Source organism: Chiloscyllium plagiosum, unplaced genomic scaffold, assembly GCF_037043375.1.
Source record: "Chiloscyllium plagiosum isolate Xiang-an unplaced genomic scaffold, Cpla_swu_hap1 HiC_scaffold_53Y, whole genome shotgun sequence".
In the NCBI taxonomy this organism is placed as follows: Eukaryota; Metazoa; Chordata; class Chondrichthyes; order Orectolobiformes; family Hemiscylliidae; genus Chiloscyllium; species Chiloscyllium plagiosum.
Genome location: NW_028270192.1, coordinates 6,450,754 through 6,594,932, shown reverse-complemented (window position 1 = coordinate 6,594,932; position 144,179 = coordinate 6,450,754).

Genomic DNA, 144,179 nt, shown 5'->3' with positions numbered 1-144,179 from the left:
GGTATTCCCTATCTCTCACACACACTCTGGGATTCCCTTTCTCTCACACACATTCTGGAATTCCCTAACTCAGACACACTCAGGGATTCCCTATCTCTCACACACTCTGGGATTCCCTACCTCTCACACACACTCTTGGATACCCTCACTCTCACACACACTCTGGGATTCCGCATCTCTCACACGCACTCTGGGATTCCCTATCTCTCACACACACTCTGGAATTCCCTCTCACAAACACACTCTGGGAATCCCTCCCTCTCACACACACTCTGGGATTCCGCATCTCTCACACACACTCTGGGATTCCCTATCTTGCTCACACAATCTGGGATTCCTCATCTCTCACACACACTTTGGGATTCCCTGTCTCTCTCTCTCTCACTCTGGGATTCCCTTTCTCTCACACATACTCTGGGATTCCATATCTCACACACACTATGGAATTCCACATCTCTCACACACACTCTGGGATTCCCTATCTCTCTCACACACACTCTGGGATTCCCTATCTCACACACACTGGGATACCCTATCTCTCACACACACTCTGGCATTTCCTATCTCTCACACACTCTGGTATTCCCTACCACTCACACATACTCTGGGATTCCATATCTCTCTGACACACACTCTGGGATTCCCTATCTCACACACACTCTGGGATTCCCTATCTCACACACACACTGGGATTCGCTATCTCTCACACACACACTGGGATTTCCTATCTCTCACACACTCTGGTATTCCCTTTCACTCACACACACTCTGGAATTCCCTATCTCTCACACACACTCTGGGATTCCCTATCTCTCACACACACTCTGGGATTCTCTATCTCTCATACACTCTGGTATTCCCTATCTCTCACACACACTCTGGGACTCTCTGGGATTCCATCACACACACTCTGGGATTCCCTCTCTCACACAAACTCTGGTATTCCCTATCTCTCGCACACACACTGGTATTCCTTATCACTCACACACACTCTGGGATTCCCTATCTCTCACACACACTATGGGATTCCGTATCTCTCGCACACTCTGGGATTCCCTATCTCTCACACACACTCTGGGATTCCCTATCTCTCACACAGACTCTGGAATTCACTATCGCTGACACACACACTGGGCATCCCACTCTCACACACACTCTGGGATTCCCTATCTCACAAACACTCTGGGAATCCCAATCTCTCACACACACTCTGGAATTCCCGATCTCACACACACTCTGGGATTCCATATCTCTCACACACACTCTGGGATTCCCTATCTCTCACTTACACTCTGGGACTCTCTGGAGTCTATCACAAACACTCTGGGATTCTCTCTCTCACACACACTCTGGGATTCCCTATCTCTCACAAACACTCTGGGAGTCTCTGGGATTCTATCACACACATTCTGGGAATCCCTCTCTCTCACACACTCTGGGATTCTCTATCTCTCACACACACCCTGGGATTCCCTATCTCTCACACACACTCTGGGATTCCCTCTCTCACACACACTCTGGTATTCCCTATCTCTCACTTACACTCTGGGCCTCTCTGGGATTCTATCACAAACACTCTGTGATTCCCTCTCTCACACACACTCTGGGATTCCCTATCTCTCACACACACTCTGGTATTCCCTATCTCTCACACACACTCTGGGATTCCCTATCTCTCTCACGCACTCTGGTATTCCCTATCTCTCACACACACTCTGGGATTCCCTATCTCTCACACACACCCTGGGATTCCGTATCTCTCACACACACTCTGGGATTCCGTCTCTCTCACACACACTCTGGGATTCGCTATCTCTCTCACTCGTGCTGGGATTCCCTATCACTCTCACACACTCTGGGATTGTCTAGGATTCCATCACACACACTCTGGGATTCCCTATCTCTCTCACACACACTCTGGGAATCCCTATCTCTCACACACACTCTGGGATTCCCACCCTCACACACACTCTGGGATTCCCTATCTCTCACACACACTCTGGAATTCCCTAACTCAGACACACTCAGGAATTCCCTATCTCTCACACACTCTGGGATTCCCTACCTCTCACACACACTCTTGGATACCCTCACTCTCACACACACTCTGGGATTCCGCATCTCTCACACGCACTCTAGAATTCCCTCTCACACACTCACTCTGGGATTCCCTATCTCTCACACACACTCTGGAATTCCCTCTCACAAATACACTCTGGGAATCCTCTCTCTCACACACACTCTGGGATTCCGCATCTCTCACACACACTCTGGGATTCCCTATCTTGCTCACACAATCTGGGATTCCTCATCTCTCACACACACTTTGGGATTCCCTGTCTCTCTCTCTCACTCTGGGATTCCCTATCTCTCACACACACTCTGGGATTCCATATCTCACACACACTATGGAATTCCACGTATCTCTCACACACTCTGGTATTCCCTATCTCTCTCACACACACTCTGGGATTCCCTATCTCACACACACTCTGGGATTCCCTATCTCACACACACTGGGATACCCTATCTCGCACACACACTCTGGAATTTCCTATCTCTCACACACTCTGGTATTCCCTATCACTCACACACACTCTGGGATTCCATATCTCTCTGACACACACTCTGGGATTCCCTATCTCACACACACACTGGGATTCGCTATCTCTCACACACACACTGGGATTTCCTATCTCTCACACACTCTGGTATTCCCTATCACTCACACACACTCTGGGATTCCCTATCTCTCACACACACTCTGGAATTCCCTATCTCTCACACACACTCTGGGATTCCTTATCTCTCACACATACTCTGGGATTCTCTATCTCTCATACACTCTGGTATTCCCTACCTCTCACACACACTCTGGGACTCTCTGGGATTCTATCACACACACTCTGGGATTCCCTCTCTCACACACACTCTGGTATTCCCTATCTCTCGCACACACTCTGGTATTCCCTATCTCTCGCACACACTCTGGGATTCCCTATCTCTCTCATACACTCTGGGATTCCCTATCTCTCTCACACACTCTGGGCTTCCTCATCTCTCACACACACTCTGGGATTCCCTATCTCTCACACACACTCTGGGAATCCATCTCTCACACACACAATGGAATTCCACATCTCTCGCACACACTCTGGGATTCCCGATCTCTCTCACACATACTTTGGTATTCCCTCTCTCACACACACTCTGGGATTCCCTATCTCACACACACACTGGGATTCCCTATCTCTCACACACACTCTGGGATTCCCTATCTCTCACACACACTCTGGGATTCCCTATCTCTCTCACGCACTCTGGTATTCCCTATCTCTCACACACACTCTGGGATTCCCTTTCTCTCACACACATTCTGGAATTCCCTAACTCAGACACACTCAGGGATTCCCTATCTCTCACACACTCTGGGATTCCCTACCTCTCACACACACTCTTGGATACCCTCACTCTCACACACACTCTGGGATTCAGCATCTCTCACACGCACTCTAGAATTCCCTCTCACACACACACTCTGGGATTCCCTATCTCTCACACTCACTCTGGGATTCCCTATCTCTCACACACACTCTGGAATTCCCTCTCACAAACACACTCTGGGAATCCCTCCCTCTCACACACACTCTGGGATTCCGCATCTCTCACACACACTCTGGGATTCCCTATCTTGCTCACACAATCTGGGATTCCTCATCTCTCACACACACTTTCGGATTCCCTGTCTCTCTCTCTCACTCTGGGATTCCCTATCTCTCACACACACTCTGGGATTCCATATCTCACACACACTATGGAATTCCACATCTCTCACACACACTTTGGGATTCCCTATCTCTCTCACACACACTCTGGGATTCCCTATCTCACACACACTGGGATACCCTATCTCTCACACACACTCTGGCATTTCCTATCTCTCACACACTCTGGTATTCCCTACCACTCACACATACTCTGGGATTCCATATCTCTCTGACACACACTCTGGGATTCCCTATCTCACACACACTCTGGGATTCCCTATCTCACACACACACTGGGATTCGCTATCTCTCACACACACACTGGGATTTCCTATCTCTCACACACTCTGGTATTCCCTTTCACTCACACACACTCTGGAATTCCCTATCTCTCACACACACTCTGGGATTCCCTATCTCTCACACACACTCTGGGATTCTCTATCTCTCATACACTCTGGTATTCCCTATCTCTCACACACACTCTGGGACTCTCTGGGATTCCATCACACACACTCTGGGATTCCCTCTCTCACACAAACTCTGGTATTCCCTATCTCTCGCACACACTCTGGTATTCCTTATCTCTCACACACACTCTGGGATTCCCTATCTCTCACACACACTATGGGATTCCGTATCTCTCGCACACTCTGGGATTCCCTATCTCTCACACACACTCTGGGATTCCCTATCTCTCACACACACTCTGGGATTCCCACTCTCACACACACTCTGGGATTCCCTCTCTCACACACACTCTGGGATACCCAATCTCTCACACACACTCTGGGATTCCCTCTTTCTCACACACTCTGGGATTCCCTATCTCTCACACACACTCTGGGATTCCCTAACTCTCACACACATTCTGGGATTCACTATCGCTGACACACACTCTGGGAGTCCCTATCTCTCACACAGACTCTGGAATTCACTATCGCTGACACACACACTGGGCATCCCACTCTCACACACACTCTGGGATTCCCTATCTCACAAACACTCTGGGATTCCCAATCTCTCACACACACTCTGGAATTCCCGATCTCACACACACTCTGGGATTCCCTATCTCTCACACACACTCTGGGATTCCCTATCTCTCACTTACACTCTGGGACTCTCTGGAGTCTATCACAAACACTCTGGGATTCTCTCTCTCACACACACTCTGGGATTCCCTATCTCTCACAAACATTCTGGGAGTCTCTGGGATTCTATCACACACATTCTGGGAATCCCTCTCTCTCACACACTCTGGGATTCTCTATCTCTCACACACACCCTGGGATTCCCTATCTCTCACACACACTCTGGGTTTCCCTCTCTCACACACACTCTGGTATTCCCTATCTCTCACTTACACTCTGGAACTCTCTGGGATTCTATCACAAACACTCTGTGATTCCCTCTCTCACACACACTCTGGGATTCCCTATCTCTCACACACACTCTGGTATTCCCTATCTCTCACACACACTCTGGGATTCCCTATCTCTCTCACGCACTCTGGTATTCCCTATCTCTCACACACACTCTGGGATTCCCTATCTCTCACACACACCCTGGGATTCCGTATCTCTCACACACACTCTGGGATTCCGTCTCTCTCACACACACTGTGGGATTCCATATCTCTCTCTCTTACTCTGGGATTCCTTATCTCTCACACACACTCTGGGATTCCCTATCTCTCACACACACTATGGGATTCCGTATCTCTCGCACACTCTGGGATTCCCTATCTCTCACACACACTCTGGGATTCCCTATCTCTCACACACACTCTGGGATTCCCACTCTCACACACACTCTGGGATTCCCTCTCTCACACACACTCTGGGATACCCAATCTCACACACACTCTGGGATTCCCTCTTTCTCACACACTCTGGGATTCCCTATCTCTCACACACACTCTGGGATTCCCTAACTCTCACACACATTCTGGGATTCACTATCGCTGACACACACTCTGGGAGTCCCTATCTCTCACACAGACTCTGGAATTCACTATCGCTGACACACACACTGGGCATCCCACTCTCACACACACTCTGGGATTCCCTATCTCACAAACACTCTGGGAAACCCAATCTCTCACACACACTCTGGAATTCCCGATCTCACACACACTCTGGGATTCCATATCTCTCACACACACTCTGGGATTCCCTATCTCTCACTTACACTCTGGGACTCTCTGGAGTCTATCACAAACACTCTGGGATTCTCTCTTTCACACACACTCTGGGATTCCCTATCTCTCACAAACACTCTGGGAGTCTCTGGGATTCTATCACACACATTCTGGGAATCCCTCTCTCTCACACACTCTGGGATTCTCTATCTCTCACACACACCCTGGGATTCCCTATCTCTCACACACACTCTGGGATTCCCTCTCTCACACACACTCTGGGATTCCCTATCTAACACTTACACTCTGGGCCTCTCTGGGATTCTATCACAAACACTCTGTGATTCCCTCTCTCACACACACTCTGGGATTCCCTATCTCTCACACACACCCTGGTATTCCCTATCTCTCACACACACTCTGGGATTCCCTATCTCTCTCACGCACTCTGGTATTCCCTATCTCTCACACACACTCTGGGATTCCCTATCTCTCACACACACCCTGGGATTCCGTATCTCTCACACACACTCTGGGATTCCGTCTCTCTCACACACACTCTGGGATTCGCTATCTCTCTCACTCGTGCTGGGATTCCCTATCACTCTCACACACTCTGGGATTGTCTAGGATTCCATCACACACACTCTGGAATTCCCTATCTCTCTCACACACACTCTGGGAATCCCTATCTCTCACACACACTCTGGGATTCCCACCCTCACACACACTCTGGGATTCCCTATCTCTCACACACACTCTGGAATTCCATAACTCAGACACACTCAGGAATTCCCTATCTCTCACACACTCTGGGATTCCCTACCTCTCACACACACTCTTGGATACCCTCACTCTCACACACACTCTGGGATTCCGCATCTCTCACACGCACTCTAGAATTCCCTCTCACACACACACTCTGGGATTCCCTATCTCTCACACTCACTCTGGGATTCCCTATCTCTCACACACACTCTGGAATTCCCTGTCACAAATACACTCTGGGAATCCTCTCTCTCACACACACTCTGGGATTCCGCATCTCTCACACACACTCTGGGATTCCCTATCTTGCTCACACAATCTGGGATTCCTCATCTCTCACACACACTTTGGGATTCCCTGTCTCTCTCTCTCACTCTGGGATTCCCTATCTCTCACACACACTCTGGGATTCCATATCTCACACACACTATGGAATTCCACGTATCTCTCACACACTCTGGTATTCCCTATCTCTCTCACACACACTCTGGGATTCCCTATCACACACACACTCTGGGATTCCCTATCTCACACACACTGGGATACCCTATCTCGCACACACACTCTGGAATTTCCTATCTCACACACACTCTGGTATTCCCTATCACTCACACACACTCTGGGATTCCATATCTCTCTGACACACACTCTGGGATTCCCTATCTCACACACACACTGGGATTCGCTATCTCTCACACACACACTGGGATTTCCTATCTCTCACACACTCTGGTATTCCCTATCACTCACACACACTCTGGGATTCCCTATCTCTCACACACACTCTGGAATTCCCTATCTCTCACACACACTCTGGGATTCCTTATCTCTCACACATACTCTGGGATTCTCTATCTCTCATACACTCTGGTATTCCCTACCTCTCACACACACTCTGGGACTCTCTGGGATTCTATCACACACACTCTGGGATTCCCTCTCTCACACACACTCTGGTATTCCCTATCTCTCGCACACACTCTGGTATTCCCTATCTCTCGCACACACTCTGGGATTCCCTATCTCTCTCATACACTCTGGGATTCCCTATCTCTCTCACACACTCTGGGCTTCCTCATCTCTCACACACACTCTGGGATTCCCTATCTCTCACACACACTCTGGGAATCCATCTCTCACACACACAATGGAATTCCACATCTCTCGCACACACTCTGGGATTCCCGATCTCTCTCACACATACTTTGGTATTCCCTCTCTCACACACACTCTGGGATTCCCTATCTCACACACACACTGGGATTCCCTATCTCTCACACACACTCTGGGATTCCCTAACTCTCACACACACTCTGGGATTCACTATCGCTGACACACACTCTGGGAGTCCCTACCTCTCACACAAACTCTGGAATTCACTATCGCTGACACACACACTGGGCATCCCACTCTCACACACACTCTGGGATTCCCTATCTCACAAACACTCTGGGATTCCCAATCTCTCACACACACTCTGGATTTCCCGATCTCACAAACACTCTGGGATTCCCTCTCTCACACACACTCTGGTATTCCCTATCTCTCGCACACACTCTGGTATTCCCTATCTCTCGCACACACTCTGGGATTCCCTATCTCTCTCATACACTCTGGAATTCCCTATCTCTCTCACACACTCTGGGCTTCCTCATCTCTCACACACACTCTGGGATTCCCTATCTCTCACACACACTCTGGGAATCCATCTCTCACACACACAATGGAATTCCACATCTCTCGCACACACTCTGGGATTCCCGATCTCTCTCACACATACTTTGGTATTCCCTCTCTCACACACACTCTGGGATTCCCTATCTCACACACACACTGGGATTCCCTATCTCTCACACACACTCTGGGATTCCCTAACTCTCACACACACTCTGGGATTCACTATCGCTGACACACACTCTGGGAGTCCCTACCTCTCACACAAACTCTGGAATTCACTATCGCTGACACACACACTGGGCATCCCACTCTCACACACACTCTGGGATTCCCTATCTCACAAACACTCTGGGATTCACAATCTCTCACACACACTCTGGATTTCCCGATCTCACACACACTCTGGGATTCCCTATCTCTCACTTACACTCTGGGACTCTCTGGAGTCTATCACAAACACTCTGGGATTCCCTCTCTCACACACACTCTGGGATTCCCTATCTCTCACAAACACTCTGGGAGTCTCTGGGATTCTATCACACACATTCCGGGAATCCCTCTCTCTCACACACTCTGGGATTCTCTATCTCTCACACACACACCCTGGGATTCCCTATCTCTCACACACACTCTGGGATTCCCTCTCTCACACACACTCTGGTATTCCCTATCTCTCACTTACACTCTGGGACTCTCTGGGATTCTATCACAAACATTCTGTGATTCCCTCTCTCACACACACTCTGGGATTCCCTATCTCTCACACACACTCTGGTATTCCCTATCTCTCACACACACTCTGGGATTCCCTATCTCTCACACACACCCTGGGATTCCGTATCTCTCACACACACTCTGGGATTCCGTCTCTCTCACACACACTCTGGGATTCGCTATCTCTCTCACTCGTGCTGGGATTCCCTATCACTCTCACACACTCTGGGATTGTCTAGGATTCCATCACACACACTCTGGGATTCCCTATCTCTCTCTCACACACTCTGGGATTCCCACCCTCACACACACTCTGGGATTCCCTTTCTCTCACAGACATTCTGGAATTCCCTAACTCAGACACACTCAGGGATTCCCTATCTCTCACACACTCTGGGATTCCCTACCTCTCACACACACTCTTGGATACCCTCACTCTCACACACACTCTGGGATTCCGCATCTCTCACACGCACTCTAGAATTCCCTCTCACACACACACTCTGGGATTCCCTATCTCTCACACTCACTCTGGGATTCCCTATCTCTCACACACACACTGGAATTCCCACTCACAAACACACTCTGGGAATCCCTATCTCTCACACACACTCTGGGATTCCGCATCTCTCACACACACTCTGGGATTCCCTATCTTGCTCACACAATCTGGGATTCCTCAACTCTCACACACACTTTCGGATTCCCTGTCTCTCTCTCTCACTCTGGGATTCCCTATCTCTCACACACACTCTGGGATTCCATATCTCACACACACTACGGAATTCCACGTCTCTCACACACACTCTGGGATTCCCTATCTCTCTCACACACACTCTGGGATTCCCTATCTCACACACACTGGGATACCCTATCTCTCAAACACACTCTGGCATTTCCTATCTCTCACACACTCTGGTATTCCCTACCACTCACACACACTCTGGGATTCCATATCTCTCTGACACACACTCTGGGATTCCCTATCTCACACACACTCTGGGATTCCCTATCTCACACACACACTGGGATTCGCTATCTCTCACACACACACTGGGATTTCCTATCTCTCACATACTCTGGTATTCCCTATCACTCACACATACTCTGCAATTCCCTATCTCTCACACACACTCTGGGATTCCCTATCTCTCACACACACTCTGGGATTCTCTATCTCTCATACACTCTGGTATTCCCTATCTCTCACACACACTCTGGGACTCTCTGGGATTCCATCACACACACTCTGGGATTCCCTCTCTCACACAAACTCTGGTATTCCCTATCTCTCGCACACACTCTGGTATTCCCTATCTCTCACACACACTCTGGGATTCCCTATCATTCTCACACACACTATGGGATTCCGTATCTCTCGCACACTCTGGGATTCCCTATCTCTCACACACACTCTGGGATTCCCTATCTCTCACACACACTCTGGGATTCCCTATCTCTCACACACACTATGGGATTCCGTATCTCTCGCACACTCTGGGATTCCCTATCTCTCACACACACTCTGGGATTCCCTATCTCTCACACACACTCTGGGATTCCCACTCTCACACACACTCTGGGATTCCCTCTCTCACACACACTCTGGGATACCCAATCTCTCACACACACTCTGGGATTCCCTCTTTCTCACACACTCTGGGATTCCCTATCTCTCACACACACTCTGGGATTCCCTAACTCTCACACACATTCTGGGATTCACTATCGCTGACACACACTCTGGGAGTCCCTATCTCTCACACAGACTCTGGAATTCACTATCGCTGACACACACACTGGGCATCCCACTCTCACATACACTCTGGGATTCCCTATCTCACAAACACTCTGGGAATCCCAATCTCTCACACACACTCTGGAATTCCCGATCTCACACACACTCTGGGATTCCATATCTCTCACACACACTCTGGGATTCCCTATCTCTCACTTACACTCTGGGACTCTCTGGAGTCTATCACAAACACTCTGGGATTCTCTCTCTCACACACACTCTGGGATTCCCTATCTCTCACAAACACTCTGGGAGTCTCTGGGATTCTATCACACACATTCTGGGAATCCCTCTCTCTCACACACTTTGGGATTCTCTATCTCTCACACACACCCTGGGATTCCCTATCTCTCACACACACTCTGGGATTCCCTCTCTCACACACACTCTGGTATTCCCTATCTCTCACTTACACTCTGGGCCTCTCTGGGATTCTATCACAAACACTCTGTGATTCCCTCTCTCACACACACTCTGGGATTCCCTATCTCTCACACACACTCTGGTATTCCCTATCTCTCACACACACTCTGGGATTCCCTATCTCTCTCACGCACTCTGGTATTCCCTATCTCTCACACACACTCTGGGATTCCCTATCTCTCACACTCACCCTGGGATTCCGTATCTCTCACACACACTCTGGGATTCCGTCTCTCTCACACACACTCTGGGATTCCCTATCTCTCTCACTCGTGCTGGGATTCCCTATCACTCTCACACACTCTGGGATTGTCTAGGATTCCATCACACACACTCTGGGATTCCCTATCTCTCTCACACACACTCTGGGAATCCCTATCTCTCACACACACTCTGGGATTCCCACCCTCACACACACTCTGGGATTCCCTATCTCTCACACTCTCTGGAATTCCCTAACTCAGACACACTCAGGAATTCCCTATCTCTCACACACTCTGGGATTCCCTACCTCTCACACACACTCTTGGATACCCTCACTCTCACACACACTCTGGGATTCCGCATCTCTCACACGCACTCTAGAATTCCCTCTCACACACACACTCTGGGATTCCCTATCTCTCACACTCACTCTGTGATTCCCTATCTCTCACACACACTCTGGAATTCCCTCTCACAAATACACTCTGGGAATCCTCTCTCTCACACACACTCTGGGATTCCGCATCTCTCACACACACTCTGGGATTCCCTATCTTGCTCACACAATCTGGGATTCCTCATCTATCACACACACTTTGGGATTCCCTGTCTCTCTCTCTCACTCTGGGATTCCCTATCTCTCACACACACTCTGGGATTCCCTATCTCTCACACACACTCTGGTATTCCCTATCTCTCACACACACTCTGGGATTCCCTATCTCTCTCACGCACTCTGGTATTCCCTATCTCTCACACACACTCTGGGATTCCCTATCTCTCACACACACCCTGGGATTCCGTATCTCTCACACACACTCTGGGATTCCGTCTCTCTCACACACACTCTGGGATTCGCTATCTCTCTCACTCGTGCTGGGATTCCCTATCACTCTCACACACTCTGGGATTGTCTAGGATTCCATCACACACACTCTGGGATTCCCTATCTCTCTCACACACACTCTGGGAATCCCTATCTCTCACACACACTCTGGGATTCCCACCCTCACACACACTCTGGGATTCCCTATCTCTCACACACACTCTGGAATTCCCTAACTCAGACACACTCAGGAATTCCCTATCTCTCACACACTCTGGGATTCCCTACCTCTCACACACACTCTTGGATACCCTCACTCTCACACACACTCTGGGATTCCGCATCTCTCACACGCACTCTAGAATTCCCTCTCACACACACACTCTGGGATTCCCTATCTCTCACACTCACTCTGGGATTCCCTATCTCTCACACACACTCTGGAATTCCCTGTCACAAATACACTCTGGGAATCCTCTCTCTCACACACACTCTGGGATTCCGCATCTCTCACACACACTCTGGGATTCCCTATCTTGCTCACACAATCTGGGATTCCTCATCTCTCACACACACTTTGGGATTCCCTGTCTCTCTCTCTCACTCTGGGATTCCCTATCTCTCACACACACTCTGGGATTCCATATCTCACACACACTATGGAATTCCACGTATCTCTCACACACTCTGGTATTCCCTATCTCTCTCACACACACTCTGGGATTCCCTATCACACACACACTCTGGGATTCCCTATCTCACACACACTGGGATACCCTATCTCGCACACACACTCTGGAATTTCCTATCTCACACACACTCTGGTATTCCCTATCACTCACACACACTCTGGGATTCCATATCTCTCTGACACACACTCTGGGATTCCCTATCTCACACACACACTGGGATTCGCTATCTCTCACACACACACTGGGATTTCCTATCTCTCACACACTCTGGTATTCCCTATCACTCACACACACTCTGGGATTCCCTATCTCTCACACACACTCTGGAATTCCCTATCTCTCACACCCACTCTGGGATTCCTTATCTCTCACACATACTCTGGGATTCTCTATCTCTCATACACTCTGGTATTCCCTACCTCTCACACACACTCTGGGACTCTCTGGGATTCTATCACACACACTCTGGGATTCCCTCTCTCACACACACTCTGGTATTCCCTATCTCTCGCACACACTCTGGTATTCCCTATCTCTCGCACACACTCTGGGATTCCCTATCTCTCTCATACACTCTGGGATTCCCTATCTCTCTCACACACTCTGGGCTTCCTCATCTCTCACACACACTCTGGGATTCCCTATCTCTCACACACACTCTGGGAATCCATCTCTCACACACACAATGGAATTCCACATCTCTCGCACACACTCTGGGATTCCCGATCTCTCTCACACATACTTTGGTATTCCCTCTCTCACACACACTCTGGGATTCCCTATCTCACACACACACTGGGATTCCCTATCTCTCACACACACTCTGGGATTCCCTAACTCTCACACACACTCTGGGATTCACTATCGCTGACACACACTCTGGGAGTCCCTACCTCTCACACAAACTCTGGAATTCACTATCGCTGACACACACACTGGGCATCCCACTCTCACACACACTCTGGGATTCCCTATCTCACAAACACTCTGGGATTCCCAATCTCTCACACACACTCTGGATTTCCCGATCTCACAAACACTCTGGGATTCCCTCTCTCACACACACTCTGGTATTCCCTATCTCTCGCACACACTCTGGTATTCCCTATCTCTCGCACACACTCTGGGATTCCCTATCTCTCTCATACACTCTGGAATTCCCTATCTCTCTCACACACTCTGGGCTTCCTCATCTCTCACACACACTCTGGGATTCCCTATCTCTCACACACACTCTGGGAATCCATCTCTCACACACACAATGGAATTCCACATCTCTCGCACACACTCTGGGATTCCCGATCTCTCTCACACATACTTTGGTATTCCCTCTCTCACACACACTCTGGGATTCCCTATCTCACACACACACTGGGATTCCCTATCTCTCACACACACTCTGGGATTCCCTAACTCTCACACACACTCTGGGATTCACTATCGCTGACACACACTCTGGGAGTCCCTACCTCTCACACAAACTCTGGAATTCACTATCGCTGACACACACACTGGGCATCCCACTCTCACACACACTCTGGGATTCCCTATCTCACAAACACTCTGGGATTCACAATCTCTCACACACACTCTGGATTTCCCGATCTCACACACACTCTGGGATTCCCTATCTCTCACTTACACTCTGGGACTCTCTGGAGTCTATCACAAACACTCTGGGATTCCCTCTCTCACACACACTCTGGGATTCCCTATCTCTCACAAACACTCTGGGAGTCTCTGGGATTCTATCACACACATTCCGGGAATCCCTCTCTCTCACACACTCTGGGATTCTCTATCTCTCACACACACCCTGGGATTCCCTATCTCTCACACACACTCTGGGATTCCCTCTCTCACACACACTCTGGTATTCCCTATCTCTCACTTACACTCTGGGACTCTCTGGGATTCTATCACAAACATTCTGTGATTCCCTCTCTCACACACACTCTGGGATTCCCTATCTCTCACACACACTCTGGTATTCCCTATCTCTCACACACACTCTGGGATTCCCTATCTCTCACACACACCCTGGGATTCCGTATCTCTCACACACACTCTGGGATTCCGTCTCTCTCACACACACTCTGGGATTCGCTATCTCTCTCACTCGTGCTGGGATTCCCTATCACTCTCACACACTCTGGGATTGTCTAGGATTCCATCACACACACTCTGGGATTCCCTATCTCTCTCTCACACACTCTGGGATTCCCACCCTCACACACACTCTGGGATTCCCTTTCTCTCACAGACATTCTGGAATTCCCTAACTCAGACACACTCAGGGATTCCCTATCTCTCACACACTCTGGGATTCCCTACCTCTCACACACACTCTTGGATACCCTCACTCTCACACACACTCTGGGATTCCGCATCTCTCACACGCACTCTAGAATTCCCTCTCACACACACACTCTGGGATTCCCTATCTCTCACACTCACTCTGGGATTCCCTATCTCTCACACACACACTGGAATTCCCACTCACAAACACACTCTGGGAATCCCTATCTCTCACACACACTCTGGGATTCCGCATCTCTCACACACACTCTGGGATTCCCTATCTTGCTCACACAATCTGGGATTCCTCATCTCTCACACACACTTTCGGATTCCCTGTCTCTCTCTCTCACTCTGGGATTCCCTATCTCTCACACACACTCTGGGATTCCATATCTCACACACACTACGGAATTCCACGTCTCTCACACACACTCTGGGATTCCCTATCTCTCTCACACACACTCTGGGATTCCCTATCTCACACACACTGGGATACCCTATCTCTCAAACACACTCTGGCATTTCCTATCTCTCACACACTCTGGTATTCCCTACCACTCACACACACTCTGGGATTCCATATCTCTCTGACACACACTCTGGGATTCCCTATCTCACACACACTCTGGGATTCCCTATCTCACACACACACTGGGATTCGCTATCTCTCACACACACACTGGGATTTCCTATCTCTCACATACTCTGGTATTCCCTATCACTCACACACACTCTGCAATTCCCTATCTCTCACACACACTCTGGGATTCCCTATCTCTCACACACACTCTGGGATTCTCTATCTCTCATACACTCTGGTATTCCCTATCTCTCACACACACTCTGGGACTCTCTGGGATTCCATCACACACACTCTGGGATTCCCTCTCTCACACAAACTCTGGTATTCCCTATCTCTCGCACACACTCTGGTATTCCCTATCTCTCACACACACTCTGGGATTCCCTATCATTCTCACACACACTATGGGATTCCGTATCTCTCGCACACTCTGGGATTCCCTATCTCTCACACACACTCTGGGATTCCCTATCTCTCACACACACTCTGGGATTCCCTATCTCTCACACACACTATGGGATTCCGTATCTCTCGCACACTCTGGGATTCCCTATCTCTCACACACACTCTGGGATTCCCTATCTCTCACACACACTCTGGGATTCCCACTCTCACACACACTCTGGGATTCCCTCTCTCACACACACTCTGGGATACCCAATCTCTCACACACACTCTGGGATTCCCTCTTTCTCACACACTCTGGGATTCCCTATCTCTCACACACACTCTGGGATTCCCTAACTCTCACACACATTCTGGGATTCACTATCGCTGACACACACTCTGGGAGTCCCTATCTCTCACACAGACTCTGGAATTCACTATCGCTGACACACACACTGGGCATCCCACTCTCACACACACTCTGGGATTCCCTATCTCACAAACACTCTGGGAATCCCAATCTCTCACACACACTCTGGAATTCCCGATCTCACACACACTCTGGGATTCCATATCTCTCACACACACTCTGGGATTCCCTATCTCTCACTTACACTCTGGGACTCTCTGGAGTCTATCACAAACACTCTGGGATTCTCTCTCTCACACACACTCTGGGATTCCCTATCTCTCACAAACACTCTGGGAGTCTCTGGGATTCTATCACACACATTCTGGGAATCCCTCTCTCTCACACACTTTGGGATTCTCTATCTCTCACACACACCCTGGGATTCCCTATCTCTCACACACACTCTGGGATTCCCTCTCTCACACACACTCTGGTATTCCCTATCTCTCACTTACACTCTGGGCCTCTCTGGGATTCTATCACAAACACTCTGTGATTCCCTCTCTCACACACACTCTGGGATTCCCTATCTCTCACACACACTCTGGTATTCCCTATCTCTCACACACACTCTGGGATTCCCTATCTCTCTCACGCACTCTGGTATTCCCTATCTCTCACACACACTCTGGGATTCCCTATCTCTCACACTCACCCTGGGATTCCGTATCTCTCACACACACTCTGGGATTCCGTCTCTCTCACACACACTCTGGGATTCCCTATCTCTCTCACTCGTGCTGGGATTCCCTATCACTCTCACACACTCTGGGATTGTCTAGGATTCCATCACACACACTCTGGGATTCCCTATCTCTCTCACACACACTCTGGGAATCCCTATCTCTCACACACACTCTGGGATTCCCACCCTCACACACACTCTGGGATTCCCTATCTCTCACACACTCTCTGGAATTCCCTAACTCAGACACACTCAGGAATTCCCTATCTCTCACACACTCTGGGATTCCCTACCTCTCACACACACTCTTGGATACCCTCACTCTCACACACACTCTGGGATTCCGCATCTCTCACACGCACTCTAGAATTCCCTCTCACACACACACTCTGGGATTCCCTATCTCTCACACTCACTCTGTGATTCCCTATCTCTCACACACACTCTGGAATTCCCTCTCACAAATACACTCTGGGAATCCTCTCTCTCACACACACTCTGGGATTCCGCATCTCTCACACACACTCTGGGATTCCCTATCTTGCTCACACAATCTGGGATTCCTCATCTATCACACACACTTTGGGATTCCCTGTCTCTCTCTCTCACTCTGGGATTCCCTATCTCTCACACACACTCTGGGATTCCATATCTCACACACACTATGGAATTCCACGTATCTCTCACACACTCTGGTATTCCCTATCTCTCTCACACACACTCTGAGATTCCCTATCTCACACACACTCTGGGATTCCCTATCTCACACACACTGGGATACCCTATCTCTCACACACACTCTGGAATTTCCTATCTCTCACACACTCTGGTATTCCGTATCACTCACACACACTCTGGGATTCCATATCTCTCTGACACACACTCTGGGATTCCCTATCTCACACACACACTGGGATTCGCTATCTCTCACACACACACTGGGATTTCCTATCTCTCACACACTCTGGTATTCCCTATCACTCACACACACTCTGGGATTCCCTATCTCTCACACACACTCTGGAATTCCCTATCTCTCACACACACTCTGGGATTCCTTATCTCTCACACATACTCTGGGATTCTCTATCTCTCATACACTCTGGTATTCCCTACCTCTCACACACACTCTGGGACTCTCTGGGATTCTATCACACACACTCTGGGATTCCCTCTCTCACACACACTCTGGTATTCCCTATCTCTCGCACACACTCTGGTATTCCCTATCTCTCGCACACACTCTGGGATTCCCTATCTCTCTCACACACTCTGGGATTCCCTATCTCTCTCACACACTCTGGCATTCCTCATCTCTCACACACACTCTGGGATTCCCTATCTCTCACACACACTCTGGGAATCCATCTCTCACACACACAATGGAATTCCACATCTCTCGCACACACTCTGGGATTCCCGATCTCTCTCACACATACTTTGGGATTCCCTCTCTCACACACACTCTGGGAATCCCTATCTCACACACACACTGGGATTCCCTATCTCTCACACACACTCTGGGATTCCCTAACTCTCACACACACTCTGGGATTCACTATTGCTGACACACACTCTGGGAGTCCCTACCTCTCACACAAACTCTGGAATTCACTATCGCTGACACACACACTGGGCATCCCACTCTCACACACACTCTGGGATTCCCTATCTCACAAACACTCTGGGATTCCCAATCTCTCACACACACTCTGGAATTCCCGATCTCACACACACTCTGGATTTCCCTATCTCTCACACACACTCTGGGATTCCCTATCTCTCACTTACACTCTGGGACTCTCTGGAGTCTATCACAAACACTCTGGGATTCCCTCTCTCACACACACTCTGGGATTCCCTATCTCTCACAAACACTCTGGGAGTCTCTGGGATTCTATCACACACACTCTGGGAATCCCTCTCTCTCACACACTCTGGGATTCTCTATCTCTCGCACACACCCTGGGATTCACTATATCTCACACACACTCTGGGATTCCCTCTCTCACACACACTCTGGTATTCCCTATCTCTCACTTACACTCTGGGACTCTCTGGGATTCTATCACACACACTCTGGGAATCCCTCTCTCTCACACACTCTGGGATTCCCTATCTCTCACTTACACTCTGGGACTCTCTGGAGTCTATCACAAACACTCTGGGATTCCCTCTCTCACACACACTCTGGGATTCCCTATCTCTCACAAACACTCTGGGAGTCTCTGGGATTCTATCACACACACTCTGGGAATCCCTCTCTCTCACACACTCTGGGATTCTCTATCTCTCGCACACACCCTGGGATTCCCTATATCTCACACACACTCTGGGATTCCCTCTCTCACACACACTCTGGTATTCCCTATCTCTCACTTACACTCTGGGACTCTCTGGGATTCTATCACAAACACTCTGTGATTCCCTCTCTCACACACACTCTGGGATTCCCTATCTCTCACACACACTCTGGTATTCCCTATCTCTCACACACACTCTGGGATTCCCTTTCTCTCACACACACCCTGGGATTCCGTATCTCTCACACACACTCTGGGATTCCGTCTCTCTCACACACACTCTGGGATTCGCTATCTATCTCACTCGTGCTGGAAATCCCTATCACTCTCACACACTCTGGTATTGTCTAGGATTCCATCACACACTCTCTGGGATTCCCTATCTCTCTCACACACACTCTGGGATTCCCTATCTCACACACACTCTGGGATTCCCTTTCTCTCACACACACTCTGGAATTCCCTAACTCAGACACACTCAGGAATTCCCTATCTCTCACACACTCTGGGATTCCCTACCTCTCACACACACTCTTGGATACCCTCACTCTCACACACACTCTGGGATTCTGCATCTCTCACACGCACTCTAGAATTCCCTCTCACACACACACTCTGGGATTCCCTATCTCTCACACTCACTCTGGGATTCCCTATCTCTCACACACACTCTGGAATTCCCTCTCACAAACACACTCTGGGAATCCCTATCTCTCACACACACTCTGGGATTCCGCATCTCTCACACACACTCTGGGATTCCCTATCTTGCTCACACAATCTGGGATTCCTCATCTCTCACACACACTTTCGGATTCCCTGTCTCTCTCTCTCACTCTGGGATTCCCTATCTCTCACACACACTCTGGGATTCCATATCTCACACACACTATGGAATTCCACGTCTCTCACACACACTCTGGGATTCCCTATCTCTCTCACACACACTCTGGGATTCCCTATCTCACACACACTGGGATACCCTATCTCTCACACACACTCTGGCATTTCCTATCTCTCACACACTCTGGTATTCCCTACCACTCACACACACTCTGGGATTCCATATCTCTCTGACACACACTCTGGGATTCCCTATCTCACACACACTCTGGGATTCCCTATCTCACACACACACTGGGATTCGCTATCTCTCACACACACACTGGGATTTCCTATCTCTCACATACTCTGGTATTCCCTATCACTCACACACACTCTGGAATTCCCTATCTCTCACACACACTCTGGGATTCCCTATCTCTCACACACACTCTGGGATTCTCTATCTCTCATACACTCTGGTATTCCCTATCTCTCACACACACTCTGGGACTGTCTGGGATTCCATCACACACACTCTGGGATTCCCTCTCTCACACAAACTCTGGTATTCCCTATCTCTCGCACACACTCTGGTATTCCTTATCTCTCACACACACTCTGGGATTCCCTATCTCTCACACACACTATGGGATTCCGTATCTCTCGCACACTCTGGGATTCCCTATCTCTCACACACACTCTGGGATTCCCTATCTCTCACACACACTCTGGGATTCCCACTCTCACACACACTCTGGGATTCCCTCTCTCACACACACTCTGGGATACCCAATCTCTCACACACACTCTGGGATTCCCTCTTTCTCACACACTCTGGGATTCCCTATCTCTCACACACACCCTGGGATTCCGTATCTCTCACACACACTCTGGGATTCCGTCTCTCTCACACACACTCTGGGATTCGCTATCTCTCTCACTCGTGCTGGGATTCCCTATCACTCTCACACACTCTGGGATTGTCTAGGATTCCATCACACACACTCTGGGATTCCCTATCTCTCTCACACACACTCTGGGATTCCCACCCTCACACACACTCTGGGATTCCCTTTCTCTCACACACATTCTGGAATTCCCTAACTCAGACACACTCAGGGATTCCCTATCTCTCACACACTCTGGGATTCCCTACCTCTCACACACACTCTTGGATACCCTCACTCTCACACACACTCTGGGATTCAGCATCTCTCACACGCACTCTAGAATTCCCTCTCACACACACACTCTGGGATTCCCTATCTCTCACACTCACTCTGGGATTCCCTATCTCTCACACACACTCTGGAATTCCCTCTCACAAACACACTCTGGGAATCCCTCCCTCTCACACACACTCTGGGATTCCGCATCTCTCACACACACTCTGGGATTCCCTATCTTGCTCACACAATCTGGGATTCCTCATCTCTCACACACACTTTGGGATTCCCTGTCTCTCTCTCTCACTCTGGGATTCCCTATCTCTCACACACACTCTGGGATTCCATATCTCACACACACTATGGAATTCCACATCTCTCACACACACTCTGGGATTCCCTATCTCTCTCACACACACTCTGGGATTCCCTATCTCACACACACTGGGATACCCTATCTCTCACACACACTCTGGCATTTCCTATCTCTCACACACTCTGGTATTCCCTACCACTCACACATACTCTGGGATTCCATATCTCTCTGACACACACTCTGGGATTCCCTATCTCACACACACTCTGGGATTCCCTATCTCACACACACACTGGGATTCGCTATCTCTCACACACACTCTGGGATTTCCTATCTCTCACACACTCTGGTATTCCCTTTCACTCACACACACTCTGGAATTCCCTATCTCTCACACACACTCTGGGATTCCCTATCTCTCACACACACTCTGGGATTCTCTATCTCTCATACACTCTGGTATTCCCTATCTCTCACACACACTCTGGGACTCTCTGGGATTCCATCACACACACTCTGGGATTCCCTCTCTCACACAAACTCTGGTATTCCCTATCTCTCGCACACACTCTGGTATTCCTTATCTCTCACACACACTCTGGGATTCCCTATCTCTCACACACACTATGGGATTCCGTATCTCTCGCACACTCTGGGATTCCCTATCTCTCACACACACTCTGGGATTCCCTATCTCTCACACACACTCTGGGATTCCCACTCTCACACACACTCTGGGATTCCCTCTCTCACACACACTCTGGGATACCCAATCTCTCACACACACTCTGGGATTCCCTCTTTCTCACACACTCTGGGATTCCCTATCTCTCACACACACTCTGGGATTCCCTAACTCTCACACACATTCTGGGATTCACTATTGCTGACACACACTCTGGGAGTCCCTATCTCTCACACACACTATGGGATTCCGTATCTCTCGCACACTCTGGGATTCCCTATCTCTCACACACACTCTGGGATTCCCTATCTCTCACACACACTCTGGGATTCCCACTCTCACACACACTCTGGGATTCCCTCTCTCACACAGACTCTGGAATTCACTATCGCTGACACACACACTGGGCATCCCACTCTCACACACACTCTGGGATTCCCTATCTCACAAACACTCTGGGATTCCCAATCTCTCACACACACTCTGGAATTCCCGATCTCACACACACTCTGGGATTCCCTATCTCTCACACACACTCTGGGATTCCCTATCTCTCACTTACACTCTGGGACTCTCTGGAGTCTATCACAAACACTCTGGGATTCTCTCTCTCACACACACTCTGGGATTCCCTATCTCTCACAAACACTCTGGGAGTCTCTGGGATTCTATCACACACATTCTGGGAATCCCTCTCTCTCACACACTCTGGGATTCTCTATCTCTCACACACACCCTGGGATTCCCTATCTCTCACACACACTCTGGGATTCCCTCTCTCACACACACTCTGGTATTCCCTATCTCTCACTTACACTCTGGGACTCTCTGGGATTCTATCACAAACACTCTGTGATTCCCTCTCTCACACACACTCTGGGATTCCCTATCTCTCACACACACTCTGGTATTTCCTATCTCTCACACACACTCTGGGATTCCCTATCTCTCTCACGCACTCTGGTATTCCCTATCTCTCACACACACTCTGGGATTCCCTATCTCTCACACACACCCTGGAATTCCGTATCTCTCACACACACTCTGGGATTCCGTCTCTCTCACACACACTCTGGGATTCGCTATCTCTCTCACTCGTGCTGGAATTCCCTATCACTCTCACACACTCGGGGATTGTCTAGGATTCCATCACACACACTCTGGGATTCCCTATCTCTCTCACACACACTCTGGGAATCCCCATCTCTCACACACACTCTGGGATTCCCACCCTCACACACACTCTGGGATTCCCTATCTCTCACACACACTCTGGAATTCCCTAACTCAGACACACTCAGGAATTCCCTATCTCTCACACACTCTCGGATTCCCTACCTCTCACACACACTCTTGGATACCCTCACTCTCACACACACTCTGGGATTCCGCATCTCTCACACGCACTCTAGAATTCCCTCTCACACACACACTCTGGGATTCCCTATCTCTCACACTCACTCTGGGATTCCCTATCTCTCACACACACTCTGGAGTTCCCTCTCACAAACACACTCTGGGAATCCTCTCTCTCACACACACTCTGGGATTCCGCATCTCTCACACACACTCTGGGATTCCCTATCTTGCTCACACAATCTGGGATTCCTCATCTCTCACACACACTTTGGGATTCCCTGTCTCTCTCTCTCACTCTGGGATTCCCTATCTCTCACACACACTCTGGGATTCCATATCTCACACACACTATGGAATTCCACGTATCTCTCACACACTCTGGTATTCCCTATCTCTCTCACACACACTCTGGGATTCCCTATCTCACACACACTCTGGGATTTCCTATCTCACACACACTGGGATACCCTATCTCTCACACACACTTTGGAATTTCTTATCTCTCACACACTCTGGTATTCCCTATCACTCACACACACTCTGGGATTCCATATCTCTCTGACACACACTCTGGGATTCCCTATCTCACACACACACTGGGATTCGCTATCTCTCACACACACACTGGGATTTCCTATCTCTCACACACTCTGGTATTCCCTATCACTCACACACACTCTGGGATTCCCTATCTCTCACACACACTCTGGAATTCCCTATCTCTCACACACACTCTGGGATTCCTTATCTCTCACACATACTCTGGGATTCTCTATCCCTCATACACTCTGGTATTCCCTACCTCTCACACACACTCTGGGACTCTCTGGGATTCTATCACACACACTCTGGGATTCCCTCTCTCACACACACTCTGGTATTCCCTATCTCTCGCACACACTCTGGTATTCCCTATCTCTCGCACACACTCTGGGATTCCCTATCTCTCTCACACACTCTGGGATTCCCTATCTCTCTCACACACTCTGGGATTCCACATCTCTCACACACACTCTGGGATTCCCTATCTCTCACACACACTCTGGGAATCCATCTCTCACACACACAATGGAATTCCACATCTCTCGCACACACTCTGGGATTCCCGATCTCTCTCACACACACATTTTGGTTTCCCTCTCTCACACACACTCTGGGAATCCCTATCTCACACACACACTGGGATTCCCTATCTCTCACACACACTCTGGGATTCCCTAACTCTCACACACACTCTGGGATTCACTATCGCTGACACACACTCTGGGAGTCCCTACCTCTCACACAAACTCTGGAATTCACTATCGCTGACACACACACTGGGCATCCCACTCTCACACATACTCTGGGATTCCCTTTCTCACAAACACTCTGGGATTCCCAATCTCTCACACACACTCTGGAATTCCCGATCTCACACACACTCTGGGATTCCCTATCTCTCACACACACTCTGGGATTCCCTATCTCTCACTTACACTCTGGGACTCTCTGGAGTCTATCACAAACACTCTGGGATTCCCTCTCTCACACAAACTCTGGGATTCCCTATCTCTCACAAACACTCTGGGAGTCTCTGGGATTCTATCACACACATTCTGGGAATCCCTCTCTCTCACACACTCTGGGATTCTCTATCTCTCACACACACCCTGGGATTCCCTATCTCTCACACACACTCTGGGATTCCCTCTCTCACACACACTCTGGTATTCCCAATCTCTCACTTACACTCTGGGACTCTCTGGGATTCTATCACAAACACTCTGTGATTCCCTCTCTCACACACACTCTGGGATTCCCTATCTCTCACACACACTCTGATATTCCCTATCTCTCACACACACTCTGGGCTTCCCTATCTCTCACACACACCCTGGGATTCCGTATCTCTCACACACACTCTGGGATTCCGTCTCTCTCACACACACTCCGGGATTCGCTTTCTCTCTCACTCGTGCTGGGATTCCCTATCACTCTCACACACTCTGGGATTGTCTAGGATTCCATCACACACACTCTGGGATTCCCTATCTCTCTCACACACACTCTGGGATTCCCACCCTCACACACACTCTGGGATTCCCTTTCTCTCACACACATTCTGGAATTCCCTAACTCAGACACACTCAGGGATTCCCTATCTCTCACACACTCTGGGATTCCCTACCTCTCACACACACTCTTGGATACCCTCACTCTCACACACACTCTGGGATTCCGCATCTCTCACACGCACTCTAGAATTCCCTCGCACACACACACTCTGGGATTCCCTATCTCTCACACTCACTCTGGGATTCCCTATCTCTCACACACACTCTGGAATTCCCTCTCACAAACACACTCTGGGAATCCCTCTCTCTCACACACACTCTGGGATTCCGCATCTCTCACACACACTCTGGGATTCCCACCCTCACACACACTCTGGGATTCCCTTTCTCTCACACACATTCTGGAATTCCCTAACTCAGACACACTCAGGGATTCCCTATCTCTCACACACTCTGGGATTCCCTACCTCTCACACACACTCTTGGATACCCTCTCACACACACACTCTGGGATTCCCTATCTCTCACACTCACTCTGGGATTCCCTATCTCTCACACACACTCTGGAATTCCCTCTCACAAACACACTCTGGGAATCCCTATCTCTCACACACACTCTGGGATTCCGCATCTCTCACACACACTCTGGGATTCCCTATCTTGCTCACACAATCTGGGATTCCTCATCTCTCACACACACTTTCGGATTCCCTGTCTCTCTCTCTCACTCTGGGATTCCCTATCTCTCACACACACTCTGGGATTCCATATCTCACACACACTATGGAATTCCACGTCTCTCACACACACTCTGGGATTCCCTATCTCTCTCACACACACTCTGGGATTCCCTATCTCACACACACAGGGATACCCTATCTCTCACACACACTCTGGCATTTCCTATCTCTCACACACTCTGGTATTCCCTACCACTCACACACACTCTGGGATTCCATATCTCTCTGACACACACTCTATGATTCCCTATCTCACACACACTCTGGGATTCCCTATCTCACACACACACTGGGATTCGCTATTTCTCACACACACACTGGGATTTCCTATCTCTCACATACTCTGGTATTCCCTATCACTCACACACACTCTGGAATTCCCTATCTCTCACACACACTCTGGGATTCCTTATCTCTCACACACACTCTGGGATTCTCTATCTCTCATACACTCTGGTATTCCCTATCTCTCACACACACTCTGGGACTCTCTGGGATTCCATCACACACACTCTGGGATTCCCTCTCTCACACAAACTCTGGTATTCCCTATCTCTCGCACACACTCTGGTATTCCTTATCTCTCACACACACTCTGGGACTCCCTATCTCTCACACACACTATGGGATTCCGTATCTCTCGCACACTCTGGGATTCCCTATCTCTCACACACACTCTGGGATTCCCTATCTCTCACACACACTGTGGGATTCCCACTCTCACACACACTCTGGGATTCCCTCTCTCACACACACTCTGGGATACCCAATCTCTCACACACACTCTGGGATTCCCTCTTTCTCACACACTCTGGGATTCCCTATCTCTCACACACACCCTGGGATTCCGTATCTCTCACACACACTCTGGGATTCCGTCTCTCTCACACACACTCTGGGATTCGCTATCTCTCTCACTCGTGCTGGGATTCCCTACCACTCACACACACTCTTGGATACCCTCACTCTCACACACACTCTGGGATTCCACATCTCTCATACGCACTCTAGAATTCCCTCTCACACACACACTCTGGGATTCCCTATCTCTCACACTCACTCTGGGATTCCCTATCTCTCACACACACTCTGGAATTCCCTCTCACAAACACACTCTGGGAATCCCTCTCTCTCACACACACTCTGGGATTCCGCATCTCTCACACACACACTCTGGGATTCCCTATCTTGCTCACACAATCTGGGATTCCTCATCTCTTACACACACTTTGGGATTCCCTGTCTCTCTCTCTCACTCTGGGATTCCCTATCTCTCACACACACTCTGGGATTCCATATCTCACACACACTATGGAATTCCACGTCTCTCTCACACACTCTGGGATTCCCTATCTCACACAAACTCTGGGATTCCCTATCTCACACACACACTGGGATTCGCTATCTCTCACACACACACTGGGATTTCATATCTCTCACACACTCTGGTATTCCCTATCACTCACACACACTCTGGAATTCCTTATCTCTCACACACACTCTGGGATTCCCTATCTCTCACACACACTCTGGGATTCTCTATCTCTCATACACTCTGGTATTCCCTATCTCTCACACACACTCTGGGACTCTCTGGGATTCCATCACACACACTCTGGGATTCCCTCTCTCACACAAACTCTGGTATTCCCTATCTCTCGCACACACTCTGGTATTCCTTATCTCTCACACACACTCTGGGATTCCCTATCTCTCACACACACTATGGGATTCCGTATCTCTCGCACACTCTGGGATTCCCTATCTCTCACACACACTCTGGGATTCCCTATCTCTCACACACACTCTGGGATTCCCACTCTCACACACACTCTGGGATTCCCTCTCTCACACACACTCTGGGATACCCAATCTCTCACACACACTCTGGGATTCCCTCTTTCTCACACACTCTGGGATTCCCTATCTCTCACACACACTCTGGGATTCCCTAACTCTCACACACATTCTGGGATTCACTATCGCTGACACACACTCTGGGAGTCCCTATCTCTCACACAGACTCTGGAATTCACTATCGCTGACACACACACTGGGCATCCCACTCTCACACACACTCTGGGATTCCCTACCTCACAAACACTCTGGGATTCCCAATCTCTCACACACACTCTGGAATTCCCGATCTCACACACACTCTGGGATTCCATATCTCTCGCACACACTCTGGGATTCCCTATCTCTCACTTACACTCTGGGACTCTCTGGAGTCTATCACAAACACTCTGGGATTCTCTCTCTCACACACACTCTGGGATTCCCTATCTCTCACAAACACTCTGGGAGTCTCTGGGATTCTATCACACACATTCTGGGAATCCCTCTCTCTCACACACTCTGGGATTCTCTATCTCTCACACACACCCTGGGATTCCCTATCTCTCACACACACTCTGGGATTCCCTCTCTCACACACACTCTGGTATTCCCTATCTCTCACTTACACTCTGGGACTCTCTGGGATTCTATCAGAAACACTCTGTGATTCCCTCTCTCACACACACTCTGGGATTCCCTATCTCTCACACACACTCTGGTATTCCCTATCTCTCACACACACTCTGGGATTCCCTATCTCTCTCACGCACTCTGGTATTCCCTATCTCTCACACACACTCTGGGATTCCCTATCTCTCACACACACCCTGGGATTCCGTATCTCTCACACACACTCTGGGATTCCGTCTCTCTCACTCACACTCTGGGATTCGCTATCTCTCTCACTCGTGCTGGGATTCCCTATCACTCTCACACACTCTGGGATTGTCTAGGATTCCATCACACACACTCTGGGATTCCCTATCTCTCTCACACACACTCTGGGAGTCCCTATCTCTCACACAGACTCTGGAATTCACTATCGCTGACACACACACTGGGCATCCCACTCTCACACACACTCTGGGATTCCCTATCTCACAAACACTCTGGGATTCCCAATCTCTCACACACACTCTGGAATTCCGGATCTCACACACACTCTGGGATTCCATATCTCTCGCACACACTCTGGGATTCCCTATCTCTCACTTACACTCTGGGACTCTCTGGAGTCTATCACAAACACTCTGGGATTCTCTCTCTCACACACACTTTGGGATTCCCTCTCTCAATCACACTCTGGGAATCCCTATCTCTCACTTACACTCTGGGATTCCCTCTCTCACACACACTCTGGGATTCCCTGTGTCTCACACACACTCTGGGATTTCCTATCTCTCACACACTCTGGTATTCCCTATCACTCACACACACTCTGGGATTCCCTATCTCTCAGACACACTCTGGGATTCCCGATCTCTCACACATTCTGGTATTCCCTATCTCTCACACACACTCTGTGACACTCTGGGATTCTATCACACACACTCTGGGATTCCCACTCTCACACACACTCTGGTATTCCCTATCTCTCGCACACACTCTGGTATTCCCTATCTCTCACACACACTCTGGGATTCCCTATCTCTCACACACACTCTGGGATTCCCACTCTCACACACACTCTGCGATTCCCTCTCTCACACACACTCTGGGATTCCCAATCTCTCACACTCACTCTGGGATTCCCTCTCTCTCACATACTCTGGGATTCCCTATCTCTCACACACACTCTGGGATTCCCTATCTCTCACACACAATCTGGGATTCACTATCGCTGACACACATTCTGGGATTCCCTACCTCACACACACTCTGCGATTCCCTCTCTAACACACACTCTGGGATTCCCTATCTCTCACACACACACAGCGATTCCCTATCACTCACACACTCTGCAATTCCGTATCTCTCACACACTCTGGGATTCCCTATCTCTAACACACACTTTGGGATTCCCTATCTCTCACACACACTCTGGGATTCCTCTCACTCACGCACACTCTGGGATTCCCTATCTCTCACACACACTCTGGGATTCCCTATCTCTCACACACACTCTGGGATTTACTAATCTCTCACACACACTCTGGGATTCCCTATCTCCCACACACATTCTGGGATTAACTATCACTCACACACACTCTGGGATTCTCTATCTCTCACACACACTCTGGGATTCCCAATCTCTCACACACACTCTGGGATTCCCTCTCTCACACACACTCTGTGATTGTCTGCGATTCCCTCACACACACTCTGGGATTCCCTCTCTCACACACACTCTGGGATTCCCTATCTCTCTCTCACACACTCTGGGATTCCCCATCTCTCTCACACACTCTGGGATTCCCACTCTCACACACACTCTGGGATTCACTATCTCTCACACACACTCTGGGACTATCTGGGATTGAGGAGAAAGTCAGGTCTGCAGATGCTGGAGATCAAAGTTGAAACTTTATTGCTGGAACAGCACAGCAGGTCAGGCAGCATCCAGGGTACAGGAGATTCGACGTTTCCTGAAGAAGGGCCTGTGCCCGAAACATCTCCTGTACCCTGGATGCTGCCTGACCTGCTGTGCTGTTCCAGCAATAAAGTTTCAACGACTATCTGGGATTCCCTATCTCTCTCACACACTCTGGGATTCCCTATCTCTCTCACACACTCTGGAATTCTCTGGGATTCTCTCACACACACTCTGGGATTCCCAATCTCTCACACACACTCTGGAATTTCCTATCTCTCACACACTCTGGTATTCCCTATCACTCACACACACTCTGGTATTCCCTATCTCTCACACACACTCTGGGATTCCCTATCTCTCACACACACTCTGGGATTCCCTATCTCTCACACACACTCTGGGATTCTCTATCTCTCATACACTCTGTTATTCCCTATCTCTCACACACACTCTGGGACTCTCTGGGATTCAATCACACACACTCTGGGATTCCCTCTCTCACACACACTCTGGTTTTCCCTATCTCTCGCGCACACTCTGGTATTCCCTATCTCTCGCACACATTCTGGGATTCCCTATCTCTCTCACACACACTGTGGGATTCCATATCTCTCTCTCTTACTCTGGGATTCCTTATCTCTCACACACACTCTGGGATTCCCTCTCTCTCACACACACTATTGGATTCCCTATCCCTCGCACACTCTGGGATTCCCTATCTCTCACACACACTCTGGGATTCCCTATCTCTCACACACACTCTGGGATTCCCTATCTCTCACACACACTCTGGGATTCTCTATCTCTCATACACTCTGTTATTCTCTATCTCTCACACACACTCTGGGACTCTCTGGGATTCTATCACACACACTCTGGGATTCCCTCTCTCACACACACTCTGGTTTTCCCTATCTCTCGCACACACTCTGGTATTCCCTATCTCTCGCACACACTCTGGGATCCCATATCTCTCTCCCTTACTCTGGGATTCCTTATCTCTCACACACACTCTGGGATTCCCTCTCTCTCACACACACTATTGGATTCCCTATCTCTCGCACACTCTGAGATTACCTATCTCTCACACACTCTGGGATTCCCACTCTCACACACACTCAGGGATTCCCTCTCTCACACACACTCTGGGATACCCAATCTCTCACACACTCTCTAGGATTCCCTCTTTCTCACACACTCTGGGATTCCCTATCTCTCACACACTCTGGGATTGTCTGCGATTCCCTCAAACACACTCTGGGATTCCCTCTCTCACACAAACTCTGGGATTCCCTATCTCTCTCACACACTCTGGGATTCCCTATCTCTCGCACACACTCTGGGATTCCCTATCTCTCGCATACACTCTGGGAATCCCTATCTCTCTCACACACACTCTGAGATTCCCTCTCTCTCACACACACTATGGGATTCCCTATCTCTCGCACACACTGGGATTCCCTATCTCTCACGCACACTCTGGGATTCCCTATCTCTCACACACACTCAGGGAATCCCACTCTCACACACACTCTGGGATTCCCTCTCTCACACAAACTCTGGGATACTCAATCTCTCACACACACTCTGGGATTCCCTATCTCTCACACACACTCTGGGATTCCCTATCTCTCACACACACTCTGGGATTCCCTCTTTCTCACACACTCTGGGATTCCCTATCTCTCACACACACTCTGGGATTCCCTAACTCTCACACACATTCTGGGATTCACTATCGCTGACACACACTCTGGGAGTCCCTATCTCTCACACAGACTCTGGAATTCACTATCGCTGACACACACACTGGGCATCCCACTCTCACACACACTCTGGGATTCCCTACCTCACAAACACTCTGGGATTCCCAATCTCTCACACACACTCTGGAATTCCCGATCTCACACACACTCTGGGATTCCATATCTCTCGCACACACTCTGGGATTCCCTATCTCTCACTTACACTCTGGGACTCTCTGGAGTCTATCACAAACACTCTGGGATTCTCTCTCTCACACACACTCTGGGATTCCCTATCTCTCACAAACACTCTGGGAGTCTCTGGGATTCTATCACACACATTCTGGGAATCCCTCTCTCTCACACACTCTGGGATTCTCTATCTCTCACACACACCCTGGGATTCCCTATCTCTCACACACACTCTGGGATTCCCTCTCTCACACACACTCTGGGATTCCCTATCTCTCACTTACACTCTGGGACTCTCTGGGATTCTATCAGAAACACTCTGTGATTCCCTCTCTCACACACACTCTGGGATTCCCTATCTCTCACACACACTCTGGTATTCCCTATCTCTCACACACACTCTGGGATTCCCTATCTCTCTCACGCACTCTGGTATTCCCTATCTCTCACACACACTCTGGGATTCCCTATCTCTCACACACACCCTGGGATTCCGTATCTCTCACACACACTCTGGGATTCCGTCTCTCTCACTCACACTCTGGGATTCGCTATCTCTCTCACTCGTGCTGGGATTCCCTATCACTCTCACACACTCTGGGATTGTCTAGGATTCCATCACACACACTCTGGGATTCCCTATCTCTCTCACACACACTCTGGGAGTCCCTATCTCTCACACAGACTCTGGAATTCACTATCGCTGACACACACACTGGGCATCCCACTCTCACACACACTCTGGGATTCCCTATCTCACAAACACTCTGGGATTCCCAATCTCTCACACACACTCTGGAATTCCGGATCTCACACACACTCTGGGATTCCATATCTCTCGCACACACTCTGGGATTCCCTATCTCTCACTTACACTCTGGGACTCTCTGGAGTCTATCACAAACACTCTGGGATTCTCTCTCTCACACACACTTTGGGATTCCCTCTCTCAATCACACTCTGGGAATCCCTATCTCTCACTTACACTCTGGGATTCCCTCTCTCACACACACTCTGGGATTCCCTGTGTCTCACACACACTCTGGGATTTCCTATCTCTCACACACTCTGGTATTCCCTATCACTCACACACACTCTGGGATTCCCTATCTCTCAGACACACTCTGGGATTCCCGATCTCTCACACATTCTGGTATTCCCTATCTCTCACACACACTCTGTGACACTCTGGGATTCTATCACACACACTCTGGGATTCCCACTCTCACACACACTCTGGTATTCCCTATCTCTCACACACACTCTGGGATTCCCTGTGTCTCACACACACTCTGGGATTCCCTATCTCTCACACACACTCTGGGATTCCCACTCTCACACACACTCTGCGATTCCCTCTCTCACACACACTCTGGGATTCCCAATCTCTCACACTCACTCTGGGATTCCCTCTCTCTCACATACTCTGGGATTCCCTATCTCTCACACACACTCTGGGATTCCCTATCTCTCACACACAATCTGGGATTCACTATCGCTGACACACATTCTGGGATTCCCTACCTCACACACACTCTGCGATTCCCTCTCTAACACACACTCTGGGATTCCCTATCTCTCACACAAACTCTGGGATTCCCTCTCTCTCACATACTCTGGTAATCCCTATCTCTCACACACACTCTGGGATTCCCTATCACTCACACACTCTGCAATTCCGTATCTCTCACACACTCTGGGATTCCCTATCTCTAACACACACTTTGGGATTCCCTATCTCTCACACACACTCTGGGATTCCTCTCACTCACGCACACTCTGGGATTCCCTATCTCTCACACACACACAGCGATTCCCTATCACTCACACACTCTGGGATTCCGTATCTCTCACACACTCTGGGATTCCCTATCTCTAACACACACTTTGGGATTCCCTCTCTCACACACACTCTGGGATTCCCTATCTCTCACACACACTCTGGGATTTACTAATCTCTCACACACACTCTGGGATTCCCTATCTCCCACACACATTCTGGGATTAACTATCACTCACACACACTCTGGGATTCTCTATCTCTCACACACACTCTGGGATTCCCAATCTCTCACACACACTCTGGGATTCCCTCTCTCACACACACTCTGTGATTGTCTGCGATTCCCTCACACACACTCTGGGATTCCCTCTCTCACACACACTCTGGGATTCCCTATCTCTCTCTCACACACTCTGGGATTCCCCATCTCTCTCACACACTCTGGGATTCCCACTCTCACACACACTCTGGGATTCACTATCTCTCACACACACTCTGGGACTATCTGGGATTGAGGAGAAAGTCAGGTCTGCAGATGCTGGAGATCAAAGTTGAAACTTTATTGCTGGAACAGCACAGCAGGTCAGGCAGCATCCAGGGTACAGGAGATTCGACGTTTCCTGAAGAAGGGCCTGTGCCCGAAACATCTCCTGTACCCTGGATGCTGCCTGACCTGCTGTGCTGTTCCAGCAATAAAGTTTCAACGACTATCTGGGATTCCCTATCTCTCACACACACTCTGGGATTCCCTATCTCTCTCACACACTCTGGAATTCTCTGGGATTCTCTCACACACACTCTGGGATTCCCAATCTCTCACACACACTCTGGAATTTCCTATCTCTCACACACTCTGGTATTCCCTATCACTCACACACACTCTGGGATTCCCTATCTCTCACACACACTCTGGGATTCCCTATCTCTCACACACACTCTGGGATTCTCTATCTCTCATACACTCTGTTATTCCCTATCTCTCACACACACTCTGGGACTCTCTGGGATTCTATCACACACACTCTGGGATTCCCTCTCTCACACACACTCTGGTTTTCCCTATCTCTCGCGCACACTCTGGTATTCCCTATCTCTCGCACACATTCTGGGATTCCCTATCTCTCTCACACACACTGTGGGATTCCATATCTCTCTCTCTTACTCTGGGATTCCTTATCTCTCACACACACTCTGGGATTCCCTCTCTCTCACACACACTATTGGATTCCCTATCCCTCGCACACTCTGGGATTCCCTATCTCTCACACACACTCTGGGATTCCCTATCTCTCACACACACTCTGGGATTCCCAATCTCTCACACACACTCTGGGATTCTCTATCTCTCATACACTCTGTTATTCTCTATCTCTCACACACACTCTGGGACTCTCTGGGATTCTATCACACACACTCTGGGATTCCCTCTCTCACACACACTCTGGTTTTCCCTATCTCTCGCACACACTCTGGTATTCCCTATCTCTCGCACACACTCTGGGATCCCATATCTCTCTCCCTTACTCTGGGATTCCTTATCTCTCACACACACTCTGGGATTCCCTCTCTCTCACACACACTATTGGATTCCCTATCTCTCGCACACTCTGAGATTACCTATCTCTCACACACTCTGGGATTCCCACTCTCACACACACTCAGGGATTCCCTCTCTCACACACACTCTGGGATACCCAATCTCTCACACACTCTCTGGGATTCCCTCTTTCTCACACACTCTGGGTTTCCCTATCTCTCACACACTCTGGGATTGTCTGCGATTCCCTCAAACACACTCTGGGATTCCCTCTCTCACACAAACTCTGGGATTCCCTATCTCTCTCACACACTCTGGGATTCCCTATCTCTCGCACACACTCTGGGATTCCCTATCTCTCGCACACACTCTGGGAATCCCTATCTCTCTCACACACACTCTGAGATTCCCTCTCTCTCACACACACTATGGGATTCCCTATCTCTCGCACACACTGGGATTCCCTATCTCCCACGCACACTCTGGGATTCCCTATCTCTCACACACACTCAGGGAATCCCACTCTCACACACACTCTGGGATTCCCTCTCTCACACAAACTCTGGGATACTCAATCTCTCACACACACTCTGGGATTCCCTATCTCTCACACACAATCTGGGATTCCCTATCTCTCACACACACTCTGGGATTCCCTATCTCACAAACACTCTGGGATCTCCAATCTCTCACACACACTCTGGGATTCCCTCTCTCTCACACACACACTGGAATTCCCGATCTCACACACACTCTGGGATTCCCTATCTCTCACACACACTCTGGGATTCCCTATCTCTCACTTACACCCTGGGACTCTCTGGATTCTATCACAAACACTCTGGGATTCCCTCTCTCACACACACTCTGGGATTCCCTATATCTCACAAACACTCAGGGACTCTCTGGGATTCTATCACACACATTCTGGGAATCCCTCTCTCTCACACACTCTGGGATTCCGTATCTCTCACACACACTCTGGGATTCCCTCTATCACACACACTCTGGGATTCCCTATCTCTCACTTACACTCTGGGACTCTCTGGGATTCTATCACAAACACTGTGGGATTCCCTCTCTCACACACACTCTGGGATTCCCTATCTTTCACACACACTCTGGGATTCCCTATCTCTCTCACACACTCTGGTATTCCCTATCTCTCACACATACTCTGGGATTCCCTATCTCTCGCACACACTGGGATTCCCTATCTCTCACACACACTCTGGGATTCCCACTCTCACACACACTGTGGGATTCCCTCTCTCACACACACTCTGGGAAACCCAATCTCTCACACAAACTCTGGGATTCCCTCTTTCTCACACACTCTGGGATTCCCTATCTCTCACACACACTCTGGGATTCCGCATCTCTCACACGCACTCTAGAATTGTCTCTCACACACACACTCTGGGATTCCCTACCTCTCACACACACTCTGGCATTTCCTATCTCTCACACACTCTGGTATTCCTTATCACTCACACACACTCTGGGATTCCATATCTCACACACACTATGGAATTCCACATCTCACACACACACTCTGGGAATCCCTATCTCTCTCACACACACTCTGGGATTCCCTACCTCTCACACACACTCTGGAATTCACTATCGCTGACACACACACTGGGCATCCCACTCTCACACACACTCTGGGATTCCCTATCTCACAAACACTCTGGGATTCCCAATCTCTCACACACACTCTGGGATTCCCTCTCTCTAACACACACTCTGGAATTCCCGATCTCACACAAACTCTGGGATTCCCTATCTCTCACACACACTCTGGGATTCCCTATCTCTCACTTACACTCTGGGACTCTCTGGATTCTATCACAAACACTCTGGGATTCCCTCTCTCACACACACTCTGGGATTCCCTATCTCTCACAAACACTCTGGGACTCTCTGGGATTCTATCACACACATTCTGGGAATCCCTCTCTCTCACACACTCTGGGATTCTCTATCTCTCACACACACCTTGGGATTCCGTATCTCTCACACACACTCTGGTATTCCCTATCTCTCACTTACACTCTGGGACTCTCTGGGATTCTATCACAAACACTCTGGGATTCCCTCTCTCACACACACTCTGGGATTCCCTATCTCTCACACACACTCTGGTATTCCCTATCTCTCACACACACTCTGGGATTCCCTATCTCTCTCACACACTCTGGTATTCCCTATCTCTCACACACACTCTGGAATTCCCTATTTCTCACACACACCCTGGGATTCCGTTTCTCTCACACACACTCTGGGATTCCGTCTCTCTCACACACACTCTGGGATTCGCTATCTCTCTCACTCGTGCTGGGATTACCTATCACTCTCACACACTCTGTGATTTTCTAGGATTCTATCACACACACTCTGGGATTCCCTATCTCTCTCAAACACTCTGGGAATCCCTATCTCTCTCACACACTCTGGGATTCCCACCCTCACACACACTCTGGGATTCCCTATCTCTCACACACACTCTGGAAATCCCTAACTCAGACACACTCAGGGATTCCCTATCTCTCACACACACGCTGGGATTCCGTATCTCTCTCACACACTCTGGGATTCCCTATCTCTCACACACACTCTGGGTTTCCCTATCTCTCACACACACTCTGGGATACCCTCACTCTCACACACACTCTGGGATTCCGCATCTCTCACACGCACTCTAGAATTGTCTCTCACACACACACTCTGGGATTCCCTACCTCTCACACACACTCTGGCATTTCCTATCTCTCACACACTCTGGTATTCCCTATCACTCACACACACTCTGGGATTCCATATCTCACACACACTATGGAATTCCACATCTCACACACACACTCTGGGATTCCCTATCTCTCTCACACACACTCTGGGATTCCCTATCTCACACACACTCTGGGATTCCCTATCTCACACACACACTGGGATTCCCTATCTCTCACACAACCTCTGGGATTCCCACTCTCACACACACTCTGCGATTCCCTCTCTCACACACACTCTGGGATTCCCAATCTCTCACACACACTCTGGGATTCACTATCGCTGACACATTCTGGGAGTCCCTATCTCACACACACTCTGCGATTCCCTCTCTAACACACACTCTGGGATTCCCTATCTCTCACACACACTCTGGGATTCACTCTCTCTCACACACACACTGGGATTCCCTATCTCTCACACACACTCTGGGATTCCCTATCTCTCACACACACACTGGGATTCCCTATCTCTCACACACACTTTGGGATTCCCTATCTCTCAGACACACTCTGGGATTCCTCTCACTCACGCACACTCTGGGATTCCCTATCTCTCACACACACTCTGGGATTCCCTATCTCTCACACACACTCTGGGATTTACTAATCTCTCACACACACTCTGGGATTCCCTATCTCCCACACACACTCTGCGATTCCCTATCTCTCACACACACACTCTGGGATTCCCTATCTCTCACACACCCTCTGGGATTCCCACTCTCACACACACTCTGGGATTCGCTCTTTCACACACACGCTGGGATTCCCTATCTCTCTCACACACTCTGGGATTCCCTATCTCTCACAAACACTCTTGGATTCCCTATCTCTCACACACACTCTGGGATTCCCTCTCTCACACACACTCTGGGATTCCCAATCTCTCACACTCACTCTGGGATTCCCTCTCTCTCACATACTCTGGGATTCCCACTCTCACACACACTCTGCGATTCCCTCTCTCACACACACTCTGGGATTCCCAATCTCTCACACTCACTCTGGGATTCCCTCTCTCTCACATACTCTGGGATTCCCTATCTCTCACACACACTCTGGGATTCCCTATCTCTCACACACAATCTGGGATTCACTATCGCTGACACACATTCTGGGATTCCCTACCTCACACACACTCTGCGATTCCCTCTCTAACACACACTCTGGGATTCCCTATCTCTCACACAAACTCTGGGATTCCCTCTCTCTCACATACTCTGGTAATCCCTATCTCTCACACACACTCTGGGATTCCCTCTCTCTCACACACACACAGCGATTCCCTATCACTCACACACTCTGCAATTCCGTATCTCTCACACACTCTGGGATTCCCTATCTCTAACACACACTCTGGGATTCCCTATCTCTCACACACACACAGCGATTCCCTATCACTCACACACTCTGCAATTCCGTATCTCTCACACACTCTGGGATTCCCTATCTCTAACACACACTTTGGGATTCCCTATCTCTCACACACACTCTGGGATTCCTCTCACTCACGCACACTCTGGGATTCCCTCTCTCACACACACTCTGGGATTCCCTATCTCTCACACACACTCTGGGATTTACTAATCTCTCACACACACTCTGGGATTCCCTATCTCCCACACACATTCTGGGATTAACTATCACTCACACACACTCTGGGATTCTCTATCTCTCACACACACTCTGGGATTCCCAATCTCTCACACACACTCTGGGATTCCCTCTCTCACACACACTCTGTGATTGTCTGCGATTCCCTCACACACACTCTGGGATTCCCTCTCTCACACACACTCTGGGATTCCCTATCTCTCTCTCACACACTCTGGGATTCCCCATCTCTCTCACACACTCTGGGATTCCCACTCTCACACACACTCTGGGATTCACTATCTCTCACACACACTCTGGGACTATCTGGGATTGAGGAGAAAGTCAGGTCTGCAGATGCTGGAGATCAAAGTTGAAACTTTATTGCTGGAACAGCACAGCAGGTCAGGCAGCATCCAGGGTACAGGAGATTCGACGTTTCCTGAAGAAGGGCCTGTGCCCGAAACATCTCCTGTACCCTGGATGCTGCCTGACCTGCTGTGCTGTTCCAGCAATAAAGTTTCAACGACTATCTGGGATTCCCTATCTCTCACACACACTCTGGGATTCCCTATCTCTCTCACACACTCTGGAATTCTCTGGGATTCTCTCACACACACTCTGGGATTCCCAATCTCTCACACACACTCTGGAATTTCCTATCTCTCACACACTCTGGTATTCCCTATCACTCACACACACTCTGGGATTCCCTATCTCTCACACACACTCTGGGATTCCCTATCTCTCACACACACTCTGGGATTCTCTATCTCTCATACACTCTGTTATTCCCTATCTCTCACACACACTCTGGGACTCTCTGGGATTCTATCACACACACTCTGGGATTCCCTCTCTCACACACACTCTGGTTTTCCCTATCTCTCGCGCACACTCTGGTATTCCCTATCTCTCGCACACATTCTGGGATTCCCTATCTCTCTCACACACACTGTGGGATTCCATATCTCTCTCTCTTACTCTGGGATTCCTTATCTCTCACACACACTCTGGGATTCCCTCTCTCTCACACACACTATTGGATTCCCTATCCCTCGCACACTCTGGGATTCCCTATCTCTCACACACACTCTGGGATTCCCTATCTCTCACACACACTCTGGGATTCCCTATCTCTCACACACACTCTGGGATTCTCTATCTCTCATACACTCTGTTATTCTCTATCTCTCACACACACTCTGGGACTCTCTGGGATTCTATCACACACACTCTGGGATTCCCTCTCTCACACACACTCTGGTTTTCCCTATCTCTCGCACACACTCTGGTATTCCCTATCTCTCGCACACACTCTGGGATCCCATATCTCTCTCCCTTACTCTGGGATTCCTTATCTCTCACACACACTCTGGGATTCCCTCTCTCTCACACACACTATTGGATTCCCTATCTCTCGCACACTCTGAGATTACCTATCTCTCACACACTCTGGGATTCCCACTCTCACACACACTCAGGGATTCCCTCTCTCACACACACTCTGGGATACCCAATCTCTCACACACTCTCTGGGATTCCCTCTTTCTCACACACTCTGGGTTTCCCTATCTCTCACACACTCTGGGATTGTCTGCGATTCCCTCAAACACACTCTGGGATTCCCTCTCTCACACAAACTCTGGGATTCCCTATCTCTCTCACACACTCTGGGATTCCCTATCTCTCGCACACACTCTGGGATTCCCTATCTCTCGCACACACTCTGGGAATCCCTATCTCTCTCACACACACTCTGAGATTCCCTCTCTCTCACACACACTATGGGATTCCCTATCTCTCGCACACACTGGGATTCCCTATCTCCCACGCACACTCTGGGATTCCCTATCTCTCACACACACTCAGGGAATCCCACTCTCACACACACTCTGGGATTCCCTCTCTCACACAAACTCTGGGATACTCAATCTCTCACACACACTCTGGGATTCCCTATCTCTCACACACAATCTGGGATTCCCTATCTCTCACACACACTCTGGGATTCCCTATCTCACAAACACTCTGGGATCTCCAATCTCTCACACACACTCTGGGATTCCCTCTCTCTCACACACACACTGGAATTCCCGATCTCACACACACTCTGGGATTCCCTATCTCTCACACACACTCTGGGATTCCCTATCTCTCACTTACACCCTGGGACTCTCTGGATTCTATCACAAACACTCTGGGATTCCCTCTCTCACACACACTCTGGGATTCCCTATATCTCACAAACACTCAGGGACTCTCTGGGATTCTATCACACACATTCTGGGAATCCCTCTCTCTCACACACTCTGGGATTCCGTATCTCTCACACACACTCTGGGATTCCCTCTATCACACACACTCTGGGATTCCCTATCTCTCACTTACACTCTGGGACTCTCTGGGATTCTATCACAAACACTGTGGGATTCCCTCTCTCACACACACTCTGGGATTCCCTATCTTTCACACACACTCTGGGATTCCCTATCTCTCTCACACACTCTGGTATTCCCTATCTCTCACACATACTCTGGGATTCCCTATCTCTCGCACACACTGGGATTCCCTATCTCTCACACACACTCTGGGATTCCCACTCTCACACACACTGTGGGATTCCCTCTCTCACACACACTCTGGGAAACCCAATCTCTCACACAAACTCTGGGATTCCCTCTTTCTCACACACTCTGGGATTCCCTATCTCTCACACACACTCTGGGATTCCGCATCTCTCACACGCACTCTAGAATTGTCTCTCACACACACACTCTGGGATTCCCTACCTCTCACACACACTCTGGCATTTCCTATCTCTCACACACTCTGGTATTCCTTATCACTCACACACACTCTGGGATTCCATATCTCACACACACTATGGAATTCCACATCTCACACACACACTCTGGGAATCCCTATCTCTCTCACACACACTCTGGGATTCCCTACCTCTCACACACACTCTGGAATTCACTATCGCTGACACACACACTGGGCATCCCACTCTCACACACACTCTGGGATTCCCTATCTCACAAACACTCTGGGATTCCCAATCTCTCACACACACTCTGGGATTCCCTCTCTCTAACACACACTCTGGAATTCCCGATCTCACACAAACTCTGGGATTCCCTATCTCTCACACACACTCTGGGATTCCCTATCTCTCACTTACACTCTGGGACTCTCTGGATTCTATCACAAACACTCTGGGATTCCCTCTCTCACACACACTCTGGGATTCCCTATCTCTCACAAACACTCTGGGACTCTCTGGGATTCTATCACACACATTCTGGGAATCCCTCTCTCTCACACACTCTGGGATTCTCTATCTCTCACACACACCTTGGGATTCCGTATCTCTCACACACACTCTGGTATTCCCTATCTCTCACTTACACTCTGGGACTCTCTGGGATTCTATCACAAACACTCTGGGATTCCCTCTCTCACACACACTCTGGGATTCCCTATCTCTCACACACACTCTGGTATTCCCTATCTCTCACACACACTCTGGGATTCCCTATCTCTCTCACACACTCTGGTATTCCCTATCTCTCACACACACTCTGGAATTCCCTATTTCTCACACACACCCTGGGATTCCGTTTCTCTCACACACACTCTGGGATTCCGTCTCTCTCACACACACTCTGGGATTCGCTATCTCTCTCACTCGTGCTGGGATTACCTATCACTCTCACACACTCTGTGATTTTCTAGGATTCTATCACACACACTCTGGGATTCCCTATCTCTCTCAAACACTCTGGGAATCCCTATCTCTCTCACACACTCTGGGATTCCCACCCTCACACACACTCTGGGATTCCCTATCTCTCACACACACTCTGGAAATCCCTAACTCAGACACACTCAGGGATTCCCTATCTCTCACACACACGCTGGGATTCCGTATCTCTCTCACACACTCTGGGATTCCCTATCTCTCACACACACTCTGGGTTTCCCTATCTCTCACACACACTCTGGGATACCCTCACTCTCACACACACTCTGGGATTCCGCATCTCTCACACGCACTCTAGAATTGTCTCTCACACACACACTCTGGGATTCCCTACCTCTCACACACACTCTGGCATTTCCTATCTCTCACACACTCTGGTATTCCCTATCACTCACACACACTCTGGGATTCCATATCTCACACACACTATGGAATTCCACATCTCACACACACACTCTGGGATTCCCTATCTCTCTCACACACACTCTGGGATTCCCTATCTCACACACACTCTGGGATTCCCTATCTCACACACACACTGGGATTCCCTATCTCTCACACAACCTCTGGGATTCCCACTCTCACACACACTCTGCGATTCCCTCTCTCACACACACTCTGGGATTCCCAATCTCTCACACACACTCTGGGATTCACTATCGCTGACACATTCTGGGAGTCCCTATCTCACACACACTCTGCGATTCCCTCTCTAACACACACTCTGGGATTCCCTATCTCTCACACACACTCTGGGATTCACTCTCTCTCACACACACACTGGGATTCCCTATCTCTCACACACACTCTGGGATTCCCTATCTCTCACACACACACTGGGATTCCCTATCTCTCACACACACTTTGGGATTCCCTATCTCTCAGACACACTCTGGGATTCCTCTCACTCACGCACACTCTGGGATTCCCTATCTCTCACACACACTCTGGGATTCCCTATCTCTCACACACACTCTGGGATTTACTAATCTCTCACACACACTCTGGGATTCCCTATCTCCCACACACACTCTGCGATTCCCTATCTCTCACACACACACTCTGGGATTCCCTATCTCTCACACACCCTCTGGGATTCCCACTCTCACACACACTCTGGGATTCCCTCTTTCACACACACGCTGGGATTCCCTATCTCTCTCACACACTCTGGGATTCCCTATCTCTCACAAACACTCTTGGATTCCCTATCTCTCACACACACTCTGGGATTCCCTCTCTCACACACACTCTGGGATTCCCTATCTCTCACACACACTCTGGGATACCCTCACTCTCACACACACTCTGGGATTCCGCATCTCTCACACGCACTCTGGGATTCCCTATCTCTCACACACACTCTAGAATTCCCTCTCACACACACACTCTGGGATTCCCTAGCTCTCACACTCACTCTGGGATTCCCTATCTCTCACACACAACTGGAATTCCCTCTCACAAACACACTCTGGGAATCCCTCTCTCTCACACACACTCTGGGATTCCGCATCTCTCACACACACTCTGGTATTCCCTATCTCTCACACACACTCTGGGATTCCCTATCGCTGACACACACTGGTATTCCCTATCTCTCACACACACTCTGGTATTCTGTATCTCTCACACACATTCTGGGATTCCGTCTCTCTCACACACACTCTGGGATTCCCTATCTCTCTCACTCGTGCTGGGATTCCCTATCACTCTCACACACTCTGGGATTGTCTAGGATTCCCTATCTCTCTCACACACTCTGGAATTCCCTATCTCTCTCACACACTCTGGGATTCCCTATCTCTCACACACACTATGGGATTCCCACCCTCACGCACACTCTGGGATTCCCTAACTGTCACTCACACTCTGGAATTCCCTATCTCTCACACACACTCTGGGATTCCCTATCTCTCACACACACTCTGGGATTCCGTATCTCTCTCACACACTCTGGGATTCCCAATCTCTCACACAGACTCTGGGTTTCCCTATCACTCACACACACCCTGGGATACCCTCTCTCTCACACACACTCTGGGATTCAGCATCTCTCACACACACTCTGGGATTCCCTATCTCTCACACACACTCTAGAATTTCCTCTCACACACACACTCTGGGATTCCCTATCTCTCACACTCACTCTGTGATTCCCTATCTCTCACACACACTCTGGAATTCCCTCTCGCAAACACACTCTGGGATTCCCTCTCTCTCATACACACTCTGGGATTCCCTCTCTCTCATACACACTCTGGGATTCCCTATCTCTCTCACACACTCTGGGATTCCCTATCTCTCACACACACTCTGGAATTCCATGTCTCACACACACTATGGAATTCCACATCTCTCGCACACATTCTGGGATTCCCTATCTCTCTCACACACACTCTGGGATTCCCTCTCCCACACACACTCTGGGAATCCCTATCTCACACACACACTGGGATTCCCTCTCTCTCACACACACTCTGGGATTCCGTCTCTCACACACACTCTGGGATTCCCTATCTCTCACACACACTCTGGGATTCCCTCTCTCACACACAAGCTGGGATTCCCTGTGTCTCACACACACTCTGGGATTCCCTATCTCTCACACACACTCTGGGCTTCCGCATCTCTAACACACACTCTGGATTTCCCTATCTCTCACACACACTCTAGAATTCCCTCTCACTCTGGTATTCCCTATCTTTCGCACACACTCTGGGATTCCCTATCTCTCACACACACTCTGGGATTCCCAATGTCTCACACACACTCTGGGATTCCCTCTCTCTCACATACACACTCTGGGATTCCCTATCTCTCACACACACTCTGGGATTCCCTACCTCTCACACACACTCTGGGATTCACTATCGCTGACACACACTCTGGGATTCCCAATGTCTCACACACACTCTGGGATTCCCTCTCTCTCACATACACACTGTGGGATTCCATATCTCTCTCCTTACTCTGGGATTCCTTATCTCTCACACACACTCTGGAATTCCCTCTCTCTCACACACACTATTGGATTCCCTATCTCTCGCACACTCTGGGATTCCCTATCTCTCACACACACTCTGGGATTCCCTATCTCTCTCACACACACTGTGGGATTCCATATCTCTCTCTCTTACTCTGGGATTCCTTATCTCTCACACACACTCTGGGATTCCCTCTCTCTCACACACACTATTGGATTCCCTATCTCTCACACACACTCTGGGATTCCCACTCTCACACACACTCAGGGATTCCCTCTCTTACACACACTCTGGGATACCCAATCTCTCACACACTCTCTGGGATTCCCTCTTTCTCACACACTCTGGGATTCCCTATCTCTCACACACACTCTGGGATTGTCTGCGATTCCCTCACACACACTCTGGGATTCCCTCTCTCACACACACTCTGGGATTCCCTATCTCTCTCACACACTCTGGGATTCCCTATCTCTCTCACACACTCTGGGATTCCCTATCTCTCGCACACACTCTGAGATTCCCTATCTCTCTCACACACACTGTGGGATTCCATATCTCTCTCTCTTACTCTGGGATTCCTTATCTCTCACACACACTCTGGGATTCCCTCTCTCTCACACACACTATGCGATTCCGTATCTCTCGCACACTCTGGGATTCCCTATCTCTCACACACACTCTGGGATTCCCACTCTCACACACACTCTGGGATTCCCTCTCTCACACACACTCTGGGAAACCCAATCTCTCACACACACTCTGGGATTCCCTCTTTCTCACACACTCTGGGATTCCCTATCTCTCACACACACTCTGGGATTCCCAATGTCTCACACACACTCTCGGATTCCCTCTCTCTCACATACACACTCTGGGATTCCCTATCTCGCACACACACTCTGGGATTCCCTACCTCTCACACACACTCTGGGATTCACTATCGCTGACACACATTCTGGGATTCCCTATCTCACACACACTCTGCGATTCCCTCTCTAACCCACACTCTGGGATTCCCAATCTCTCACATACACTCTGGGATTCCCTCTCTCTCACATACTCTGGTAATCCCTATCTCTCTCCCACACTCTGGGATTCCCTCTCTCTCACACACACACACTGGGATTCCCGATCACTCACACACTCTGCAATTCCGTATCTCTCACACACTCTGGGATTCCCTATCTCTAACACACACTTTGGGATTCCCTATCTCTCACACACACTCTGGGATTCCTCTCACTCACGCACACTCTGGGATTCCCTATCTCTCACACACACTCTGGGATTTACTAATCTCTCACACACACTCTGGGATTCCCTATTTCCCACACACACTCTGGGATTAACTATCACTCACACACACTCTGGGATTCCTTCTCTCACACACACTCTGGGATTGTCTGCGATTCCCTCACACACACTCTGGGATTCCCTCTCTCACACACACTCTGGGATTCCCTATCTCTCTCTCACACACTCTGGGATTTCCACTCTCACTCACACTCTGGGATTCACTATCTCTCACACACACTGTGGGACTATCTGGGATTCCCTATCTCTCACACACACTCTGTGACTCCCTATCTCTCACACACTCTGGAAATCTCTGGGATTCTCTCACACACACTCTGGGATTCCCTTTCTCTCACACACACTCTGGAATTTCCAATCTCTCACACACTATGGTATTCCCTATCACTCACACACACTCTGGGATTCCCTATCGCTCACACACACTCTGGGATTCCCTATCTCTCACACACACTCTCGGATTCTCTATCTCTCATACACTCTGTTATTCCCTATCTCACACACACTCTGGGACTCTCTGGGATTCTATCACACACACTCTGGGATTCCCTCTCTCACACACACTCTGCTTTTCCCTATCTCTCGCACACACTCTGGTATTCCCTACCTCTCGCACACACTCTGGGATCCCCTATCTCTCTCACACACACTGTGGGATTCCATATCTCTCTCTCTTACTCTGGGATTCCTTATCTCTCACACACACTCTGGGATTCCCTCTCTCTCACACACACTATTGGATTCCCTATCTCTCGCACACTCTGGGATTCCCTATCTCTCACACACACTCTGGGATTCCCTATCTCTCTCACACACTCTGGGATTCCCACTCTCACACACACTCAGGGATTCCCTCTCTTACACACACTCTGGGATACCCAATCTCTCACACACTCTCTGGGATTCCCTCTTTCTCACACACTCTGGGATTCTCTATCTCTCACACACTCTGGGATTGTCTGCGATTCCCTCACACACACTCTGGGATTCCCTCTCTCACACACACTCTGGGATTCCCTATCTCTCTCACACACTCCGGGATTCCCTATCTCTCTCACACACTCTGGGATTCCCTATCTCTCGCACACACTCTGAGATTCCCTATCTCTCTCACACACACTGTGGGATTCCATATCTCTCTCTCTTACTCTGGGATTCCTTATCTCTCACACACACTCTGGGATTCCCTCTCTCTCACACACACTATGCGATTCCGTATCTCTCGCACACTCTGGGATTCCCTATCTCTCACACACACTCTGGGATTCCCTATCTCTCACACACACTCTGGGATTCCCACTCTCACACACACTCTGGGATTCCCTCTCTCACACACTCTGGGAAACCCAATCTCTCACACACACTCTGGGATTCCCTCTTTCTCACACACTCTGGGATTCCCTATCTCTCACACACACTCTGGGATTCCCTAACTCTCACACACACTCTGGGATTCACTATCGCTGACACACACTCTGGGAGTCCCTTCCTCTCACCCAAACTCTGGAATTCACTATCGCTGACACACACACTGAGCATCCCACTCTCACACACACTCTGGGATTCCCTATCTCACAAACACTCTGGGATTCCCAATCTCTCACACACACTCTGGGATTCCCTCTCTCTCACAAACACTCTGGAATTCCCGAACTCACACACACTCTGGGATTCCCTATCTCTCACACACACTCTGGGATTCCCTATCTCTCACTTACACTCTGGGACTCGCTGGAGTCTATCACAAACATTCTGGCATACCCTCTCTCATACACACTCTGGGATTCCCTATCTCTCACAAACACTCTGGGACTCTCTGGGATTCTGTCACACACATTCTGGGAATCCCTCTCTCTCACACACTCTGGGATTCTCTATCTCTCACACACACCCTGGGATTCCGTATCTCTCACACACACACTGGGATTCCCTCTCTCACACACACTCTGGTATTCCCTATCTCTCACTTAAACTCTGGACTCTCTGGGATTCTATCACAAACACTCTGGGAATCTCTATCTCTCACAAACACTCTGGTATTCCCTATCTCTCACACACACTCTGGGATTCCCTATCTCTCTCACACACTCTGGTATTCCCTATCTCTCACACACACCCTGGGATTCCGTTTCACTCACACACACTCTGGGATTCCGTCTCTCTCACACACACTCTGGGATTCGCCATCTCTCTCACTCGTGCTGGGATTCCCTATCACTCTCACACACACTGGGATTGTCTAGGATTCTATCACACACACTCTGGGATTCCCTATCTCTCTCACACACTCTGGGAATCCCTATCTCTCTCACACACTCTGGGATTCCCACCCTCACACACACTCTGGGATTCCCTATCTCTCACACACACTGTGGAATTCCCTAACTCAGACACACTCAGGGATTCCCTATCTCTCACACACTCTGGGATTCCCTATCTCTCACACACACTCTGGGATTCCCTACCTCTCACACACATTCTTGGATACCCTCACTCTCACACACACTCTGGGATTCCGCATGTCTCACACGCAGTCTAGAATTCCCTCTCACACGCACTCTGGGATTCCCTATCTCTCACACTCACTCTGGGATTCCCTATCTCTCACACACACTCTGGAATTCGCTCTCACAAACACACGCTGGGAATCCCTCTCTCTCACACACACTCTGGGATTCCGCATCTCTCACACACACTCTGGGATTCCCTATCTTGCTCACGCAATCTGGGATTCCTCATCTCTCACACACACTTTGGGATTCCCTGTCTCTCTCTCTCACTCTGGGATTCCCTATCTCTCACACACACTCTGGGGATTCCATATCTCACACACACTATGGAATTCCACGTCTCTCACACACACTCTGGGATTCCCTATCTCTCTCACACACACTCTGGGATTCCCTATCTCACACACACTCTGGGATTCCCTATCTCTCTCACACACTGGGATTCCCTATCTCACACACACACTGGGATTCCATATTTCACACACTCTCTGGGATTCCCTATCTCACACACACTCTGGGATTCCCTATCTCTCTCACACACTGTGATTCCCTATCTCACACACAATATGGAATTCCACGCCTCTCACACACAATCTGGGATTCCCTATCTCTCTCACACACACTCTGGGATTCCCTATCTCACACACACTCTGGGATTCCCTATCTCTCACACACACACTGGGATTCCATATCTCTCTCACACACTGGGATTCCCTATCTCACACACACACTGGGATTCCCTATCTCTCACACACACTCTGGGATTCCCTATCTCACACACACACTGGGATTCCCTATCTCTCACACACACACTGGGATTTACTATCTCTCACACACTCTGGTATTCCCTATCACTCACACACACTTGGAATTCCCTATCTCACACACACACTGGGATTCCCTATCTCTCACACACACTCTGGGATTCCCTATCTCACACACACACTGGGATTCCCTATCTCTCACACACACACTGGGATTCCATATCTCTCTAACACACTGGGATTCCCTATTTCACACACACACTGGGATTCCCTATCTCTCACACACACTCTGGGATTCCCTATCTCACACACACACTGGGATTCCCTATCTCTCACACACACACTGGGATTTCCTATCTCTCACACACTCTGGTATTCCCTATCACTCACACACACTGGGATTCCCTATCTCTCACACACACACTGGGATTTCCTATCTCTCACACACGCTGGTATTCCCTATCACTCACACACACTTGGAATTCCCTATCTCTCACACACACTCAGGGATTCCCTATCTCTCACATACACTCTGGGATTCCATCTCTCACACACACAATGGAATTCCCTATCTCTCGCACACACTCTGGGATTCCCTATCTCTCTCACACACACTTTGGGATTCCCACTCTCACACACACTCTGGGAAACCCAATCTATCACACATACTCTGGGATTCCCTCTTTCACACACTCTCTGGGATTCCCTATCTCTCACACACACTCTGGGATTCCCTAACTCTCACACACACTCTGGGATTCACTATCGCTGACACACACTCTGGGAGTCCCTACCTCTCACACAAACTCTGGAATTCACTATCGCTGACACACACACTGGGCATCCCACTCTCACACACACTCTGGGATTCCCTATCTCACAAACACTCTGGGATTCCCAATCTCTCACACACACTCTGGGATTCCCTCTCTCTCACAAACACTCTGGAATTCCCGATCTCACACACACTCTGGGATTCCCTATCTCTCACACACACTCTGGGATTCCCTATCTCTCACACACACTCTGGGATTCCCTATCCCTCACTTACACTCTGGGACTCTCTGGAGTCTATCACAAACACTCTGGTATTCCCTATCTCTCACACACACTCTGGGATTCCCTATCTCTCTCACACACTCTGGTATTCCCTATCTCTCACACACACTCTGGGATTCCCTATCTCTCACACACACCCTGGGATTCCGTATCTCTCACACACACTCTGGGATTCCGTCTCTCTCACACACACTCTGGAATTCCCTCTCACAAACACACTCTGGGAATCCCTCTCTCTCACACACACTATGGGATTCCGCATCTCTCACACACACTCTGGGATTCCCTATCTTGCTCACGCAATCTGGGATTCCTCATCTCTCACACACACTTTGAGATTCCCTGTCTCTCTCTCTCACTCTGGGATTCCCTATCTCTCACACACACTCTGGGATTCCATATCTCACACACACTATGGAATTCCACGTCTCTCACACACACTCTGGGATTCCCTATCTCTCTCACACACACTCTGGGATTCCATATCTCACACACACTCTGGGATTCCCTATCTCACACACACTGGGATACCCTATCTCTCACACAGACTCTGGCATTTCCTATCTCTCACACACTCTGGTATTCCCTATCACTCACACACACTCTGGGATTCCATATCTCACACACAATATGGAATTCCACGCCTCTCACACACACTCTGGGATTCCCTATCTCTCTCACACACACTCTGGGATTCCCTATCTCACACACACTCTGGGATTCCCTATCTCTCACACACACACTGGGATTCCATATCTCTCTCACACACTGGGATTCCCTATCTCACACACACACTGGGATTCCCTATCTCTCACACACACTCTGGGATTCCCTATCTCACACACACACTGGGATTCCGTATCTCTCACACACACACTGGGATTTCCTATCTCTCACACACTCTGGTATTCCCTATCACTCACACACACTTGGAATTCCATATCTCACACACACACTGGGATTCCCTATCTCTCACACACACTCTGGGATTCCCTATCTCACACACACACTGGGATTCCCTATCTCTCACACACACACTGGGATTCCATATCTCTCTCACACACTGGGATTCCCTATCTCACACACACACTGGGATTCCCTCTCTCTCACACACACTCTGGGATTCCCTATCTCACACACACACTGGGATTCCCTATCTCTCACACACACACTGGGATTTCCTATCTCTCACACACTCTGGTATTCCCTATCACTCACACACACTTGGAATTCCCTATCTCTCACACACACTCAGGGATTCCCTATCTCTCACACACACTCTGGGATTCTCTATCTCTCATACACTCTGGTATTCCCTACCTCTCACACACACTCTGGGACTCTCTGGGATTCTATCACACACACTCTGGGATTCCCTCTATCACACACACTCTGATATTCCCTATCTCTCGCACACACTCTGGTATTCCCTATCTCTCGCAAACACTCTGGGATTCCCTATCTCTCTCACACACTCTGGGATTCCTCATCTCTCACACACACTCTGGGTTTCCCTATCTCTCACACACACTCTGGGATTCCATCTCTCACACACACAATGGAATTCCCTATCTCTCGCACACACTCTGGGATTCCCTATCTCTCTCACACACACTTTGGGATTCCCACTCTCACACACACTCTGGGAAACCCAATCTCTCACACACACTCTGGGATTCCCTCTTTCTCACACTCTCTGGGAATCCCTATCTCTCACACACACTCTGGGATTCCCTAACTCTCACATACACTCTGGGATTCACTATCGCTGACACACACTCTGGGAGTCCCTACCTCTCACACAAACTCTGGAATTCACTATCGCTGACACACTCACTGGGCATCCCACTCTCACACACACTCTGGGATTCCCTATCTCACAAACACTCTGGGATTCCCAATCTCTCACACACACTCTGGGATTCCCTCTCTCTCACACACACTCTGGAATTCCCGATCTCACACACACTCTGGGATTCCCTATCTCTCACACACACTCTGGGATTCCCTATCTCTCACTTACACTCTGGGACTCTCTGGATTCTATCACAAACACTCTGGGATTCCCTCTCTCACACACACTCTGGGATTCCCTATCTCTCACAAACACTCTGGGACTCTCTGGGATTCTATCACACACATTCTGGGTATCCCTCTCTCTCACACACTCTGGGATTCTCTACCTCTCACACACACCTTGGGATTCCGTATCTCTCACACACACTCTGGGATTCCCTATCACTCACTTACACTCTGGGACTCTCTGGGATTCTATCACAAACACTCTGGGATTCCCTCTCTCACACACACTCTGGGATTCCCTATCTCTCACACACACTCTGGGATTCCCTCTCTCACACACACTCTGGTATTCCCTATCTCTCACTTACACTCTGGGACTCTCTGGGATTCTATCACAAACACTCTGGGATTCCCTCTCTCACACACACTCTGGGAATCTCTATCTCTCACAAACACTCTGGTATTCCCTATCTCTCACACACACTCTGGGATTCCCTATCTCTCTCACTCACTCTGGTATTCCCTATCATTCACACACACTCTGGGATTCCCTATCTTTCACACACACCCTGGGATTCCCTGTGTCTCACACACACTCTTGGATTCCGTCTCTCTCACACACACTCTGGGATTCGCTATCTCTCTCACTCGTGCTGGGATTCCCTATCACCCTCACACACTCTGGGATTGTCTAGGATTCTATCACACACACTCTGGGATTCCCTATCTCTCTCACTCACTCTGGGAATCCCTATCTCTCACACACACTCTGGGATTCCCACCCTCACACACACTCTGCGATTCCCTATCTCTCGCACACACTCTGGTATTCCCAATCTCTCGCAACACTCTGGGATTCCCTATCTCTCACACACACTCTGGGATTCCCACTCTCACACACACTCTGCGATTCCCTCTCTCACACACACTCTGGGATTCCCAATCTCTCACACTCACTCTGGGATTCCCTCACTCTCACATACTCTGGGATTCCCTATCTCTCACACACACTCTGGGATTCCCTATCTCTCACACACACTCTGGGATTCCCACTCTCACACACACTCTGCGATTCCCTCTCTCACACACACTCTGGGATTCCCAATCTCTCACACTCACTCTGGGATTCCCTCTCTCTCACATACTCTGGGATTCCCTATCTCTCACACACACTCTGTGATTCACTATCGCTGACACACATTCTGGGATTCCCTATCTCACACACACTCTGCGATTCCCTCTCTAACACACACTCTGGGATTCCCTCTCTCTCACATACTCTGCAAATCCGTATCTCTCACACACTCTGGGATTCCCTATCTCTAACACACACTTTGGGATTCCCTATCACACACACACACTCTGGGATTCCTCTCACTCACGCACACTCTGGGATTCCCTATCTCTCACACACAAACTGGGCTTTACTAATCTCTCACACACACTCTGGGATTCCCCATCTCCCACACACATTCTGGGATTACCTATCACTCACACACACTCTGGGATTCTCTATCTCTCACACACACTCTGGGATTCCCAATCTCTCACACACACTCTGGGATTCCCTCTCTCACACACACTCTGGGATTGTCTGCGATTCCATCACACACACTCTGGGATTCCCTATCTCTCACACACACTCTGGGATTCCCTATCTCTCTCTCACACACTCTGGGATTCCCCATCTCTCTCACACACTCTGGGATTTCCACTCTCACACACACTCTGGGATTCACTATCTCTCACACACACTCTGGGACTATCTGGGATTCCCTATCTCTCACACACACTCTGGGATTCCCTATCTCTCACACACTCTGGAATTCTCTGGGATTCTCTCACACACATTCTGGGATTCCCTATCTCCCACACACACTCTGGAATTTCCTATCTCTCACACACTCTGGTATTCCCTATCACTCACACACTCTGAGATTCCCTATCTCTCTCACACACACTGTGGGATTCCATATCTCTCTCTCTTACTCTGGGATTCCTTATCTCTCACACACACTCTGGGATTCCCTCTCTCTCACACACACTATTGGATTCCCTATCCCTCGCACACTCTGGGATTCCTATCTCTCACACACACTCTGGGATTCCGTATCTCTCACACACACTCTGGGATTCCCATTCTCACACACACTCTGGGATTCCCTCTCTCACACACACTCTGGGATACCCAATCTCTCACACACACTTTGGATTCCCTCTTTCTCACACACTCTGGGATTCCCTATCTCTCACACCCTCTGGGATTGTCTGCGATTCCCTCACACACACTCTGGGATTCCCTCTCTCACACACACTCTGGGATTCCTTATCTCTCACACACACTTTGGGATTCCCTATCTCTCACACACACTCTGGGATTCCCACTCTCACACACACTCTGGGATTCCCTCTCTCACACACTCTGGGATTCCTTATCTCTCACACACACTCTGGGATTCCCTATCTCTCACATACACTCTGGGATTCCCTATCTCTCACACACGCACTGGGCTTTACTAATCTCCCACACACATTCTGGGATTAGCTATCACTCACACACACTCTGGGATTCTCTATCTCTCACACACACTCTGGGATTCCCAATCTCTCACACACACTCTGGGATTCCCTATCTCTCTCACACACACTCTGGGATTGTCTGCGATTCCATCACACACACTCTGGGATTCCCTATCTCTCACACACACTCTGGGATTCCCTATCACTCTCTCACACAGTCTGGGATTCCCCATCTCTCTCACACACTCTGGGATTTCCACACTCACACACACTCTGGGATTCCCTATCTCTCACACACACTCTGGGATTCCCACTCTCACACACACTCTGGGATTCCCTCTCTCACACACACTCTGGGATACCCAATCTCTCACACACACTCTGGGATTCCCTCTTTCTCACACACTCTGGGATTCCTTATCTTTCACACACACTCTGTGATTCCCTAACTCTCACACACACTCTGGGATTCACTATCGCTGACACACACTCTGGAATTCCCTACTCTCACACACACTCTGGAATTCACTACCGCTGACACACACACTGGGCTTCCCACTCTCACACACACTCTGGGATTCCCTATCTCACAAACACTCTGGGATTCCCAATCTCTCACACACACTCTGGTATTCCCTATCACTCATACACACTCTGGGATTCCCTATCTCTCACACACACTGTGGGATTCCCTATCTCTCACACACACTCTGGGATTCTCTATCTCTCATACACTCTGTTATTCCCTATCTCTCACACACACTCTGGGACTCTCTGAGATTCTATCACACACACTCTGGGATTCCCTCTCTCACACACACTCTGGTTTTCCCTATCTCTCGCACACACTCTGGTAATCCCTATCTCTCGCACACACTCTGGGATTCCCTATCTCTCTCACACACACTGTGGGATTCCATATCTCTCTCTCTTACTCTGGGATTCCTTATCTCTCACACACACTCTGGGATTCCCTCTCTCTCACACACACTATTGGATTCCCTATCCCTCGCACACTCTGGAATTCCTATCTCTCACACACACTCTGGGATTCCCTATCTCTCACACACACTCTGGGATTCCCAATCTCACACACACTCTGGGATTCCCTCTCTCACACACACTCTGGGATACCCAATCTCTCACACACACTTTGGATTCCCTCTTTCTCACACACTCTGGGATTCCCTATCTCTCACACACTCTGGGATTGTCTGCGATTCCCTCACACACACTCTGGAATCCCTCTCTCTCACACACTCAGGGATTCTCTATCTCTCACACACACCCTGGGATTCCGTATCTCTCACACACATTCTGGGATTCCCTCTCTCACATACACTCTGGTATTCCCTATCTCTTACTTACACTCTGGGACTCTCTGGGATTCTATCACAAACACTCTGGGATTCCCTCTCTCACACACACTCTGGGATTCCCTATCTCTCACACACACACTGGGATTCCCTATCACTCACACACTCTGCAATTCCGTATCTCTCACACACTCTGGGATTCCCTATCTCTAACACACACTTTGGGATTCCCTATCTCTCACACACTCTCTGGGATTCCCTATCTCTCACACACACTCTGGGATTCCCTATCTCTCACACACACTCTGGGATTTACTAATCTCTCACACATACTCTGGGATTCCCTATCTTCCACATTCTGGGATTAACTATCACTAACACACACTCTGGGATTCTCTATCCTTCACACACACTCTGGGATTCCCAAACTCTCACACACACTCTGGGATTCCCTCTCTCACACACACTCTGGGATTGTCTGCGATTCCCTCACACACACTCTGGGATTCCCTCTCTCACACACACTCTGGGATTCCCTATCTCCCTCTCACACACTCAGGGATTCCCCATCTCTCTCACTCACTCTGGGATTCCCACTCTCACACACACTCTGGGATTCACTATCTCTCACACACACTCTGGGACTATCTGGGATTCCCTATCTCTCACACACACTCTGGGATTCCCTATCTCTCACACACTCTGGAATTCTCTGGGATTCTCTCACACACACTCTGGGATTCCCTATCTCTCACACACACTCTGGAATTTCCTATCTCTCACACACTCTGGAATTCTCTGGGATTCTCTCACACACACTCTGGGATTCCCTATCTCTCACACACACTCTGGAATTTCCTATCTCTCACACACTCTGGTATTCCCTATCACTCATACACACTCTGGGATTCCCTATCTCTCACACACACTGTGGGATTCCCTATCGCTCACACACACTCTGGGACTCTCTGAGATTCTATCACACACACTCTGGGATTCCCTCTCTCACACACACTCTGGGATACCCTATCTCCCTCTCACACACTCAGGGATTCCCCATCTCTCTCACACACTCTGGGATTCCCACTCTCACACACACTCTGGGATTCACTATCTCTCACACACACTCTGGGACTATCTGGGATTCCCTATCTCTCACACACACTCTGGGATTCCCTCTCTCTCACACACTCTGGAATTCTCTGGGATTCTCTCACACACACTCTGGGATTCCCTATCTCTCACACACACTCTGGAATTTCCTATCTCTCACACACTCTGGTATTCCCTATCACTCATACACACTCTGGGATTCCCTATCTCTCACACACACTGTGGGATTCCCTATCGCTCACACACACTCTGGGACTCTCTGAGATTCTATCACACACACTCTGGGATTCCCTCTCTCACACACACTCTGGTTTTCCCTATCTCTCGCACACACTCTGGTATTCCCTATCTCTCGCACATACTCTGGTATTCCCTATCTCTCTCACACACACTGTGGGATTCCATACCTCTCTCTTACTCTGGGATTCCTTATCTCTCACACACACTCTGGGATTCCCTCTCTCTCACACACACTATTGGATTCCCTATCCCTCGCACACTCTGAGATTCCTATCTCTCACACACACTCTGGGATTCCCTATCTCTCTCTCACATACTCTGGGATTCCCCATCTCTCTCACACACTCTGGGATTCCCTCTCTCACACACACTCTGGGATACCCAATCTCTCACACACACTTTGGATTCCCTCTTTCTCACACACTCTGGGATTCCCTATCTCTCACACACTCTGGGATTGTCTGCGATTCCCTCACACACACTCTGGGATTCCCTCTCTCACGCACACTCTGGGATTCCCTATCTCTCACACACACTCTGGGATTCCCTATCTCTCACACACACTCTGGGATTCCCAATCTCACACACACTCTGGGATTCCCTCTCTCACACACACTCTGGGATACCCAATCTCTCACACAAACTCTGGGATTCCCTCTTTCTCACACACTCTGGGATTCCTTATCTCTCACACACACTCTGGGATTCCCTAACTCTCACACACACTATGGGATTCACTATCGCTGACACACACTCTGGAATTCCCTACCTCTCACACACACTCTGGAATTCACTATCACTGACACACACACTGGGCTTCCCACTCTCACACACACTCTGGGATTCCCTATCTCACAAACACTCTGGGATTCCCAATCTCTCACACACACTCTGGGATTCCCTCTCTCTCACACACACTCTGGAATTCCCGATCTCACACACACTCTGGGATTCCCTATCTCTCACACACACTCTGGGATTCCCTATCTCTCACACACACTCTGGGACTCTCTGGAGTCTATCACAAACACTCTGGGATTCCCTCTCTCACACACACTCTGGGATTCCCTATCTCTCACAAACACTCTGGGACTCTCTGGCATTCTATCACACACATTCTAGGAATCCCTCTCTCTCACACACTTTGGGATTCTCTATCTCTCACACACACCCTGGGATTCCATATCTCTCACACACACTCTGGGATTCCCTCTCTCACACACACTCTGGTATTCCCTATCTCTCACTTATACTCTGGGACTCTCTGGGATTCTATCACAAACACTCTGCGATTCCCTCTCTCACACACACTCTGGGAATCTCTATCTCTCACAAACACTCTGGTATTCCCTATCTCTCACACACACTCTGGGATTCCCTATCTCTCTCACACACTCTGGTATTCCCTATCTCTCACACACATTCTGGGATTCACACTCTCACACACACTCTGCGATTCCCTCTCTCACACACACCCTGGGATTCCCAATCTCTCACACACACTCTGGGATTAGCTATCTCTCTCACTCGTGCTGGGATTCCCTATCACTCTCACACACTCTGGGATTGTCTAGGATTCTATCACACACACTCTGGGATTCCCTATCTCTCTCACTCACTCTGGGAATCCCTATCTCTCACACACACTCTGGGATTCCCACCCTCACACACACTCTGCGATTCCCTATCTCTCGCACACACTCTGGTATTCCCAAACTCTCGCAACACTCTGGGATTCCCTATCTCTCACACACACTCTGGGATTCACACTCTCACACACACTCTGCGATTCCCTCTCTCACACACACTCTGGGATTCCCAATCTCTCACACTCACTCTGGGATTCCCTCTCTCTCACTCACACTCTGGGATTCCCTATCTCTCACACACACACTCTGGGATTCACTATCGCTGACACACATTCTGGGATTCCCTATCTCACACACACTCTGCGATTCCCTCTCTAACACACACTCTGGGATTCCCAATCTCTCACATACACTCTGGGATTCCCTCTCTCACACACACTCTGGGATTCCCAATCTCTCACACTCACTCTGGGATTCTCTATCTCTAACACACACTCTGGGATTCCCTATCTCTCACACACACACTGGGATTCCCTATCACTCACACACTCTGCAAATCCGTATCTCTCACACACTCTGGGATTCCCTATCTCTAACACACACTTTGGGATTCCCTATCTCTCACACACACTCTGGGATTCCTCTCACTCACGCACACTCTGGGATTCCCTATCTCTCACACACACTCTGGGATTCCCTATCTCTCACACACAAACTGGGCTTTACTAATCTCTCACACACACTCTGGGATTCCCCATCTCCCACACACATTCTGGGATTAGCAATCACTCACACACACTCTGGGATTCTCTATCTCTCACACACACTCTGGGATTCCCAATCTCTCACACACACTCTGGGATTCACTCTCTGACACACACTCTGGGATTGTCTGCGATTCCATCACACACACTCTGGGATTCCCTCTCTCACACACACTCTGGGATTCCCTATCTCTCTCTCACACACTCTGGGATTCCCCGTCTCTCTCACACACTCTGGGATTCCCACTCTCACACACACTCTGGGATTCACTATCTCTCACAAACACTCTGGGACTATCTGGGATTCCCTATCTCTCACACACACTCTGGGATTCCCTATCTCTCACACACTCTGGTATTCCCTATCTCTCACACACACTCTGGGATTCCCACTCTCACACACACTCTGCGATTCCCTCTCTCACACACACTCTGGGATTCCCAATCTCTCACACTCAGTCTGGGATTCCCTCTCTCTCACATACTCTGGGATTCCCTATCTCTCACACACACTCTGGGATTCCCTATCTCTCACACACACTCTGGGATTCCCACTCTCACACACACTCTGCGATTCCCTCTCTCACACACACTCTGGGATTCCCAATCTCTCACACTCACTCTGGGATTCCCTCTCTCTCACATACTCTGGGATTCCCAATCTCTCACACTCACTCTGGGATTCCCTCTCTCACACACACTCTGGGATTCACTATCGCTGACACACATTCTGGGATTCCCTATCTCACACACACTCTGCGATTCCCTCTCTAACACACACTCTGGGATTCCCTCTCTCTCACATACTCTGCAAATCCGTATCTCTCACACACTCTGGGATTCCCTATCTCTAACACACACTTTGGGATTCCCTATCACACACACACACTCTGGGATTCCTCTCACTCACGCACACTCTGGGATTCCCTATCTCTCACACACACTCTGGGATTCCCTATCTCTCACACACACACTGGTCTTTACTAATCTCCCACACACATTCTGGGATTAGCTATCACTCACACACACTCTGGGATTCTCTATCTCTCACACACACTCTGGGATTCCCAATCTCTCACACACACTCTGGGATTCCCTATCTCTCTCACACACTCTGGGATTCCCACCCTCACACACACTCTGGGATTCCCTATCTCTCGCACACACTCTGGGATTCCCAAACTCTCGCAACACTCTGGGATTCCCTATCTCTCACACACACTCTGGGATTCACACTCTCACACACACTCTGCGATTCCCTCTCTCACACACACTCTGGGATTCCCAATCTCTCTCACACACTCTGGGATTGTCTAGGATTCTATCACACACACTCTGGGATTCCCTATCTCTCTCACTCACTCTGGGAATCCCTATCTCTCACACACACTCTGGGATTCCCACCCTCACACACACTCTGGGATTCCCTATCTCTCGCACACACTCTGGGATTCCCAAACTCTCGCAACACTCTGGGATTCCCTATCTCTCACACACACTCTGGGATTCACACTCTCACACACACTCTGCGATTCCCTCTCTCACACACACTCTGGGATTCCCAATCTCTCACACTCACTCTGGGATTCCCTCTCTCTCACTCACACTCTGGGATTCCCTATCTCTCACACACACACTCTGGGATTCACTATCGCTGACACACATTCTGGGATTCCCTATCTCACACACACTCTGCGATTCCCTCTCTAACACACACTCTGGGATTCCCAATCTCTCACATACACTCTGGGATTCCCTCTCTCACACACACTCTGGGATTCCCAATCTCTCACACTCACTCTGGGATTCTCTATCTCTAACACACACTCTGGGATTCCCTATCTCTCACACACACACTGGGATTCCCTATCACTCACACACTCTGCAAATCCGTATCTCTCACACACTCTGGGATTCCCTATCTCTAACACACACTTTGGGATTCCCTATCTCTCACACACACTCTGGGATTCCTCTCACTCACGCACACTCTGGGATTCCCTATCTCTCACACACACTCTGGGATTCCCTATCTCTCACACACAAACTGGGCTTTACTAATCTCTCACACACACTCTGGGATTCCCCATCTCCCACACACATTCTGGGATTAGCAATCACTCACACACACTCTGGGATTCTCTATCTCTCACACACACTCTGGGATTCCCAATCTCTCACACACACTCTGGGATTCAGTCTCTCACACACACTCTGGGATTGTCTGCGATTCCATCACACACACTCTGGGATTCCCTCTCTCACACACACTCTGGGATTCCCTATCTCTCTCTCACACACTCTGGGATTCCCCATCTCTCTCACACACTCTGGGATTCTCACTCTCACACATACTCTGGGATTCACTATCTCTCACAAACACTCTGGGACTATCTGGGATTCCCTATCTCTCACACACACTCTGCGATTCCCTCTCTCACACACACTCTGGGATTCCCAATCTCTCACACTCACTCTGGGATTCCCTCTCTCTCACATACTCTGGGATTCCCAATCTCTCACACTCACTCTGGGATTCCCTCTCTCACACACACTCTGGGATTCACTATCGCTGACACACATTCTGGGATTCCCTATCTCACACACACTCTGCGATTCCCTCTCTAACACACACTCTGGGATTCCCTCTCTCTCACATACTCTGCAAATCCGTATCTCTCACACACTCTGGGATTCCCTATCTCTAACACACACTTTGGGATTCCCTATCACACACACACACTCTGGGATTCCTCTCACTCACGCACACTCTGGGATTCCCTATCTCTCACACACACTCTGGGATTCCCTATCTCTCACACACACACTGGTCTTTACTAATCTCCCACACACATTCTGGGATTAGCTATCACTCACACACACTCTGGGATTCTCTATCTCTCACACACACTCTGGGATTCCCAATCTCTCACACACACTCTGGGATTCCCTATCTCTCTCACACACTCTGGGATTCCCACCCTCACACACACTCTGGGATTCCCTATCTCTCGCACACACTCTGGGATTCCCAAACTCTCGCAACACTCTGGGATTCCCTATCTCTCACACACACTCTGGGATTCACACTCTCACACACACTCTGCGATTCCCTCTCTCACACACACTCTGGGATTCCCAATCTCTCTCACACACTCTGGGATTGTCTAGGATTCTATCACACACACTCTGGGATTCCCTATCTCTCTCACTCACTCTGGGAATCCCTATCTCTCACACACACTCTGGGATTCCCACCCTCACACACACTCTGGGATTCCCTATCTCTCGCACACACTCTGGGATTCCCAAACTCTCGCAACACTCTGGGATTCCCTATCTCTCACACACACTCTGGGATTCACACTCTCACACACACTCTGCGATTCCCTCTCTCACACACACTCTGGGATTCCCAATCTCTCACACTCACTCTGGGATTCCCTCTCTCTCACTCACACTCTGGGATTCCCTATCTCTCACACACACACTCTGGGATTCACTATCGCTGACACACATTCTGGGATTCCCTATCTCACACACACTCTGCGATTCCCTCTCTAACACACACTCTGGGATTCCCAATCTCTCACATACACTCTGGGATTCCCTCTCTCACACACACTCTGGGATTCCCAATCTCTCACACTCACTCTGGGATTCTCTATCTCTAACACACACTCTGGGATTCCCTATCTCTCACACACACACTGGGATTCCCTATCACTCACACACTCTGCAAATCCGTATCTCTCACACACTCTGGGATTCCCTATCTCTAACACACACTTTGGGATTCCCTATCTCTCACACACACTCTGGGATTCCTCTCACTCACGCACACTCTGGGATTCCCTATCTCTCACACACACTCTGGGATTCCCTATCTCTCACACACAAACTGGGCTTTACTAATCTCTCACACACACTCTGGGATTCCCCATCTCCCACACACATTCTGGGATTAGCAATCACTCACACACACTCTGGGATTCTCTATCTCTCACACACACTCTGGGATTCCCAATCTCTCACACACACTCTGGGATTCAGTCTCTCACACACACTCTGGGATTGTCTGCGATTCCATCACACACACTCTGGGATTCCCTCTCTCACACACACTCTGGGATTCCCTATCTCTCTCTCACACACTCTGGGATTCCCCATCTCTCTCACACACTCTGGGATTCTCACTCTCACACATACTCTGGGATTCACTATCTCTCACAAACACTCTGGGACTATCTGGGATTCCCTATCTCTCACACACACTCTGGGATTCCCTATCTCTCACACACTCTGGTATTCCCTATCTCTCACACACACTCTGGGATTCCCACTCTCACACACACTCTGCGATTCCCTCTCTCACACACACTCTGGGATTCCCAATCTCTCACACTCAGTCTGGGATTCCCTCTCTCTCACATACTCTGGGATTCCCTATCTCTCACACACACTCTGGGATTCCCTATCTCTCACACACACTCTGGGATTCCCACTCTCACACACACTCTGCGATTCCCTCTCTCACACACACTCTGGGATTCCCAATCTCTCACACTCACTCTGGGATTCCCTCTCTCGCACATACTCTGGGATTCCCAATCTCTCACACTCACTCTGGGATTCCCTCTCTCACACACACTCTGGGATTCACTATCGCTGACACACATTCTGGGATTCCCTATCTCACACACACTCTGCGATTCCCTCTCTAACACACACTCTGGGATTCCCTCTCTCTCACATACTCTGCAAATCCGTATCTCTCACACACTCTGGGATTCCCTATCTCTAACACACACTTTGGGATTCCCTATCACACACACACACTCTGGGATTCCTCTCACTCACGCACACTCTGGGATTCCCTATCTCTCACACACACTCTGGGATTCCCTATCTCTCACACACACACTGGTCTTTACTAATCTCCCACACACATTCTGGGATTAGCTATCACTCACACACACTCTGGGATTCTCTATCTCTCACACACACTCTGGGATTCCCAATCTCTCACACACACTCTGGGATTCCCTATCTCTCTCACACACACTCTGGGATTGTCTGCGATTCCATCACACACACTCTGGGATTCCCCATCTCTCTCACACACTCTGGGATTCTCACTCTCACACATACTCTGGGATTCACTATCTCTCACAAACACTCTGGGACTATCTGGGATTCCCTATCTCTCACACACACTCTGGGATTCCCTATCTCTCACACACTCTGGTATTCCCTATCTCTCACACACACTCTGGGATTCCCACTCTCACACACACTCTGCGATTCCCTCTCTCACACACACTCTGGGATTCCCAATCTCTCACACTCAGTCTGGGATTCCCTCTCTCTCACATACTCTGGGATTCCCTATCTCTCACACACACTCTGGGATTCCCTATCTCTCACACACACTCTGGGATTCCCACTCTCACACACACTCTGCGATTCCCTCTCTCACACACACTCTGGGATTCCCAATCTCTCACACTCACTCTGGGATTCCCTCTCTCTCACATACTCTGGGATTCCCAATCTCTCACACTCACTCTGGGATTCCCTCTCTCACACACACTCTGGGATTCACTATCGCTGACACACATTCTGGGATTCCCTATCTCACACACACTCTGCGATTCCCTCTCTAACACACACTCTGGGATTCCCTCTCTCTCACATACTCTGCAAATCCGTATCTCTCACACACTCTGGGATTCCCTATCTCTAACACACACTTTGGGATTCCCTATCACACACACACACTCTGGGATTCCTCTCACTCACGCACACTCTGGGATTCCCTATCTCTCACACACACTCTGGGATTCCCTATCTCTCACACACACACTGGTCTTTACTAATCTCCCACACACATTCTGGGATTAGCTATCACTCACACACACTCTGGGATTCTCTATCTCTCACACACACTCTGGGATTCCCAATCTCTCACACACACTCTGGGATTCCCTATCTCTCTCACACACACTCTGGGATTGTCTGCGATTCCATCACACACACTCTGGGATTCCCTATCTCTCACACACACTCTGGGATTCCCTCTCTCTCTCTCACACACTCTGCGATTCCCCATCTCTCTCACACACTCTGGGATTTCCACTCTCACACACACTCTGGGATTCACTATCTCTCACACACACTCTGGGACTATCTGGGATTCCCTATCTCTCACACACACTCTGGGATTCCCTATCTCTCACACACTCTGGAATTCTCTGGGATTCTCTCACACACATTCTGGGATTCCCTATCTCCCACACACACTCTGGAATTTCCTATCTCTCACACACTCTGGTATTCCCTATCACTCACACACACTCTGGGATTCCCTATCTCTCTCACACACACTGTGGGATTCCATATCTCTCTCTCTTACTCTGGGATTCCTTATCTCTCACACACACTCTGGGATTCCCTCTCTCTCACACACACTATTGGATTCCCTATCCCTCGCACACTCTGGGATTCCTATCTCTCACACACACTCTGGGATTCCGTATCTCTCACACACACTCTGGGATTCCCATTCTCACACACACTCTGGGATTCCCTCTCTCACACACACTCTGGGATACCCAATCTCTCACACACACTTTGGATTCCCACTTTCTCACACACTCTGGGATTCCCTATCTCTCACACACTCTGGGATTGTCTGCGATTCCCTCACACACACTCTGGGATTCCCTCTCTCACACACACTCTGGGATTCCCTATCTCTCACACACACTCTGGGATTCCCTATCTCTCACACACACTCTGGGATTCCCACTCTCACACACACTCTGGGATTCCCTCTCTCACACACACTCTGGGATACCCAATCTCTCACACACACTCTGGGATTCCCTCTTTCTCACACACTCTGGGATTCCTTATCTCTCACACACACTCTGGGATTCCCTAACTCTCACACACACTCTGGGATTCCTTATCGCTGACACACACTCTGGGATTCCCTACCTCTCACACACACTCTGGAATTCACTATCGCTGACACACACACTGGGCTTTCCACTCTCACACACACTCTGGGATTCCCTATCTCACAAACACTCTGGGATTCCCAATCTCTCACACACACTCTGGGATTCCCTCTCTCTCACATACACTCTGGAATTCCCAATCTCACACACACTCTGGGATTCCCTATCTCTCACACACACTCTGGGATTCCCTATCTCTCACAAACACTCTGGGACTCTCTGGGATTCTATCACACACATTCTGGGAATCCCTCTCTCTCATACACTCTGGTATTCCCTATCTCTCACTTACACTCTGGGACTCTCTGGGATTCTATCACAAACACTCTGGCATTCCCTCTCTCACACACACTCTGGGATTCCCTATCTCTCACACACACTCTGGGATTCCCTATCTTTCACACACACTCTGGGATTTACTAATCTCTCACACAAACTCTGGGATTCCCTATCTCTCTCACACACTCTGGGATTAACTATCACTCACACACACTCTGGGATTCTCTATCTCTCACACACACTCTGGGATTCCCAAACTCTCACACACACTCTGGGATTCCCTCTCTCACACACACTCTGGGATTGTCTGCTATTCCCTCACACACACTCTGGGATTCCCTCTCTCACACACACTCTGGGATTCCCTATCTCCCTCTCACACACTCAGGGATTCCCCATCTCTCTCACACACTCTGGGATTCCCACTCTCACACACACTCTGGGATTCACTATCTCTCACACACACTCTGGGACTATCTGGGATTCCCTATCTCTCACACACACTCTGGGATTCCCTATCTCTCACACATACTCTGGGATTCCCTATCTCTCACACACACTCTGGAATTTCCTATCTCTCACACACTCTGGTATTCCCTATCACTCATACACACTCTGGGATTCCCTATCTCTCACACACACTGTGGGATTCCCTATCTCTCACACACACTCTGGGATTCTCTATCTCTCATACACTCTGTTATTCCCTATCTCTCACACACACTCTGGGACTCTCTGAGATTCTATCACACACACTCTGGGATTCCCTCTCTCACACACACTCTGGTTTTCCCTATCTCTCGCACACACTCTGGTATTCCCTATCTCTCGCACACACTCTGGGATTCCCTATCTCTCTCACACACACTGTGGGATTCCATATCTCTCTCTCTTACTCTGGGATTCCTTATCTCTAACACACACTCTGGGATTCCCTCTCTCTCACACACACTATTGGATTCCCTATCCCTCGCACACTCTAGAATTCCTATCTCTCACACACACTCTGGGATTCCCTATCTCTCACACACACTCTGGGATTCCCAATCTCACACACACTCTGGGATTCCCTCTCTCACACACACTCTGGGATACCCAATCTCTCACACACACTTTGGATTCCCTCTTTCTCACACACTCTGGGATTCCCTATCTCTCACACACTCTGGGATTGTCTGCGATTCCCTCACACACACTCTGGAATCCCTCTCTCTCACACACTCAGGGATTCTCTATCTCTCACACACACCCTGGGATTCCGTATCTCTCACACACATTCTGGGATTCCCTCTCTCACATACACTCTGGTATTCCCTATCTCTCACTTACACTCTGGGACTCTCTGGGATTCTATCACAAACACTCTGGGATTCCCTCTCTCACACACACTCTGGGATTCCCTATCTCTCACACACACACTGGGATTCCCTATCACTCACACACTCTGCAATTCCGTATCTCTCACACACTCTGGGATTCCCTATCTCTAACACACACTTTGGGATTCCCTATCTCTCACACACTCTCTGGGATTCCCTATCTCTCACACACACTCTGGGATTCCCTATCTTTCACACACACTCTGGGATTTACTAATCTCTCACACATACTCTGGGATTCCCTATCTTCCACATTCTGGGATTAACTATCACTAACACACACTCTGGGATTCTCTATCCTTCACACACACTCTGGGATTCCCAAACTCTCACACACACTCTGGGATTCCCTCTCTCACACACACTCTGGGATTGTCTGCGATTCCCTCACACACACTCTGGGATTCCCTCTCTCACACACACTCTGGGATTCCCTATCTCTCACACACACTCTGGGATTCCCTCTCTCTCTCTCACACACTCTGCGATTCCCCATCTCTCTCACACACTCTGGGATTTCCACTCTCACACACACTCTGGGATTCACTATCTCTCACACACAAAATCCGTGACTATCTGGGATTCCCTATCTCTCACACACACTCTGGGATTCCCTATCTCTCACACACTCTGGAATTCTCTGGGATTCTCTCACACACATTCTGGGAATCCCTATCTCCCACACACACTCTGGAATTTCCTATCTCTCACACACTCTGGTATTCCCTATCACTCACACACACTCTGGGATTCCCTATCTCTCTCACACACACTGTGGGATTCCATATCTCTCTCTCTTACTCTGGGATTCCTTATCTCTCACACACACTCTGGGATTCCCTCTCTCTCACACACACTATTGGATTCCCTATCCCTCGCACACTCTGGGATTTCTATCTCTCACACACACTCTGGGATTCCGTATCTCTCACACACACTCTGGGATTCCCATTCTCACACACACTCTGGGATTCCCTCTCTCACACACACTCTGGGATACCCAATCTCTCACACACACTTTGGATTCCCTCTTTCTCACACACTCTGGGATTCCCTATCTCTCACACACTCTGGGATTGTCTGCGATTCCCTCACACACACTCTGGGATTCCCTCTCTCACACACACTCTGGGATTCCCTATCTCTCACACACACTCTGGGATTCCCTATCTCTCACACACACTCTGGGATTCCCACTCTCACACACACTCTGGGATTCCCTCTCTCACACACACTCTGGGATACCCAATCTCTCACACACACTCTGGGATTCCCTCTTTCTCACACACTCTGGGATTCCTTATCTCTCACACACACTCTGGGATTCCCTAACTCTCACACACACTCTGGGATTCCTTATCGCTGACACACACTCTGGGATTCCCTACCTCTCACACACACTCTGGAATTCACTATCGCTGACACACACACTGGGCTTTCCACTCTCACACACACTCTGGGATTCCCTATCTCACAAACACTCTGGGATTCCCAATCTCTCACACACACTCTGGGATTCCCTCTCTCTCACATACACTCTGGAATTCCCAATCTCACACACACTCTGGGATTCCCTATCTCTCACACACACTCTGGGATTCCCTATCTCTCACTTACACTCTGGGACTCTCTGGATTCTATCACAAACACTCTGGTATTCCCTCTCTCACACACACTCTGGGATTCCCTATCTCTCACAAACACTCTGGGACTCTCTGGGATTCTATCACACACATTCTGGGAATCCCTCTCTCTCACACACTCTGGGATTCTCTATCTCTCACACACACCCTGGGATTCCGTATCTCTCACACACACTCTGGGATTCCCTCTCTCACACACACTCTGGTATTCCCTATCTCTCACTTACACTCTGGGACTCTCTGGGATTCTATCACAAACACTCTGGCATTCCCTCTCTCACACACACTCTGGGATTCCCTATCTCTCACACACACACTGGGATTCCCTATCACTCACACACTCTGCAATTCCGTATCTCTCACACTCTCTGGGATTCCCTATCTCTAACACACACTTTGGGATTCCCTATCTCTCACACACACTCTGGGATTCCTCTCACTCACTCACACTCTGGGATTCCTATCTCTCACACACACTCTGGGATTCCCTATCTTTCACACACACTCTGGGATTTACTAATCTCTCACACATACTCTGGGATTCCCTATCTCCCACACACATTCTGGGATTAACTATCACTCACACACACTCTGGGATTCTCTATCTCTCACACACACTCTGGGATTCCCAAACTCTCACACACACTCTGGGATTCCCTCTCTCACACACACTCTGGGATTGTCTGCTATTCCCTCACACACACTCTGGGATTCCCTCTCTCACACACACTCTGGGATTCCCTATCTCCCTCTCACACACTCAGGGATTCCCCATCTCTCTCACACACTCTGGGATTCCCACTCTCACACACACTCTGGGATTCACTATCTCTCACACACACTCTGGGACTATCTGGGATTCCCTATCTCTCACACACACTCTGGGATTCCCTATCTCTCACACATACTCTGGGATTCCCTATCTCTCACACACACTCTGGAATTTCCTATCTCTCACACACTCTGGTATTCCCTATCACTCATACACACTCTGGGATTCCCTATCTCTCACACACACTGTGGGATTCCCTATCTCTCACACACACTCTGGGATTCTCTATCTCTCATACACTCTGTTATTCCCTATCTCTCACACACACTCTGGGACTCTCTGAGATTCTATCACACACACTCTGGGATTCCCTCTCTCACACACACTCTGGTTTTCCCTATCTCTCGCACACACTCTGGTATTCCCTATCTCTCGCACACACTCTGGGATTCCCTATCTCTCTCACACACACTGTGGGATTCCATATCTCTCTCTCTTACTCTGGGATTCCTTATCTCTAACACACACTCTGGGATTCCCTCTCTCTCACACACACTATTGGATTCCCTATCCCTCGCACACTCTAGAATTCCTATCTCTCACACACACTCTGGGATTCCCTATCTCTCACACACACTCTGGGATTCCCAATCTCACACACACTCTGGGATTCCCTCTCTCACACACACTCTGGGATACCCAATCTCTCACACACACTTTGGATTCCCTCTTTCTCACACACTCTGGGATTCCCTATCTCTCACACACTCTGGGATTGTCTGCGATTCCCTCACACACACTCTGGAATCCCTCTCTCTCACACACTCAGGGATTCTCTATCTCTCACACACACCCTGGGATTCCGTATCTCTCACACACATTCTGGGATTCCCTCTCTCACATACACTCTGGTATTCCCTATCTCTGACTTACACTCTGGGACTCTCTGGGAGTCTATCACAAACACTCTGGGATTCCCTCTCTCACACACACTCTGGGATTCCCTATCTCTCACACACACACTGGGATTCCCTATCACTCACACACTCTGCAATTCCGTATCTCTCACACACTCTGGGATTCCCTATCTCTAACACACACTTTGGGATTCCCTATCTCTCACACACTCTCTGGGATTCCCTATCTCTCACACACACTCTGGGATTCCCTATCTTTCACACACACTCTGGGATTTACTAATCTCTCACACATACTCTGGGATTCCCTATCTTCCACATTCTGGGATTAACTATCACTAACACACACTCTGGGATTCTCTATCCTTCACACACACTCTGGGATTCCCAAACTCTCACACACACTCTGGGATTCCCTCTCTCACACACACTCTGGGATTGTCTGCGATTCCCTCACACACACTCTGGGATTCCCTCTCTCACACACACTCTGGGATTCCCTATCTCCCTCTCACACACTCAGGGATTCCCCATCTCTCTCACACACTCTGGGATTCCCACTCTCACACACACTCTGGGATTCACTATCTCTCACACACACTCTGGGACTATCTGGGATTCCCTATCTCTCACACACACTCTGGGATTCCCTATCTCTCACACACTCTGGAATTCTCTGGGATTCTCTCACACACACTCTGGGATTCCCTATCTCTCACACACACTCTGGAATTTTCTATCTCTCACACACTCTGGTATTCCCTATCACTCATACACACTCTGGGATTCCCTATCTCTCACACACACTGTGGGATTCCCTATCTCTCACACACACTCTGGGACTCTCTGAGATTCTATCACACACACTCTGGGATTCCCTCTCTCACACACACTCTGGTATTCCCTATCTCTCACACACACTCTGGTATTCCCTATCTCTCGCACACACTCTGGGATTCCCTATCTCTCTCACACACACTGTGGGATTCCATACCTCTCTCTTACTCTGGGATTCCTTATCTCTCACACACACTCTGGGATTCCCTATCTCTCTCTCACACACTCTGGGATTCCCCATCTCTCTCACACACTCTGGGATTCCCTCTCTCACACACACTCTGGGATACCCAATCTCTCACACACACTTTGGATTCCCTCTTTCTCACACACTCTGGGATTCCCTATCTCTCACACACTCTGGGATTGTCTGCGATTCCCTCACACACACTCTGGGATTCCCTCTCTCACGCACACTCTGGGATTCCCTATCTCTCACACACACTCTGGGATTCCCTATCTCTCACACACACTCTGGGATTCCCAATCTCACACACACTCTGGGATTCCCTCTCTCACACACACTCTGTGATACCCAATCTCTCACGCAAACTCTGGGATTCCCTCTTTCTCACACACTCTGGGATTCCTTATCTCTCACACACACTCTGGGATTCCCTAACTCTCACACACACTATGGGATTCACTATCGCTGACACACACTCTGGGATTCCCTACCTCTCACACACACTCTGGAATTCACTATCACTGACACACACACTGGGCTTCCCACTCTCACGCACACTCTGGGATTCCCTATCTCACAAACACTCTGGGATTCCCAATCTCTCACACACACTCTGGGATTCCCTCTCTCTCACACACACTCTGGAATTCCCGATCTCACACACACTCTGGGATTCCCTATCTCTCACACACACTCTGGGATTCCCTATCTCTCACACACACTCTGGGACTCTCTGGAGTCTATCACAAACACTCTGGGATTCCCTCTCTCACACACACTCTGGGATTCCCTATCTCTCACAAACACTCTGGGACTCTCTGGCATTCTATCACACACATTCTAGGAATCCCTCTCTCTCACACACTTTGGGATTCTCTATCTCTCACACACACCCTGGGATTCCATATCTCTCACACACACTCTGGGATTCCCTCTCTCACACACACTCTGGTATTCCCTATCTCTCACTTACACTCTGGGACTCTCTGGGATTCTATCACAAACACTCTGCGATTCCCTCTCTCACACACACTCTGGGAATCTCTATCTCTCACAAACACTCTGGTATTCCCTATCTCTCACACACACTCTGGGATTCCCTATCTCTCTCACACACTCTGGTATTCCCTATCTCTCACACACACTCTGGGATTCACACTCTCACACACACTCTGCGATTCCCTCTCTCACACACACTCTGGGATTCCCAATCTCTCACACACACTCTGGGATTAGCTATCTCTCTCACTCGTGCTGGGATTCCCTATCACTCTCACGCACTCTGGGATTGTCTAGGATTCTATCACACACACTCTGGGATTCCCTATCTCTCTCACTCACTCTGGGAATCCCTATCTCTCACACACACTCTGGGATTCCCACCCTCACACACACTCTGGGATTCCCTATCTCTCGCACACACTCTGGTATTCCCAAACTCTCGCAACACTCTGGGATTCCCTATCTCTCACACACACTCTGGGATTCACACTCTCACACACACTCTGCGATTCACTCTCTCACACACACTCTGGGATTCCCAATCTCTCACACTCACTCTGGGATTCCCTCTCTCTCACTCACACTCTGGGATTCCCTATCTCTCACACACACACTCTGGGATTCACTATCGCTGACACACATTCTGGGATTCCCTATCACACACACACTCTGCGATTCCCTCTCTAACACACACTCTGGGATTCCCAATCTCTCACATACACTCTGGGATTCCCTCTCTCACACACACTCTGGCATTCCCAATCTCTCACACTCACTCTGGGATTCTCTATCTCTAACACACACTCTGGGATTCCCTATCTCTCACACACACACTGGGATTCCCTATCACTCACACACTCTGCAAATCCGTATCTCTCACACACTCTGGGATTCCCTATCTCTAACACACACTTTGGGATTCCCTATCTCTCACACACACTCTGGGATTCCTCTCACTCACGCACACTCTGGGATTCCCTATCTCTCACACACACTCTGGGATTCCCTATCTCTCACACACAAACTGGGCTTTACTAATCTCTCACACACACTCTGGGATTCCCCATCTCCCACACACATTCTGGGATTAGCAATCACTCACACACACTCTGGGATTCTCTATCTCTCACACACACTCTGGGATTCCCAATCTCTCACACACACTCTGGGATTCACTCTCTCACACACACTCTGGGATTGTCTGCGATTCCATCACACACACTCTGGGATTCCCTCTCTCACACACACTCTGGGATTCCCTATCTCTCTCTCACACACTCTGGGATTCCCCATCTCTCTCACACACTCTGGGATTCCCACTCTCACACACACTCTGGGATTCACTATCTCTCACAAACACTCTGGGACTATCTGGGATTCTTATCTCTCACACACACTCTGGGATTCCCTATCTCTCACACACTCTGGTATTCCCTATCTCTCACACACACTCTGGGATTCCCACTCTCACACACACTCTGCGATTCCCTCTCTCACACACACTCTGGGATTCCCAATCTCTCACACTCAGTCTGGGATTCCCTCTCTCTCACATACTCTGGGATTCCCTATCTCTCACACACACTCTGGGATTCCCTATCTCTCTCACACACTCTGGGATTCCCACTCTCACACACACTCTGCGATTCCCTCTCTCACACACACTCTGGGATTCCCAATCTCTCACACTCACTCTGGGATTCCCTCTCTCTCACATACTCTGGGATTCCCTATCTCTCACACACACTCTGGGATTCACTATCGCTGACACACATTCTGGGATTCCCTATCTCACACACACTCTGCGATTCCCTCTCTAACACACACTCTGGGATTCCCTCTCTCTCACATACTCTGCAAATCCGTATCTCTCACACACTCTGGGATTCCCTATCTCTAACACACACTTTGGGATTCCCTATCACACACACACACTCTGGGATTCCTCTCACTCACGCACACTCTGGGATTCCCTATCTCTCACACACACTCTGGGATTCCCTATCTCTCACACACACACTGGTCTTTACTAATCTCCCACACACATTCTGGGATTAGCTATCACTCACACACACTCTGGGATTCTCTATCTCTCACACACACTCTGGGATTCCCAATCTCTCACACACACTCTGGGATTCCCTATCTCTCTCACACACACTCTGGGATTGTCTGCGATTCCATCACACACACTCTGGGATTCCCTATCTCTCACACACACTCTGGGATTCCCTATCTCTCTCTCACACACTCTGCGATTCCCCATCTCTCTCACACACTCTGGGATTTCCACTCTCACACACACTCTGGGATTCACTATCTCTCACAAACACTCTGGGACTATCTGGGATTCCATATCTCTCACACACACTCTGGGATTCCCTATCTCTCACACACTCTGGAATTCTCTGGGATTCTCTCACACACATTCTGGGATTCCCTATCTCCCACACACACTCTGGAATTTCCTATCTCTCACACACTCTGGTATTCCCTATCACTCACACACACTCTGGGATTCCCTATCTCTCTCACACACACTGTGGGATTCCATATCTCTCTCTCTTACTCTGGGATTCCTTATCTCTCACACACACTCTGGGATTCCCTCTCTCTCACACACACTATTGGATTCCCTATCCCTCGCACACTCTGGGATTCCTATCTCTCACACACACTCTGGGATTCCGTATCTCTCACACACACTCTGGGATTCCCATTCTCACACACACTCTGGGATTCCCTCTCTCACACACACTCTGGGATACCCAATCTCTCACACACACTTTGGATTCCCTCTTTCTCACACACTCTGGGATTCCCTATCTCTCACACACTCTGGGATTGTCTGCGATTCCCTCACACACACTCTGGGATTCCCTCTCTCACACACACTCTGGGATTCCCTATCTCTCACACACACTCTGGGATTCCCTATCTCTCACACACACTCTGGGATTCCCACTCTCACACACACTCTGGGATTCCCTCTCTCACACACACTCTGGGATACCCAATCTCTCACACACACTCTGGGATTCCCTCTTTCTCACACACTCTGGGATTCCTTATCTCTCACACACACTCTGGGATTCCCTAACTCTCACACACACTCTGGGATTCCTTATCGCTGACACACACTCTGGGATTCCCTACCTCTCACACACACTCTGGAATTCACTATCGCTGACACACACACTGGGCTTTCCACTCTCACACACACTCTGGGATTCCCTATCTCACAAACACTCTGGGATTCCCAATCTCTCACACACACTCTGGGATTCCCTCTCTCTCACATACACTCTGGAATTCCCAATCTCACACACACTCTGGGATTCCCTATCTCTCACACACACTCTGGGATTCCCTATCTCTCACTTACACTCTGGGACTCTCTGGATTCTATCACAAACACTCTGGTATTCCCTCTCTCACACACACTCTGGGATTCCCTATCTCTCACAAACACTCTGGGACTCTCTGGGATTCTATCACACACATTCTGGGAATCCCTCTCTCTCACACACTCTGGGATTCTCTATCTCTCACACACACCCTGGGATTCCGTATCTCTCACACACACTCTGGGATTCCCTCTCTCACACACACTCTGGTATTCCCTATCTCTCACTTACACTCTGGGACTCTCTGGGATTCTATCACAAACACTCTGGCATTCCCTCTCTCACACACACTCTGGGATTCCCTATCTCTCACACACACACTGGGATTCCCTATCACTCACACACTCTGCAATTCCGTATCTCTCACACTCTCTGGGATTCCCTATCTCTAACACACACTTTGGGATTCCCTATCTCTCACACACACTCTGGGATTCCTCTCACTCACGCACACTCTGGGATTCCCTATCTCTCACACACACTCTGGGATTCCCTATCTTTCACACATACTCTGGGATTTACTAATCTCTCACACATACTCTGGGATTCCCTATCTCCCACACACATTCTGGGATTAACTATCACTCACACACACTCTGGGATTCTCTATCTCTCACACACACTCTGGGATTCCCAAACTCTCACACACACTCTGGGATTCCCTCTCTCACACACACTCTGGGATTGTCTGCTATTCCCTCACACACACTCTGGGATTCCCTCTCTCACACACACTCTGGGATTCCCTATCTCCCTCTCACACACTCAGGGATTCCCCATCTCTCTCACACACTCTGGGATTCCCACTCTCACACACACTCTGGGATTCACTATCTCTCACACACACTCTGGGACTATCTGGGATTCCCTATCTCTCACACACACTCTGGGATTCCCTATCTCTCACACACACTCTGGGATTCCCTATCTCTCACACACACTCTGGAATTTCCTATCTCTCACACACTCTGGTATTCCCTATCACTCATACACACTCTGGGATTCCCTATCTCTCACACACACTGTGGGATTCCCTATCTCTCACACACACTCTGGGATTCTCTATCTCTCATACACTCTGTTATTCCCTATGTCTCACACACACTCTGGGACTCTCTGAGATTCTATCACACACACTCTGGGATTCCCTCTCTCACACACACTCTGGTTTTCCCTATCTCTCGCACACACTCTGGTATTCCCTATCTCTCGCACGCACTCTGGGATTCCCTATCTCTCTCACACACACTGTGGGATTCCATATCTCTCTCTCTTACTCTGGGATTCCTTATCTCTAACACACACTCTGGGATTCCCTCTCTCTCACACACACTATTGGATTCCCTATCCCTCGCACACTCTAGAATTCCTATCTCTCACACACACTCTGGTATTCCCTATCTCTCACACACACTCTGGGATTCCCAATCTCACACACACTCTGGGATTCCCTCTCTCACACACACTCTGGGATACCCAATCTCTCACACACACTTTGGATTCCCACTTTCTCACACACTCTGGGATTCCCTATCTCTCACACACTCTGGGATTGTCTGCGATTCCCTCACACACACTATGGAATCCCTCTCTCTCACACACTCAGGGATTCTCTATCTCTCACACACACCCTGGGATTCCGTATCTCTCACACACATTCTGGGATTCCCTCTCTCACATACACTCTGGTATTCCCTATCTCTCACTTACACTCTGGGATCTCTGGGATTCTATCACAAACACTCTGGGATTCCCTCTCTCACACACACTCTGGGATTCCCTATCTCTCACACACACACTGGGATTCCCTATCACTCACACACTCTGCAATTCCGTATCTCTCACACACTCTGGGATTCCCTATCTCTAACACACACTCTGGGATTCCCTATCTCTCACACACTCTCTGGGATTCCCTATCTCTCACACACACTCTGGGATTCCCTATCTTTCACACACACTCTGGGATTTACTAATCTCTCACACATACTCTGGGATTCCCTATCTTCCACATTCTGGGATTAACTATCACTAACACACACTCTGGGATTCTCTATCCTTCACACACACTCTGGGATTCCCAAACTCTCACACACACTCTGGGATTCCCTCTCTCACACACACTCTGGGATTGTCTGCGATTCCCTCACACACACTCTGGGATTCCCTCTCTCACACACACTCTGGGATTCCCTATCTCCCTCTCACACACTCAGGGATTCCCCATCTCTCTCACACACTCTGGGATTCCCACTCTCACACACACTCTGGGATTCACTATCTCTCACACACACTCTGGGACTATCTGGGATTCCCTATCTCTCACACACACTCTGGGATTCCCTATCTCTCACACACACTGGAATTCTCTGGGATTCTCTCACACACACTCTGGGATTCCCTATCTCTCACACACACTCTGGAATTTCCTATCTCTCACACATTCTGGTATTCCCTATCACTCATACACACTCTGGGATTCCCTATCTCTCACACACACTGTGGGATTCCCTATCTCTCACACACACTCTGGGACTCTCTGAGATTCTATCACACACACTCTGGGATTCCCTCTCTCACACACACTCTGGTATTCCCTATCTCTCACACACACTCTGGTATTCCCTATCTCTCGCACACACTCTGGGATTCCCTATCTCTCTCACACACACTGTGGGATTCCATACCTCTCTCTTACTCTGGGATTCCTTATCTCTCACACACACTCTGGGATTCCCTATCTCTCTCTCACACACTCTGGGATTCCCCATCTCTCTCACACACTCTGGGATTCCCTCTCTCACACACACTCTGGGATACCCAATCTCTCACACACACTTTGGATTCCCTCTTTCTCACACACTCTGGGATTCCCTATCTCTCACACACTCTGGGATTGTCTGCGATTCCCTCACACACACTCTGGGATTCCCTCTCTCACGCACACTCTGGGATTCCCTATCTCTCACACACACTCTGGGATTCCCTATCTCTCACACACACTCTGGGATTCCCAATCTCACACACACTCTGGGATTCCCTCTCTCACACACACTCTGGGATACCCAATCTCTCACACAAACTCTGGGATTCCCTCTTTCTCACACACTCTGGGATTCCTTATCTCTCACACACACTCTGGGATTCCCTAACTCTCACACACACTATGGGATTCACTATCGCTGACACACACTCTGGAATTCCCTACCTCTCACACACACTCTGGAATTCACTATCACTGACACACACACTGGGCTTCCCACTCTCACACACACTCTGGGATTCCCTATCTCACAAACACTCTGGGATTCCCAATCTCTCACACACACTCTGGGATTCCCTCTCTCTCACACACACTCTGGAATTCCCGATCTCACACACACTCTGGGATTCCCTATCTCTCACACACACTCTGGGATTCCCTATCTCTCACACACACTCTGGGACTCTCTGGAGTCTATCACAAACACTCTGGGATTCCCTCTCTCACACACACTCTGGGATTCCCTATCTCTCACAAACACTCTGGGACTCTCTGGCATTCTATCACACACATTCTAGGAATCCCTCTCTCTCACACACTTTGGGATTCTCTATCTCTCACACACACCCTGGGATTCCATATCTCTCACACACACTCTGGGATTCCCTCTCTCACACACACTCTGGTATTCCCTATCTCTCACTTACACTCTGGGACTCTCTGGGCTTCTATCACAAACACTCTGCGATTCCCTCTCTCACACACACTCTGGGAATCTCTATCTCTCACAAACACTCTGGTATTCCCTATCTCTCACACACACTCTGGGATTCCCTATCTCTCTCACACACTCTGGTATTCCCTATCTCTCACACACACTCTGGGATTCACACTCTCACACACACTCTGCGATTCCATCTCTCACACACACTCTGGGATTCCCAATCTCTCACACACACTCTGGGATTAGCTATCTCTCTCACTCGTGCTGGGATTCCCTATCACTCTCACGCACTCTGGGATTGTCTAGGATTCTATCACACACACTCTGGGATTCCCTATCTCTCTCACTCACTCTGGGAATCCCTATCTCTCACACACACTCTGGGATTCCCACCCTCACACACACTCTGGGATTCCCTATCTCTCGCACACACTCTGGTATTCCCAAACTCTCGCAACACTCTGGGATTCCCTGTCTCTCACACACACTCTGAGATTCACACTCTCACACACACTCTGGGATTCCCAATCTCTCACACTCACTCTGGGATTCCCTCTCTCTCACTCACACTCTGGGATTCCCTATCTCTCACACACACACTCTGGGATTCACTATCGCTGACACACATTCTGGGATTCCCTATCTCACACACACTCTGCGATTCCCTCTCTAACACACACTCTGGGATTCCCAATCTCTCACATACACTCTGCGATTCCCTCTCTCACACACACTCTGGGATTCCCAATCTCTCACACTCACTCTGGGATTCCCTCTCTCTCACTCACACTCTGGGATTCCCTATCTCTCACACACACACTCTGGGATTCACTATCGCTGACACACATTCTGGGATTCCCTATCTCACACACACTCTGCGATTCCCTCTCTAACACACACTCTGGGATTCCCAATCTCTCACATACACTCTGGGATTCCCTCTCTCACACACACTCTGGGATTCCCAATCTCTCACACTCACTCTGGGATTCTCTATCTCTAACACACACTCTGGGATTCCCTATCTCTCACACACACACTGGGATTCCCTATCACTCACGCACTCTGCAAATCCGTAACTCTCACACACTCTGGGATTCCCTATCTCTAACACACACTTTGGGATTCCCTATCTCTCACACACACTCTGGGATTCCTCTCACTCACGCACACTCTGGGATTCCCTATCTCTCACACACACTCTGGGATTCCCTATCTCTCACACACACACTGGGCTTTACTAATCTCTCACACACACTCTGGGATTCCCCATCTCCCACACACATTCTGGGATTAGCAATCACTCACACACACTCTGGGATTCTCTATCTCTCACACACACTCTGGGATTCCCAATCTCTCACACACACTCTGGGATTCACTCTCTCACACACACTCTGGGATTCCCACCCTCACACACACTCTGGGATTCCCTATCTCTCGCACACACTCTGGTATTCCCACTCTCACACACACTCTGGGATTCACTATCTCTCACAAACACTCTGGGACTATCTGGGATTCCCTATCTCTCACACACACTCTGGGATTCCCTATCTCTCACACACTCCGGAATTCTCTGGGATTCTCTCACACACACTCTGGGATTCCCTCTCTCACACACACTCTGGGATTCCCTATCTCTCTCTCACACACTCTGGGATTCCCCATCTCTCTCACACACTCTGGGATTCCCACTCTCACACACACTCTGGGATTCACTATCTCTCACAAACACTCTGGGACTATCTGGGATTCCCTATCTCTCACACACACTCTGGGATTCCCTATCTCTCACACACTCTGGAATTCTCTGGGATTCTCTCACGCACACTCTGGGATTCCCTATCTCTCACACACACTCTGGAATTTCCTATCTCTCACACACTCTGGTATTCCCTATCACTCACACATACTCTGGGATTCCCTATCTCTCTCACACACACTGTGGGATTCCATATCTCTCTCTCTTACTCTGGGATTCCTTATCTCTCACACACACTCTGGGATTCCCTCTCTCTCACACACACTATTGGATTCCCTATCCCTCGCACACTCTGGGATTCCTATCTCTCACACACACTCTGGGATTCCCTATCTCTCACACACACTCTGGGATTCCCACTCTCACACACACTCTGGGATTCCTCTCTCACACACACTCTAGGATTCCCAATCTCTCACACACACTTTGGATTCCCTCTTTCTCACACACTCTGGGATTCCCTATCTCTCACACACTCTGGGATTGTCTGCGATTCCCTCACACACACTCTGGGATTCCCTCTCTCACGCACACTCTGGGATTTCCTATCTCTCACACACACTCTGGGATTCCCTATCGCTCACACACACTCTGGGATTCCCTCTCTCACACACACTCTGGGATATCCAATCTCTCACACACGCTCTGGGATTCCCTCTTTCTCACACATTCTGGGATTCCTTATCTCTCACACACACTCTGGGATTGTCTGCTATTCCCTCACACACACTCTGGGATTCCCTCTCTCACACACACTCTGGGATTCCCTATCTCCCTCTCACACACTCAGGGATTCCCCATCTCTCTCACACACTCTGGGATTCCCACTCTCACACACACTCTGGGATTCACTATCTCTCACACACACTCTGGGACTATCTGGGATTCCCTATCTCTCACACACACTCTGGGATTCCCTATCTCTCACACATACTCTGGGATTCCCTATCTCTCACACACACTCTGGAATTTCCTATCTCTCACACACTCTGGTATTCCCTATCACTCATACACACTCTGGGATTCCCTATCTCTCACACACACTGTGGGATTCCCTATCTCTCACACACACTCTGGGATTCTCTATCTCTCATACACTCTGTTATTCCCTATGTCTCACACACACTCTGGGACTCTCTGAGATTCTATCACACACACTCTGGGATTCCCTCTCTCACACACACTCTGGTTTTCCCTATCTCTCGCACACACTCTGGTATTCCCTATCTCTCGCACGCACTCTGGGATTCCCTATCTCTCTCACACACACTGTGGGATTCCATATCTCTCTCTCTTACTCTGGGATTCCTTATCTCTAACACACACTCTGGGATTCCCTCTCTCTCACACACACTATTGGATTCCCTATCCCTCGCACACTCTAGAATTCCTATCTCTCACACACACTCTGGTATTCCCTATCTCTCACACACACTCTGGGATTCCCAATCTCACACACACTCTGGGATTCCCTCTCTCACACACACTCTGGGATACCCAATCTCTCACACACACTTTGGATTCCCACTTTCTCACACACTCTGGGAATCCCTCTCTCTCACACACTCAGGGATTCTCTATCTCTCACACACACCCTGGGATTCCGTATCTCTCACACACATTCTGGGATTCCCTCTCTCACATACACTCTGGTATTCCCTATCTCTCACTTACACTCTGGGACTCTCTGGGATTCTATCACAAACACTCTGGGATTCCCTCTCTCACACACACTCTGGGATTCCCTATCTCTCACACACACACTGGGATTCCCTATCACTCACACACTCTGCAATTCCGTATCTCTCACACACTCTGGGATTCCCTATCTCTAACACACACTTTGGGATTCCCTATCTCTCACACACTCTCTGGGATTCCCTATCTCTCACACACACTCTGGGATTCCCTATCTTTCACACACACTCTGGGATTTACTAATCTCTCACACATACTCTGGGATTCCCTATCTTCCACATTCTGGGATTAACTATCACTAACACACACTCTGGGATTCTCTATCCTTCACACACACTCTGGGATTCCCAAACTCTCACACACACTCTGGGATTCCCTCTCTCACACACACTCTGGGATTGTCTGCGATTCCCTCACACACACTCTGGGATTCCCTCTCTCACACACACTCTGGGATTCCCTATCTCCCTCTCACACACTCAGGGATTCCCCATCTCTCTCACACACTCTGGGATTCCCACTCTCACACACACTCTGGGATTCACTATCTCTCACACACACTCTGGGACTATCTGGGATTCCCTATCTCTCACACACACTCTGGGATTCCCTATCTCTCACACACACTGGAATTCTCTGGGATTCTCTCACACACACTCTGGGATTCCCTATCTCTCACACACACTCTGGAATTTCCTATCTCTCACACACTCTGGTATTCCCTATCACTCATACACACTCTGGGATTCCCTATCTCTCACACACACTGTGGGATTCCCTATCTCTCACACACACTCTGGGACTCTCTGAGATTCTATCACACACACTCTGGGATTCCCTCTCTCACACACACTCTGGTATTCCCTATCTCTCACACACACTCTGGTATTCCCTATCTCTCGCACACACTCTGGGATTCCCTATCTCTCTCACACACACTGTGGGATTCCATACCTCTCTCTTACTCTGGGATTCCTTATCTCTCACACACACTCTGGGATTCCCTATCTCTCTCTCACACACTCTGGGATTCCCCATCTCTCTCACACACTCTGGGATTCCCTCTCTCACACACACTCTGGGATACCCAATCTCTCACACACACTTTGGATTCCCTCTTTCTCACACACTCTGGGATTCCCTATCTCTCACACACTCTGGGATTGTCTGCGATTCCCTCACACACACTCTGGGATTCCCTCTCTCACGCACACTCTGGGATTCCCTATCTCTCACACACACTCTGGGATTCCCTATCTCTCACACACACTCTGGGATTCCCAATCTCACACACACTCTGGGATTCCCTCTCTCACACACACTCTGGGATACCCAATCTCTCACACAAACTCTGGGATTCCCTCTTTCTCACACACTCTGGGATTCCTTATCTCTCACACACACTCTGGGATTCCCTAACTCTCACACACACTATGGGATTCACTATCGCTGACACACACTCTGGAATTCCCTACCTCTCACACACACTCTGGAATTCACTATCACTGACACACACACTGGGCTTCCCACTCTCACACACACTCTGGGATTCCCTATCTCACAAACACTCTGGGATTCCCAATCTCTCACACACACTCTGGGATTCCCTCTCTCTCACACACACTCTGGAATTCCCGATCTCACACACACTCTGGGATTCCCTATCTCTCACACACACTCTGGGATTCCCTATCTCTCACACACACTCTGGGACTCTCTGGAGTCTATCACAAACACTCTGGGATTCCCTCTCTCACACACACTCTGGGATTCCCTATCTCTCACAAACACTCTGGGACTCTCTGGCATTCTATCACACACATTCTAGGAATCCCTCTCTCTCACACACTTTGGGATTCTCTATCTATCACACACACCCTGGGATTCCATATCTCTCACACACACTCTGGGATTCCCTCTCTCACACACACTCTGGTATTCCCTATCTCTCACTTACACTCTGGGACTCTCTGGGCTTCTATCACAAACACTCTGCGATTCCCTCTCTCACACACACTCTGGGAATCTCTATCTCTCACAAACACTCTGGTATTCCCTATCTCTCACACACACTCTGGGATTCCCTATCTCTCTCACACACTCTGGTATTCCCTATCTCTCACACACACTCTGGGATTCACACTCTCACACACACTCTGCGATTCCATCTCTCACACACACTCTGGGATTCCCAATCTCTCACACACACTCTGGGATTAGCTATCTCTCTCACTCGTGCTGGGATTCCCTATCACTCTCACGCACTCTGGGATTGTCTAGGATTCTATCACACACACTCTGGGATTCCCTATCTCTCTCACTCACTCTGGGAATCCCTATCTCTCACACACACTCTGGGATTCCCACCCTCACACACACTCTGGGATTCCCTATCTCTCGCACACACTCTGGTATTCCCAAACTCTCGCAACACTCTGGGATTCCCTGTCTCTCACACACACTCTGAGATTCACACTCTCACACACACTCTGGGATTCCCAATCTCTCACACTCACTCTGGGATTCCCTCTCTCTCACTCACACTCTGGGATTCCCTATCTCTCACACACACACTCTGGGATTCACTATCGCTGACACACATTCTGGGATTCCCTATCTCACACACACTCTGCGATTCCCTCTCTAACACACACTCTGGGATTCCCAATCTCTCACATACACTCTGCGATTCCCTCTCTCACACACACTCTGGGATTCCCAATCTCTCACACTCACTCTGGGATTCCCTCTCTCTCACTCACACTCTGGGATTCCCTATCTCTCACACACACACTCTGGGATTCACTATCGCTGACACACATTCTGGGATTCCCTATCTCACACACACTCTGCGATTCCCTCTCTAACACACACTCTGGGATTCCCAATCTCTCACATACACTCTGGGATTCCCTCTCTCACACACACTCTGGGATTCCCAATCTCTCACACTCACTCTGGGATTCTCTATCTCTAACACACACTCTGGGATTCCCTATCTCTCACACACACACTGGGATTCCCTATCACTCACACACTCTGCAAATCCGTAACTCTCACACACTCTGGGATTCCCTATCTCTAACACACACTTTGGGATTCCCTATCTCTCACACACACTCTGGGATTCCTCTCACTCACGCACACTCTGGGATTCCCTATCTCTCACACACACTCTGGGATTCCCTATCTCTCACACACACACTGGGCTTTACTAATCTCTCACACACACTCTGGGATTCCCCATCTCCCACACACATTCTGGGATTAGCAATCACTCACACACACTCTGGGATTCTCTATCTCTCACACACACTCTGGGATTCCCAATCTCTCACACACACTCTGGGATTCACTCTCTCACACACACTCTGGGATTCCCACCCTCACACACACTCTGGGATTCCCTATCTCTCGCACACACTCTGGTATTCCCACTCTCACACACACTCTGGGATTCACTATCTCTCACAAACACTCTGGGACTATCTGGGATTCCCTATCTCTCACACACACTCTGGGATTCCCTATCTCTCACACACTCTGGAATTCTCTGGGATTCTCTCACACACACTCTGGGATTCCCTCTCTCACACACACTCTGGGATTCCCTATCTCTCTCTCACACACTCTGGGATTCCCCATCTCTCTCACACACTCTGGGATTCCCACTCTCACACACACTCTGGGATTCACTATCTCTCACAAACACTCTGGGACTATCTGGGATTCCCTATCTCTCACACACACTCTGGGATTCCCTATCTCTCACACACTCTGGAATTCTCTGGGATTCTCTCACGCACACTCTGGGATTCCCTATCTCTCACACACACTCTGGAATTTCCTATCTCTCACACACTCTGGTATTCCCTATCACTCACACATACTCTGGGATTCCCTATCTCTCTCACACACACTGTGGGATTCCATATCTCTCTCTCTTACTCTGGGATTCCTTATCTCTCACACACACTCTGGGATTCCCTCTCTCTCACACACACTATTGGATTCCCTATCCCTCGCACACTCTGGGATTCCTATCTCTCACACACACTCTGGGATTCCCTATCTCTCACACACACTCTGGGATTCCCACTCTCACACACACTCTGGGATTCCTCTCTCACACACACTCTAGGATTCCCAATCTCTCACACACACTTTGGATTCCCTCTTTCTCACACACTCTGGGATTCCCTATCTCTCACACACTCTGGGATTGTCTGCGATTCCCTCACACACACTCTGGGATTCCCTCTCTCACGCACACTCTGGGATTTCCTATCTCTCACACACACTCTGGGATTCCCTATCGCTCACACACACTCTGGGATTCCCTCTCTCACACACACTCTGGGATATCCAATCTCTCACACACGCTCTGGGATTCCCTCTTTCTCACACATTCTGGGATTCCTTATCTCTCACACACACTCTGGGATTCCCTATCTCTCTCACACACTTTGGGATTCCATAATCTCTCACACACACTCTGGGATTCCCTATCACTCTCACACACTCTGGGATTGTCTAGGATTCTATCACACACACTCTGGGATTCCCTATCTCTCTCACTCACTCTGGGAATCCCTATCTCTCACACACACTCTGGGATTCCCACCCTCACACACACTCTGGGATTCCCCATCTCTCACACAGTCTGGTATTCCCAATCTCTCGCAACACTCTGGGATTCCCTATCTCTCACGCACACTCTGGGATTCCCTATCCCTCACACACACTCTGGGATTCGCTATCTCTCACAAACACTCAGGGACTCTCTGGGATTCTATCACACACATTCTAGGAATCCCTCTCTCTCACACACTTTGGGATTCTCTATCTCTCACACACACCCTGGGATTCCGTATCTCTCACACACACTCTGGGATTCCCTCTCTCACACACACTCTGGTATTCCCTATCTCTCACTTACACTCTGGGACTCTCTGGGATTCTATCACAAACACTCTGCAATTCCCTCTCTCACACACACACTGGGAATCTCTATCTCTCACAAACACTCTGGTATTCCCTATCTCTCACACACACTCTGGGATTCCCTATCTCTCTCACACACTCTGGTATTCCCTATCTCTCACACACACTCTGGGATTCACACTCTCACACACACTCTGCGATTCCCTCTCTCACACACACTCTGGGATTCCCAATCTCTCACACACACTCTGGGATTGTCTAGGATTCTATCACACACACTCTGGGATTCCCTATCTCTCTCACTCACTCTGGGAATCCCTATCTCTCACACACACTCTGGGATTCCCACCCTCACACACACTCTGGGATTCCCTATCTCTCGCACACACTCTGGTATTCCCAAACTCTCGCAACACTCTGGGATTCCCTATCTCTCACACACACTCTGGGATTCACACTCTCACACACACTCTGCGATTCCCTCTCTCACACACACTCTGGGATTCCCAATCTCTCACACTCACTCTGGGATTCCCTCTCTCTCACTCACACTCTGGGATTCCCTATCTCTCACACACACACTCTGGGATTCACTATCGCTGACACACATTCTGGGATTCCCTATCTCACACACACTCTGCGATTCCCTCTCTAACACACATTCTGGGATTCCCAATCTCTCACATACACTCTGGGATTCCCTCTCTCACACACACTCTGGGATTCCCAATCTCTCACACTCACTCTGGGATTCTCTATCTCTAACACACACTCTGGGATTCCCTATCTCTCACACACACACTGGGATTCCCTATCACTCACACACTCTGCAAATCCGTATCTCTCACACACTCTGGGATTCCCTATCTCTAACACACACTTTGGGATTCCCTATCTCTCACACACACTCTGGGATTCCTCTCACTCACGCACACTCTGGGATTCCCTATCTCTCACACACACTCTGGGATTCCCTATCTCTCACACACACACTGGGCTTTACTAATCTCTCACACACACTCTGGATTTCCCCATCTCCCACACACATTCTGGGATTAGCAATCACTCACACACACTCTGGGATTCTCTATCTCTCACACACACTCTGGGATTCCCAATCTCTCACACACACTCTGGGATTCACTCTCTCACACACACTCTGGGATTGTCTGCGATTCCATCACACACACTCTGGGATTCCCTCTCTCACACACACTCTGGGATTCCCTATCTCTCTCTCACACACTCTGGGATTCCCCATCGCTCTCACACACTCTGGGATTCTCACTCTCACACACACTCTGGGATTCACTATCTCTCACAAACACTCTGGGACTATCTGGGATTCCCTATCTCTCACACACACTCTGGGATTCCCTATCTCTCACACACTCTGGAATTCTCTGGGATTCTCTCACACACACTCTGGGATTCCCTATCTCTCACACACACTCTGGAATTTCCTATCTCTCACACACTCTGGTATTCCCTATCACTCACACACACTCTGGGATTCCCTATCTCTCTCACACACACTGTGGGATTCCATATCTCTCTCTCTTACTCTGGGATTCCTTATCTCTCACACACACTCTGGGATTCCCTCTCTCTCACACACACTATTGGATTCCCTATCCCTCGCACACTCTGGGATTCCTATCTCTCACACACACTCTGGGATTCCCTATCTCTCACACACACTCTGGGATTCCCACTCTCACACACACTCTGGGATTCCCTCTCTCACACACACTCTAGGATTCCCAATCTCTCACACACACTTTGGATTCCCTCTTTCTCACACACTCTGGGATTCCCTATCTCTCACACACACTCTGGGATTCCCTATCGCTCACACACACTCTGGGATTCCCACTCTCACACACACTCTGGGATTCCGTCTCTCACACAAACTCTGGGAAACCCAATCTCTCACACACACTCTGGGATTCCCTCTTTCTCACACATTCTGGGATTCCTTATCTCTCACACACACTCTGGGATTCCCTATCTCTCTCACACACTTTGGGACTCCCTAATCTCTCACACACACTCTGGGATTCCCTATCTCTCTCACTCACTCTGGGAATCCCTATCTCTCACACACACTCTGGGATTCCCACCCTCACACACACTCTGAGATTCCCTATCTCTCGCACACACTCTGGTATTCCCAATCTCTCGCAACACTCTGGGATTCCCTATCTCTCACGCACACTCTGGGATTCACACTCTCACACACACTCTGCGATTCCCTCTCTCACACACACACTGCGATTCCCAATCTCTCACACTCACTCTGCAATTCCCTCTCTCACACACACTCTGGGATTCCCTATCTCTCACACACACTCTGGGATTCCCTATCTCTCACACACACTCTGGGATTCCCACTCTCACACACACTCTGAGATTCCCTCTCTCACACACACTCTGGGATTCCCAATCTCTCACACTCACTCTGGGATTCCCTCTCTCTCACATACTCTGGGATTCCCTATCTCTCACACTCACTCTGGGATTCCCAATCTCTCACACTCACTCTGGGATTCCCTCTCTCACACACACTCTGGGATTCCCTATCTCTCACACACACTCTGGGATTCACTATCGCTGAAACGCATTCTGGGGTTCCCTATCTCACACACACTCTGCTATTCCCTCTCTAACACACACTCTGGGATTCCCAATCTCTCACACACACACTGGGATTCCCTATCACTCACACACTCTGCAAATCCGTATCTCTCACACACTCTGGGATTCCCTATCTCTCACACACACTCTGGGATTTTCTCACTCGCGCACACTCTGGGATTCCCTATCACTCACGCACACTCTGGGATTCCCTATCTCTCACACACACACTGGGCTTTACTAATCTCTCACACACACTCTGGGATTCCCCAACTCCCACACACATTCTGGGATTAGCTATCACTCACACACACTCTGGGATTCTCTATCTCTCACACACACTCTGGGATTCCCAATCTCTCACACACACTCTGGGATTCACTCTCTCACACACACTCTGGGATTGTCTGCGATTCCCTCACACACACTCTGGGATTCCCTCTCTCACACACACTCTGGGATTCCCTATCTCTCTCTCACACACTCTGGGATTCCCCATCTCTCTCACACACTCTGGGATTCCCACTCTCACACAATCTGGGATTCCTTATCTCTCACACACACTCTGGGATTCCCTATCTCTCACACACACTCTGGGATTCCCTAATCTCTCACACACACTCTGGGATTCCCTATCTCTCTCACTCACTCTGGGAATCCCTATCTCTCACACACACTCTGGGATTCCCACCCTCACACACACTCTGGGATTCCCTATCTCTCGCACACACTCTGGTATTCCCTATCTCTCACACACACTCTGGGATTCCCTATCTCTCACGCACACTCTGGGATTCACACTCTCACACACACTCTGCGATTCCCTCTCTCACACACACTCTGCGATTCCCAATCTCTCACACTCACTCTGCGATTCCCTCTCTCACACACACTCTGGGATTCCCTATCTCTCACACACACTCTGAGATTCCCTATCTCTCACACACACTCTGGGATTCCCACTCTCACACACACTCTGCGATTCCCTCTCTCACACACACTCTGGGATTCCCAATCTCTCACACTCACTCTGGGATTCCCTCTCTCTCACATACTCTGGGATTCCCTATCTCTCACACACACTCTGGGATTCCCTATCTCTCTCACACACTCTGGGATTCACTATCGCTGAAACACATTCTGGGATTCCCTATCTCACACACACTCTGCAATTCCCTCTCTAACACACACTCTGCGATTCCCAATCTCTCACATACACTCTGGGATTCCCTCTCTCTCACATACTCTGGTAATCCCTATCTCTCACACACACTCTGGGATTCCCTATCTCTCACACACACACTGGGATTCCCTATCACTCACACACTCTGCAAATTCGTATCTCTCACACACTCTGGGATTCCGTATCTCTAACACACACTTTGGGATTCCCTATCTCTCACACACACTCTGGGATTCCTCTCACTCACGCACACTCTGGGATTCCCTATCTCTCACACACTTTGGGATTCCCTAATCTCTCACACACACTCTGGGATTCCCTATCTCTCTCACTCACTCTGGGAATCCCTATCTCTCACACACACTCTGGGATTCCCACCCTCACACACACTCTGGGATTCCCTATCTCTCACACTAACTCTGGGATTCCCAATCTCTCACACACACTCTGGGATTCCCTCTCTCACACACACTCTGGGATTGTCTCCGATTCCATCACACACACTCTGGGATTCCCTCTCTCACACACACTCTGGGATTCCCTATCTCTCTCTCACACACTCTGGGATTCCCCATCTCTCTCACACACTCTGGGATTCCCACTCTCACACACACTCTGGGATTCACTATCTCTCAAACACACTCTGGGACTATCTGGGATTCCCTATCTCTCACACACACTCTGGGATTCCCTATCTCTCACACACTCCGGAATTCTCTGGGATTCTCTCACACACACTCTGGGATTCCCTATCTCTCACACACACACTCTGGAATTCCCTATCTCTCACACACTCTGGTATTCCCTATCACTCACACACACTCTGGGATTCCCTATCTCTCACACACACTGCGGGATTCCCTATCTCTCACACAGACTCTGGGATTCTCTATCTCTCATACACTCTGTTATTCCCTATCTCTCACACACACTCTGGGACTCTCTGGGATTCTATCACACACACTCTGGGTTTACCTCTCTCACACACACTCTGGTTTTCCCTATCTCTCGCACACACTCTGGCATTCCCTATCTCTCGCACACACTCTGGGATTCCCTATCTCTCTCACACACACTGTGGGATTCCAAATCTCTCTCTCTTACTCTGGGATTCCTTATCTCTCACACACACTCTGGGATTCCCTCTCTCTCACACACACTATTGGATTCCCTATCTCTCGCACACTCTGGGATTCCCTATCTCTCACACACACTCTGGGATTCCCTATCTCTCACACACACTCTGGGATTCCCACACTCACACACACTCTGGGATTCCCTCTCTCACACACACTCTGGGATACCCTATCTCTCACATTCACACTCTGGATTCCCTCTTTCTCACACACTCTGGGATTCCCTATCTCTCACACACTCTGGGATTGTCTGCGATTCCCTCACACACACTCAGGGATTCCCTCTCTCACACACACTCTGGGATTCCTTATCTCTCACACACACTCTGGGATTCCCTATCTCTCACACACACTCTGGGATTCCCACTCTCACACACACTCTGGGATTCCCTCTCTCACACACAGTCTGGGATATCCAATCTCTCACACACTCTGGGATTCCCTCTTTCTCACACACTCAGGGATTCCTTATCTCTCACACACACTCTGGGATTCCCTAACTCTCACACACATTCTGGGATTCCCTATCTCTCACACACACTCTGGAATTCACTATCGCTGACACACACACTGGGCTTCCCACTCTCACACACACTCGGGGATTCCCTATCTCACAAACACTCTGGGATTCCCAATCTCTCACACACACTCTGGGATTCCCTCTCTCTCACACACACTCTGGAATTCCCGATCTCACACACACTCTGGGATTCCCTATCTCTCACACACACTCTGGGATTCCCTATCTCTCACTTACACTCTGGGACTCTCTGGATTCTATCACAAACACTCTGGGATTCCCTCTCTCACACACACTCTGGTATTCCCTATCTCTCGCACACACTCTGGTATTCGTATCTCTCGCACACACTCTGGGATTCCCTATCTCTCTCACACACACTGGGATTCCTCATCTCTCACACACACTGTGGGATTCCATATATCTCTCTCTTACTCTGGGATTCCTTATCTCTCACACACAGTCTAGGATTCCCTCTCTTTCACACACACACTCTGGGATTCCCTATCTCTCACACACACTCTGGGATTCCCTATCTCTCACACACACTCTGGGACTCTCTGGAGTCTATCACAAACACTCTGGGATTCCCTCTCTCACACAAACTCTGGGATTCCCTATCTCTCACAAACACTCTGGGACTCTCTGGGATTCTATCACACACATTCTAGGAATCCCTCTCTCTCACACACTTTGGGATTCTCTATCTCTCACACACACCCTGGGATTCCGTATCTCTCACACACACTCTGGGATTCCCTCTCTCACACACACTCTGGTATTCCCATTCTCTCACTTACACTCTGGGACTCTCTGGGATTCTATCACAAACACTCTGCGATTCCCTCTCTCACACACACTCTGGGAATCTCTATCTCTCACAAACACTCTGGTATTCCCTACCTCTCACACACACTCTGGGATTCCCTATCTCTCTCACACACTCTGGTATTCCCTATCATTCACACACACTCTGGGATTCCCTATCTCTCACACACACCCTGGGATTCCATATCTCTCACACACACTCTTGGATTCCGTCTCTCTCACACACACTCTGGGATTAGCTATCTCTCTCACTCGTGCTGGGATTCCCTATCACTCTCACACACTCTGGGATTGTCTAGGATTCTATCACACACACTCTGGGATTCCCTATCTCTCTCACTCACTCTGGGAATCCCTATCTCTCACACACACTCTGGGATTCCCACCCTCACACACACTCTGGGATTCCCTATCTCTCGCACACACTCTGGTATTCCCAATCTCTCGCAACACTCTGGGATTCCCTATCTCTCACACACACTCTGGGATTCACACTCTCACACACACTCTGCGATTCCCTCTCTCACACACACTCTGGGATTCCCTATCTCTCACACTCACTCTGGGATTCCCTCTCTCTCACATACTCTGGGATTCCCTATCTCTCACACACACTCTGGGATTCCCTATCTCTCACACACACACTCTGGGATTCACTATCGCTGACACACATTCTGGGATTCCCTATCTCACACACACTCTGCGATTCCCTCTCTAACACACACTCTGGGATTCCCAATCTCTCACATACACTCTGGGATTCCCTCTCTCTCACATACGCTGGTAATCCCTATCTCTAACACACACTCTGGGATTCCCTATCTCTCACACACACACTGGGATTCCCTATCACTCACACACTCTGCAAATCCGTATCTCTCACACACTCTGGGATTCCCTATCTTTAACACACACTTTGGGATTCCCTATCTCTCACACACACTCTGGGATTCCTCTCACTCACGCACACTCTGGGATTCCCTATCTCTCACACACACTCTGGGATTCCCTATCTCTCACACACACACTGGGCTTTACTAATCTCTCACACACACTCTGGGATTCCCCATCTCCCACACACATTCTGGGATTAGCAATCACTCACACACACTCTGGGATTCTCTATCTCTCACACACACTCTGGGATTCCCAATCTCTCACACACACTCTGGGATTCACTCTCTCACACACACTCTGGGATTGTCTGCGATTCCATCACACACACTCTGGGATTCCCTCTCTCACACACACTCTGGGATTCCCTATCTCTCTCTCACACACTCTGGGATTCCCACTCTCACACACACTCTGGGATTCACTATCTCTCACACACACTCTGTGACTATCTGGGATTCCCTATCTCTCACACACACTCTGGGATTCCCTATCTCTCACACACTCTGGAATTCTCTGGGATTCTCTCACACACACTCTGGGATTCCCTATCTCTCACACACTCTGGTATTCCCTATCACTCACACACACTCTGGGATTCCCTATCTCTCTCACACACACTGTGGGATTCCATATCTCTCTCTCTTACTCTGGGATTCCTTATCTCTCACACACACTCTGGGATTCCCTCTCTCTCACACACACTATTGGATTCCCTATCCCTCGCACACTCTGGGATTCCTATCTCTCACACACACTCTGGGATTCCGTATCTCTCACACACACTCTGGGATTCCCATTCTCACACACACTCTGGAATTCCCTCTCTCACACACACTCTGGGATACCCAATCTCTCACACACACTTTGGATTCCCTCTTTCTCACACACTCTGGGATTCCCTATCTCTCACACACTCTGGTATTCCCTATCACTCACACACACTCTGGGATTCCCTATCTCTCTCACACACACTGTGGGATTCCATATCTCTCTCTCTTACTCTGGGATTCCTTATCTCTCACACACACTCTGGGATTCCCTCTCTCTCACACACACTATTGGATTCCCTATCCCTCGCACACTCTGGGATTCCTATCTCTCACGCACACTCTGGGATTCCCTATCTCTCACACACACTCTGGGATACCCACTCTCACACACACTCTGGGTTTCCCTATCTCTCACACACTTTGGGATTCCCTATCTCTCACACACACTGCGGGATTCCCTATCTCTCACACACACTCTGGGATTCCTCTCACTCACGCACACTCTGGGATTCCCTATCTCTCACACACTTTGGGATTCCCTAATCTCTCACACACACTCTGGGATTCCCTATCTCTCTCACTCACTCTGGGAATCCCTATCTCTCACACACACTCTGGGATTCCCACACTCACACACACTCTGGGATTCCCTATCTCTCACACTAACTCTGGGATTCCCAATCTCTCACACACACTCTGGGATTCCCTCTCTCACACACACTCTGGGATTGTCTCCGATTCCATCACACACACTCTGGGATTCCCTCTCTCACACACACTCTGGGATTCCCTATCTCTCTCTCACACACTCTGGGATTCCCCATCTCTCTCACACACTCTGGGATTCCCACTCTCACACACACTCTGGGATTCACTATCTCTCAAACACACTCTGGGACTATCTGGGATTCCCTATCTCTCACACACACTCTGGGATTCCCTATCTCTCACACACTCTGGAATTCTCTGGGATTCTCTCACACACACTCTGGGATTCCCTATCTCTCACACACACACTCTGGAATTCCCTATCTCTCACACACTCTGGTATTCCCTATCACTCACACACACTCTGGGATTCCCTATCTCTCACACACACTGCGGGATTCCCTATCTCTCACACACACTCTGGGATTCTCTATCTCTCATACACTCTGTTATTCCCTATCTCTCACACACACTCTGGGACTCTCTGGGATTCTATCACACACACTCTGGGTTTACCTCTCTCACACACTCTCTGGTTTTCCCTATCTCTCCCACACACTCTGGCATTCCCTATCTCTCGCACACACTCTGGGATTCCCTATCTCTCTCACACACACTGTGGGATTCCAAATCTCTCTCTCTTACTCTGGGATTCCTTATCTCTCACACACACTCTGGGATTCCCTCTCTCTCACACACACTATTGGATTCCCTATCTCTCGCACACTCTGGGATTCCCTATCTCTCACACACACTCTGGGATTCCCTATCTCTCACACACACTCTGGGATTCCCACTCTCACACACACTCTGGGATTCCCTCTCTCACACACACTCTGGGATACCCTATCTCTCACATTCACACTCTGGATTCCCTCTTTCTCACACACTCTGGGATTCCCTATCTCTCACACACTCTGGGATTGTCTGCGATTCCCTCACACACACTCAGGGATTCCCTCTCTCACACACACTCTGGGATTCCTTATCTCTCACACACACTCTGGGATTCCCTATCTCTCACACACACTCTGGGATTCCCACTCTCACACACACTCTGGGATTCCCTCTCTCACACACAGTCTGGGATATCCAATCTCTCACACACACTCTGGGATTCCCTCTTTCTCACACACTCTGGGATTCCTTATCTCTCACACACACTCTGGGATTCCCTAACTCTCACACACACTCTGGGATTCACTATCGCTGACACACACTCTGGGATTCCCTATCTCTCACACACACTCTGGAATTCACTATCGCTGACACACACACTGGGCTTCCCACTCTCACACACACTCGGGGATTCCCTATCTCACAAACACTCTGGGATTCCCAATCTCTCACACACACTCTGGGATTCCCTCTCTCTCACACACACTCTGGAATTCCCGATCTCACACACACTTTGGGATTCCCTATCTCTCACACACACTCTGGGATTCCCTATCTCTCACTTACACTCTGGGACTCTCTGGATTCTATCACAAACACTCTGGGATTCCCTCTCTCACACACACTCTGGGATTCCCTATCTCTCACACACACTCTGGGACTCTCTGGGATTCTATTACACACACTCTGGGATTCCCTCTCTCACACACACTCTGGTATTCCCTATCTCTCGCACACACTCTGGTATTCGTATCTCTCGCACACACTCTGGGATTCCCTATCTCTCTCACACACACTGGGATTCCTCATCTCTCACACACACTGTGGGATTCCATATCTCTCTCTCTTACTCTGGGATTCCTTATCTCTCACACACAGTCTAGGATTCCCTCTCTTTCACACACACACTCTGGGATTCCCTATCTCTCACACACACTCTGGGATTCCCTATCTCTCACACACACTCTGGGACTCTCTGGAGTCTATCACAAACACTCTGGGATTCCCTCTCTCACACAAACTCTGGGATTCCCTATCTCTCACAAACACTCTGGGACTCTCTGGGATTCTATCACACACATTCTAGGAATCCCTCTCTCTCACACACTTTGGGATTCTCTATCTCTCACACACACCCTGGGATTCCGTATCTCTCACACACACTCTGGGATTCCCTCTCTCACACACACTCTGGTATTCCCATTCTCTCACTTACACTCTGGGACTCTCTGGGATTCTATCACAAACACTCTGCGATTCCCTCTCTCACACACACTCTGGGAATCTCTATCTCTCACAAACACTCTGGTATTCCCTATCTCTCACACACACTCTGGGATTCCCTATCTCTCTCACACACTCTGGTATTCCCTATCATTCACACACACTCTGGGATTCCCTATCTCTCACACACACCCTGGGATTCCATATCTCTCACACACACTCTTGGATTCCGTCTCTCTCACACACACTCTGGGATTAGCTATCTCTCTCACTCGTGCTGGGATTCCCTATCACTCTCACACACTCTGGGATTGTCTAGGATTCTATCACACACACTCTGGGATTCCCTATCTCTCTCACTCACTCTGGGAATCCCTATCTCTCACACACACTCTGGGATTCCCACCCTCACACACACTCTGGGATTCCCTATCTCTCGCACACACTCTGGTATTCCCAATCTCTCGCAACACTCTGGGATTCCCTATCTCTCACACACACTCTGGGATTCACACTCTCACACACACTCTGCGATTCCCTCTCTCACACACACTCTGGGATTCCCTATCTCTCACACTCACTCTGGGATTCCCTCTCTCTCACATACTCTGGGATTCCCTATCTCTCACACACACTCTGGGATTCCCTATCTCTCACACACACACTCTGGGATTCACTATCGCTGACACACATTCTGGGATTCCCTATCTCACACACACTCTGCGATTCCCTCTCTAACACACACTCTGGGATTCCCAATCTCTCACATACACTCTGGGATTCCCTCTCTCTCACATACGCTGGTAATCCCTATCTCTAACACACACTCTGGGATTCCCTATCTCTCACACACACACTGGGATTCCCTATCACTCACACACTCTGCAAATCCGTATCTCTCACACATTCTGGGATTCCCTATCTTTAACACACACTTTGGGATTCCCTATCTCTCACACACACTCTGGGATTCCTCTCACTCACGCACACTCTGGGATTCCCTATCTCTCACACACACTCTGGGATTCCCTATCTCTCACACACACACTGGGCTTTACTAATCTCTCACACACACTCTGGGATTCCCCATCTCCCACACACATTCTGGGATTAGCAATCACTCACACACACTCTGGGATTCTCTATCTCTCACACACACTCTGGGATTCCCAATCTCTCACACACACTCTGGGATTCACTCTCTCACACACACTCTGGGATTGTCTGCGATTCCATCACACACACTCTGGGATTCCCTCTCTCACACACACTCTGGGATTCCCTATCTCTCTCTCACACACTCTGGGATTCCCACTCTCACACACACTCTGGGATTCACTATCTCTCACACACACTCTGTGACTATCTGGGATTCCCTATCTCTCACACACACTCTGGGATTCCCTATCTCTCACACATTCTGGAATTCTCTGGGATTCTCTCACACACACTCTGGGATTCCCTATCTCTCACACACACTCTGGAATTTCCTATCTCTCACACACTCTGGTATTCCCTATCACTCACACACACTCTGGGATTCCCTATCTCTCTCACACACACTGTGGGATTCCATATCTCTCTCTCTTACTCTGGGATTCCTTATCTCTCACACACACTCTGGGATTCCCTCTCTCTCACACACACTATTGGATTCCCTATCCCTCGCACACTCTGGGATTCCTATCTCTCACGCACACTCTGGGATTCCCTATCTCTCACACACACTCTGGGATACCCACTCTCACACACACTCTGGGATTCCCTCTCTCACACACACTCTGGGATTCCCAATCTCTCACACACACTTTGGATTCCCTCTTTCTCACACACTCTGGGATTCCCTATCTCTCACACACTCTGGGATTGTCTGCGATTCCCTCACACACACTCTGGGATTCCCTCTCTCACGCACACTCTGGGATTCCCTATCTCTCACACACACTCTGGGATTCCCTATCGCTCACACACACTCTGGGATTCCCACTCTCACACACACTCTGGGATTCCCTCTCTCACACACACTCTGGGATACCCAATCTCTCACACACACTCTGGGATTCCCTCTTTCTCACACATTCTGGGATTCCTTATCTCTGACACACACTCTGGGATTCCCTATCTCTCTCACACACTTTGGGATTCCCTAATCTCTCACACACACTCTGGGATTCCCACCCTCACACACACTCTGGGATTCCCTATCTCTCGCACACACTCTGGTATTCCCTATCTCTCACACACACTCTGGGATTACCTATCTCTCACGCACACTCTGGGATTCACACTCTCACACACACTCTGCGATTCCCTCTCTCACACACACTCTGCGATTCCCAATCTCTCACACTCACTCTGCGATTCCCTCTCTCACACACACTCTGGGATTCCCTATCTCTCACACACACTCTGGGATTCCCTATCTCTCACACACACTCTGGGATTCCCTATCTCTCACACACACTCTGGGATTCTCTATCTCTCATACACTCTGTTATTCCCTATCTCTCACACACACTCTGGGACTCTCTGGGATTCTATCACACACACTCTGGGTTTACCTCTCTCACACACACTCTGGTTTTCCCTATCTCTCGCACACACTCTGGCATTCCCTATCTCTCGCACACACTCTGGGATTCCCTATCTCTCTCACACACACTGTGGGATTCCAAATCTCTCTCTCTTACTCTGGGATTCCTTATCTCTCACACACACTCTGGGATTCCCTCTCTCTCACACACACTCTGGGATTCCCACTCTCACACACACTCTGGGATTCCCTCTCTCACACACACTCTGGGATTCCCAATCTCTCACATTCACACTCTGGATTCCCTCTTTCTCACACACTCTGGGATTCCCTATCTCTCACACACTCTGGGATTGTCTGCGATTCCCTCACACACACTCAGGGATTCCCTCTCTCACACACACTCTGTGATTCCTTATCTCTCACACACACTCTGGGATTCCCTATCTCTCACACACACTCTGGGATTCCCACTCTCACACACACTCTGGGATTCCCTCTCTCACACACAGTCTGGGATATCCAATCTCTCACACACACTCTGGGATTCCCTCTTTCTCACACACTCTGGGATTCCTTATCTCTCACACACACTCTGGGATTCCCTAACTCTCACACACACTCTGGGATTCACTATCGCTGACACACACTCTGGGATTCCCTATCTCTCACACACACTCTGGAATTCACTATCGCTGACACACACACTGGGCTTCCCACTCTCACACACACTCGGGGATTCCCTATCTCACAAACACTCTGGGATTCCAAATCTCTCACACACACTCTGGGATTCCCTCTCTCTCACACACACTCTGGAATTCCCGATCTCACACACACTCTGGGATTCCCTATCTCTCACACACACTCTGGGATTCCCTATCTCTCACTTACACTCTGGGACTCTCTGGATTCTATCACAAACACTCTGGGATTCCCTCTCTCACACACACTCTGGGATTCCCTATCTCTCACACACACTCTGGGACTCTCTGGGATTCTATTACACACACTCTGGGATTCCCTCTCTCACACACACTCTGGTATTCCCTATCTCTCGCACACACTCTGGTATTCGTATCTCTCGCACACACTCTGGGATTCCCTATCTCTCTCACACACACTGGGATTCCTCATCTCTCACACACACTGTGGGATTCCATATCTCTCTCTCTTACTCTGGGATTCCTTATCTCTCACACACAGTCTAGGATTCCCTCTCTTTCACACACACACTCTGGGATTCCCTATCTCTCACACACACTCTGGGATTCCCTATCTCTCACACACACTCTGGGACTCTCTGGAGTCTATCACAAACACTCTGGGATTCCCTATCTCTCACACACACTCTGGGATTCCCTATCTCTCACACACACTCTGGGACTCTCTGGATTCTATCACAAACACTCTGAGATTCCCTCTCTCACACAAACTCTGGGATTCCCTATCTCTCACAAACACTCTGGGACTCTCTGGGATTCTATCACACACATTCTAGGAATCCCTCTCTCTCACACACTTTGGGATTCTCTATCTCTCACACACACCCTGGGATTCCGTATCTCTCACACACACTCTGGGATTCCCTCTCTCACACACACTCTGGTATTCCCATTCTCTCACTTACACTCTGGGACTCTCTGGGATTCTATCACAAACACTCTGCGATTCCCTCTCTCACACACACTCTGGGAATCTCTATCTCTCACAAACACTCTGGTATTCCCTATCTCTCACACACACTCTGGGATTCCCTATCTCTCTCACACACTCTGGTATTCCCTATCATTCACACACACTCTGGGATTCCCTATCTCTCACACACACCCTGGGATTCCATATCTCTCACACACACTCTTGGATTCCGTCTCTCTCACACACACTCTGGGATTAGCTATCTCTCTCACTCGTGCTGGGATTCCCTATCACTCTCACACACTCTGGGATTGTCTAGGATTCTATCACACACACTCTGGGATTCCCTATCTCTCTCACTCACTCTGGGAATCCCTATCTCTCACACACACTCCGGGATTCCCACCCTCACACACACTCTGGGATTCCCTATCTCTCGCACACACTCTGGTATTCCCAATCTCTCGCAACACTCTGGGATTCCCTATCTCTCACACACACTCTGGGATTCACACTCTCACACACACTCTGCGATTCCCTCTCTCACACACACTCTGGGATTCCCTATCTCTCACACTCACTCTGGGATTCCCTCTCTCTCACATACTCTGGGATTCCCTATCTCTCACACACACACTCTGGGATTCACTATCGCTGACACACATTCTGGGATTCCCTATCTCACACACACTCTGCGATTCCCTCTCTAACACACACTCTGGGATTCCCAATCTCTCACATACACTCTGGGATTCCCTCTCTCTCACATACGCTGGTAATCCCTATCTCTAACACACACTCTGGGATTCCCTATCTCTCACACACACTCTAGAATTCCCTATCACTCACACACTCTGCAAATCCGTATCTCTCACACATTCTGGGATTCCCTATCTTTAACACACACTTTGGGATTCCCTATCTCTCACACACACTCTGGGATTCCTCTCACTCACGCACACTCTGGGATTCCCTATCTCTCACACACACTCTGGGATTCCCTATCTCTCACACACACACTGGGCTTTACTAATCTCTCACACACACTCTGGGATTCCCCATCTCCCACACACATTCTGGGATTAGCAATCACTCACACACACTCTGGGATTCTCTATCTCTCACACACACTCTGGGATTCCCAATCTCTCACACACACTCTGGGATTCACTCTCTCACACACACTCTGGGATTGTCTGCGATTCCATCACACACACTCTGGGATTCCCTCTCTCACACACACTCTGGGATTCCCTATCTCTCTCTCACACACTCTGGGATTCCCACTCTCACACACACTCTGGGATTCACTATCTCTCACACACACTCTGTGACTATCTGGGATTCCCTATCTCTCACACACACTCTGGGATTCCCTATCTCTCACACATTCTGGAATTCTCTGGGATTCTCTCACACACACTCTGGGATTCCCTATCTCTCACACACACTCTGGAATTTCCTATCTCTCACACACTCTGGTATTCCCTATCACTCACACACACTCTGGGATTCCCTATCTCTCTCACACACACTGTGGGATTCCATATCTCTCTCTCTTACTCTGGGATTCCTTATCTCTCACACACACTCTGGGATTCCCTCTCTCTCACACACACTATTGGATTCCCTATCCCTCGCACACTCTGGGATTCCTATCTCTCACGCACACTCTGGGATTCCCTATCTCTCACACACACTCTGGGATACCCACTCTCACACACACTCTGGGATTCCCTCTCTCACACACACTCTGGGATTCCCAATCGCTCACACACACTTTGGATTCCCTCTTTCTCACACACTCTGGGATTCCCTATCTCTCACACACTCTGGGATTGTCTGCGATTCCCTCACACACACTCTGGGATTCCCTCTCTCACGCACACTCTGGGATTCCCTATCTCTCACACACACTCTGGGATTCCCTATCGCTCACACACACTCTGGGATTCCCACTCTCACACACACTCTGGGATTCCCTCTCTCACACACACTCTGGGATACCCAATCTCTCACACACACTCTGGGATTCCCTCTTTCTCACACATTCTGGGATTCCTTATCTCTGACACACACTCTGGGATTCCCTATCTCTCTCACACACTTTGGGATTCCCTAATCTCTCACACACACTCTGGGATTCCCACCCTCACACACACTCTGGGATTCCCTATCTCTCGCACACACTCTGGTATTCCCTATGTCTCACACAAACTCTGGGATTCCCTATCTCTCACGCACACTCTGGGATTCACACTCTCACACACACTCTGCGATTCCCTCTCTCACACACACTCTGCGATTCCCAATCTCTCACACTCACTCTGCGATTCCCTCTCTCACACACACTCTGGGATTCCCTATCTCTCACACACACTCTGGGATTCCCTATCTCTCACACACACTCTGGGATTCCCTATCTCTCACACACACTCTGGGATTCCCACTCTCACACACACTCTGCGATTCCCTCTCTCACACACACTCTGGGATTCCCAATCTCTCACACTCACTCTGGGATTCCCTCTCTCTCACATACTCTGGGATTCCCTATCTCTCACACACACTCTGGGATTCCCTATCTCTCACACACACTCTGGGATTCACTATCGCTGAAACACATTCTGGGATTCCCTATCTCACACACACTCTGCAATTCCCTCTCTAACACACACTCTGCGATTCCCAATCTCTCACATACACTCTGGGATTCCCTCTCTCTCACATACTCTGGTAATCCCTATCTCTCACACACACTCTGGGATTCCCTATCTCTCACACACACACTGGGATTCCCTATCACTCACACACACTCTGGGATTCCTCTCACTCACGCACACTCTGGGATTCCCTATCTCTCACACACTTTGGGATTCCCTAATCTCTCACACACGCACACTCTGGGATTCCCTATCTCTCTCACTCACTCTGGGAATCCCTATCTCTCACACACACTCTGGGATTCCCACCCTCACACACACTCTGGGATTCCCTATCTCTCACACTAACTCTGGGATTCCCAATCTCTCACACACACTCTGGGATTCCCTCTCTCACACACACTCTGGGATTGTCTCCGATTCCATCACACACACTCTGGGATTCCCTCTCTCACACACACTCTGGGATTCCCTATCTCTCTCTCACACACTCTGGGATTCCCCATCTCTCTCACACACTCTGGGATTCCCACTCTCACACACACTCTGGGATTCACTATCTCTCAAACACACTCTGGGACTATCTGGGATTCCCTATCTCTCACACACACTCTGGGATTCCCTATCTCTCACACACTCTGGAATTCTCTGGGATTCTCTCACACACACTCTGGGATTCCCTATCTCTCACACACACACTCTGGAATTTCCTATCTCTCACACACTCTGGTATTCCCTATCACTCACACACACTCTGGGATTCCCTATCTCTCACACACACTGCGGGATTCCCTATCTCTCACACACACTCTGGGATTCTCTATCTCTCATACACTCTGTTATTCCCTATCTCTCACACACACTCTGGGACTCTCTGGGATTCTATCACACACACTCTGGGTTTACCTCTCTCACACACACTCTGGTTTTCCCTATCTCTCGCACACACTCTGGCATTCCCTATCTCTCGCACACACTCTGGGATTCCCTATCTCTCTCACACACACTGTGGGATTCCAAATCTCTCTCTCTTACTCTGGGATTCCTTATCTCTCACACACACTCTGGGATTCCCTCTCTCTCACACACACTATTGGATTCCCTATCTCTCGCACACTCTGGGATTCCCTATCTCTCACACACACTCTGGGATTCCCTATCTCTCACACACACTCTGGGATTCCCACTCTCACACACACTCTGGGATTCCCACTCTCACACACACTCTGGGATACCCTATCTCTCACATTCACACTCTGGATTCCCTCTTTCTCACACACTCTGGGATTCCCTATCTCTCACACACTCTGGGATTGTCTGCGATTCCCTCACACACACTCAGGGATTCCCTCTCTCACACACACTCTGGGATTCCTTATCTCTCACACACACTCTGGGATTCCCTATCTCTCACACATACTCTGGGATTCCCACTCTCACACACACTCTGGGATTCCCTCTCTCACACACAGTCTGGGATATCCAATCTCTCACACACACTCTGGGATTCCCTCTTTCTCACACACTCTGGGATTCCTTATCTCTCACACACACTCTGGGATTCCCTAACTCTCACACACACTCTGGGATTCACTATCGCTGACACACACTCTGGGATTCCCTATCTCTCACACACACTCTGGAATTCACTATCGCTGACACACACTGGGCTTCCCACTCTCACACACACTCGGGGATTCCCTATCTCACAAACACTCTGGGATTCCCAATCTCTCACACACACTCTGGGATTCCCTCTCTCTCACACACACTCTGGAATTCCCGATCTCACACACACTCTGGGATTCCCTATCTCTCACACACACTCTGGGATTCCCTATCTCTCACTTACACTCTGGGACTCTCTGGATTCTATCACAAACACTCTGGGATTCCCTCTCTCACACACACTCTGGGATTCCCTATCTCTCACACACACTCTGGGACTCTCTGGGATTCTATTACACACACTCTGGGATTCCATCTCTCACACACACTCTGGTATTCCCTATCTCTCGCACACACTCTGGTATTCGTATCTCTCGTACACACTCAGGGATTCCCTATCTCTCTCACACACACTGGGATTCCTCATCTCTCACACACACTGTGGGATTCCATATCTCTCTCTCTTACTCTGGGATTCCTTATCTCTCACACACAGTCTAGGATTCCCTCTCTTTCACACACACACTCTGGGATTCCCTATCTCTCACACACACTCTGGGATTCCCTATCTCTCACACACACTCTGGGACTCTCTGGATTCTATCACAAACACTCTGGGATTCCCTCTCTCACACAAACTCTGGGATTCCCTATCTCTCACAAACACTCTGGGACTCTCTGGGATTCTATCACACACATTCTAGGAATCCCTCTCTCTCACACACTTTGGGATTCTCTATCTCTCACACACACCCTGGGATTCCGTATCTCTCACACACACTCTGGTATTCCCATTCTCTCACTTACACTCTGGGACTCTCTGGGATTCTATCACAAACACTCTGCGATTCCCTCTCTCACACACACTCTGGGAATCTCTATCTCTCACAAACACTCTGGTATTCCCTATCTCTCACACACACTCTGGGATTCCCTATCTCTCTCACACACTCTGGTATTCCCTATCATTCACACACACTCTGGGATTCCCTATCTCTCACACACACCCTGGGATTCCATATCTCTCACACACACTCTTGGATTCCGTCTCTCTCACACACACTCTGGGATTAGCTATCTCTCTCACTCGTGCTGGGATTCCCTATCACTCTCACACACTCTGGGATTGTCTAGGATTCTATCACACACACTCTGGGATTCCCTATCTCTCTCACTCACTCTGGGAATCCCTATCTCTCACACACACTCTGGGATTCCCACCCTCACACACACTCTGGGATTCCCTATCTCTCGCACACACTCTGGTATTCCCAATCTCTCGCAACACTCTGGGATTCCCTATCTCTCACACACACTCTGGGATTCACTCTCTCACACACACTCTGGGATTGTCTGCGATTCCATCACACACACTCTGGGATTCCCTCTCTCACACACACTCTCGGATTCCCTATCTCTCTCTCACACACTCTGGGATTCCCACTCTCACACACACTCTGGGATTCACTATCTCTCAAACACACTCTGTGACTATCTGGGATTCCCTATCTCTCACACACACTCTGGGATTCCCTATCTCTCACACACTCTGGAATTCTCTGGGATTCTCTCACACACACTCTGGGATTCCCTATCTCTCACACACACTCTGGAATTTCCTATCTCTCACACACTCTGGTATTCCCTATCACTCACACACACTCTGGGATTCCCTATCTCTCTCACACACACTGTGGGATTCCATATCTCTCTCTCTTACTCTGGGATTCCTTATCTCTCACACACACTCTGGGATTCCCTCTCTCTCACACACACTATTGGATTCCCTATCCCTCGCACACTCTGGGATTCCTATCTCTCACGCACACTCTGGGATTCCCTATCTCTCACACACACTCTGGGATACCCACTCTCACACACACTCTGGGATTCCCTCTCTCACACACACTCTGGGATTCCCAATCTCTCACACACACTTTGGATTCCCTCTTTCTCACACACTCTGGGATTCCCTATCTCTCACACACTCTGGGATTGTCTGCGATTCCCTCACACACACTCTGGGATTCCCTCTCTCACGCACACTCTGGGATTCCCTATCTCTCACACACACTCTGGGATTCCCTATCGCTCACACACACTCTGGGATTCCCACTCTCACACACACTCTGGGATTCCCTCTCTCACACACACTCTGGGATACCCAATCTCTCACACACACTCTGGGATTCCCTCTTTCTCACACATTCTGGGATTCCTTATCTCTGACAAACACTCTGGGATTCCCTATCTCTCACACACACTTTGGGATTCCCTAATCTCTCACACACACTCTGGGATTCCCACCCTCACACACACTCTGGGATTCCCTATCTCTCGCACACACTCTGGTATTCCCTATCTCTCACACACACTCTGGGATTCCCTATCTCTCACGCACACTCTGGGATTCACACTCTCACACACACTCTGCGATTCCCTCTCTCACACACACTCTGCGATTCCCAATCTCTCACACTCACTCTGCGATTCCCTCTCTCACACACACTCTGGGATTCCCTATCTCTCACACACACTCTGGGATTCCCTATCTCTCACACACACTCTGGGATTCCCTATCTCTCACACACACTCTGGGATTCCCACTCTCACACACACTCTGCGATTCCCTCTCTCACACACACTCTGGGATTCCCAATCTCTCACACTCACTCTGGGATTCCCTCTCTCTCACATACTCTGGGATTCCCTATCTCTCACACACACTCGGGGATTCCCTATCTCTCACACACACTCTGGGATTCACTATCGCTGAAACACATTCTGGGATTCCCTATCTCACACACACTCTGCAATTCCCTCTCTAACACACACTCTGCGATTCCCAATCTCTCACATACACTCTGGGATTCCCTCTCTCTCACATACTCTGGTAATCCCTATCTCTCACACACACTCTGGGATTCCCTATCTCTCACACACACACTGGGATTCCCTATCACTCACACACTCTGCAAATTCGTATCTCTCACACACTCTGGGATTCCGTATCTCTAACACACACTTTGGGATTCCCTATCTCTCACACACACTCTGGGATTCCTCTCACTCACGCACACTCTGGGATTCCCTATCTCTCACACACTTTGGGATTCCCTAATCTCTCACACACACTCTGGGATTCCCTATCTCTCTCACTCACTCTGGGAATCCCTATCTCTCACACACACTCTGGGATTCCCACCCTCACACACACTCTGGGATTCCCTATCTCTCACACTAACTCTGGGATTCCCAATCTCTCACACACACTCTGGGATTCCCTCTCTCACACACACTCTGGGATTGTCTCCGATTCCATCACACACACTCTGGGATTCCCTCTCTCACACACACTCTGGGATTCCCTATCTCTCTCTCACACACTCTGGGATTCCCCATCTCTCTCACACACTCTGGGATTCCCACTCTCACACACACTCTGGGATTCACTATCTCTCAAACACACTCTGGGACTATCTGGGATTCCCTATCTCTCACACACACTCTGGGATTCCCTATCTCTCACACACTCTGGAATTCTCTGGGATTCTCTCACACACACTCTGGGATTCCCTATCTCTCACACACACACTCTGGAATTTCCTATCTCTCACACACTCTGGTATTCCCTATCACTCACACACACTCTGGGATTCCCTATCTCTCACACACACTGCGGGATTCCCTATCTCTCACACACACTCTGGGATTCTCTATCTCTCATACACTCTGTTATTCCCTATCTCTCACACACTCTCTGGGACTCTCTGGGATTCTATCACACACACTCTGGGTTTACCTCTCTCACACACACTCTGGTTTTCCCTATCTCTCGCACACACTCTGGCATTCCCTATCTCTCGCACACACTCTGGGATTCCCTATCTCTCTCACACACACTGTGGGATTCCAAATCTCTCTCTCTTACTCTGGGATTCCTTATCTCTCACACACACTCTGGGATTCCCTCTCTCTCACACACACTATTGGATTCCCTATCTCTCGCACACTCTGGGATTCCCTATCTCTCACACACACTCTGGGATTCCCTATCTCTCACACACACTCTGGGATTCCCACTCTCACACACACTCTGGGATTCCCTCTCTCACACACACTCTGGGATACCCTATCTCTCACATTCACACTCTGGATTCCCTCTTTCTCACACACTCTGGGATTCCCTATCTCTCACACACTCTGGGATTGTCTGCGATTCCCTCACACACACTCAGGGATTCCCTCTCTCACACACACTCTGGGATTCCTTATCTCTCACACACACTCTGGGATTCCCTATCTCTCACACACACTCTGGGATTCCCACTCTCACACACACTCTGGGATTCCCTCTCTCACACACAGTCTGGGATATCCAATCTCTCACACACACTCTGGGATTTCCTCTTTCTTACACACTCTGGGATTCCTTATCTCTCACACACACTCTGGGATTCCCTAACTCTCACACACACTCTGGGATTCACTATCGCTGACACACACTCTGGGATTCCCTATCTCTCACACACACTCTGGAATTCACTATCGCTGACACACACACTGGGCTTCCCACTCTCACACACACTCGGGGATTCCCTATCTCACAAACACTCTGGGATTCCCAATCTCTCACACACACTCTGGGATTCCCTCTCTCACACACACTCTGGAATTCCCGATCTCACACACACTCTGGGATTCCCTATCTCTCACACACACTCTGGGATTCCCTATCTCTCACTTACACTCTGGGACTCTCTGGATTCTATCACAAACACTCTGGGATTCCCTCTCTCACACACACTCTGGGATTCCCTATCTCTCACACACACTCTGGGACTCTCTGGGATTCTATTACACATACTCTGGGATTCCCTCTCTCACACACACTCTGGTATTCCCTATCTCTCGCACACACTCTGGTATTCGTATCTCTCGCACACACTCTGGGATTCCCTATCTCTCTCACACACACTGGGATTCCTCATCTCTCACACACACTGTGGGATTCCATATCTCTCTCTCTTACTCTGGGATTCCTTATCTCTCACACACAGTCTAGGATTCCCTCTCTTTCACACACACACTCTGGGATTCCCTATCTCTCACACACAATCTGGGATTCCCTATCTCTCACACACACTCTGGGACTCTCTGGATTCTATCACAAACACTCTGGGATTCCCTCTCTCACACAAACTCTGGGATTCCCTATCTCTCACAAACACTCTGGGACTCTCTGGGATTCTATCACACACATTCTAGGAATCCCTCTCTCTCACACACTTTGGGATTCTCTATCTCTCACACACACCCTGGGATTCCGTATCTCTCACACACACTCTGGTATTCCCATTCTCTCACTTACACTCTGGGACTCTCTGGGATTCTATCACAAACACTCTGCGATTCCCTCTCTCACACACACTCTGGGAATCTCTATCTCTCACAAACACTCTGGTATTCCCTATCTCTCACACACACTCTGGGATTCCCTATCTCTCTCACACACTCTGGTATTCCCTATCATTCACACACACTCTGGGATTCCCTATCTCTCACACACACCCTGGGATTCCATATCTCTCACACACACTCTTGGATTCCGTCTCTCTCACACACACTCTGGGATTAGCTATCTCTCTCACTCGTGCTGGGAATCCCTATCACTCTCACACACTCTGGGATTGTCTAGGATTCTATCACACACACTCTGGGATTCCCTATCTCTCTCACTCACTCTGGGAATCCCTATCTCTCACACACACTCTGGGATTCCCACCCTCACACACACTCTGGGATTCCCTATCTCTCGCACACACTCTGGTATTCCCAATCTTTCGCAACACTCTGGGATTCCCTATCTCTCACACACACTCTGGGATTCACACTCTCACACACACTCTGCGATTCCCTCTCTCACACACACTCTGGGATTCCCTATCTCTCACACTCACTCTGGGATTCCCTCTCTCTCACATACTCTGGGATTCCCTATCTCTCACACACACTCTGGGATTCCCTATCTCTCACACACACACTCTGGGATTCACTATCGCTGACACACATTCTGGGATTCCCTATCTCACACACACTCTGCGATTCCCTCTCTAACACACACTCTGGGATTCCCAATCTCTCACACACACTCTGGGATTCCCTATCTCTCGCACACACTCTGGTATTCCCAATCTTTCGCAACACTCTGGGATTCCCTATCTCTCACACACACTCTGGGATTCACACTCTCACACACACTCTGCGATTCCCTCTCTCACACACACTCTGGGATTCCCTATCTCTCACATACACTCTGGGATTCCCTCTCTCTCACATACGCTGGTAATCCCTATCTCTAACACACACTCTGGGATTCCCTATCTCTCACACACACACTGGGATTCCCTATCACTCACACACTCTGCAAATCCGTATCTCTCACACACTCTGGGATTCCCAATCTTTAACACACACTTTGGGATTCCCTATCTCTCACACACACTCTGGGATTCCTCTCACTCACGCACACTCTGGGATTCCCTATCTCTCACACACACTCTGGGATTCCCTATCTCTCACTGGGCTTTACTAATCTCTCACACACACTCTGGGATTCCCCATCTCCCACACACATTCTGGGATTAGCAATCACTCACACACACTCTGGGATTCTCTATCTCTCACACACACTCTGGGATTCCCAATCTCTCACACACACTCTGGGATTCACTCTCTCACACACACTCTGGGATTGTCTGCGATTCCATCACACACACTCTGGGATTCCCTCTCTCACACACACTCTGGGATTCCCTATCTCTCTCTCACACACTCTGGGATTCCCACTCTCACACACACTCTGGGATTCACTATCTCTCACACACACTCTGTGACTATCTGGGATTCCCTATCTCTCACACACACTCTGGGATTCCCTATCTCTCACACACTCTGGAATTCTCTGGGATTCTCTCACACACACTCTGGGATTCCCTATCTCTCACACACACTCTGGAATTTCCTATCTCTCACACACTCTGGTATTCCCTATCACTCACACACACTCTGGGATTCCCTATCTCTCTCACACACACTGTGGGATTCCATATCTCTCTCTCTTACTCTGGGATTCCTTATCTCTCACACACACTCTGGGATTCCCTATCTCTCACACACACTATTGGATTCCCTATCCCTCGCACACTCTGGGATTCCTATCTCTCACGCACACTCTGGGATTCCCTATCTTTCACACACACTCTGGGATACCCACTCTCACACACACTCTGGGATTCCCTCTCTCACACACACTCTGGGATTCCCTATCTCTCACACACACTTTGGATTCGCTCTTTCTCACACACTCTGGGATTCCCTATCTCTCACACACTCTGGGATTGTCTGCGATTCCCTCACACACACTCTGGGATTCCCTCTCTCACGCACACTCTGGGATTCCCTATCTCTCACACACACTCTGGGATTCCCTATCGCTCACACACACTCTGGGATTCCCACTCTCACACACACTCTGGGATTCCCTCTCTCACACACACTCTGGGATACCCAATCTCTCACACACACTCTGGGATTCCCTCTTTCTCACACATTCTGGGATTCCTTATCTCTGACACACACTCTGGGTTTCCCTATCTCTCTCACACACTTTGGGATTCCCTAATCTCTCACACACACTCTGGGATTCCCTATCTCTCTCACTCACTCTGGGAATCCCTATCTCTCAAACACACTCTGGGATTCCCACCCTCACACACACTCTGGGATTCCCTATCTCTCGCACACACTCTGGTATTCCCTATCTCTCACACACTCTGGGATTCCCTATCTCTCACGCACACTCTGGGATTCACACTCTCACACACACTCTGCGATTCCCTCTCTCACACACACTCTGGGATTCCCTATCTCTCACACTCACTCTGGGATTCCCTCTCTCTCACATACTCTGGGATTCCCTATCTCTCACACACACTCTGGGATTCCCTATCTCTCACACACACACTCTGGGATTCACTATCGCTGACACACATTCTGGGATTCCCTATCTCACACACACTCTGCGATTCCCTCTCTAACACACACTCTGGGATTCCCAATCTCTCACATACACTCTGGGATTCCCTCTCTCTCACATACGCTGGTAATCCCTATCTCTAACACACACTCTGGGATTCCCTATCTCTCACACACACACTGGGATTCCCTATCACTCACACACTCTGCAAATCCGTATCTCTCACACACTCTGGGATTCCCTATCTTTAACACACACTTTGAGATTCCCTATCTCTCACACACACTCTGGGATTCCTCTCACTCACGCACACTCTGGGATTCCCTATCTCTCACACACACTCTGGGATTCCCTATCTCTCACACACACACTGGGCTTTACTAATCTCTCACACACACTCTGGGATTCCCCATCTCCCACACACATTCTGGGATTAGCAATCACTCACACACACTCTGGGATTCTCTATCTCTCACACACACTCTGGGATTCCCAATCTCTCACACACACTCTGGGATTCACTCTCTCACACACACTCTGGGATTGTCTGCGATTCCATCACACACACTCTGGGATTCCCTCTCTCACACACACTCTGGGATTCCCTATCTCTCTCTCACACACTCTGGGATTCCCACTCTCACACACACTCTGGGATTCACTATCTCTCACACACACTCTGTGACTATCTGGGATTCCCTATCTCTCACACACACTCTGGGATTCCCTATCTCTCACACACTCTGGAATTCTCTGGGATTCTCTCACACACACTCTGGGATTCCCTATCTCTCACACACACTCTGGAATTTCCTATCTCTCACACACTCTGGTATTCCCTATCACTCACACACACTCTGGGATTCCCTATCTCTCTCACACACACTGTGGGATTCCATATCTCTCTCTCTTACTCTGGGATTCCTTATCTCTCACACACACTCTGGGATTCCCTATCTCTCACACACACTATTGGATTCCCTATCCCTCGCACACTCTGGGATTCCTATCTCTCACGCACACTCTGGGATTCCCTATCTCTCACACACACTCTGGGATACCCACTCTCACACACACTCTGGGATTCCCTCTCTCACACACACTCTGGGATTCCCTATCTCTCACACACACTTTGGATTCCCTCTTTCTCACACACTCTGGGATTCCCTATCTCTCACACACTCTGGGATTGTCTGCGATTCCCTCACACACACTCTGGGATTCCCTCTCTCACGCACACTCTGGGATTCCCTATCTCTCACACACACTCTGGGATTCCCTATCGCTCACACACACTCTGGGATTCCCACTCTCACACACACTCTGGGATTCCCTCTCTCACACACACTCTGGGATACCCAATCTCTCACACACACTCTGGGATTCCCTCTTTCTCACACATTCTGGGATTCCTTATCTCTCACACACACTCTGGGATTCCCTATCTCTCTCACACACTTGGGGATTCCCTAATCTCTCACACACACTCTGGGATTCCCTATCTCTCTCACTCACTCTGGGAATCCCTATCTCTCACACACACTCTGGGATTCCCACCCTCACACACACTCTGGGATTCCCTATCTCTCGCACACACTCTGGTATTCCCAATCTCTCGCAACACTCTGGGATTCCCTATCTCTCACACACACTCTGCGATTCCCAATCTCTCACACACACTCTGGGATTCCCTATCTCTCGCACACACTCTGGTATTCCCAATCTCTCGCAACACTCTGGGATTCCCTATCTCTAACACACACTCTGCGATTCCCTCTCTCACACACACTCTGCGATTCCCAATCTCTCACACTCACTCTGCGATTCCCTCTCTCTCACACACACTCTGGGATTCCCTATCTCTCACACACACTCTGGGATTCCCTATCTCTCACACACACTCTGGGATTCCCACTCTCACACACACTCTGCGATTCCCTCTCTCACACACACTCTGGGCTTCCCAATCTCTCACACTCACTCTGGGATTCCCTCTCTCTCACATACTCTGGGATTCCCTATCTCTCACACACACTCTGTGATTCCCTATCTCTCACACACACACTGGGCTTTACTAATCTCTCACACACACTCTGGGATTCCCCAACTCCCACACACATTCTGGGATTAGCTATCACTCACACACACTCTGGGATTCTCTATCTCTCACACTAACTCTGGGATTCCCAATCTCTCACACACACTCTGGGATTCCCTCTCTCACACACACTCTGGGATTGTCTGCGATTCCATCACACACACTCTGGGATTCCCTCTCTCACACACACTCTGGGATTCCCTATCTCTCTCTCACACACTCTGGGATTCCCCATCTCTCTCACACACTCTGGGATTCCCACTCTCACACACACTCTGGGATTCACTATCTCTCAAACACACTCTGGGACTATCTGGGATTCCCTATCTCTCACACACACTCTGGGATTCCCTATCACTCACACACTCTGGAATTCTCTGGGATTCTCTCACACACACTCTGGGATTCCCTATCTCTCTCTCACACACTCTGGGATTCCCCATCTCTCTCACACACTCTGGGATTGCCACTCTCACACACACTCTGGGATTCACTATCTCTCAAACACACTCTGGGACTATCTGGGATTCCCTATCTCTCACACACACTCTGGGATTCCCTATCACTCACACACTCTGGAATTCTCTGGGATTCTCTCACACACACTCTGGGATTCCCTATCTCTCACACACACACTCTGGAATTTCCAATCTCTCACACACTCTGGTATTCCCTATCACTCACACACACTCTGGGATTCCCTATCTCTCACACACACTGCGGGATTCCCTATCTCTCACACACACTCTGGGATTCTCTATCTCTCATACACTCTGTTATTCCCTATCTCTCACACACACTCTGGGACTCTCTGGATTCTATCACAAACACTCTGGGATTCCCTCTCTCACACACACTCTGGGATTCCCTATCTCTCACACACACTCTGGGACTCTCTGGGATTCTATTACACATACTCTGGGATTCCCTCTCTCACACACACTCTGGTATTCCCTATCTCTCGCACACACTCTGGTATTCGTATCTCTCGCACACACTCTGGGATTCCCTATCTCTCTCACACACACTGGGATTCCTCATCTCTCACACACACTGTGGGATTCCATATCTCTCTCTCTTACTCTGGGATTCCTTATCTCTCACACACAGTCTAGGATTCCCTCTCTTTCACACACACACTCTGGGATTCCCTATCTCTCACACACAATCTGGGATTCCCTATCTCTCACACACACTCTGGGACTCTCTGGATTCTATCACAAACACTCTGGGATTCCCTCTCTCACACAAACTCTGGGATTCCCTATCTCTCACAAACACTCTGGGACTCTCTGGGATTCTATCACACACATTCTAGGAATCCCTCTCTCTCACACACTTTGGGATTCTCTATCTCTCACACACACCCTGGGATTCCGTATCTCTCACACACACTCTGGTATTCCCATTCTCTCACTTACACTCTGGGACTCTCTGGGATTCTATCACAAACACTCTGCGATTCCCTCTCTCACACACACTCTGGGAATCTCTATCTCTCACAAACACTCTGGTATTCCCTATCTCTCACACACACTCTGGGATTCCCTATCTCTCTCACACACTCTGGTATTCCCTATCATTCACACACACTCTGGGATTCCCTATCTCTCACACACACCCTGGGATTCCATATCTCTCACACACACTCTTGGATTCCGTCTCTCTCACACACACTCTGGGATTAGCTATCTCTCTCACTCGTGCTGGGAATCCCTATCACTCTCACACACTCTGGGATTGTCTAGGATTCTATCACACACACTCTGGGATTCCCTATCTCTCTCACTCACTCTGGGAATCCCTATCTCTCACACACACTCTGGGATTCCCACCCTCACACACACTCTGGGATTCCCTATCTCTCGCACACACTCTGGTATTCCCAATCTTTCGCAACACTCTGGGATTCCCTATCTCTCACACACACTCTGGGATTCACACTCTCACACACACTCTGCGATTCCCTCTCTCACACACACTCTGGGATTCCCTATCTCTCACACTCACTCTGGGATTCCCTCTCTCTCACATACTCTGGGATTCCCTATCTCTCACACACACTCTGGGATTCCCTATCTCTCACACACACACTCTGGGATTCACTATCGCTGACACACATTCTGGGATTCCCTATCTCACACACACTCTGCGATTCCCTCTCTAACACACACTCTGGGATTCCCAATCTCTCACACACACTCTGGGATTCCCTATCTCTCGCACACACTCTGGTATTCCCAATCTTTCGCAACACTCTGGGATTCCCTATCTCTCACACACACTCTGGGATTCACACTCTCACACACACTCTGCGATTCCCTCTCTCACACACACTCTGGGATTCCCTATCTCTCACATACACTCTGGGATTCCCTCTCTCTCACATACGCTGGTAATCCCTATCTCTAACACACACTCTGGGATTCCCTATCTCTCACACACACACTGGGATTCCCTATCACTCACACACTCTGCAAATCCGTATCTCTCACACACTCTGGGATTCCCAATCTTTAACACACACTTTGGGATTCCCTATCTCTCACACACACTCTGGGATTCCTCTCACTCACGCACACTCTGGGATTCCCTATCTCTCACACACACTCTGGGATTCCCTATCTCTCACTGGGCTTTACTAATCTCTCACACACACTCTGGGATTCCCCATCTCCCACACACATTCTGGGATTAGCAATCACTCACACACACTCTGGGATTCTCTATCTCTCACACACACTCTGGGATTCCCAATCTCTCACACACACTCTGGGATTCACTCTCTCACACACACTCTGGGATTGTCTGCGATTCCATCACACACACTCTGGGATTCCCTCTCTCACACACACTCTGGGATTCCCTATCTCTCTCTCACACACTCTGGGATTCCCACTCTCACACACACTCTGGGATTCACTATCTCTCACACACACTCTGTGACTATCTGGGATTCCCTATCTCTCACACACACTCTGGGATTCCCTATCTCTCACACACTCTGGAATTCTCTGGGATTCTCTCACACACACTCTGGGATTCCCTATCTCTCACACACACTCTGGAATTTCCTATCTCTCACACACTCTGGTATTCCCTATCACTCACACACACTCTGGGATTCCCTATCTCTCTCACACACACTGTGGGATTCCATATCTCTCTCTCTTACTCTGGGATTCCTTATCTCTCACACACACTCTGGGATTCCCTATCTCTCACACACACTATTGGATTCCCTATCCCTCGCACACTCTGGGATTCCTATCTCTCACGCACACTCTGGGATTCCCTATCTTTCACACACACTCTGGGATACCCACTCTCACACACACTCTGGGATTCCCTCTCTCACACACACTCTGGGATTCCCAATCTCTCACACACACTTTGGATTCGCTCTTTCTCACACACTCTGGGATTCCCTATCTCTCACACACTCTGGGATTGTCTGCGATTCCCTCACACACACTCTGGGATTCCCTCTCTCACGCACACTCTGGGATTCCCTATCTCTCACACACACTCTGGGATTCCCTATCGCTCACACACACTCTGGGATTCCCACTCTCACACACACTCTGGGATTCCCTCTCTCACACACACTCTGGGATACCCAATCTCTCACACACACTCTGGGATTCCCTCTTTCTCACACATTCTGGGATTCCTTATCTCTGACACACACTCTGGGTTTCCCTATCTCTCTCACACACTTTGGGATTCCCTAATCTCTCACACACACTCTGGGATTCCCTATCTCTCTCACTCACTCTGGGAATCCCTATCTCTCAAACACACTCTGGGATTCCCACCCTCACACACACTCTGGGATTCCCTATCTCTCGCACACACTCTGGTATTCCCTATCTCTCACACACTCTGGGATTCCCTATCTCTCACGCACACTCTGGGATTCACACTCTCACACACACTCTGCGATTCCCTCTCTCACACACACTCTGGGATTCCCTATCTCTCACACTCACTCTGGGATTCCCTCTCTCTCACATACTCTGGGATTCCCTATCTCTCACACACACTCTGGGATTCCCTATCTCTCACACACACACTCTGGGATTCACTATCGCTGACACACATTCTGGGATTCCCTATCTCACACACACTCTGCGATTCCCTCTCTAACACACACTCTGGGATTCCCAATCTCTCACATACACTCTGGGATTCCCTCTCTCTCACATACGCTGGTAATCCCTATCTCTAACACACACTCTGGGATTCCCTATCTCTCACACACACACTGGGATTCCCTATCACTCACACACTCTGCAAATCCGTATCTCTCACACACTCTGGGATTCCCTATCTTTAACACACACTTTGAGATTCCCTATCTCTCACACACACTCTGGGATTCCTCTCACTCACGCACACTCTGGGATTCCCTATCTCTCACACACACTCTGGGATTCCCTATCTCTCACACACACACTGGGCTTTACTAATCTCTCACACACACTCTGGGATTCCCCATCTCCCACACACATTCTGGGATTAGCAATCACTCACACACACTCTGGGATTCTCTATCTCTCACACACACTCTGGGATTCCCAATCTCTCACACACACTCTGGGATTCACTCTCTCACACACACTCTGGGATTGTCTGCGATTCCATCACACACACTCTGGGATTCCCTCTCTCACACACACTCTGGGATTCCCTATCTCTCTCTCACACACTCTGGGATTCCCACTCTCACACACACTCTGGGATTCACTATCTCTCACACACACTCTGTGACTATCTGGGATTCCCTATCTCTCACACACACTCTGGGATTCCCTATCTCTCACACACTCTGGAATTCTCTGGGATTCTCTCACACACACTCTGGGATTCCCTATCTCTCACACACACTCTGGAATTTCCTATCTCTCACACACTCTGGTATTCCCTATCACTCACACACACTCTGGGATTCCCTATCTCTCTCACACACACTGTGGGATTCCATATCTCTCTCTCTTACTCTGGGATTCCTTATCTCTCACACACACTCTGGGATTCCCTATCTCTCACACACACTATTGGATTCCCTATCCCTCGCACACTCTGGGATTCCTATCTCTCACGCACACTCTGGGATTCCCTATCTCTCACACACACTCTGGGATACCCACTCTCACACACACTCTGGGATTCCCTCTCTCACACACACTCTGGGATTCCCTATCTCTCACACACACTTTGGATTCCCTCTTTCTCACACACTCTGGGATTCCCTATCTCTCACACACTCTGGGATTGTCTGCGATTCCCTCACACACACTCTGGGATTCCCTCTCTCACGCACACTCTGGGATTCCCTATCTCTCACACACACTCTGGGATTCCCTATCGCTCACACACACTCTGGGATTCCCACTCTCACACACACTCTGGGATTCCCTCTCTCACACACACTCTGGGATACCCAATCTCTCACACACACTCTGGGATTCCCTCTTTCTCACACATTCTGGGATTCCTTATCTCTCACACACACTCTGGGATTCCCTATCTCTCTCACACACTTGGGGATTCCCTAATCTCTCACACACACTCTGGGATTCCCTATCTCTCTCACTCACTCTGGGAATCCCTATCTCTCACACACACTCTGGGATTCCCACCCTCACACACACTCTGGGATTCCCTATCTCTCGCACACACTCTGGTATTCCCAATCTCTCGCAACACTCTGGGATTCCCTATCTCTCACACACACTCTGCGATTCCCAATCTCTCACACACACTCTGGGATTCCCTATCTCTCGCACACACTCTGGTATTCCCAATCTCTCGCAACACTCTGGGATTCCCTATCTCTAACACACACTCTGCGATTCCCTCTCTCACACACACTCTGCGATTCCCAATCTCTCACACTCACTCTGCGATTCCCTCTCTCTCACACACACTCTGGGATTCCCTATCTCTCACACACACTCTGGGATTCCCTATCTCTCACACACACTCTGGGATTCCCACTCTCACACACACTCTGCGATTCCCTCTCTCACACACACTCTGGGCTTCCCAATCTCTCACACTCACTCTGGGATTCCCTCTCTCTCACATACTCTGGGATTCCCTATCTCTCACACACACTCTGTGATTCCCTATCTCTCACACACACACTGGGCTTTACTAATCTCTCACACACACTCTGGGATTCCCCAACTCCCACACACATTCTGGGATTAGCTATCACTCACACACACTCTGGGATTCTCTATCTCTCACACTAACTCTGGGATTCCCAATCTCTCACACACACTCTGGGATTCCCTCTCTCACACACACTCTGGGATTGTCTGCGATTCCATCACACACACTCTGGGATTCCCTCTCTCACACACACTCTGGGATTCCCTATCTCTCTCTCACACACTCTGGGATTCCCCATCTCTCTCACACACTCTGGGATTCCCACTCTCACACACACTCTGGGATTCACTATCTCTCAAACACACTCTGGGACTATCTGGGATTCCCTATCTCTCACACACACTCTGGGATTCCCTATCACTCACACACTCTGGAATTCTCTGGGATTCTCTCACACACACTCTGGGATTCCCTATCTCTCACACACACACTCTGGAATTTCCAATCTCTCACACACTCTGGTATTCCCTATCACTCACACACACTCTGGGATTCCCTATCTCTCACACACACTGCGGGATTCCCTATCTCTCACACACACTCTGGGATTCTCTATCTCTCATACACTCTGTTATTCCCTATCTCTCACACACACTCTGGGACTCTCTGGGATTCTATCACACACACTCTGGGTTTACCTCTCTCACACACACTCTGGTTTTCCCTATCTCTCGCACACACTCTGGTATTCCCTATCTCTCGCACACACTCTGGGATTCCCTATCTCTCTCACACACACTGTGGGATTCCAAATCTCTCTCTCTTACTCTGGGATTCCTTATCTCTCACACACACTCTGGGATTCCCTCTCTCTCACACACACTATTGGATTCCCTATCTCTCGCACACTCTGGGATTCCCTATCTCTCACACACACTCTGGGATTCCCTATCTCTCACACACACTCTGGGATTCCCACTCTCACACACACTCTGGGATTCTCTCTCTCACACACACTCTGGGATACCCTATCTCTCACATTCACACTCTGGATTCCCTCTTTCTCACACACTCTGGGATTCCCTATCTCTCACACACTCTGGGATTGTCTGCGATTCCCTCACACACACTCTGGGATTCCCTCTCTCACACACACTCTGGGATTCCTTATCTCTCACACACACTCTGGGATTCCCTATCTCTCACACACACTCTGGGATTCCCACTCTCACACACACTCTGGGATTCACTCTCTCACACACACGCTGGGATACCAAATCTCTCACACACACTCTGGGATTCCCTCTTTCTCACACACTCTGGGATTCCTTATCTCTCACACACACTCTGGGATTCCCTATCTCTCACACACACTCTGGAATTCACTATCGCTGACACACACACTGGGCTTCCCACTCTCACACACACTCGGGGATTCCCTATCTCACAAACACTCTGGGATTCGCTATCTCTCACACACACTCTGGGATTCCCTCTCTCTCACACACACTCTGGAATTCCCGATCTCACACACACTCTGGGATTCCCTATCTCTCACACACACTCTGGGATTCCCTATCTCTCACTTACACTCTGGGACTCTCTGGGATTCTATCACAAACACTCTGGGATTTCCTCTCTCACACACACTCTGGGATTCCCTATCTCTCACACACACTCTGGGATTCCCTATCTCTCACACACACTCTGGGATTCCCTATCTCTCACACACACCTGGGATTCCGTCTCTCTCAGACACACTCTGGGATTCGCAATCTCTCTCACTCGTGCTGGGATTCCCTATCACTCTCACACACTCTGGGATTGTCTAGGATTCTCTCACACACACTCTGGGATTCCCAATCTCTCTCACACACTCTGGGAATCCCTATCTCTCACACACACTCTGGGATTCCCACCCTCACACACACTCTGGGATTCCCTATCTATCACACACACTCTGGAATTCCCTACCTCAGACACACTCAGGGATTACCTATCTCTCACACACACTCTGGGATACCCTCACTCTCACACACACTCTGGGATTCCGCATCTCTCACACGCACTCTAGAATTCCCTCTCACACACACACACTGGGATTCCCTATCTCTCACACTCACTCTGGGATTCCCTATCTCTCACACACACTCTGGAATTCCCTCTCACAAACACACTCTGGGAATCCCTCTCTCTCACACACACTCTGGGATTCCGCATCTCTCACACACACTCTGGGATTCCCTATCTCGCTCACACAATCTGGGATTCCTCATCTCTCACACACACTCTGGGATTCCCTGTCTCTCTCGCACACACTCTGGGATTCCCTATCTCTCACACACTCTGGGATTCCATATCTCACAAACACTATGGAATTGCACGTCTCTCACACACACTCTGGGATTCCCTATCTCTCTCACACACACTCTGGGATTCCCTATCTCACACACACTCTGGGATTCCCTATCTCACTCACACACTGGGATTCCCTATCTCTCACACACACTCTGGGATTTCCTATCTCTCACACACTCTGGTATTCCCTATCACTCACACACACTCTGGAATTCCTTATCTCTCACACACACTCTGGGATTCTCTATCTCTCACACACACTCTGGGGTTCACTATCTCTCACTTACTCTCTGGTATTCCCTATCTCTCACACACACTCTGGGACTCTCTGGGATTCTATTACACACACTCTGGGATTCCCTCTCTCACACACACTCTGGTATTCCCTATCTCTCGCACACACTCTGGTATTCGTATCTCTCGCACACACTCTGGGATTCCCTATCTCTCTCACACACACTGGGATTCCTCATCTCTCACACACACTGTGGGATTCCATATCTCTCTCTCTTACTCTGGGATTCCTTATCTCTCACACACAGTCTAGGATTCCCTCTCTTTCACACACACACTCTGGGATTCCCTATCTCTCACACACTCTGGGATTTCCCATCTCTCACACACACTCTGGGATTCCATATCCCTCACACACACTCTGGGATTGTCTGGTATTCTATCACGCACACTCTGGGATTCCCTATCTCTCACATACACACTATGGGATTCCCTATCTCTCACACACACTCTGGGATTCCCACTCTCACACACACTCTGGGATTCCCTCTCTCACACATACTCTGGGATTCCCAATCTCTCACACACACTCTGGGATTCCCTCTATCTCACACATTCCGGGATTCCCTATCTCTCACACACACTCTGGGATTTCCTATCTCTCACACACACTCTGGGATTCCCACTCTCACACACACTCTGGGATTCCCACTCTCACACACACTCTGGGATTCCCTATCTCACACACACTCTGGGATTCCCACTCTCACACACACTCTGGGATTCCCTCTCTCACACACACTCTGGGATACCCAATCTCTCACACACACTCTGGGATTCCCTATCACTGACACACTCCGGGATTCCCTATCTCTCACACACACTCTGGGATTCACTCTCGCTGACACACACTCTGGGATTTCCTATCTCTCACACACACACTGGGATTCCCACTCTCACACACACTCTGGGATTCCCTATCTCACACACACTCTGGGATTCCCAATCTCTCACACACACTTTGGGATTCGACCTCTCTCACACACACTCTGGAATTCCCTATCTCACACACACTCTAAGATTCGCTATCTCTGACACACACTCTGGGATTCCCTATCTCTCTCACACACTCTGGGATTCCCTATCTCTCACACACACACTGGGACTCTCTGGGATTCTATCACACACACTCTGGGATTCCCTCTCTCACACACACTCTGGTATTCCCTATCTCTCACACACACTCTGGGATTCCCTATCTCTCTCACACACTCTGGGATTCCCTATCTCTCACACACACTCTGGGACTCTCTGGGATTCTATCACACACACTCTGGGATTCCCTCTCTCTCACACACACTATGGGATTCCCTATCTCTCACACACACTCTGAGATTCCCTATCTCTCACACTCACTCTGGGATTCCCTATCTCTCTCACACGCTCTGGGATTCCCTATGTCTCACACACACTCTGGGATTCCCTATCTCTCACACACATTCTGGGATTCCCACCCTCACACACACTCAGGGATTCCCTATCTCTCACACACACTCTGGGATTCCGCATCTCTCACACACACTCTGGGATTTCCTATCTCTCTCACACACACTAGAATTCCCTCTCACACACACACTCTGGGATTCCCTATCTCTCACACTCACTCTGGGATTCCCTATCTCTCACACACATTCTGGAAATCCCTCTCACAAACACACTCTGGGATTCCCTCTCTCTCTCTCTCACACACTCTGGGATTCCGCATCTCTCACACACACTCTGGGATTCCCTATCTCTCACACACACTCTGGGATTCCTCATCTCTCACACACACTCTGGGATTCCCTACCTCTCAAACACACTATGGAATTCCACATCTCTCGCACACACTCTGGGATTCCCTATCTGTCTCACACACACTCTGGATTCCCTCTCTCATACACACTCTGGGATTCCCTATCTCACACACACACTGGGATTCCATATCTCTCACACACACTCTGGGATTCCCTCTCTCACACACACTTTGGGATTCCCTATCTCACACACACACTTTGGGATTCCCTATCTCTCACACACACTCTAGAATTCCCTCTCACACACACACACTGGGATTCCTTATCTCTCAAACTCACTCTGGGATTCCCTATCTCTCACACACATTCTGGAATTCCCTCTCACAAACACACGCTGGGATTCACTCTCTCTCTCACTCACTCTGGGATTCCGCATCTCTCACACACACTCTGGGATTCCCTATCTCTCACACACACTCTGGGATTCCTCATCTCTCACACACACTCTGGGATTCCCTACCTCTCAAACACACTATGGAATTCCACATCTCTCGCACACACTCTGGGAATCCCTATCTGGCTCACTCACACTCTTGGATTCCCTATCTCTCACACACACTCTGGGATTCCCTATCTCTCACACACACTCTGGGATTCCTCATCTCTCACACACACTCTGGGATTCCCTACCTCTCAAACACACTATGGAATTCCACATCTCTCGCACACACTCTGGGATTCCCTATCTGTCTCACACACACTCTGGATTCCCTCTCTCATACACACTCTGGGATTCCCTATCTCACACACACACTGGGATTCCATATCTCTCACACACACTCTGGGATTCCCTCTCTCACACACACTTTGGGATTCCCTATCTCACACACACACTTTGGGATTCCCTATCTCTCACACACACTCTAGAATTCCCTCTCACACACACACACTGGGATTCCTTATCTCTCAAACTCACTCTGGGATTCCCTATCTCTCACACACATTCTGGAATTCCCTCTCACAAACACACGCTGGGATTCCCTCTCTCTCTCACACACTCTGGGATTCCGCATCTCTCACACACACTCTGGGATTCCCTATCTCTCACACACACTCTGGGATTCCTCATCTCTCACACACACTCTGGGATTCCCTACCTCTCAAACACACTATGGAATTCCACATCTCTCGCACACACTCTGGGAATCCCTATCTGGCTCACTCACACTCTTGGATTCCCTATCTCTCACACACACTCTGGGATTCTCTATCTCTCATACACTCTGGTATTCCCTATCTCTCACACACACTCTGGGACTCTCTGGGATTCTATCACACACACTCTGGGATTCCCTCTCTCACACACACTCTGGTATTCCCTATCTCTCGCACACACTCTGGGATTCCCTATCTCTCTCACACACACTGGGATTCCTCATCTCTCACACACACTGTGGGATTCCATGTCTCTCTCTCTTACTCTGGGATTCCTTATCTCTCACACACACTCTGGGATTCCCTCTCTCTCACACACACTCTGGGATTCCCTATCTCTCACACTCACTCTGGGATTCCCTATCGCTCACACACACTCTGGGATTCCCTATCTCTCACACACTCTGGGATTCCCCATCTCTCACACACACTCTGTGATTCCATATCCCTCACACTCACTCTGGGATTGTCAGGTATTCTATCACACACACTATGGGATTCCCTATCTCTCACACACACTCTGGGATTCCCACTCTCACACACACTCTGGGATTCCCTCTCTCACACATACTGTGGGATTCCCAATCTCTCACACACACTCTGGGATTCCCTATCACTGACACACTCCGGGATTCCCTATCTCTCACACACACTCTGGGATTCACTCTCGCTGACACACACTCTGGGATTTCCTATCTCTCACACACACACTGGGATTCCCACTCTCTCACACACTCTGGGATTCCCTATCTCACACACACTCTGGGATTCCCAATCTCTCACACACACTTTGTGATTCGACCTCTCTCACACACACTCTGGAATTCCCAATCTCACACACACTCTGGGATTCGCTATCTCTCACACACACTCTGGGATTCCCTATCTCTCTCACACACTCTGGGATTCCCTATCTCTCACACACACTCTGGGACTCTCTGGGATTCTATCACACACACTCTGGGATTCCCTCTCTCACACACACTCTGGTATTCCCTATCTCTCACACACACTCTGGGATTCCCTATCTCTCTCACACACTCTGGGTTTCCCTATCTCTCACGCACACTCTGGGACTCTCTGGGATTCTATCACACGCACTCTGTCATTCCCGCCCTCACACACACTCTGGTATTCCCTATCTCTCACACACACTCTGTGATTCCCTATCTCTCACACACACTCTGGGATTGTCTAGGATTCTATCTCACACACTCTGGGAATACGCATCTCTCACACACACTCTGGGATTCCCTATCTCTCACACACACTCTGAGATTCGCTATCTCTCATACACACTCTGGGATTGTCTAGGATTCTATCACACACAGTCTGGGATTCCCTATCTCTCTCACACACTCTGGGATTCCCTATGTCTCACACACACTCTGGGATTCCCTATCTCTCACACACATTCTGGGATTCCCACCCTCACACACACTCAGGATTCCCTATCTCTCACACACACTCTGGGATTGCCGATCGCTCACACACACTCTAGGATTCCGCATCTCTCACACACACTCTGGGATTCCCTATCTCTCACACACACTCTAGAATTCCCTCTCACACACACACTCTGGGATTCCCTATCTCTCACACTCACTCTGGGATTCCCTATCTCTCACACACACTCTGGAATTCCCTCTCACAAACACACTCTGGGATTCCCTCTCTCTCTCACACACTCTGGGATTCCGCATCTCTCACACACACTCTGGGATTCCCTATTTCTCACACACACTCTGGGATTCCTCATCTCTCACACACACTCTGGGATTCCCTACCTCTCAAACACACTATGGAATTCCACATCTCTCGCACACAATCTGGGATTCCCTATCTGTCTCACACACACTCTGGATTGCCTCTCTCATACACACTCTGGGATTCCCTATCTCACACACACACTGGGATTCCCTATCTCTCACACACACTCTGGGATTCCCTCTCTCACACTCACTCTGGGATTCCCTATCTCTCACACACACTCTGGGATTCCCTATCTCTCACACACACTCTGGGATTCCCTGTGTCTCACACACACTCTGGGATTCCCGATCTCTCACACTCTCTGGTATTCCCTATCACTCACACACACTCTGGGATTCCCTATCTCTCAGACACACTCTGGGATTCCCTATCTCTCACACACTCTGGTATTCCCTATCACTCACACACACTCTGGGACTCTCTGGGATTCTATCACACACACTCTGGGATTCCCTCTCTCACACACTCTCTGGTATTCCCTATCTCTCGCACACACTCTGGGATTCCCTATCTCTCACACACTCTGGGATTCCCTATCTCTCTCACACACTCTGGGATTCCTCATCCCTCACACACACTCTGGGATTCCCTATCTCTCTCTCTCACTCGGGGATTCCCTATTTCTCTCACACACTCTGGGATTCCGCATCTCTCACACACACTCTGGGATTCCCTATCTCTCACACACACTCTGGGATTCCCTATCTGGCTCACACACACTCTGGGATTCCTCATCTCTAACACACACTCTGGGATTCCATATCTCTCTATCTCACTCTGGGATTCCCTATCACTCACACACACTCTGGGATTCCCTATCTCTCACACACACTCTGGGATACCCTCACTCTCACACACACTCTGGGATTCTGCATCTCTCACACGCACGCTAGAATTCCCTCTCACACACACACTCTGGGATTCCCTATCTCTCACACTCACTCTGGGATTCCCTATCGCTCACACACACTCTGGAATTCCCTCTCACAAACACATTCTGGGAATCCCTCTCTCTCATACACACTCTGGGGTTCCGCATCTCTCACACACACTCTGGGATTCCCTATCTCGCTCACACAATCTGGGATTCCTCATCTCTCACACACACTCTGGGATTCCCTGTCTCTCTCTCTCACTCTGGGATTCCTTATCTCTCACACACACACTGGGATTCCATATCTCACACACACTATGGAATTCCACGTCTCTCACACACACTCTGGGATTCCCTATCTCTCTCACACACACTCTGGGATTTCCTATCTCTCACACACTCTGGTATTCCCTATCACTCACACACACTCTGGAATTCCCTATCTCTCACACACACTCTGGGATTCCCTATCTCTCACACACACTCTGGGACTCTCTGGGATTCTATCACACACACTCTGGGATTCCCTCTCTCACACACACTCTGGTATTCCCTATCTCTCGCACACACTCTGGTATTCCCTATCTCTCGCACACACTCTGGGATTCCCTATCTCTCTCACACACACTGGGATTCCTCATCTCTCACACACACTGTGGGATTCCATGTCTCTCTCTCTTACTCTGGGATTCCTTATCTCTCACACACACTCTGGGATTCCCTCTCTCTCACACACACTCTGGGATTCCCTATCTCTCACACACTCTGGGATTCCCCATCTCTCACACACACTCTGTGATTCCATATCCCTCACACTCACTCTGGGATTGTCAAGTATTCTATCACACACACTAGGGGATTCCCTATCTCTCACACACACTCTGGGATTCCCACTCTCACACACACTCTGGGATTCCCTCTCTCACACACACTCTGGGATACCCAATCTCTCACACACACTCTGGGATTCCCTATCACTGACACACTCCGGGATTCCCTATCTCTCACACACACTCTGGGATTCACTCTCGCTGACACACACTCTGGGATTTCCTATCTCTCACACACAAACTGGGATTCCCACTCTCACACACACTCTGGGAGTCCCTATCTCACACACACTCTGGGATTCCCTATCTCTCTCACACACTCTGGGATTCCCTATCTCTCACACACACTCTGGGACTCTCTGGGATTCTATCACACACACTCTGGCATTCCCTCTCTCACACACACTCTGGTATTCCCTATCTCTCACACACACTCTGGGATTCCCTATCTCTCTCACACACTCTGGGATTCCCTATCTCTCACACACACTCTGGGACTCTCTGGGATTCTATCACACACACTCTGGGATTCCCTCTCTCTCACACACACTATGGGATTCCCTCTCTCTCACACACACTCTGAGATTCCCTATCTCTCACACTCACTCTGGGATTCCCTATCTCTCTCACACGCTCTGGGATTCCCTATGTCTCAGACACACTCTGGGATTCCCTATCTCTCACACACATTCTGGGATTCCCACCCTCACACACACTCAGGGATTCCCTATCTCTCACACACACTCTGGGTCTGCCGATCGCTCACACACACTCTGGGATTCCGCATCTCTCACACACACTCTGGGATTTCCTATCTCTCTCACACACACTAGAATTCCCTCTCACACACACACTCTGGGATTCCCTATCTCTCACACTCACTCTGGGATTCCCTATCTCTCACACACATTCTGGAAATCCCTCTCACAAACACACTCTGGGATTTCCTCTCTCTCTCACACACTCTGGGATTCCGCATCTCTCACACACACTCTGGGATTCCCTATCTCTCACACACACTCTGGGATTCCTCATCTCTCACACACACTCTGGGATTCCCTACCTCTCAAACACACTATGGAATTCCACATCTCTCGCACACACTCTGGGATTCCCTATCTGTCTCACACACACTCTGGATTCCCTCCCTCATACACACTCTGGGATTCCCTATCTCACACACACACTGGGATTCCATATCTCTCACACACACTCTGGGATTCCCTCTCTCACACACACTTTGGGATTCCCTATCTCACACACACACTTTGGGATTCCCTATCTCTCACATACACTCTAGAATTCCCTCTCACACACACACACTGGGATTCCTTATCTCTCACACTCACTCTGGGATTCCCTATCTCTCACACACATTCTGGAATTCCCTCTCACAAACACACGCTGGGATTCCCTCTGTCTCTCACACACTCTGGGATTCCGCATCTCTCACACACACTCTGGGAGTCCCTATCTCTCACACACACTCTGGGATTCCTCATCTCTCACACACACTCTGGGATTCCCTACCTCTCAAACACACTATGGAATTCCACATCTCTCGCACACACTCTGGGATTCCCTATCTGGCTCACACACACTCTGGGATTCTCTATCTCTCATACACTCTGGTATTCCCTATCTCTCACACACACTCTGGGACTCTCTGGGATTCTATCACACACACTCTGGGATTCCCTCTCTCACACACACTCTGGTATTCCCTATCTCTCGCACACACTCTGGGTATTCCCTATCTCTCGCACACACTCTGGGATTCCCTATCTCTCTCACACACACTGGGATTCCTCATCTCTCACACACACTGTGGCATTCCATGTCTCTCTCTCTTACTCTGGGATTCCTTATCTCTCACACACACTCTGGAATTCCCTCTCTCTCACACACACTCTGGGATTCCCTATGTATCACACTCACTCTGGGATTCCCTATCGCTCACACACACTCTGGAATTCCCTCTCACAAACACATTCTGGGAATCCCTCTCTCTCACACACACTCTGGGGTTCCGCATCTCTCACACACACTCTGGGATTCCCTATCTCGCTCACACAATCTGGGATTCCTCATCTCTCACACACACTCTGGGATTCCCTGTCTCTCTCTCTCACTCTGGGATTCCTTATCTCTCACACACACTCTGGGATTCCATATCTCACACACACTATGGAATTCCACGTCTCTCACACACACTCTGGAATTCCCTATTTCTCTCACACACACTCTGGGATTTCCTATCTTTCATACACTCTGGTATTCCCTATCACTCACACACACTCTGGAATTCCCTATCTCTCACACACACTCTGGGATTCCCTATCACTCACACACACTCTGGGATTCTCTATCTCTCATACACTCTGGTATTCCCTATGTCTCACACACACTCTGGGACTCTCTGGGATTCTATCACACACACTCTGGGATTCCCTCTCTCACACACACTCTGGTATTCCCTATCTCTCGCACACACTCTGGGATTCCCTATCTCTCTCACACACACTGGGATTCCTCATCTCTCACACAGATTGTGGGATTCCATGTCTCTCTCTCTTAGTCTGGGATTCCTTATCTCTCACACACACTCTGGGATTCCCTCTCTCTCACACACACTCTGGGATTCCCTATCTCTCACACACACTCTGTGATTCCATATCCCTCACACTCACTCTGGGATTGTCAGGTATTCTATCACACACACTATGGGATTCCTCATCTCTCACACACACTCTGGGATTCCCACTCACACACACTCTGGGATTCCCTCTCTCACACATACTCTGGGATTCCCAATCTCTCACACACACTCTGGGATTCCCTATCACTGACACACTCCGGGATTCCCTATCTCTCACACACACTCTGGGATTCACTCTCGCTGACACACACTCTGGGATTTCCTATCTCTCACACACACACTGGGATTCCCACTCTCACACACACTCTGGGATTCCCTATCTCACACACACTCTGGGATTCCCAATCTCTCACACACACTTTGTGATTCGACCTCTCTCACACACACTCTGGAATTCCCTATCTCACACACACTCTGGGATTCGCTATCTCTCACACACACTCTGGGATTCCCTATCTCTCACACACACTCTGGGACTCTCTGGGATTCTATCACACACACTCTGGGATTCCCTCTCTCACACACACTCTGGGATTCCCTCTCTCACACACTCTCTGGTATTCCCTATCTCTCGCACACACTCTGGGATTCCCTATCTCTCACACACTCTGGGATTCCCTATCTCTCTCACACACTCTGGGATTCCTCATCCCTCACACACACTCTGGGATTCCCTATCTCTCTCTCTCTCACTCGGGAATTCCCTATTTCTCTCACACATTCTGGGATTCCGCATCTCTCACACACACTCTGGGATTCCCTATCTGGCTCACACACACTCTGGGATTCCTCATCTCTCACACACACTCTGGGATTCCATATCTCTCTATCTCACTCTGGGATTCCCTATCACTCACACACACTCTGGGATTCCCTATCTCTCACACACACTCTGGGATACCCTCACTCTCACACACACTCTGGGATTCTGCATCTCTCACACGCACTCTAGAATTCCCTCTCACACACACACTCTGGGATTCCCTATCTCTCACACTCACTCTGGGATTCCCTATCGCTCACACACACTCTGGAATTCCCTCTCACAAACACATTCTGGGAATCCCTCTCTCTCACACACACTCTGGGGTTCCGCATCTCTCACACACACTCTGGGATTCCCTATCTCGCTCACACAATCTGGGATTCCTCATCTCTCACACACACTCTGGGATTCCCTGTCTCTCTCTCTCACTCTGGGATTCCTTATCTCTCACACACACACTGGGATTCCATATCTCACACACACTATGGAATTCCAAGTCTCTCACACACACTCTGGGATTCCCTATCTCTCTCTCACACACACTCTGGGATTTCCTATCTCTCACACACTCTGGTATTCCCTATCACTCACACACACTCTGGAATTCCCTATCTCTCACACACACTCTGGGATTCCCTATCTCTCACACACACTCTGGGACTCTCTGGGATTCTATCACACACACTCTGGGATTCCCTCTCTCACACACACTCTGGTATTCCCTATCTCTCGCACACACTCTGGTATTCCCTATCTCTCGCACACACTCTGGGATTCCCTATCTCTCTCACACACACTGGGATTCCTCATCTCTCACACACACTGTGGGATTCCATGTCTCTCTCTCTTAGTCTGGGATTCCTTATCTCTCACACACACTCTGGGATTCCCTCTCTCTCACACACACTCTGGGATTCCCTATCTCTCACACACTCTGGGATTCCCCATCTCTCACACACACTCTGTGATTCCATATCCCTCACACTCACTCTGGGATTGTCAAGTACTCTATCACACTCACTATGGGATTCCCTATCTCTCACACACACTCTGGGATTCCCTCTCTCACACACACTCTGGGATTCCCTCTCTCACACACACTCTGGGATTCCCAATCTCTCACACACACTCTGGGATTCCCTATCACTGACACACTCCGGGATTCCCTATCTCTCACACACACTCTGGGATTCACTCTCGCTGACACACACTCTGGGATTTCCTATCTCTCACACACAAACTGGGATTCCCACTCTCACACACACTCTGGGAGTCCCTATCTCACACACACTCTGGGATTCCCTATCTCTCTCACACACTCTGGGATTCCCTATCTCTCACACACACTCTGGGACTCTCTGGGATTCTATCACACACACTCTGGCATTCCCTCTCTCACACACACTCTGGTATTCCCTATCTCTCACCCACACTCTGGGATTCCCTATCTCTCTCACACACTCTGGGATTCCCTATCTCTCACACACACTCTGGGACTCTCTGGGATTCTATCACACACACTCTGGGATTCCCTCTCTCTCACACACACTATGGGATTCCCTATCTCTCACACACACTCTGAGATTCCCTATCTCTCACACTCACTCTGGGATTCCCTATCTCTCTCACACGCTCTGGGATTCCCTATGTGTCAGACACACTCTGGGATTCCCTATCTCTCACACACATTCTGGGATTCCCACCCTCACACACACTCAGGGATTCCCTATCTCTCACACACACTCTGGGTCTGCCGATCGCTCACACACACTCTGGGATTCCGCATCTCTCACACACACTCTGGGATTTCCTATCTCTCTCACACACACTAGAATTCCCTCTCACACACACACTCTGGGATTCCCTATCTCTCACACTCACTCTGGGATTCCCTATCTCTCACACACATTCTGGAAATCCCTCTCACAAACACACTCTGGGATTCCCTCTCTCTCTCACACACTCTGGGATTCCGCATCTCTCACACACACTCTGGGATTCCCTATCTCTCACACACACTCTGGGATTCCTCATCTCTCACACACACTCTGGGATTCCCTACCTCTCAAACACACTATGGAATTCCACATCTCTCGCACACACTCTGGGATTCCCTATCTGGCTCACACACACTCTGGATTCCCTCTCTCATACACACTCTGGGATTCTCTATCTCACACACACACTGGGATTCCATATATCTCACACACACTCTGGGATTCCCTCTCTCACACACACTTTGGGATTCCCTATCTCACACACACACTTTGGGATTCCCTATCTCTCACACACACTCTAGAATTCCCTCTCACACACACACACTGGGATTCCTTATCTCTCACACTCACTCTGGGATTCCCTATCTCTCACACACATTCTGGAATTCCCTCTCACAAACACACGCTGGGATTCCCTCTGTCTCTCACACACTCTGGGATTCCGCATCTCACACACACTCTGGGATTCCCTATCTCTCACACACACTCTGGGATTCCTCATCTCTCACACACACTCTGGGATTCCCTACCTCTCAAACACACTATGGAATTCCACATCTCTCGCACACACTCTGGGATTCCCTATCTGGCTCACACACACTCTGGGATTCCCTATCTCTAACACACACTCTGGGATTCTCTATCTCTCATACACTCTGGTATTCCCTATCTCTCACACACACTCTGGGACTCTCTGGGATTCTATCACACACACTCTGGGATTCCCTCTCTCACACACACTCTGGTATTCCCTATCTCTCGCACACACTCTGGTATTCCCTATCTCTCGCACACACTCTGGGATTCCCTATCTCTCTCACACACACTGGGATTCCACATCTCTCACACACACTGTGGGATTCCATGTCTCTCTCTCTTACTCTGGGATTCCTTATCTCTCACACACACTCTGGGATTCCCTCTCTCTCACACACACTCTGGGAATCCCTATATCTCACACTCACTCTGGGATTCCCTATCGCTCACACACACTCTGGAATTCCCTCTCACAAACACATTCTGGAAATCCCTCTCTCTCACACACACTCTGGGGTTCCGCATCTCTCACACACACTCTGGGATTCCGCATCTCTCACACACACTCTGGGATTCCCTATCTCTCACACACACTCTGGGATTCCCTACCTCTCAAACACACTATGGAATTCCACATCTCTCGCACACACTCTGGGATTCCCTATCTGTCTCACACACACTCTGGATTCCCTCTCTCATACACACTCTGGGATTCCCTATCTCACACACACACTGGGATTCCATATCTCTCACACACACTCTGGGATTCCCTCTCTCACACACACTTTGGGATTCCCTATCTCACACACACACTTTGGGATTCCCTATCTCTCACACACACTCTAGAATTCCCTCTCACACACACACTGGGATTCCTTATCTCTCACACTCACTCTGGGATTCCCTATCTCTCACACACATTCTGGAATTCCCTCTCACAAACACACGCTGGGATTCCCTCTGTCTCTCACACACTCTGGGATTCCGCATCTCTCACACACACTCTGGGATTCCCTATCTCTCACACACACTCTGGGATTCCTCATCTCTCACACACACTCTGGGATTCCCTACCTCTCAAACACACTATGGAATTCCACATCTCTCGCACACACTCTGGGATTCCCTATCTGGCTCACACACACTCTGGGATTCCCTATCTCTAACACACACTCTGGGATTCTCTATCTCTCATACACTCTGGT